This window comes from Ranitomeya imitator, chromosome 7 (assembly GCF_032444005.1).
Source record: "Ranitomeya imitator isolate aRanImi1 chromosome 7, aRanImi1.pri, whole genome shotgun sequence".
Lineage (NCBI taxonomy): Eukaryota > Metazoa > Chordata > Amphibia > Anura > Dendrobatidae > Ranitomeya > Ranitomeya imitator.
The window spans coordinates 202,492,323-202,593,380 of NC_091288.1; the positions used below are offsets into that span (position 1 = coordinate 202,492,323).

The 101,058-nt window shown below is 44.0% G+C and overlaps 1 protein-coding gene across 3 annotated transcripts; it reads right to left on the reverse strand.

The window, feature by feature from the left end:
* Nucleotides 1–38,790: 38,790 nt before the first annotated feature.
* On the reverse strand, nucleotides 38,791–76,496 carry TBC1D24 (TBC1 domain family member 24). 3 transcript variants are annotated; one of them, XM_069734419.1, is made up of 8 exons: nucleotides 76,368–76,496; nucleotides 52,207–53,226; nucleotides 47,343–47,360; nucleotides 44,025–44,183; nucleotides 43,571–43,634; nucleotides 42,524–42,619; nucleotides 41,696–41,921; nucleotides 38,791–40,847 (listed from the first exon to the last, which is right to left on the reverse strand). In XM_069734419.1, the coding sequence occupies exons 2-8, from the start codon at nucleotides 53,169–53,171 to the stop codon at nucleotides 40,669–40,671; spliced, it is 1,707 nt and encodes a 568-aa protein (XP_069590520.1). In that variant the 5' UTR covers nucleotides 53,172–53,226; nucleotides 76,368–76,496; the 3' UTR covers nucleotides 38,791–40,668. The 3 variants fall into 3 exon arrangements, with proteins under 3 accessions (XP_069590520.1, XP_069590521.1, XP_069590522.1); XM_069734420.1 differs by having other exon boundaries at nucleotides 76,359–76,478; XM_069734421.1 differs by lacking the exon at nucleotides 47,343–47,360.
* Nucleotides 76,497–101,058: the final 24,562 nt, after the last annotated feature.

The window sequence follows — 101,058 nt, forward strand, 5'->3', positions numbered from 1 at the left end:
AGTTAGATAAAGTAAGGAGAGTGAGGTTTGTGTCAGAGACAAGATGGCAGACACGACAGAATGGCAAAAGTCAGAAACCTGACAGAAAGGACCATTATACAAATGACCGTATTACACCTCTGTGACCTGCTGGCAGTAGGGTGATCGCATTGTGTCGCAGGTACACGGTGTGCGGAGGTTTTACCGCCATAGGTAGGCGCGATCGCAGAAAAGCCGACGTACCCCTCCATGAATCCCCCCCTTTAGCAGTGGGTGTTATACTCCGGAGCTGCATTCATAATTCTGCATGTTGCCATTGGTAACAGTCCACAAGCTTGTCGGACTGCCCCCGAGGATTGAGCTGAGCTCTCACATCGCAGCGAGTGTAACGTGGCAGATTCACGGCAGAATGGGGAGGTTGTTGGCAGTAATTTTCTTTCAGATGAAGGGTGCAGAAGTTTCTGTAACAAAATCTGCCTCGTGAATCCGCCCTATGAGTCTGGCTACATTATAGGATCTTAGAAGAAAGCTGATTATGGACCATGGTGTCCGGGGGCCGCCAGTATCCTGACTCACCACAGTCTCATATATGAAAGATGAGTACAGCAACATACGCACAACACCGCGTTACATTCATTGTCTACTGGACTGCTGGAGGAGTACCAGTACAGCACATGTGTACAATATCTCCAATCATTGTCTATAGGACTGCTGGAGAGGTACCAGTACAGCACATGTGTACAATATCTCCAATCATTGTCTATACGACTGCTGGAGAGATACCAGTACAACACGTGTACAATATCTCCAATCATTGTCTATACGACTGCTGGAGAGGTACCAGTACAGCACATGTGTACAATATCTCCAATCATTGTCTGTAAGCAGGGCCGGACTGGCCAACTGGCAATTCAGCAAATGCCAGAAGGGCCTGTCTGGTCATGGGCTGCCTTGTCTGCTACGTTGTTAGGGTACCGTCTCACAGTGGTACTTTGGTTGCTACGACGGCACGATCCGTGACGTTCCAGCGATATACTTACGATCTCGCTGTGTCTGACACGCTCCTGCGATCAGGGACCCCGCTGAGAATCGTACGTCGTAGCAGATCGTTTGAAACTTTCTTTCGTCATCAAGTGTCCCGCTGTGGCGGCATGATCACATCGTGTAACAAAGGTGTGCACGCTATTCTCCACCTCCTCTGCTGATTCTACATCGCAAATACGTCATGAAATTATCGCTCCAGCGCCGTGCATTGCGAAGTGTGACCGCAGTCTACGATGCTGGAGTGATAATGGAGCGACGCTGGAACGTCACGGATTGTGCCGTCGTAGCGACCAAAGTGCCACTGTGAGACGGTACCTTTATAGCAGAATTTGTATTCTCAAGACACCTATATACTGTTAAAGGGAACCTGTCACCTGAATTTGGCGGGACAGGTTTTGGGTCATATGGGCGGAGTTTTCGGGTGTTTGATTCACCCTTTCCTTACCCGCTGGCTGCATGCTGGCTGCAATATTGGATTGAAGTTCATTCTCTCTCCTCCATAGTACACGCCTGCACAAGGCAAGATTGCTTTGCGCAGGCATGTACTATGGAGGACAGAGAATGAACTTCAATCCAATATTGCAGCCAGCATGCAGCCAGCGGGTAAGGAAAGGGTGAATCAAACACCCGAAAACTCCGCCCATATGACCCAAAACCAGTCCCGCCAAATTCAGGTGACAGAGTCCCTTTAAGAGTTGTGATGGAGCACAAAGTCGCTGACTCCATCACTTGCCTGCAGGCCACAGATATCATTAGAAATACTGGTTTTGTAGTAAATCTTGCTTTCCTCCATTCAGGGTAATATTAGTAGTAATAGATCACATCTGGTGCTTGGGGACAGCGCAGGCGCCGGGGATGTTAATGAAGAAAGAGGAGGCAGCACCCTGTGCGCAGAGGCCCTGAGTGATGGCTGTGGTGCGTCTGTGTCAGGGGGGAAGGACTTGCCCCCAGGTCTAATTCGAGGTATCAGGGACAAATTATAAAAGCGATTATTGCAGCGTTGGCAGGGACCCGAACTAAAAGAGCCACCTTGTCAGAATGCAGCATTAGTGCTGCACAAGTGGCTCTTTTCGTTAAAAACGCCTAGGGGGATGACATGTTCCCTTTAAATCCACTGCAGATATTACTGCATATACCAGAGGGAACATACCCTTTAGATTCGTTCATTCATAGCAGAGCTGTAGAAATTTATGCTACTGTTCCAGTTCTCTGAAATCCAGGCACATTCTACAGAAAATGACATTCATTCATCATTGAATGCTGGGGGATTTTAGCTGTGAAGCCTGCAGAATTGTGAATGCAGCTCTGGCATGGGCACATTTGTTGCCCACTATTCAACTGTCCTATTCATGTAAATGTTGAGATTTTACTGAAACTTGAAAATGACTTTTAATATTTTCCCGTGGAAAAGAAAGTTGCAAACGATCATGTAGAAACTGCAAAGAATCCAACACAGATGGATCTTGTAAGAGGATTGTGACTCCCTTTTACCACTGGCGGACACAGACAGAAGAGAGCAGTATATGGGCCCTTTACTGTCTTATAGCTCATTGTAATGCACTATTTCACCTGTTTCAAGGTGGAAATAGGTCCCCTTGTCTCTTGGGCCCATGTGCGGCTGCACAGGTTGCACCAATGATATGTCCGCCCTTGCCTTTTACCATCCCGGAGCTGCATGAACTGTCTTCGATGAGCCTCTGGTTGTAAACTATTAATTGGCAGCTAGCAGAGATCTTGAAAACTGTGAAGAGCTGAGTCACAAAGTATATTAGAAAGTCATATAACTCAGGTTTATTTACACAAGACTTTAAAAACTTGCAGAACTAGTGTTGTGTAGCCTGATAACAAAAAAAACACCTGATTGTCCCCGGCTGTCAGTGAATTCCTGTATCGGTGGCTATGTCCGCGCTGTCTATACATGTAATGCACGTAATAGCTGTGGTCACCAGCAGTCATTCACAGGAAACCGTAAGATGGTGCCTGGTTATTATATGGGTTCACAGGACCGTTCACTGATGCCTACCAACAAAAGTGTGCCAAAAGGAGAGCAATTCAGAGCAATGATTTATAAAACAAACTTTAATTGCCATAAATAATACAAAAACATATATCAAAATATTACATTATCTAATGTCTAGAGCACAGGATGAATGTCCCAGGAATGCTGGAAAAGCGCCCATCCCCCCACTCCCCCAGATGTAAATACCCTTGTAATGGTGTGCATAAGAAAAAGCACCTACACTATCCAACCAAGGTCACCCCAAAGCAGTGGAATTCTATAGTAATGCCATTAAGTATGGTGGTGGGAAAAGGGTGCTAGCACTTACCACTACACAGAAGTAGGGGGGGGCGGTCGGGCGATGGTCCCCAACGCACGTTTTGTGGCCACCAGTGCCACTTCCTCAGGGGGACAAAGTGTTGGAAACTTTTAATAAGTGAGTCACGGTTCGTTGCTCTCCTCACCATATCAGACACAGGGGCGATACTGTTGTGAATTCTGTGGTCAAGCTCCCTCCTGTGGTCATGAGTGGTACTTCGGCTGGTTCTGTCCTTGAGCTTCCTTTGGTGGATGTGAGTGGGGCTGCGGCTTCTGAGTTTCCTTCCTCAGGTGACGAGGTTAAGTCGTTAGGTGCTGCTCTATTTAACTCCACCTAGTTCTTTGTTCCTGGCCTCCAGTCAATGTTCCAGTATTGGTTTTGCTCTCTCCTGGATCGTTCTTGTGGCCTGTCTGCCCTGCATAAGCTAAGTTCTGCTTGTGTTACTTTTGTTTGCTATTTTTTCTGTCCAGCTTGCTATATTGGTTTGTCTTGCTTGCTGGAAGCTCTGGGACGCAGAGGAAGCACCTCCGTACCGTTAGTCGGTGCGGAGGGTCTTTTTGCGCCCTCTGCGTGGTTGTTTGTAGGTTTTTGTGCTGATCGCAAAGCTATCTTTCCTATCCTCGGTCTATTCAGTAAGTCGGGCCTCACTTTGCTAAAATCTATTTCATCTCTGTGTTTGTATTTTCATCTTTACTCACAGTCATTGTATGTGGGGGGCTGCCTTTTCCTTTGGGGAATTTCTCTGAGGCAAGGTAGGCTTATTTTTCTATCTTCAAAAACAGGGCTATGAATGCCCCATTAGAAATGAGTGGTGGGCACACATGTGCCTCTGTGCTCTATTTATTCAGAGAATGAATAGAAAGAATCATTCCAAGGGGCATTTTAGAGTCTTCGAGATGGTTGAGGGTTCCAGTAGTCGACCATCATTGACCCTCAGGTTATTATCTACACTGTATGTAGGAATAACATTTTAATTGCCCTTCAGAGTAGCTCATGACTGCACTATCGATATACACTAGCACATACAGATACAGTTGACGGAGTAATTCTGTTGACAAGGCCGACCATTTTTTTGGAGACATTCTAGTACATTTTACCAGTTTACAAACATTCAGTGTGAAAGTTGAAGATATTTGGGCCTAGATACACACAAGTCTATCTCTTGCATTTCTTTTGAAATTTTTTATGGTTAGCAGGGTTGAACTGGCCCATCAGGGAGCCAGGAGATACTGCAGCAGGTCCAGGCTCTAACACAATAGTGGGTCCAGCAGAAGACAACTTTATTTGCTTCCAATCTCATACCTCTAGGGTCTATTTCTTATGGGATGAGTCACAAATATCCTATTAGATCTTATTGATGATGCATCTTGACATTGGCCATGATGCAATTACAAGTGGGTAGAACAAATTCTGTATAGATGGAGGGTGGACCATTGGAATTATTTTCTATGGCAGGTGCAAAGAAACTTTAATCGGAGGCTGGTTGTCATCAAGCTTCGCCTTAGCTAAACAGTTGGCCGCATTGTTTGGTCAACATGCTTCCATTCCCTGGTAGGTGAGGTTGGTAGACTAAAGGATCTGGCATGTGTCATGCTGTGACGGTCTTCAGTAAGGAAGAGGGACCTAAAACTGTACCTGGAACTGGGATACCAACTATCTCTGTCCCGGGTGTACTCTTGAAGGTATAGATGCCCGAGTCTCCGACCTTATTATGCTGCTGTTAAATCCTGATCTGTCCTCTCCCTCACCCCATGAGGCCTGGGACAGAAATATAAGGTAAACAAGACATATAGCCAAAACAGGGATAGCAGAAAGCAACAAACATACAACCACCAAAGATAAACAGGTATATAGGGAAGGATAGGAATGTACCAACCAAATAGGAATAGGACAATGAGGAAAGCATTCACCCAAAAACAGCAGGCAACAGTCTCCTGTAGCGACAATTATCTCCTATTCAGCACAGCGTCTCCAAGGAGCTAGGAAGCAAAGCTTTCACTGGCAAGACAGAGAAGGTATGGCTAGGTTTTATAGGGAGAGGTAATGAGCAGATCAGAAGCAGCTGAAAAATGGAGCTGCAAGTTTCTGATCAGCATAGAAAGAGTCATTAACCTCTTCAGCAGCAAAGGAAGCCAAATCCATTTAATATGGGACACAAACATACCGGCTAAATGGAAGATGTGCGATTCACAATACATGATAATCTAAGACCAGATCTACCAGGAGGACGTGACCCACTCGTTACAGCGTGTTGAGTTGGGAGACCACCTTACATGTTAGATGGTCAGCCGATCCTGCTAACGTCAACAGATTCTGCCAACATTAATTGCAAAGAGAGGATCATATGTACACTGAATTGTTTTGGGCTGATTAAAATAAGTTTCATCGTTGAATCAAGTAAGAATATCTCATCAGGGGTGTAATTACTATCTGTGCTGGGGTTGCAGTCGGGTGCCAAAAAAGTCTGACCTGTATAAAAAGGCAAATACTGTTAGGAGCCCTGCTAAATAGGGGCAGACATATCATTGGAGCAACCTGTGCAGCCGCACAGGTGCCCAAGTGGTAACAGGGACCATTTCCACCTCCAAAATATGTGAAATTGTACATTATGAAGAGCTATGGACTGCACAGGGACCCTCTTTTGTCTGTGTCCGCCAGTGCTTCTGAAGATGTCATTTCAGGGCCCCACAAGCTTCTAGTTTCGCCACCGAATCCCTGATGTTCAAAATATCCAATTGTCACATTTTTGGGGCAGCCGTGGTTTTCCTTCGGGTTTCCCGTTTTCCTCCCACACTCTAAAAACATGCTGATAGGGGATATGTAGATTGTGAACTCCAATGGGGACAGTGATGATGACGTCTGTAAGGCGCTGAGGAATTAATGGTGCTATATAAGCATAATAAATAAAGTAAGACATTTTTGCTGTGACTACATTTCCACGCAAAGACGATTCAGGACATGTCTGCTGTGTGACAAATGATGTCAGGGAATCTGTGCCCACTGTAGGGATGAGGAAAAAGTAGACGTAAAGGTGCTGAGATATATTGGTTTCTTGATTGTATGAGATCATGCTGGCACAACACTATTGTATGATTTCAGCATTAAAGGCTGAGACCCAAGATGGCAGGCAGAAGATACATGATACAGATACAGCAGGAAATGATGCAACAATGCAACACTGTATCCATGATTGGGGAAGCAGAATGTTACAGAAGGCCTGAATGTAGTATTATATCACAGAGCGGGGAGAGAATAATGATAGCGATGGATCTGATGGAAGAGACAGGAGGAGAGGGGGTGGAGAAGGAAAAGCAGTGACTGTAGAGGGGGTTGTCTGGAGCCCTGAGCTGATTGTAGGATACACAGTCACTGTTTTATCAATGGCTTTCCCTGCAGCATTAAGCAGTAAGGGATCCTCTGACAATTGCAGGAAAATGATCCAGGGTGTGAGGCTATCGCATCAGCTAAAAATGGAATAAAGCTTTACATAGCATCCCTTACTACAAAGGCACCTGTGCCCTTCTTCTAAGGATATATTGTTCTGCCACAGAGGGTTAATTAAAGATAATTTTATCATTTCCCCATCTAATGAGGATATAAGTCTCTGTCTAATTGTAAAGTGCTGCAGAATACAGGTTATTATTATTATTATTATATCTCACATCTCCTCGGTCACCGTCACTAGTTGTTGTTTTATTTTCCCCAGTGGGATGGTAGTAGTGGATAACCGTAGATCTCTGACGTCTGCAGTAAATGTAGCAATTTATTATGTAAAGCGTCGTTTAATAATTTATTGACTGATATATATATATATAACGTATAAAAACAGCCCAGAGGCCTGAGGCATCGTCCTGCTTCTCCTTCTCATGCCCTGATTGCAGATGCTCTGCAGAAAAACGGTACATAGCATGTGATGCAGGTATCTCAGGATGATGATCCTTTACGTAGAAAATCGGGTACGTCTGCAAAAAATCTGAAGAGGCAAGATTCAAATAGGGTGGATTTGACTCCAGAAATGCTGAAAATTGACCCTTCGCAATGGAATCTTTGGTGAAAAGCCTCAGCAACCATTGGACAGGCTGTGGATGGCCTTCGTCTTGCAGGGACTGCTGACACACTCCAGACACATGAGGTCTGGCATTGTCCTGCATTAGGAGGAACCCAGGGCCAACTGCACCAGCATATGGTCTCACAAGGGGTCTGAGGATCTCATCTCGGTACCTAATGGCAGTCAGGCTACCTCTGGCGAGCACATGGAGGGCTGTGCGGCCCTCCAAAGAAATGCTTCCCCACACCATTACTGACCCACTGCCAAACCGGTCATGCTGAAGGATGTTGCAGGCAGCAGATCGCTCTCCACGGCGTCTCCAGACTCGGTCACGTCTGTCACATGTGATCAGTGTGAACCTGCTCTCATCTCTGAAGAGCACAGGGCGCCAGTGGCGAATTTGCCAATCCTGGTGTTCTGTGGCAAATGCCAAGCGTCCTGCACGGTGTTGGGCTGTGAGCACAACCCTCATCTGTGGACGTCGGGCACTCAGACCATCCTCATGTAGTCGGTTTCTAACCGTCTGTGCAGACACATGCATATTTGTGGCCTGCTGGAGGTCATTTTGCAGTGCTCTGGCAGTGCTCCTACTTTTCCTCCTTGCACAAAGGCTGAGGTAGCAGTCCTGCTACTTGGTTGTTGCCCTCCTACTGCCCCCTCCACGTCTCCTGGTGTACTGGCCTGTCTCCTGGTAGCGCCTCCAGCCTTTGGACACTACGCTTTGCCACAGCTCACATTGATGTGCCATCCTGGATGAGCTGCACTACCTGAGCCACTTGTGTGGGTTGTAGAGTCTGTCTCATGCTACCACGAGTGTGAAAGCACAACCAACATTCAAAAGTGACCAAAACATCAGCCAGAAAGCATTGGTACTGAGATGTGGTCTGTGGTCCCCACCTGCAGAACCACTCCTTTACTGAGTGTGTCTTGATAATTGCCAATAATTTCCATCTGTTGTCTATTCCATTTGCACAACAGCATGTGAAATTGATTGTCAAACAGTGCTGCTTCCTATGTGGACAGTTTGATTTCACAGAAGTTTGATTTACTTGGAGTTATATACTGTTGTTTAGGTCCCTTTCACACATCAGTTTTTTGCCATCAGTCGCAATCTGTCGAATTTTGAAAAAAAAACGGATCCGGCGACTGATGCCGCCGGATGCGTTTTTTCTCATAGACTTGTATTAGCGACGGATGGCCTCACGTTTCATCTGTCGTTCGCCGGATCTGTTGAAAATTGTTTGTTCGGCGGTTGGAGACAACGGGCAAAATAACGTTTTTGTGTACGTTGAAAAAACAGACACTGACGGATCCGTCGCCATCCGAAGTTTGCTAGAATGGAAGCCTATGGTTCCGGATCCGTCAAGTGACAGAATCCGGCAACGGATTCCGTTTTATTTAACTGAGCATGCTCCGATCCAATTAGCCAGATTCGCTAGTCGGATCCGTCCAAAAATCGGATCCATCGCACCAGTTTTTCACAATCTGCGACGGATCCGTCAAGCCAACGGATTGTGACTGACGACAAAAAACTGATGTGTGAAAGGGGCCTTAAGTGTTCCCTTTATTTTTTTGAGCAGTGTATATAAAAATGCATGGCGCAAACAAAAACAAAAAGTTTGTAGAAAAGGCTAAAAAATCACGGTGTTATTTTATAAGCCATAAAATAAAATTCTGCAAAACAAAAACCTTTATGTGAAGGAAGCTTTACATAATTACCAATACTATCATTAAAGGGAACCTGTCAACCCGTTTTTTCAATATGAGCTAAAAATAGCGTTAAATAGGGCCTGAGCTGTGCGTTACAATAGTGCCTTTATTGTCCCCTGAATCCCCAACTTTGCTGCCAAAATACCTTAGTAAAGTCGCCGTTTTCGCCTTTCAATCACGCTGGTCTGGTCAAATGGGCGCTGCGAAATCACTGTTTCTCCCCCCCACTCCTCGGCGTGTCTGACGTAACTCGATCTGTGAATCGCACAGATCATGCTCTTTTTTTGCTGCTGCGCAGTGCATTCGGCTCTTGTGCCTGCGCAGTATGCTTTGCCCAACTGCGGGCAAAGCCGAAAACCATTAGTGCGCATGCGCCGGCGCACTATGCCCCGGAACACAGCAAAATACTTCCGGGACATAGTGCGCCGGACAGCAGCATGATGTAGGGACAGAGACCCTGATTCCAGCGATGTTACTTAGTTTAGCAGTTGTGATACTATCACAGATCAAATGCTGACCCCTGTATAACCCCACCTACCCTTTACATTTTTCCAGAAAATGAAGTGTTTATCCCAGAAAATTATTGTAATTACACGTTTTGTTATACACATGTTTATTTCTTTTATGAGTTTTGAAACAACACAAAAATAGATTTTAAAAAAAGTCAAATTGGACATCATTTTACACAAAAACCCAAAAAAGGAAAAAAAAAAAGGGCCGGACAAAATTGTTGACATCTTTCCAAAATTTTGGGTAAACAACTTTGTTTCAAGCATGTAATGCTGGTTCAAACTCACTTGTGGCAAGTAGCAGATGTGGGCAGTATTAAAATCATAGCTGACACCAGATGAAAAGGAGAGAAGATGACTCAATCTTTGCATTGTGTGTCTGTGTGTGCCACAGTAAGCATGGAGAACAGAAAGAGGAGAAGAATTTTGCAGGATCCTGCATTTTCCCATAGAATTGTATTGCCGACGGATCACGACGTATGGCCACACGTTGCGTCCGTCGTGCACTGGTTGCGTCAGGTTTTCGTGGACCGTCGTCACAGAAAATCATTCAAGGGTGTACGACTGTGCATGCCCAGCAGGAAATATCGCTCTCACGATGTTTCCTCACTCTGCAGTCTGACGGAAATGTGAAAGCACACACTTCCGTCGGTACGTCGCGCCGATGCTTCGTGATGGCCCCGTACCAACGGAAATGTGAAAGAAGCCTAACTTGCCATAACATTAATTTAAGGCTACATCCTCAAGATGAATATTTGGTGAGTTTTTCATGTTGCAGCATTTCTTCACCTATTAAGTAAATTAAGTTACCGTACTTGCTTTTTGGATTTCTCTGGACTAAGACATAAGATTGCAGATATCAAGGAGTAATTTTATTCAGCTTCCTGTGACCTGTATGCTCATATAGATGGCGTAAGAGGATTCATCTTACTGTCAGATGCCCTCTAAATACAAAAGATATTAGAAAGTTGGAGGACTCTTTATTATTCAGTTATTGAGCTTTATTATATAAAACAGGAAATTCCCTTTAATCAGTAGTATTACAATCCGGCTACTTATATTATGCACAATGTTATTATTATTATTTATTATTATTATTTATTTATATAGCACCATTGATTCCATGGTGCTGTACATGAGAAGGGGTTACATACAAGTTACAAATATCACATACAGTAAACAAACTAACAATGACGGACTGATACAGAGGGGCGAGGACCCTGCCCTTGCGGGCTTACATTCTACAGGATTATGGGGGAGGAGACAGTAGGTTGAGGGTTGCAGGAGCTCCGGTGTTGGTGAGGCGGTAGCTCCGGTGTTGGTGAGGCGGTAGCTTCGTTGGTGATGAGGCAGCAGCGGTGTCAGTGCAGGCTGTAGGCTTTCTAGGATTGTACACTTTTGCCGTTTCTATGTCTCGATTTATCATTAGTGATGATTACATCTAAAAAAACTAAAATGAAGTGGAGTTATCTGGTATAATATGCCCTGCAACAAGGATGTCAAACTCAAATACATAGAGGGCCAAAATTAAAACTTTGGACAAAGTCGTGGGCCAACCTTGATATTTATTAAAAAAAAAGTCTACAATTTAGGAAGTGTTTCCTTATCATCAAATACAATAATGAACCTTTTCATACAGAAGCAAGCTAAAAGGGGTTGTCCCACAAACAAAGTACATTTTAATTAATATATCGTAGTATATTGGAATTATATAAGAGCATTAAAAATAACATGGCCCACATCGTCCATACAGTATAATGGCCCCACATAATGCTCAATACGGTATAGTGGGCCCACATAGTGCTCCCTACAGAAAAATGGCCCCATATAGAACTCCATACAGTATAATGGCACCAAATAGTGCTCCATACAGTAAAATGGCCCCTTATAGAACTCCATACAGTATAATGGCCCCATATAGAACTCCATACAGTATAATGGCCCCATATAGAACTCCATACAGTATAATGGCCCCACATAGTGTTCCATACAGTAAAATGGCCCCATATAGAACTCCGTACAGTATAATGGCACCAAATAGTGCTCCATACAGTAAAATGGCCCCTTATAGAACTCCATACAGTATAATGGCCCCATATAGAACTCCATACAGTATAATAGCCCCATATAGAACACCATACAGTATAATGGCCCCACATAGTGCTCCATACAGTAACATGGCCCCTTATAGAACTCCATACAGTATAATGGCCCCATATAGAACTCCATACAGTATAATGGCCCCACATAGTGCTCCATACAGTAACATGGCCCCATATAGAACTCCATACAGTATAATGGCACCAAATAGTGCTACATACAGTATAATGGCCTCACAGAGTACCCCATATAATATAATGGCCTCACATAGTGCTCCATACAATATAACGGCACCACATAAAAAATAAAAAAAATATTCACCTCTCCTCATTCCCCTGCTGCTCTTGTTTCTGCAGCTCATCTCCTGATCCTCTGCACTGCTTGGTACAGCGAGCATCTTGTAATAATCACGCCCACTGCACTGAGACGTCAGACTCCGCGGGGGAATGATGGAAGAGGGGGCGCCAGCTGACGCTCCCTTCTCCATCATTGCTTTCCACTGTATCGGCATCGAGGATGCAGATATAGTTGAAAATGCGGTAATGGGCAGAGGAGACCTGTCCGGCGTCGCGCGACACATATACTCACCCTGGGGCCAGAGTTTGGCATGTGTGTGGGCCTAACAGAACTTAAGGACCTTTATCTGGTCCTAAGCTATCTCTAAAGTGATGCCAACCCATCAATCCTTGTGCTAGGACTATGAGGGGGGGTCCAACACATTTTAGTGCCGCAATCAAGCTTGATCACAGCACTAAGAATTTTCTAAAATCTCGATAGTTGTGGTTTCCACAGTCTCATTAACTTGCATGGCCACGGGCAATCTCAGTGTTTTGGCTGCAGCCCTTTGCATATGTCAGTGAGGAATTTGATGATATATTTTCTCACCACCGACATACATTGATTACACAGTGTGAATTGACCCTTACCAAAAAAAAAAAAAAAAAACTGGCTGTGTTGACCATAGCAAGTAACGACTGCTGAGCTTTTATTTCTTAGCTGAAAGCTGCTCTCTGATTGGTTGGTTTTTGGTATATGAGGTCTAGTTTATTTTCATGAGGTCTCAGAAATGAGTCCAGATTGTGCCAACAAAATAAAGGGAAGCCATGAATAATGTCATACGGGGGAAGATGAAGCTCTGATCAGCAGGGGCATGATGAATATGTGCATGATGTAGGACTGGTATAGGGTGCAGCCTGACGCCCCCACAAACATATGAAAATAAAGCGTATTTACTGCAGCCTGTTCTGCTGTGCTGAGATAAGGGAAGGTGTGGAGATGAGAGGAAGAGCTGAGATTCATGCAGCTGATGTGTGAATTGTCAGCACTGTCTATGGCGTCCTGCCATAGGGTGAGCCGGGATGTATTTCTGCCAATGCAATCTACATATACAGAGGTGATGGCCTGTAAAATCAGATCTATACAAGGCTGCCATAAAAGTCATCATCATCGAAGAATGAGTCCAAAGTGAAGATATACACAATCCTTACCGTTACCTATAAATATGTAGGGGGAAATAAGGGATACAGAATATTGATTGCACTAACTAACATAATGAGGTCTTTGATCACAAGCATCCCCTTTAATTTGGTTTCCCACAAGAGTATTTGACTGTTCGTATACGGACTGCAATGCCGGGACTGACCGTGGTCATCCCGACCCAAATTTGCAGCACTTATATGTGTCAGTCCAGGCATTGCAGTCCGTATACGGATTGTGAAATACACTCATGTGAACCCGGTCTGAACGTTGGCAAGTGTGTACAGGGTGTAACTTATGAGCCACCCTGTTTCCATTCTGTCTCTGTGCATTGTTCATGGGGCCAGTTTGAGGAGTGGAGAAGCTGTGAATTGCACAACCCCTTTAAGTGGTTATTCCCATCTTCATAGATGAATATTTTCATATAGTGCTTGAAAAAAAATTAATTTTTTGCAATTTAATGTTTATTTTTTAAAAAATTAATCCGTACTCGAGTTAGTAGCACTTTTGTTTTGTATACAGCTTGTTTGAGAAACCAGGCAGTATAGCAATTGTTGTCAATCATGCGCAGTGCTTACCAACTCTTTTCTGTTGAGCTTGTAAGCGCTGCTCTGAAGCTGGTTGGAATGTCTGGAGCACAATGTTAGCTTTCAATCCAAGCCAGCTTTAGTGCAGTGCTTAGGATACACAGCAGCCATTATGTTATATTATACTACTAATGTGACCTGAGGCATTGCTGATTAAAGTTACCCTGCATATGACATCCACGTGACAGCGATCCCAGCGTGTGAATATAAACAGCCATCTGTTTATGGTGAAAACCGCTATATGTATAGAACAAGGCAGAATTGTCTGGACGTAAAGACTAGTGCAGCGTCCTCTATTTAGATAACGAATAGATTGTGATACTCTGTATCTGCAATCTTGCCTTGCGCAGGCGTGCACTACGGAGGACAGAGAATGAACTTCAATCCAATATTGCGGCCAGCATGCAGCCGGCGGGCAAGGAAAGGGTGAATCAAACACCCGAAAACTCTGTTCATATGACCGAGAACCGGTCCCGCCAAATTCAGGTGACAGGTTCCCTTTAAGGGCACGTTCAGATGAGCAAATTATACGGACGTGTGTTGTCCGGGTAAAAATCAGACTGTCCAGATGACAGCTTTCACAAACGCACCATATGTCCATGTGAAAAAATCACAGTGTGCACCCTTCCATATATCAGATGAAGCTTGCACATTCAAGTCTATGGGTCTGCAAAAAAAACTAAACATATCCCATACGGAACATCCGTATTACATCTGATTTTTACTGATACATTTCAATTATTAATATAGGAAACTGTATCTGACCATGTGCATTCTACACTGTTGATGTATAAATACGGATGCCACAATGATGTCACATGGGCGTAAAATACGGACACGTGGATTGTTATTATTTATTATTATTATTATTATTTATTTATATAGCACCATTAATTCCATGGTGCTGTACATGAGAAAGGAGTTACATACAGGGTTATAGATATCGTTTACAGTAAGCAGGTTTACATTGACAGACTGGTACAGAGGGGAGAGGACCCTGTCCTTGCGGACTTACATTCTATGGGGATCACAATACCCATGAAAATTGTCCCAAGTTTTCCGGAGAATTTTTCATGTGTTTTCCTGCTTTTTTTATGGGAACATTTGTAGGGCAAGGTGGCTATCATAATGTATTTGAGGGAGGGCACAGTACTGCATTGGGTGCATCATACTGCACTGAGGTCATCTTTATTTAAGGGGCACCATACTGTATTGAATTTGTGAGCGCATAATACTGTCTGTAGGTACAATATTGGGGGAATCATATTACATCAGGAAGTATCACACTGTGTTTCATGAAAACACATTCTTCATTTTCATTCTTCACTGTGCGTGCAACGAACACTGTTAGGATTCTCCAATGTCAGCAGCATCGGGAGCCGAGTGATCTGCAAAAATGTTACACATCCATCAGCGCTCCGACTCAGTTCTTATGGCTCTCTCTGCTCCCCACTCCCTTCTCTCAAAAGTCTTCAGTCACATAGAGTGACTGCAGACTTTAACCTCAACCCTGGACAGCTTCTTTAACACTGAAAGGAGAGGGGAGCCGAGAGAGCTGTAAGAACTGAGACGGGGCTCTGATGGATTTGTAACATTTTTGCAGGTCACACAGCTAGACTTACAGACGCAGTAGAAAAATGGTTTAAAATTTTGAAGGACTACTATTTAGAATTTTTTATTTTTGACATGAAAATGTGGAGGTTTTCAGAATAAAAAAAATGTGTATAAATATATGAGCGTGTCTATGTGAGACATAATGCATGATTTGTTCCTGATGGATTTGCCAACACTACAGCCTATGCATTGCAAAGAGCTAAAGTCCTGGAGAAAACATAAAGCATAAATTAGCAGGTTGTGGATTTAAAATCTTCACTTTTTCTTTTTTTTACGCAGCGTGTGAATAAGATTTAGCAAAATCTCATGCACTTTGTCTCTAATATAATACACTTTGGATTTGCTGCCCGTAAAATCTGCAGCATATCTGCCCCATACCCTAAAAGTATATTGTTCCTTCACCTTCTACTAGATCAGAACCCGTCTCCTTCCTAAGAGATATGATGGCTGGACATTCCCATCTTGTTTATACATGTGTATAATTGTTTGTACAGATGAACGAGGCACCTTCAGGTATCTTGTAATTGTACCCCAGGATAAGCAAGACTTGTGCAAGTCCACAATTCTCTTCCTGATATCTTGGCTGATTTTTTTAGACTTTCCCATGATGCTACGCAAAGAAGCAGTGTGTTTCAGATGTGCATGAAAATACATCCACAGGTGTGTCTCTATTTAACTCAGATGTTGCCAAAAAAAACAGAAGCTTTCAAACACCTGACATCATCATATGGGCAATCCAGAATTGTTTATAGGCATAGTAATCTTAGTGTATGTAAACTTTTGACTTTGCAGTGAGTAATAAAAATGCCTTAAATCATTCTCTCTTTTATTATTCTGGCATTTGGCAAATATTACTCATACTCAAAAATATTGCCAGGATCCGTCCCTTCCTCAGCCCACAATCTGCTAAAACTCTTGTGCATGCCCTCATCATCTCCCGCCTCGATTACTGCAACACCCTCTTCTGTGGTCTCCCCGCTAACTCTTTTGCTCCACTCTGCTGCCCGGCTAATCCACCTCTCTCCTCCCGTTTCTCCCCTCTGCAAATCCCTCCACTGGCTCCCAATTCCCCAACAAATCCAGTTCAAACTGCTAACACTGATCTACAAAGCCATCCACAACCTGTCCCCTCCCTATATCTCTGAACTAATCTCCCACTATCTTCCCTCACGTAATCGTCGATCCTGCCAAGACCTCCTACTCTCCTCCACACTTATTCATTCCTCACACAATCGCCTCCAAGATTTCTCCTGAATATCCCCCATCCTCTGGAATTCCACGCCTCAACACATCCGATTATCCACCACCCTCGGATCCTTCAGACGGAACCTGAAAACCCATCTCTTCAGGAAATCCTACAGCCTGCAATAACCATTCTGCCGCCTCACCACCACCCGAGCTGCCGCCTCACCACCACCAGAGCTGCCACCTCACCACCACCCGGGCTGCTGCCTCACCACCACCCGAGCTGCCGCCTCACCACCACTAGAGCGCCAGCGTCACCACCACCAGAGCTGCCACGTCACCACCACCAGTGCTGCCGTCTCACCACCATCAGAGCTGCCGCGTCACCACTACCAGAGCTGCCGCCTCACCACCACCAGAGCTGCCGCCTCACCACCACCAGAGCTGCCGCCGCACCCCCGACCTTCTGTCTCTTCCCCATTATCCCATAGAATGTACGTCTGCAAGGACAGGGTCCTCTCCCCTTTGTACCAGTCTGTCATTGTAAATTTGTTTACTGTTAACAATATCTATAACTCTGTACGTAACGTAACCCCTTTCTCATGTACAGCACCATGGAATTAATGGTGCTATATAAATAAATAATAATAATATTAATAATTATGGTAATCCTAATTGACCTAAAACGGGAAAGGTTTGTTCCCATTTCATGTCAGGTATTGAGAAAAACATGCAGATGTGTCTTTTTATATAGTGTAAGGAAACTTCTGGTTTCAACTGTATATAGTAAACCAACATGTACAGCTGCAGGACTTCTATGTAGATATGAGGTTGATGCGACAGTGTAGAAACTGTGTGCAGGTGTATAGTAGATGCACACAGAACATCTCCTAAGGAAGAGATCAACTGAAGGACATACATGCTGTTTTCTGCCAAGTTTTTTTTATTCTGTTCATTCTTTCCTCCTGTTTCATTACAATGAATAGGGAACCACGGTGAGTAAGTGGTGGTTAGAGGAAAACAGAAGTTATTATTCAGACAGATGGTCACGAGTTGGGAAATTCTTTAGGACAAGCAAAGTATAAACCACAAGAGCCCTAGCAAAGAAGAATACTTATCTTTGTCTCTAGTTCCAAAGATGAACATAAGAGTATGGGGTTTAGTAGTTTTTTTTCCATACTTTTCGGCAAAATTCTTTCATGCTTTTAAAATATCAAATAGTTACTGGCTTTGAGCAAGATTGCTTGTACTATGTGGATATGCGTTCCTGAGCTGCATATGTTGGATGTGAGAGTGATTGTTTCCCATCTAGCACATTTGGGACGTCATTAGCCAGCAATTGTAAAGATTGCTGCCAGCAGTGGATCTTGATGATTTGCCCAAGTGCATTCAGCGGCAGAACCTTCATCAGACGACCATTAATAACCTCAGCGATAGGAACCGAGGCTGTGAGTGTCGGGATTTCTGCACTCAATAAATTGAGATGTTTTGAAAATTTAATTTCCATTATCTCATCATTTTCAGATCAGTAACGTAACTGTCCATTCTGTAATTACCATCAATCCACGGCATTTCCTTCTTGGAGTTGCAATTTTAATGCATAGGAGTGAATATATATATATATATATAAATATATATATATATATATATATATATATATATATATACTATGTCTGCCATTTCAGCCTTCTTTTCTGCTCGCTTTCTACAACTGAACATGGACAAAACAGAATTCATCATCTTTCCCCCATCTCACTCTACCCCTCCACCAGACCTATCCATCAATGTCAATGGCTGCTCACTATCCCCAGTCCCACACGCCCGGTGCCTCGGGGTGATCCTCGACTCTGCCCTCTCTTTCAAGCCACATATCCAAGCCCTTGCCTCCTCCTGTCGTCTCAAACTCAAAAATATTTCCCGGATCCGTGCTTTCCTTGACCGCAACACTGCAAAAACGCTAGTGCATGCCCTTATCATCTCCCGCCTCGACTACTGCAACCTCCTACTCTCTGGACTCCCCTCTAGCACTCTGGCACCACTCCAATCCATCCTACACTCTGCTGCCCGACTAATCCACCTGTCCCCCCGCTATTCCCCAGCCTCTCCCCTGTGTCAAGCCCTTCACTGGCTTCCTATCGCCCAGAGACTCCAGTTCAAAACCCTCACACTGACATACAAAGCCATCCACAACCTGTCTCCTCCATACATCTGTGACATGGTCTCCCGGTACCTACCTACACGCGACCTCCGATCCTCCCAAGACCTCCTTCTCTACTCCCCTCTCATCTCTTCTTCCCATAACCGCATCCAAGACTTCTCCCGTGCTTCCCCCATACTCTGGAACTCTCTACCCCAACACATCAGACTTGCGCCTACCATAGAAACCTTCAAAAAGAACCTGAAGACTCATCTCTTCCGACAAGCCTACAGCCTGCAGTGATCCTCAACCTACTGAACAGCCGTACAGCCAGCTCTTCCCTCTCCTAGTGTATCCTCACCCACCCCCTGCAGACTGTGAGCCCTCGCGGGCAGGGTCCTCCCTCCTTATGTACTCGTGTGCCTTGTTATCTGCTCATGTTTAATGTATTTGTCTATATTTGCCCCGTATTCACATGTAAAGCACCATGGAATAAATGGCGCTATAAAAATGTATAATAATAATAATAATATACTTTATGGTTTAACATATCAGGACATAATGAAAAACAAATCTGGCCTTTAGAAGGTCTTAAAGTTAGGTAAATCCAAACTCAGATGAGGAACAAATGACAGAATACACAGTGTCGTTATTTAGTTACTAAAAATAAAGCAGAAGGAGTTTGTGAAAAATTAAGTACAAATTTACTGCTTCCATAGAAATGAAGAGGGTAAGTAGCATCTGGGTGCTGCTTATCAAATGCCCTTTGTCAGCAAGTGTGACCACCACTATAAAAGCAGAAATTTTGACAGTTTGCTGGTCTGGAGCATTCAGACAAGAGTTAACACAATGCCAAGGATGAAAGCCATCAGCAATTATCTTAGAGAAGTAATTGTTGCTGGCCATCAATCTGGAGAGCATTGTAACGCCATTTCCAAACAATTTGGAGTTCACCATTCTACAATGTGAAAGATTATTCACAAATAGGAAAACATTCAGAACAGCTGACAATGTACCCCAAGGTCAGACCCTGCAATGCTCAGAGACACTGCGAATAAACCTTGGATTTACCTAATTTTTAGACCTAAGAACCAGATTTTTTAACTTTATTATTATGCCCTGATATGCAAAACCACGGAATTCAAAAAAGGTGTACTTAGTTTTTCTCTTAGATAGATATTATATCTGTAGTAGAAAAAAATCATCTTACCAATGTTTTGTTCTAAAATGTTTTACCCCCCCCCCCCATTTTTCTTCTCGATATCGGGCGCAATCATTTTAATTTGTCGCTATTAATAATAAGCGGGTAACCCTCCATTATCCTCAGGTCTGTGCCACTCTGTATAACCACATAATAATAACTCATTAATTATTCTAAGACGATCGAGTGAAGGGTTACAGAGTTTCCAAGTTGAGAACACTTTCTGAAGATGGTGTTGCCGGTGTACACATTGGGTCGTACCTCTGTGTACTGTAAGCACAGCACAGGATGACACCGGCTACGTGGAACCCTGAGTGCACGACTTGTTCCAGGAGAAACCTTTCTCAGTAGGACGCTAAATAGTCCTCGTGTGTCACGTGTGTCTATCGCAAATACTAGCCTTGGAAGCTACTGGAAGCCGTGGAGCCGGTCGTTGGTCGGACTCTGCTGTGGAAATACTGAAGGGAAACAGTAAAAGGTGTGACATTGCATTCATTCCACAAGTAACATCTCCACAAGGGCAGAAGACAAGCGGGATGGAAAATTTTCAAACTGCTATGCTTGTCATATTGGCTTTGATTTTTTAATGGGTTTTCCCACTTTGGATGGTCCCTTTTTTTATGATAGAAGGGTACCCCAAAATAAGTTAAGTTTACCAGCGCCCGTAGACTGGCATTGAAGATCCTCAACACAGAAAGTAAATGCCTCTGCTTAACTCGAGATGCAGAGAAAGGTAAACCAAGGTATCCGGCTGTTTAGATGTAAAACTTCATCATATTGTAGAACTTAAAAATATTGCATCACGGCATAAACCGACGCGTTTCAGACATAAAACCGTCTTGAGTCATTGGATGTCTTGCTGTAAGAACCAGCAAATTACACGTGAGTGCAAAAGCGTTACCACCGGAACAAATGAACCACTACATGGCGCCCATAAAAGTCCATGAGCTGCCACCTAATTCACGAATGCGCCAGGTCCTCCTGAGATACACGCACTTCATGTAGGTGCTCTGTTTCCGTTTAACTCAGAATCCCCTAAAAGGGTAACATTTGGCAGTGTTTTTAAAAAAACAAACAAAAAACAAAGAACCCCTTTAACCCCTTAATGACCGCCGATACGTCTTTTAACTGACCTGAGATATAAGAGAATAGCCTCCCCATACAGATGACAATCCAGCATCTGTCGGTTGTACACTATAGCTGACAACTTGCTGTACCAGCCACGATCAGTATTTGCACCATCTAATTCTGTTTAACCCCTTTGATGCTGCTGTCAATAGTGACTACATCATTATAAATGGTTAACAGAGTGTGGGGGCTTCTTCTTTGTCACAATTGGTGCCCTCAGATCATGATTTTGTTGTCCTGATGTTTGCCATGGCAATTCATGACCAAGTCGCGGCCTTAGAGTCTGACGGCTGTAGTAATCTGTTTAGAAGTTAGCAACATTTAGGTGGTAAAAATACACATTTTCATTTCTGTCATACCACTTTGCATTAATTCCTGTAAAGCACCTGAAGGGTTAATAAACTACCTGACAGCAGTTTTCAATATGTTTAGGGTTGCTGTTTTTAAAATGGTATCACGTTTGGGGGTTTCCCAATATATGGGACCCCTAAAGTCACTTCAAACATGGATAAGTCCCTAAAAAAATAAATTTTGTAAATTTCTTTGAAAAAATGAAAAATTGCTGCTACATTTTTAAACCTCCTAAAATGCTAACAAAATAAAATAACATTTTACAAATGGTGCTGATGTAAAGCAGACATGTGGGAAATGTTATTTATTAATGGTTTGCTGTTGTATGACTATCTGGATTAAAGGGATAATCATTCAAATTTAGAAAATTGCTAATTTTTTAACATTTTTCTCAAATTTTTGATATTTTTTATAAATAAACACAAAAAATGTTGAACAAAATTTACCATTATCATAAAGTATAATGTGTCACGAAAAAACAATCTCAAAATCACTGGGATTTGTTGAAGCGTTGCAGAGTTATTACCACATAAAGTGACACTGGTCAGATTTCAAAAATTTGGCTCGGTCACTAAGGGGTTAAAGGGATTGTCCCATCTCTGACAATAATGCATATCCACAGGATATGGCATGAATGTTCTCAAGAACTTGGCCTCATCTTGCACCGCAGGGAATGGAAAGAGACCTCTCTTTGATCACTTCCATAGGATTTCTACAAATTGCAGAGCAAATATATGGATATGCCATAAATGTCCGAGATAGGAATACCCTTTTAACAACGCACATGTGATTTAAGGATAACTTTCTCTATTATTATATTTATTTATATAGCACCATTAATTCCATGGTGCTGTCCATTAGACGGGGTTATATCAAAATACACATATAACTTACAGTAAACAAAACTAACAATGGCAGACTGGTACAGAGCGGAGAGGACCCTGCCCTTGCAGGCTTACATTCTACAGGATGGTGGGGAAGGAGACAGTGGTCGGGGGTTGCAGTAGCTCTGATGGTGTTGAGGTGGCCGTGTGGTCATTACAGGTTGTAGGCTTTCCTGAAGAAGTGGGTTTTCAGGTTCCGTTTGAAGGATCCAAATGTGATGGATAACCGGACGTGTTGAGGCAAAGAATTCCAGAGGATGCGGGATATTCGGAAGAAGTCTTGGAGGCGATTGGGTGAGGAGTGAGGAGCGAATAAGTGTGGAGGAGAGAAGGTCTGGGGAGGACCAGAGGTGGCGAGAGCTTGGATGTGCGGTTTGAAGGACAGGGCAGAGTCAAGGGTTACTCCGAGGCAGCGGATTACTGGGACAGGGGAAAGTGTAAATTCATTTATTGTGATAGATAGATCAGGTAGGGAAGATATGCAAGATGGAGGAAAGTTAATTAGTTCACATTTGTCCACATTGAGTTTGAGGAAGCGAGAGGAGAAGGAGGATATGGCTGATAGACACTCCAGGATTCTGGAGAGCAGAGAGGTGACATCTGGCCCTGAGAAGTAGATCTGAGTGTCATCAGCTTATACATAGTACTGGAAGCCATAGGACTTTATGAGTTGTCCCAGGCCAAGTGTATAGATTAAGAAGAGAAGGGGTCGTAGGACAGAGCCTTGAGGGACACCAACAGAGAGGGGGCGAGATGAAGAGGTAGTGTGGGAGTGGGAGACGCTGAATGTGCGGTTGGTAAAGTATGAGGAGATCCAGGATAGGGCGAGGTCTTTGACCCCAAAGGAAGAGAGAATCTGTAGTAGGAGGCAGTGGTCAACTGTCGAAGGCAGAGGACAGGTCTAGAAGGAGGAGTATAGAGAATTATCTGTTAGCTTTGGCTCTAAGACGCTCGTAAGTTTGGTCAGGGTTATCTCAGGGGAATGGTGGGGATGGAAGCCAGATTCTAGGTTGTCGACGAGCAAGTTAGATGCAAAGTGAGACAAAAGTACAGCATAGACGTGCTGCTAAAGGAGTTTGGAAGCAAATGGGAGCAAAGATATGGGGCGATAGCTAGACATAGCCCTTGGGTCAAGGGATGGCTGTTTGAGGATAGGTGTGATTGTGGCATTTTTGAAAGCAGAGGGGAAGGTACCATAAGTTAGTGATAGATTGAAGAGATGGATTAGGGATGGGATTATTGTAATCGTGAGGTTGGGATATAATGGGCTTTGCCCAAAATCGCAAGTTCCTCCGCCCCATTTAATTGTCTACAGGATTGCCGGAGACACCCAAGCCCACGTTCCACTTTCTTTAGCCGTCCCAACACAATGAATGGAGCAGAGACATAGCTTTCACAAATCCGCTCCATTCAAGACAGTGTGCTACAGATCACCATTCTCAGGATCGTACCGAGGGTGGACCCAGCAACCAGTAAGTTACCCCCCAATCCTATAGATATGACATGACTTGCAATTTTTTTTAAAAAACTTTAATACAGGACCAATCCTTAGAGGTAATTTTCTGTCTTAGAGATTAGATGCTGATAGGATATGTGGCCACCAACTAATGATTTATAGGTAGATAACTTCAAAAGTTCTTCTAAAAGAAAAAATGGTTTCTAGCTTACTACAACTCCTAGAATACCTTAAAATGCAGACAGAATTATCCCCAACCACAATAAGGATCATCAGCAAAGATGCAATAATTAGAAAAAACATGGCTGTCTTCTTCCACAAACAGCGCCACCCTTATCTACGGGTTATATTCGATACTGCAGCTCAGTTCTATGAAAGTGCATAGTATAGAGAGTGGTTCTGATTTTTTTTCTAACTTTTTAAAAAAAGAAAAGATACCTGTTCTGAAGACTGGCGTTATTATATATCTCAGGACATGCAGTCCGACTCTGATCATTAGTCATGTGTGGGAGCTTTTCGTATGTGACTTATACATGAGTCACAGCCACTTAGAGGTCATCCATTTCTTTAGTAGCACTCATGGCTGGTTGTATCCAGATATAGTTGTCCTTCTAAACATGTTTTATTACGGGAGCTGCTGTGATGGCCGTTGTCAGACTGCAGCTTACTGGCTGGGCTCCGGCAGGACAAGCAATGAATGACACAGACTCCGACAAAACCGGCCAGATCTTCCTTGAGTCTGCCCGGAGCAGGGGTGAGTGTCATGGGTCCCAGATGATATGTTTGTTGGTAAAGAGACAAAGCAAACGAGGATGGGACAATGAGGGTCTGTTATACTATACGCAGTGACCCCTGCAGACAACTCGGATTATCGTAGATGGCGTTGCGTTGTCAGTGCTGCAGTTAGTACTGAGTGCAATGATGTCTTTGAGGGTCCGTGCTGCATCCTGCCTGCAAGTATTCAACTAAACATTAGAGATGATGCAACCTATAATAATAATAATCTTTATTTATATAGCGGCAACATATTCCGCAGCGCTTTACAGTTTAACAGTATCAAACACAACAGACATAAGTAACAACGTTAACAATTCAATAATTAAAGCGAAATAAAACGACCCTGCTTGTGAGAGCTTACAATCTACAGTGAGGTGGGGGAGATACAACGTACAGGTGTGTATTTACAATGATGTATTTACAATGATGGTCCAGCCATCTTCAGGGGGTGGGGGATAGATGGGGATAGTGAATGGGCTACACACAAACATAAAATGAGTGATTAGTGAACGTGGTAGGCCGCTCTGAACAAATATGTTTTGAGCGAGCGCCTAAAACTATGCAAATTGTGGATGGTCCTAATGTCTTATACCTATAAAATAACCCTTTAAGGATTGTGGGACTTGGACTAAAAGCTGCAATTTATACAAAGCAAATACTCTTAAGGTACCGTCACATAAAGTGACGCTGCAGCGATCTAGACAACGATCCCGATCGCTGCAGCGTCGCTGTGTGGTCGCTGTAGAGCTGTCACACAGACAGCTCTCCATCGACCAACGATGCCGAAGTCCCCAGGTAACCAGTGTAAACATCGGGTTACTAAGCGCAGGGTCGCGCTTAGTAACCCGATGTTTACCCTGGTTACCACCGTAAACGTAAAAAAACCAAACACTACATACTTACATTCCGGTGTCTGTCCCCCGGTGCTGTGCTTCTCACCGCTGTGCTTTACGGCCGGCCGGCGCTTCCACAGTGCAGAGAAGCACAGCGCCGGGGGACAGACACCGGAATGTAAGTATGTAGTTTTTTGTTTTTTTACATTTACGATGGTAACCAGGGTAAACATCGGGTTACTAAGCGCGGCCCTGCGCTTAGTAACCCGATGTTTACCCTGGTTACCAGTGAAGACATCGCTGAATCGGCGTCACACACGCCGATTCAGCGATGTCTGCGGGAGTCCAGCGACGAAATAAAGTTCTGGACTTTCTGCTCCGACCAACGATGGCACAGCAGGATCCTGATCGCTGCTGCCTGTCAAACTCAACGATATGGCTATCCAGGACGCTGCAATGTCACGTATCGCTAGCGATATCGTTCAGTGTGATGGTACCTTTAGAAGTCATAAACCAGCTACTAGAGCACTGGGAAGGTTACTTAGTGGGTGCATGGGGCTACATCAGGTGCTAGCTTTGGTAGTGGTTTGAGCCTGACAGCTCCTACATCCTAACCAGTTGGACCTGTTCACACCTCACTATTGCGAAGATCACAATTGGACCTATGAGTCAGCCATAAGACTACCCGGGCCATCCAGGAGACCTGTCACCCCAGCTTATGACCTTAAGAGGTCCTGTCTGACAACCATGGCTCACGCATTCAGTACAGTGGAGAGGGTTAGGGGGCTAATGTGCCCTAGTAAAATGACTAAGTAACAACCCCACATTTAAAGCTTTTTCTGGCAGACTGCACCCACATCTTTAATGCCTCAATTTATAATAACTAACACCAGTTATTTGTCCAGTGCACAAGAATGCAACCTTTGTCAGGTATTGACCCACTGCAGCAAAACAGGAGATCGACTCGCCCATAAACGTGAATGCTCAACCAATGGTCTCTGTGTTTTCAGTGGGTAATGGGGTTGAAGCCTCATGCCAAGTATCACCCTCCCAAGAAACCCAAAAAAATCTTCTGTTTTGTGTATCAGCTTTTCAAACCTTATCTTCCCCCCCAAATTATCTGTCGGTAGAAAGTTGTATGCCCAACTTTTACCCAATGGGGGCCTTAAAGGGCTTGTCTGGAACTAAACTGTTAGGATAGGTCATCAATATGAGAATTGTGGAGGTCCGACAGTGGGTACCCTCACCGATTAGGAGAAGTCTGTTCTGGATGTAAGTAGTATTTGGGGCAGATCACAGTTTAGATTCTCCTCTATATCTCACATTCACAGACCCTTATCCCACGGGGAAGGCATCAATTGTCTCGTTCTGTACAATCCTTTAATGCAGACATTACCATTTTTTTTAAATGTCCCATTTTCACACAGTACAGAAGTGACCACATTTAGGCTACAGACTGCAAGGTTTTTTTTTTCTGCTTTTGACGAAAAACAAAAATTACATTTATTTGCACACAACTGTTCCAAAAAGAAAAAAAATACATATTTGCAGCATTTTAATATCTTATCACAGATTAACCTACTTATTGAAGGAAGAATGTATAAGTCGCGTTGATTAACAAACAAGTGTAGAACGACCCCCCAGTGACTCCCTACAAGTCCACTAGTGATTGTTGTCATCCATAATGACCGATTTCCACTACTTATTTCTGCCATTCAATATTTTTAATTGACACAAAACATCGTGTTTGACACCGACCACAAGACCGATTTGCAAAAAATCTGATCTTATGTGTTGGACTTTAAAAAAACAACAACTTGTAAAGTTGTTAGTGTACACTATTCATAAAATCCCAGATCAAGGCAGAAACTCAAGACGTCAATTTGTCGTAATTCATGACTTTGTCATCCGGAACGACAACCTTCAGAGACCAACAAGTCCTTCAGAAAACGTAAATATCTCGTGTAAAGCCGTGATCTACTCAGAATTTGTCGGAGATTTACCAGTGAATAACTATTGGCTGCCTACCTTGGCTATAAAGCATCGATAATAAACAGCCGAGAAACCCCACAACCGGAAACAAAATTACCCCTAGACATACACGAGAGGTAAAAAGCACAAATTATTACCTATGGAAAAATGTTAATCTTGTCCAGAACTCAATCTCCAAATTTATAAATCAAAAAGAGCTTTATTTTCCATTAAAACACAAATTTACGAAAAACACACAAGTTTAAAAACACGACAACCTGCAAAAATAAAGCTACGCGTTTCGAACCTGAACATGGCATGACTGACAACCATTTATATTTTCAGGTTTGAAACGCGCAGGGAATTTTTGTAGGTTGTCGTGTTTTTAAACTCGTGTATCTTTGATACATTGTCTTTTTTTAATGGATTAATAAAGCTCTTTTTAGCTGTAAATTTGGAGATTGAGTACTGGATAAGTTTGTATAGTTTTTTTCATATGTGTTGTAACCGGGATCTGGTGTCCGTGCACATCTTGAGAGTTTTTCCATCAGATGAGCTGAATATTCCCTCTTTTTTTTATTTTTGGGACATATTACTGCAGACACATGGAAAGGGGAGGACAGAAACTGTTTAGTATTGAAGAGGTATTTGTCCTTCTGCTACAACATACAGTATGTCATGTATTAGTATTTAGTCTAATGAGTTGACGCATTCACATATGGGCAAAGCAATATGACAGCGCCCCGGGGATGATCACAAGCCTCTGAAGGGTTTTGGGTATTGTAGTATTGGGTGTAAACACAATTCTGCATACTTTCTAATGTCCAATAAACACTGCCTTATTTCATGTATAATAAGAACAATCCTGGAAGAACAGATGCACCATTTCATGCCTGTTTCAGGGCCCATGGGGCAGAGCAAATCCCAAGGGAGACGCTCTTGTGCTGAGTGTTGCATCCTTGTCCCATTCACTTTTTGGAAAATGGAGGAATGTAAATGTTGAAAATGCTGCACTGCTTGTACAAGCGTCTTTGCCCTTTTAAAGGGTTTATCCAAGGCTATTAAAGTTTTTCACCATTGGTCGAATAACTAACAGACCGGTACCAATCTCTGCTGGCACAGAGCAGTCACAGACCACTCCTGCTGGCGATTCAGCAGTTTCTCACCCGCTATGCTCTGTTAATGGGGCATTACTGCCCACATCATGCTGATTGACAGGCAGCTCCTCGTTGCCTGAGGCTGGTTTCACACGTCAGTGGCTCCGGTACGTGAGGTGACAGTTTCCTCACGTACCGGAGACACGGACTCACGTAGACACATTAAAATCAATGTGTCTCTGCATATGTCAGCGTGTTTTCACGGACCGTGTGTCCGTTTGGAAAACACGGAGACATGTCAGTGTTCGTGGGAGCGCACGTATTACACGGACCCATTAAAGTCAATGGGTCCGTGTAAAACACGTACCGCACACGGATGTTGTCCGTGTGCCGTGCAGGAGACAGCGCTACTGTAAGCGCTGTCCGCCCCGCGTGTGGTGCTGAAGCCCCATTCATTTCTTCTCTCCAGCAGCGTTCGCTGGAAAGAAGGAATAATCTTTTTTATTTTTGTTTTTAAAATAAAGTTGCCGGTAAACTGCCCCCTCCCACCCCCTGTGCGCCCGCCCGCTGGCATTAAAATACTTACCCAGCTCCCTTGGCGCTTCCATCCTCTCAGCGTCACTGCTTGTCCTGTATGAGCGGTCACGTGGTGCCGCACATTACAGTGATGAATATGTGGCTCCACCTCCCATAGGGTGCCCAGTCGGCACACGGACGCCGCACGTGAGCACACGGACAATTCCGGTGCCGATTTTTCTGGTACCGGAATTATCTGGACGTGTGAGACTGGCCTAAATGCGGAGAGCCTGCTGTCAATCAGAATGATGCAGGCAGTCACGCGCCATTGACAAAGAAGCCCATAAGAAGTAGAGCTGCTCTATTGATGTGGAGCAGCTGAATCACCAGCAGGAGCGATCGGTGACCACTCTGAGCCGACAATGGGTTGACCAGGCAGGTAGGTGCATCTGTTAGTAACTACCTGTAAGGTTTTAGACACATAGTAGAATAAAATAAAATGTCCTGGACATCTCCTTTAGCAACTGATCAGTCGGGTCCCACCAATCTGACTTTGATGGCATTAAAAGTAGTCTATCAGCACAAAATGATTGTTCAACCCAAGCACTGGTGCTTAGTGCATCTTCCCGCCTACTCGTTATTCATGCAGCTCTGTATTTATTTTGCTCAGGTAAGCGATATCTGTCAATCGAGGAAAAGAACAGTGGAAATAGATGCAAAACAAGTACCGTAGGTGTGACGGCGCACTGAATTATCCAAGGGTGCACCGAGCACGTGTGCTTGGTTTTAACAGTCATTTTGCACGGACAGACTCCGCTTAAGGGCTCATACTCATCTGCGAAAAAAAAAATATGAGTGTAATCGGACAAAAAAAAAAATCGGATTGCACTCTGACTAATGTTAATCTATGAGTCCCTGCTCATCTGCAATTTTTTTCTCAGCTCAGATCGGACTTAGAAAAAAATCGCAGCATGCTGTGATTGTACTCCTATATTGGACGAGACTTGCAATGCAAGTCAATGGGTGTAATTAAAAAAGTCATATAGCACTCAGACCATGCTAGTGATGTCCGATTTTTTACAGATCTATCTCTTAAAAACCTCAACATTTCATCTGCTGCGCACAATTAAATCACAGCTTGACAACTTAGAATAAACGCTAAAATCCCACATCCTAGATATCACTGAATGAAATATTCCAGTTGTAAATCTTTATTCATTACATAGTGGAATGTGCTGAGAACAATAAAACCTAAAAATGATCAACATAAATCACAACTAATATCCCACGGAGGTCTGGATTTAGAATGATGCTCAAAATAAAAATGGAAAATGAAGTTACAGGCTGATCCAACTTCAGTGGAAATGCCTCAAGACAAGGAAATGATGCCCAGTAGTGTGTGTGGCTTCCACGTGCCTGTATGATCTCCCTACAATGCCTGGGCATGCTCCTGATGAGGCAGAAGATGGTCTCCTGAGGGATCACCTCCCAGACCTCGACTAAAGCATCCGCCAACTTCTGGACAGTCTGTGGTGCAACATAACGTTGATAGATGGTGTGAGAGATGATGTCCCAGATGTGTTCAATCGGATTCAGGTCTGGGGAACGGGCGAGCCAGTCCATAGCTTCAATGCCTTCATCTTGCAGGAACTGCTGACACACTCCAGCCACATGAGGTCTGGCATTGTCCTGCATTAGGAGGAACCCAGGGCCAACTGCACCAGCATATGGTCTTACAAGGGGTCTGAGGATCTCATCTCGGTACCTAATGGCAGTCAGGCTACCTCTGGCGAGCACATGGAAGGCTGTGCGGTCCTCCAAAGAAATGCCACCTCACACATTACTGGCCCACTGCCAAATCGGTCATGCTGAAGGATGTTGCAGGCAGCAGATCGCTCTCCACGGCATCTCCAGACTCTGTCACATCTGTCACATGTGCTCAGTGTGAGCCTGCTTTCATCTGTGAAGAGCATAGGGCGCCAGTGGCAAATTTGCCAATCCTGGTGTTCTGTGGCAAAGGCCAAGCGTCCTGCACGGTGTTGAGCTGTGAGCACAACCCCCATCTGTGGACGTCGGGCACTCAGACCATCCTCATGGAGTCAGTTTCTAACTGTTTGTGCACATTTTGCAGGGCTCTGGCAGTGTTCCTCCTGTTCCTCCTTGCACAAAGGCTGAAGTATCGGTCCTGCTGCTGGGTTGTTGCCCTCCTACAGCCCCCTCCACGTCTCCTGGTGTACTGGCCTGTCTCCTGGTAGCACCTACAGCCTCTGGACACTACGCTGACAGACACAGCAAACCTTCTTGCCACAGCTCGCATTGATGTGCCATCCTGGATGAGCTGCACTACCTGAACCACTTGTGTGGGTTGTAGAGTCCATCTCATGCTACCACGAGTGTGAAAGAAAACCAACATTCAAAAGTGACCAAAACATCAGCCAGAAAGCATTGGTACTGAGATGTGGTCTGTGGTCCCCACCTGCAGAACCACTCCTTTATTGAGTGTGTCTTGATAATTGGAAATAATTTCCATCTGCATGTGAAATTGAATGTCAAACAGTGTTGCTTCCTAAGGCTACTTTCACACTTTCGTCGGTACGGGGCCATTGCCATGCGTCGGCCTGACAGACGTTGTGAAATAAATAAAAGTTTTTCAACGCATCCGCTGCCCCATTGTAATGTCCGGGGAGGAGGGGGCGGAGTTTCAGCCGCACATGCGCGGTCGAAAATGGTGGATGCGATGCACAAAAAAAGTTACATGGAACTTTTTTTGTGCCGACGGTCCGCCAAAACACAATGCATCCATCGCACGACGTCACGGCCATACGTTGCAATGCGTCGCTAATGCAAGTCTATGGAGAAAAAAACGCATCCTGCGGGCAACTTTGCAGGATGCGTTTTTTCTCCAAAACGACGCACTGTGACGTAGCCCAAACGACGGAAGTGTGAAAGTAGCCTAAGTGGACAGTTTGATTTCACAGAAGTTTAATTTACTTGGAGTTATATTCTGTTGTTAAAGTGTTCCCTTTATTTTTTTGAGCAGTGTACATAGAATATCAGAAATAATTATTAGAGTGTGTGTCTAGCTTACTGTACATGTATTTAATTAATACATAAATATCTGAAAAAAGGAGTGGGATTCCTCAAAGTTTTATTAACCAGCAGAGGGAAAGTGGACAGCTGTGGCAGAGGTTTATAGCCTGGGAAGGGGGTAATACCCATGGAGCTTACCAGGCTATTAATATCAACTCACAGCTGTATACTAAGCCTTTACTGGTTATTAAAATGGGGCACCACCAAAAAATGACGTAGGGTCCCCTATCATTAATAAGCAGCAAAATCTAGGCAGACAGCTGGGGGCTGAAATTAATAGGCTAGGAAGGGACCATGGATACTGCCCCAACCCCCCAAGCTAAAAACATCAGCTCTCAGCTGCTTCAGAAAAGGCGCATTTCAGGCACTTAGCCTCACTTGCCCTGATGAATTGGCAAATGGGGTGATAGTATTGGGGTTGATGTCAGCCTTGTACTGGCAGCTGACATCAAGTTGGGGGTTAGTAATGGAGAGGCATCTATAAGACGCCCCCATTACTAACCCCATAGTCATATTGTAAATAAAAAACTACTTGAAATAAAGACACTGACAATTGTTTTATTTAAAAATAAAAAAGCAAACTTATTCTCACCTTTACGCCCAATCCACGGAAGCCAATGTCCCCTGTAAAATAAAATAATAAACAATCATATCCCTCACCTGCCCCCGACTTAAAGATCATCTTCGGATGCCCATGTCTCCTTGTAAAAGTAAAAAAAAAAAAAAAAATGACAACAACCGTATTCCTCACCTCTCTGGCGAGAAGATAATAATCTATTTGTGGATAGCACTGCTACATCTACTTGGCATGCTGAACACTGGAATGATGTGAGTGTTCAGCATGTCAGGAAGGAGAGACACTGAGCTGCGTCTGCTTTATGGAAATAAAACCGTGCCAAAAACAGGAAAGGGACTATGAACAAATTGAATTTTTTTTTTTTTTTATAAATGGGAAGTTACTATTTTTTTATCTTTTGGAGGATTTCCCCTTTGTCAAATCACTACAATTCTTGCACAATCAGCATCTAGTTCTTTAGTGTGTGTCCTTTAATAATCTTTAAAGTGAATCATCTCTTTTTGGATTGGAGATCAAGTGCCGTCGTGAGTTGCAAAATAACAGTCTCATCTCCTTGTATTTGCATTATTGAAGTGCCTGAGACGGTTCTATACATTAACACTCGCATCTCTCCAAGGAGACAAAGAGGCCCCTAGGAATACAGATTATCTGATCATCCTGTCGCAGATGTAACATATGCATTATTAACACCCAGCGCTCTACAAAGCCAGGACCACACAGCCTGTCCCATAAAGGTTAGGCTGGAAATACAGCAGCCCATTGTGCATGAGATGTAACCCAGACGTCCAGTCCATTGCAGGTAAATTAGGATAGACACAAAACACTACTCTACCCCATTCCCTTAATTACTCATCTTGAGGAGTACACTTGGTAATGAGCTCCAGGAATAAATTCATTTTCTGTTTTACTTTTGCATTTAGATGCAATTTGTGCAACTGCATATAGACATACTGCATGCTTCAAATTGCTTTTGTTTAAAGGGGTATTCCTGCATTAAAATGTTCCACTCTGTCCACTAGATAATTTAGGTTGGTTATATCAATGTGGGTTCCACTGATCGCCAAATCAACGAACCCTTCCACTTCATTCCGTAGCTTCTGGATGCAATCTTCTGGCCAGAGGAGAACAAGAGGCAAAAAGGTCCCAGGGATGGAACAGGAGAACAGGGACACAAGGTACCAGGGATGGAGCAGTCTTCTGGCCATAGGAGAACAGGGGGCACAAGGTCCCAGGGATGGAGCAATCTTCTGGCCAGTGGAGAACAAGAGGCACAAGGTCCCAGGGATGGAACCGTCTTCTGGCCAGAGGAGAACAGGAGGCACAAGGTACCAGGGATGGAGCAGTCTTCTGGCCAGTGGAGAACAAGAGGCACAAGGTCCCAGGGATGGAACCGTCTTCTGGCCAGAGGAGAACAGGAGGCACAAGGTCCCAGGGATGGAACAGTCCTCTGGCCAGAGGAGAACAAGAGACACAAGGTCCCAGGGAAGGAACAGTCTTCTGGCCAGAGAACAGGAGGCACAAGGTCCCAGGGTTGGAACCATCTTCTGGCCAGAGGAAAACAGAGGGCACAAGGTCCCAGGGATGGAGCAGTCTTCTGGCCAGAGGAGAACAGGGGGCACAAGGTCCCAGGGATGAAGCAGTCTTCTGGCCAGAGGAGAACAAGGGGCACAAGGTCCCAGGGACGTAACCGTCTTCTGGCCAGCGAAGAACAGGAGGCACAAGGTCCCAGGGATGGAACAGTCTTCTGGCCAGAGGAGAGCAGGGGGCACAAGGTCCCAGGGATGAAGCCGTCTTCTGGCCAGAGGAGAACAAGGGGCACAAGGTCCCAGGGACGTAACAGTCTTCTGGCCAGCGGAGAACAGGAGGCACAAGGTCCCAGGGATGGAACAGTCCTCTGGCCAGAGGAGAGCAGGGGGCACAAGGTCCCAGGGATGGAAGTCTTCTGGCTAGAGGAGAACAGGGGGCACAAGGTCCCAGGGATGAAGCCGTCTTCTGGCCAGCGGAGAACAGGAGGCACAAGGTCCCAGGGATGGAACAGTCTTCTGGCCAGAGGAGAGCAGGGGGCACAAGGTCCCAGGGATGAAGCCGTCTTCTGGCCAGCGGAGAACAGGAGGCACAAGGTCCCAGGGATGGAACAGTCTTCTGGCCAGAGGAGAGCAGGGGGCACTAGGTCCCAGGGATGGAAAAGTCTTCTGGCTAGAGAACAGGGGGCACAAGGTCCCAGGGATGAAGCCGTCTTCTGGCCAGCGGAGAACAGGAGGCACAAGGTCCCAGGGATGGAACAGTCTTCTGGCCAGAGGAGAGCAGGGGGCACAAGGTCCCAGGGATGAAGCCGTCTTCTAGCCAGAGGAGAACAGGGGGCACAAGGTCCCAGGGATGGAACAGTCTTCTGGCCAGAGGAGAACAGGGGGCACAAGGTCCCAGGGATGAAGCTGTCTTCTGGCCAGAGGAGAACAGGGGGCACAAGGTCCCGGGGATGAAGCTGTCTTCTGGCCAGAGGAGAACAGGGGGCACAAGGTCCCGGGGATGAAGCTGTCTTCTGGCCAGAGGAGAACAGGGGGCACAAGGTCCCAGGGACGTAACCGTCTTCTGGCCAGCGGAGAACAGGAGGCACAAGGTCCCGGGGATGGAACCGTCTTCTGGCCAGCGGAGAACAGGAGGCACAAGGTCCCGGGGATGGAACCGTCTTCTGGCCAGAGGAGAACAGGAGGCACCAGTTTTTCTCGTAGGAGAAAAAAAAAAAAAAAAGTTTCTCCATCTTCTCCGTTATGTCAGTCCATAAAAATTGGACCAAGGTAGTATGGCATCCGAGTGTTGTCTGGAGAAAGGTGAAATGTGCATCAGGGTGGTAAAAAAGTGGGTCACAGTATCAGGGAAAAATGATGGGTAAGAGCCCTGTATTTAGGACTTGAAATGTAGGGATATGGCCATATGGGTGAGAAGTACGAGAAGATTTGTAATAAGCATCAAAAACTCAGAGTGGTTCCATTAATACAGAAGTCCGCACAGCGGCCACTTGTGCAATACACTATTTTTTACGGGTTACACAACTGTTTCTTCCTGTTTTAAAACTTCTCTGTCACAATTCTGCCCGATACTACCAGTGCCATTCCTTCTCCTAGATCTTGTAGACTATGCAGAAAGGAGGTCAGTGCTCATATGTGATGATAGGTCTTGTTTCCTCCATGAGAGAGGTCATACTTTTCACACCAGGCTTGTTTTCCATCCACCTGCTCCCACAAAGCGTGGACTTGGACTTTATACTTTTCTTTAAATTTGGTGGCCTATTGGTAGGCTCAACTCTCAGGAATCTCATGATCATGTGATTGAAGTGGCAGCAGGGAGCCTTGACTTTGCTCCATTTCTGCACAGCGCCATACTTCCAGTAGTGGCTGTGCTTGGTATTACAACCAAGCGCAGCTCAATCCTATTCAAATGGAGCAAAACAGCTGAGCAGCAGGAAGCGGAGAATCGCCCCCCACCATCAATCTAATATTGATAACGTAGCATTTAAAAAAAAAAAAAAACACACACAGGAAAACAGCCTTAAAAAAAGAATTTTCCGGCACCGCGCATACTTCCATATCAAAAGTGAGCAGTGCCAGAACAACTATGAACCACACACCTACCTAAATGTGCACAACCAGCAGGTTTCATGTACGTGTTTTTTTTTCTGCAGCTCAAATAAATACTAAAGAAACCTTGCAAAAAGTAAAAAAAAATTGTAAAAAAAAAATAAATACATTGTAAAAAAAAATTTATATTGTAAAAAATAAAATTACATTTTGAGAATAATGCCTGACTCCTAGGCCCCTATGACAACACTTCCTGTGTTCTTTGCTTCTCTCGTTCAGATCTACACAATTTATAGTAGTTATTCTAGTGACCATTGCTAGGCGCTCGGTCTTGATAAAAGTTGATTTCCTGCAGGCATACGCAACATGCTAAGCAATTCTCCCCATGGGTGTGGTGAGATAGTGGTTTGCCGGCAGGAGAAGGGGAAATTTTGCAACGTCTCAAGTGACGAGATTTAAAAGAGTTATAAGTTTCCAGGAACAAAGATGAAAAGTGTTGTGTGTGATGTATACACACCTGTTTCAACAATGGTTTATTGCATTGTGAGAAAACAGTTTTATTCTTTCTTTGCGAGCTACGACTGGCATTACAGTTAGTAATAATATCCCCCTTAAAAAAAATGGACAAGTGAGAATATTCATTTTAATAAATCGTACAGTTACCTTATCATGAATTTGGTTATTTCATTATTGCAACTTCCTAGCAAAAACCTTCACAGGCTGCAATTAGCAAAGCCACCACTAGGTGGCCATAAAGCGACACCTATAAGCATACACGTCTCCTAAAAAATAAACATGATTTTGTGACATTTTGTTTGAACACTGCTCATCTCCCATCACTTAACTCTGGCTATGTCAAACCAAGGGAAAGGAAAAATCTGTATATTGCAGTATATATTATAAGCCAAAAAAAAATTGAAGAGTAATAAAGTTTTTTTTTTTTTTTTACATACAAAATGCACGCATACACCTTGTCCCGGTCTTCTCACCAGAGGTGTATCATAATGTCTTACCATCTCCTTACACAACGCTGCCCCCTTTTGGAGAAATAGGTGCAAAACTTTTATTAGAGGTTTGGTGTATTCTCTTTCCGTTAGGTTAGGCCTCTAGTTCCCCCATTTGTATTTTTTTGTTTCGTAAAGTCTCCTTCTTTTGTCTTTAATTGCTGTTTACGGCACCAAATTCATCAAAATGACACACCCTAATTTATGAAAGTAAAAATATAAAAATAAAAAATGGGCGTTTTTTCTTTTTTGTCTTAAACAGCTTTTATTACCTTTGCCAAAATAACCTGGGAGGGTAGACTGGAGTGAAGTTGCACCAAATTTGCAGCTTTTTAAAGAGATGCAAATGAAGAATTAAAAAAAAAAAAAAAAAAAAAAAAAAAAAAAATCGCTAAACTATAGCTACAAAGCAGAAAAAGAAAAAAAAATGGTCAGGCACATATAAAGATTGACTAAAAAAAAAAAAAAAAAAAAAAAGCAAAACGCACAAAAAAGGAGCAGTGATGAATCAGGACCTTACTTGTCAAAGGGGTGTACTTATTTCTGCTGAGCACGGTCATTTACATTTAATCAGAGTTTTTTTTTTTAAAAAAAATTTAGTTTTATTTTCAGCAAGATTCTTTCTGTTAAGATCTCGGATTGCTGTCAGTGGACATCACTTTTGTACATACAAAGGGCAAAACCTGCAAAGTTTAGTTTACAGTAGGATGGATTGTATGCAGTCTGCACGAACCTCTAATGAACATTTATAAAGAAGGATCCCCCTCTTTGTACCAGATGGAAGGACTGCTTACAATCACCATGCTTTGCAATGCTCCATTTTCTCGATGTCTGGCAGGCTGCGAGTTGCACGCCAAGGTCAATGGCTTGCAAAATGTCTGGGGAGCTGATCTCACATGGAACAAGAAAAAAACCCAACATTTAATCCTGCGCCATTGATTAAGATAATGGTCCCTAAAAAAGAATTGTAGCATTTTTTAGGTTAAGTCTGAATTCAGACCCTGTAATAGCCAATGATGGGAACAGACCCGCACTAGGAGAGGATCTCACCACTTGGCAGCAAGGAGGCCATGGTGTGCTCATGTTAAAGGTCTGTTACTGCTGCCATCTAGTGGACACATGGTGACATACAGCTGGCCTAATCCTGACTTCCAAAGCAATGCAAAGTAGGGGGGACGACATCCATCAACTAAAGATCAAAAGAAAAAAAAACAAACCAAACAAAAAAATGGAATCTCCCAATAATCAATATTTAGTAAATTTTTACATAGAAATAAAAAAAAAAATGTTTTATTCTGAAGCGCTGCAGAACACGTAGGGCCAGATTCATCATCTGCAGGATTTGTTTTTTTTTCCCCCCTCAAGTCGCTTTACACTTTTTATCCCCCCCCATCAAATTCATCAAAATGTCACATAATTCATGAAGTTTGTGCAAAGCCCAAAGTTGTCTTAGCGTTTTTTTTGCCACCTTACGTAAAAAGTTGAATTTTTTTTTTCTTTGATATTTTGTAAAAACAGACTATTTAACCGGTGTTCCCGTGTGGGAGAATAGGAGGAGCAGTTCACCAAATTTTGCAACTTAAAAAAAAAAAAAAAAAAAAGAAAAAAAAAAATATTATCCAATTTTATGAGTTCGCCTAAAGCATCTGGAAAAGTAAAAAACCTGAAAACTAACCAAACTACAAAAGACAACTTGAAAAAAAAAAAAATTTAAGAGAAAAATAGTTTGCGATTTGCAACAAATTTATAAAAGTCACTAAGTGAGGTATTCACGCCAAACAACTGGTGGAAATGCAATGATGAATCAGGCCCATAGTTTGAAAAGCTCGATGTGGTCCCCCAAACAAACAAAAAATACACCAAGAATGACTTCTTCATGAAATTTACCACCCGAGTTGGGTTTATTACACGTGTCCCACTAAGGATACAAAACACCTATGAAGAAAAAAAAAAAAAAAAAAAGGGCACAAACATAAGTTTACATACCCGTTATAGTCACAGATAACAAAATGACAGATCTTCCGTCCGCATCCATCATTATTAGTTTTAAAATCCACTCTTCGAATCTGGATGACATTTGTCCAACCTCTATATAGTGATCTGATGTCGCCTCATTACGGTGGGGGTTGTTCTGCGTTTTATGATTAACACTTATGATATGTGGCTATAATAAAGATTCACACCTAGATTAATTTAAAGGGATAAATTTATGAATTTCTGCACTGACTGCAAAATAACGAATGTTGACAGCACGCAATATGCACACTGCCAGGATTCCCTTCGATTTCCAGCTCATAAATTTGCATAGTTGGGGTCAAGTAGCAACAAAGGTGTTCTCAATAGAATATTTGGAGAAGCAATAAAAGTTGTTAATCATCTGACGACCGCTCGAGCGGGAAATAGAGGGAAATCCTGACAGTGTGAATGGTGCATTTGATAAGCTACAGTCAGAGTGCAGAGATTTATGCACAGCCTGCAAATCCTTTGAAGATTAGTTTTATATATAAAAACTTTTGCAATGTTCTCCATTGACAGAGTGACAGATCAGGACTAGTCATGTGTGTTTGTAAGGCAATACTCACATGTTTTGTGGCTGTCTAACAGCTTCGAAACGTGCGGCCACAGGACTTGAACATATCACTCGGGTACTCGGTGAGCACCATAGGCAAACTCGAGTGACGAGAACTTGTGCTCGTCACTAATCAGGACTATTCCTATATTCTCACATCAATCCAGACTTGAGGCGCTTTAAAAAGGTTACCCCACCATAACTTATCGACTACCCATCTATCTGCTGGACCCACCCCGATCATGAGAATTAGGATCCAACGTCCCCCATTATGAATGGAGCAATGGCCGCTTATAAGCGCAACTGCGCAATTCATTGTCTATATGCAAGGTAGTGCTAACCCATGTCCATCGGATCCATAGACAACGCATAGACGCGTTGATCATTGTCACTATCAAATTGGGGACTCAAGACCCTCCTTACTAGGGTCAAGAAGATCCAACTGGTAAGACCCCAACGATTAGCAGTCTATCCATCCTAGGAACAGTAGAAAAATTGTTTAAATCCTTTAAATCAGAAATAACATGGAAGATTGCTGTGTTTTTTTTGTTTTTTTTTTAAGACAAGTCAAAGGGAATGCAAAACATGGAAATTGGGGAGACAAGTAGAAGTGTACAAAAAAAGAAAAATATAGATCTCAGGGTAGATCTGCACAGCAAACACACGAGGGAGATGGACAGTCTACAGGGGGCTTCCATCAGGATAATTAGCGGGAATGTATTCTAGCAGAAACCAGTCCAGGACTTGGTAAGTGCTTGGTCCAGTGAGACATTTGCACGTAGACGTCCTCGAGACCATTAACAAGTCGTCGGATCGGCATCTAAAGTCCGACACTAGCTCTTCACATTGATAGACGGCGAGCAGGAGGTCCAGAAGGTGCCGCCAACATCTGCTCCGATGCCTCAGAGACACGTCCACAATCACAGACCGCCTCACGGTAACGCAGAGGAGCGCTCGTCATTGTTTAGATTGTCCTTGAAGCCCCACACTTCGATGATGGCAATCTGGAAGGTTTCAGAGCACAGAGGCTGGTTGTTGAAAGTATTGCAGTGACTGGTTCGTCCATAGTTCAAGTCAGAATCCAGATATAAGGCTTGTCCATCGCCCCCTCCTGAGGGAACACAACAGTCAGGTTACAGTGCACGCGCCATATCCAAGGATTTGTAGTAAATAGAGACATTTAGAAATGAAAGATTAAGACTGCCAGATGCCACCACCAGAGGGAGCTTACTGCATACTTCTATCCACCAACTCCCCCTAGTGGTGACGGAAGGGAAGAACAACACTTTATATGGGCTTTACATGACCTGTATGCTGTATTTTTTCACCAGTTTTTCCGGGTGCAGGTTCACTCAATTTTTATCTTACTCTGGTCTACTGGGTGTAGACTAGCGGCTATGATGTCTCCTGCATGCACATACGTACACACACACACACACACACACACACACACACACAATTCCTGTCCCCCTGTATATAGCACATGTTCAAAAGTAACAGCAGCACAGATGAAATATAGCATTACTGAGCTGTGCAACTGTCAATCCAGCACTGGAGAGGGGTAACACTTATTAGAAAGTGCAGCATGATCAATCTCTCGTCTGCTTTCTTTTACCTTTAAAAATCATACAATGTGATATTCGTTATTTTTAGATTCTGTCTCTCACAATTGAAGATAAAAATTACAGACCTCTATTCTGTGTAGATGGGAAAACTTGCAAAAATCGGCAGTGTATCAAATACTTATGGTATTTAACCCACTGTATATATTTGCAATTTTTTTTTCATTATTGCAAATATATATTTTTCCAAATATATTTGTAATAGTTTTTTTTTTATGTATTGCAGTAATAAATATTTCAGTAAAAGAAAATGTAAATTTTTTCTTGATTTATATATAATGTTTTTAAAATATATATTTATGGGTTTTTTTTCTCTATGTGTTTGCAGGAGACTTACCAATGATGATGCAGTCTGTGCTTCCTGCCATAAACATGGAGGCTGTTTTAGATGGAAGATTGAAGTGCCGAGTGGCCAGAAAAGGCGAGAGTCGGTTGGAAGGGTCCGAGCTTTCAGCAGCGTCCTGATAAGAGTTGGACTCATTGTCGGCAGCCGGCGGTGCAACTGTACCGAGCTCCGGATGTTTTATTATCACCCACTCGTAGCGCTCCACCTCTGGCTGCAGCTGTGAGAACAAGAGGAAGAACCTACAGAATCAGACATTATGTCCAGGAGAAGATGGGAGCGTTAAGTCACGTCAATATTTGTATTAATCACTTTGCCGAGGACGCAAAGAACATTAATATTCGGAGAGGACACCAAGCTCTGCAAGGTAATTTGACCTAAAGAGAAGTTGGCCGAGGAACGGTAATTGGAGGGTAATGTAGATAAATGTAAGGTCAAGCACTTGCGTTCTGGAAACAAAATGTACGACACCGATAAAATTGCCACTAAAAAAAAAAAACAAAAACAAAAAAAAACAAACAGATTTCAGCAGTTTTTGACTGAGGAGTTCAGGAGGAGGCAGAAATTGCTCAAAAGTGGAGTAAGAAGCAGATTTCTCTGATAAGATCTATTACGAAGTGTTTTTTTTTTTTTTAAATAGCCGTTTATACTATTAATGTAAGGAGATGACAGTGACTTTTTAGAGAAATTATTAAATAATACATTATCTAGAACTTGTGCTCAGAATAAAATCTGTCCGAGGACTAAATCCATAAGATCAGAGGACCAAGACGAACGAGCGGTTTAGTGATTGCATTATACTCCGGCTGTATGAGTCCTTACCCGAAATACAAAGCATTCTCCGGTCCCGAAGAAGCTCAGCTTGTTCCCGCTCTTCTTCCGTGCGTCCCAGTCAGTGGATAAGTATGCACCGCACACCTGGGAAGTGATGGGCAAGCAGCCATATGTGAGCCACTACTTCAAAAGACTTTTGCTTTCCCCCTTTCCAAAATATTCTACTGTTAACCCAGCATCCTCCATACACCATAGGTGATGTCACAGCACACCTCCTCCCCCTTCCTTTCAGTGTCCTTTACCTAGGTTAGCACATGCTCAGTTTCTACTTCTACAAAGAAATAAATATATATATATGTGAGGCAATGGGGAAACAAAACAATATATGGTACACTAGGATAATAGAGATATATATATATATATATATATATATATATATATATATATATATATATATATATATATATATATATATATATATATATATATATATATATATATATATATATATATATATATATATATATATTTTTTTTTTTTTTTTTTTTTTTTTTTAAATAAAAAAAAAAAACGCTGAAAAATACAAAATATTTTTCTATGCATGATATAATTTTGTTTACATATCCTAAACTAAATAAAAAAAACATTAAGAACAAGTGTTAATATTTTTAGATTTTAGGATAAATATATTTGAAAAAATATATACACAATTATAATAAATTAAATGAAAAGAATGTTATATAGGATTAAAAAATTTTTTTCCCAGAAAATATATATTTTTCCCAAATAAGATTATATTATATTATTTTCGGCATGTGAGATATACTTTATCCTAATGTATATACTTATGGATAGTAAAATATATATTAAAATAAGTAATTACAATGTAAATATATATTTTATTTAAAATCAGATTTAACATAGAATTCAGATTTAATAAATGGATAATTTTCGAAGAACATATTCCCTTTATGGAAGTGCACCACCAGAAGGAGCATGCACAATGAACGGAAGGTGGCGCGGCCGCACAGATTACTGACACATATATAGTATATATACAGAGGCCTAAGGTCCACGTTGCAGCTGCTTACCCACCTCTTGATTGCTGGTTTTGATGAGGAGTAGGGTGGGCTCATGTCCTTCACAGTGCAAGTAAAACCTGACCATGGAGAGACAAAAAAAGAACAGCAGACTGACTCCAAATATTTCTGTATCAGAAGTATTAAGACTATCAGGTTCTCATCACCATTGTGTAGATATAGGCAGTGTTCACACTACAGTTATGGCTGCAGTTTATAAAAGATATTACTGGTGCCCAATGGATAAAAGCCAAACTGAGCACGAAGCTCAGCGATATGGAGGCATCAATAGTGCAACCGAGAAGACCACGGTGCAGGCTGAAGACCCTGGCGAGTCCTAAACTGCGTGATTGACAGATCTCTCCTTATAAACAGGAGACCTGTCAATCACACCGCGCCGGGCAGGAAGATGGAGGCTGCCTTGTATGTTCTCCATCCATTCACCACCGCATTACACGCAGACGACGCACCTGCTCAGGGTGTTGCCATGCTCTTGATTGGTATATAGCAGTAGCGGTTGGCAGAGGGCAAATCTCTCTGGGATCCAGGACCATATATCTCTCATTTCTTTCACGCTCACAATCTCAGATTTGAAGTTTTCGGCATGGACGGCTAGGTGGACATTCTGTCTGTCAAAAATGAGGACAGGAAAGAAAGAAAAAAGGTCAGTAGGCAAAAGACTCAATTAGGAGGCCACCGTGTTCGCAGAGCAAAAGCCTGGCACTCTAAGGAGCAGACTGGCGCTCCAAGTGCCAACTAAGTGACTTAGTGGAAAACCACTTTTTCAGGAAAGTTGTGCCAACCTGGTGCAGTTTGTAGTAAAAAAAAAAAAAAAAATCCTTTGCTCCCCCTCCCCAGGTTCAGCTGAGTGCTCAGTCTCTGCTGCTGCTCAGAGTATCTGTTGTCTGCAGCCAATTATCTGCGTTCAGCGGCTCGTGCCATCAATTTGGGCAGAGTTATTGGCTGCAACGATGTCATGTCAACGTCACATCAGTGCTGCAGGCAACAGACACTCAATGCTGGACCTGGGGAGGGTACGTAAGGCTCTTTTTTTTTTTTTTTTTTTTTAAAGTACAAACTGCATAACTTTCCTGAAACCAAAAAACTCCGTATGACTAAACACAAATGCAATCAACTTTGTAAAAAGGCGATATATACTCCATATACTCACATTATCGCCAAGCTGCAATACCAGACAGCCGTACAGAAGCTCTGCTACCGCAGATATTAGCTGGCATGCCTGACGTTAGTATAAGCCGGTCATGCATGGAGGGGGATCATGGCGGTGCAGAGTCCCCTCGTTGCAGAGGTGTATGAGCTCAGCTGTGCGGCACAATGGACGGTATTGGGTGTCATGCACTGGTCTAGATTTCTCACCGATTGGTGAATAACAAAGGTTTTTTTTCCCCTTCTGAATGGACGTGTTCATAAAACCGGCATTAAAAATGAACGACGGTGCGGTTATCTGGTACACGCGCACTGCTGTATAACACCGTGACCTGTAAGGCTATGTGCACACGTTCAGGAAAGTTTGCAGAATTTTCCTGAGCAAATCTGGACTAGTTTTCCAGGAAATCCGCACGCGTATGTTTAGCGTTTTTTTTCTTCGCGTTTTTAGGGTATGTTCACACGTTCCTGATTTCCATCCTTTTTTTCAGGACTAAAAACCGCAGCTCTTTGCAGAAAACGCAGGTCCTTTTTTTGGTGCGTTTTTTGATGCTTTTTTTATGCAGTTTTCTATGCAGTTTTCTATGCAGAGTGTGTGTTTTCTAGGAAGTTTTTTAGGGTTAAAATGGCTGAAAATACCCTAACCCTACCCCTACCCCTATTCTAACCTTAGTGGGAAAAAAAAAAAAAATTCTTAATTTTTTTATTGTCACTACCTATGGGGGTGACAAAGGGGGTGGGGGGGGTTGGGTGTCATTTACTATTTTTTTTATTTTGATCACTGAGATATAACCTATCTCATTGATCAAAATGCACTTTGGAACGAATCTGCCGGCCGATTCGGCGGGCGCACTGCGCATGCGCCCGCCATTTTGCAAGATGGCGGCGCCCAGGGAGAAGACGGCCGGACTGACACCGGGAGTCCCAGTAAGTATAAGGGGGGGAGGGATCGGGGCAGCCACACTCCGCCCACGCACTTCCGCCCGCTTCCCCGCACTTCCTGCTGCAGCGGTTCGGCACCACAAACCGCAATAAAACCCGCAGATATATTTTTGATCTGCGGGTTTTACTGCGGGTTTGACCTCACAATGGAGGTCTATGGGTGCAGAACCGCTGCGGCTCCGAAAAAAGAAGTGACATGGTACTTCTTTTTTCCCGCAGCTATTCAGCGCGGCTTTTTTTTCTGAATTTCAGGATCGTGTGCACAGTGGTTCCTGTTTTCCATAGGGTACATTGTACTGTACCCTGCATGGAAAACAGCTGCGGAACCGCAGCGGCAAAAACGCTGCGGTTCCGCAGAAAAAAACGCACTGTGTGAACATGGCCTTAAGGTGTTTTTTTTGCAGATTTTTCCGCGTTTTTGTCCGGAGGTTCCCAATACAATAATTTTGCGGTAAAAACACAGATTTTCCGCAAAATTAATGAACATGCTGCATTTTTTCCACGGAAAGAAACGCAGCATGGGCACGAAAAAAGCGGAATGCATTAAATTGATGGGATGCCTAATGTAAGAGTTTTTGCAGCGGAAAACCGCTGGAAAAAAAACGCGAAAAATCCAAATCGTGTGCACATAGCCTTAGAATGGTTTGTCCTATTCACCACTAGTGTGACACTTACAGCCATATAATTCCATGGTCGTGAAGCTGCCGGATGTACACAGTTCATGGAGCTGGACGGCGCGGCTCGGCACACTGCCCCATTAAATAGGAGCAGAGCTGCAGTGCCAGAGGACGGCCACTGCACAGTGTGTGGAGCTGGGCTGCTCCGGTTCTGTGCACTGCACCATCAGTGGTCGCGAGACCAGGAAACAGCTGATCATTGGATCTCCAGGTGTCAGACCCCCAACAATCTAATATCAATTACCTATTTTAAGAAATAGGTCATCAATATTTTAATCCAGAATAACCCCTTTAAAGGGTCAATAAAAAAGGGAAGCGCAACAAGGGGCTCAGGCTACACAGTTTGTAGTCTGTAACCATGGAAACATAGTTCTGTGCCGAAACTGTACACACGAAAGGCAGAACATTTTTAGTCCTGGGTTCAAACCCCACCAAAGGACAACATCTGCAAAGAGTTTGTATGTTCTCTCCGTGTTTGTGTGGGTTTCCTCCGGGCACTCCGGTTTCCTCCCACATTCCAAAGACATACTGATAGGGAATTTAGATTGTGAGCCCCATTAGGGACAGCGATAATAATGTGTGCAAACTGTAAAGCGCTGCGGAATATGTTAGCGCTATATAAAAATAAAGATTATTATTATTAATATCGAAGCATCAGGAAAGAGAACCTAAGAGAATACTAAGTCAATGACAGCGACACGGAGCGAAGGCTAATGTGATCCCCTACAGGCCAATGGCTGACCAACCGATACCATGGCTCACGTATTCGTGCACCCCTGAGCCTTCGCCCCCTGTATGTATACCTGACAAATCCCTGTTTGCAATGAAGAGAAGGTTGGGAAAATGAGCAAATTTAGTGTTGGAGGATATTATTTGCAATCCGAGGCTGGGAACAGTTAGACAGGCAGGACGGCAGAATGTTACGGAGAATAAGCAGAAAAAAAATAAAAATAAAGTCAGCAACAGGGTAGGGAGAGAAAAGGAGACAGCAAGGTCACTTACCGGACAGGAGACTTTACTCTGGAAATAGGACAGCAGAAGTAGAGAGAAGAGAAAGAAAACAGGGAAAGGAAAAAAATAAGATAAATGAAACATATCACATTAAACCACCGACCGAGTCCACCAGAAGGTCACCTAGGAAAGAAAATAGTCTGAAAGTGCAGCGCAGAATCCTGGAGGTCTACTACGTGGCTACACCAGAATAACCTGTGCAAATGGGGCATCATCCAGAAATCACAGCTAGATACCACACTTGCATCATTAGAGCAAGCAGTCTTAAGAGAAAAGACCACCGCTGATAAGACTGCGAAGGTGGCAGTGAGAAGTAAACAATAAAATATCATTAAATTATTAAAAAAGTCTTCTATGTTCTTAAGAAAAGGTGAAGAGCAAAATTGCTCGTTTTTAGAAGCATTTTGTGCGATTTGCTAACATTTTGGGGGTGAAAAATGCAAAGTCTTGATTTAAAAAAAATAAAGTAAGTCAAAGGGAACAAGAGCAAGAAGGAAGGGAAAGAGCAAGAAGGAAGGGAAAGAGAGCAAGAAGGAAGGGAAAGAGAGCAAGAAGGAAGGGAAAGAGAGCAAGAAGGAAGGGAAAGAGCAAGAAGGAAGGGAAAGAGCAAGAAGGAAGGGAAAGAGCAAGAAGGAAGGGAAAGAGCAAGAAGGAAGGAAGGGAAAGAGCAAGAGCAAGAAGGAAGGGAAAGAGAGCAAGAAGGAAGGGAAAGAGAGCAAGAAGGAAGGGAAAGAGAGCAAGAAGGAAGGGAAAGAGAGCAAGAAGGAAGGGAAAGAGAGCAAGAAGGAAGGGAAAGAGAGCAAGAAGGAAGGGAAAGAGAGCAAGAAGGAAGGGAAAGAGAGCAAGAAGGAAGGGAAAGAGAGCAAGAAGGAAGGGAAAGAGCAAGAAGGAAGGGAAAGAGCAAGAAGGAAGGAAGGGAAAGAGCAAGAGCAAGAAGGAAGGGAAAAAGAGCAAGAAGGAAGGGAAAGAGAGCAAGAAGGAAGGGAAAGAGAGCAAGAAGGAAGGGAAAGAGAGCAAGAAGGAAGGGAAAAAGAGCAAGAAGGAAGGGAAAAAGAGCAAGAAGGAAGGGAAAGAGCAAGAAGGAAGGAAGGGAAAGAGCAAGAGCAAGAAGGAAGGGAAAGAGAGCAAGAAGGAAGGGAAAGAGCAAGAAGGAAGGGAGGGAAAGAGAGCAAGAGCAAGAAGGAAGGGAAAAAGAGCAAGAAGGAAGGGAAAGAGCAAGAAGGAAGGGAAAGAGCAAGAAGGAAGGAAGGGAAAGAGCAAGAGCAAGAAGGAAGGGAAAAAGAGCAAGAAGGAAGGGAAAGAGAGCAAGAAGGAAGGGAAAGAGAGCAAGAAGGAAGGGAAAGAGAGCAAGAAGGAAGGGAAAGAGAGCAAGAAGGAAGGGAAAGAGCAAGAAGGAAGGGAAAGAGCAAGAAGGAAGGGAAAGAGCAAGAAGGAAGGGAGGGAAAGAGAGCAAGAGCAAGAAGGAAGGGAAAGAGCAAGAGCAAGAAGGAAGGGAAAGAGCAAGAGCAAGAAGGAAGGGAAAGAGCAAGAGCAAGAAGGAAGGGAAAGAGCAAGAGCAAGAAGGAAGGGAAAGAGAGCAAGAAGGAAGGGAAAGAGAGCAAGAAGGAAGGGAAAGAGAGCAAGAAGGAAGGGAAAGAGAGCAAGAAGGAAGGGAAAGAGAGCAAGAAGGGAGGGAAAGAGAGCAAGAAGGGAGGGAAAGAGCAAGAAGGGAGGGAAAGAGCAAGAAGGGAGGGAAAGAGCAAGAAGGGAGGGAAAGAGCAAGAAGGGAGGGAAAGAGCAAGAGCAAGAAGAAAGGGAACGAGAGCAAGAGCAAGAAGGAAGGGAACGAGAGCAAGAAGGAAGGGAACGAGAGCAAGAGCAAGAAGGATGGGAAAGGGAACAAGAAGGATGGGAAAGGGAACAAGAAGGAAGGGAAAGAGCAAGAAGGAAGGGAGGGAAAGAGAGCAAGAGCAAGAAGGAAGGGAAAGAGAGCAAGAAGGGAGGGAAAGAGCAAGAAGGGAGGGAAAGAGCAAGAAGGGAGGGAAAGAGCAAGAAGGAAGGGAGGGAAAGAGCAAGAAGGAAGGGAGGGAAAGAGCAAGAGCGAAGGGAGGGAAAGAGCAAGAGCAAGAAGGAAGGGAAAGAGCAAGAGCAAGAAGGAAGGGAAAGAGCAAGAGCAAGAAGGAAGGGAAAGAGAGCAAGAGCAAGAAGGAAGGGAAAGAGAGCAAGAGCAAGAAGGAAGGGAAAGAGAGCAAGAGCAAGAAGGAAGGGAAAGAGAGCAAGAGCAAGAAGGAAGGGAAAGAGAGCAAGAGCAAGAAGGAAGGGAAAAAGAGCAAGAAGGAAGGGAAAGAGAGCAAGAAGGAAGGGAAAGAGCAAGAGCAAGAAGGAAGGGAAAAAGAGCAAGAAGGAAGGGAAAGAGCAAGAAGGAAGGGAAAGAGCAAGAAGGAAGGGAAAGAGAGCAAGAGCAAGAAGGAAGGGAGGGAAAGAGCAAGAAGGAAGGGAGGGAAAGAGCAAGAGCGAAGGGAGGGAAAGAGCAAGAGCAAGAAGGAAGGGAAAGAGCAAGAGCAAGAAGGAAGGGAAAGAGAGCAAGAAGGAAGGGAAAGAGCAAGAGCAAGAAGGAAGGGAAAAAGAGCAAGAAGGAAGGGAAAGAGAGCAAGAAGGAAGGGAAAGAGAGCAAGAAGGAAGGGAAAGAGAGCAAGAAGGAAGGGAAAGAGAGCAAGAAGGAAGGGAAAGAGAGCAAGAAGGAAGGGAAAGAGAGCAAGAAGGAAGGGAAAGAGAGCAAGAAGGAAGGGAAAGAGAGCAAGAAGGAAGGGAAAGAGAGCAAGAAGGGAGGGAAAGAGAGCAAGAAGGGAGGGAAAGAGCAAGAAGGGAGGGAAAGAGCAAGAAGGGAGGGAAAGAGCAAGAAGGGAGGGAAAGAGCAAGAAGGGAGGGAAAGAGCAAGAAGGGAGGGAAAGAGCAAGAAGGAAGGGAAAGAGCAAGAGCAAGAAGAAAGGGAATGAGAGCAAGAGCAAGAAGGAAGGGAACGAGAGCAAGAAGGAAGGGAACGAGAGCAAGAGCAAGAAGGAAGGGAAAGAGAGCAAGAAGGAAGGGAAAGAGAGCAAGAAGGGAGGGAAAGAGCAAGAAGGAAGGGAAAGAGCAAGAAGGAAGGGAAAGAGCAAGAAGGAAGGGAACGAGCAAGAAGGAAGGGAACGAGCAAGAAGGAAGGGAACGAGCAAGAAGGAAGGGAACGAGCAAGAAGGAAGGGAACGAGAGCAAGAGCAAGAAGGAAGGGAACGAGAGCAAGAGCAAGAAGGAAGGGAACGAGAGCAAGAGCAAGAAGGAAGGGAACGAGAGCAAGAGCAAGAAGGAAGGGAACGAGAGCAAGAAGGAAGGGAACGAGAGCAAGAAGGAAGGGAACGAGAGCAAGAGCAAGAAGGAAGGGAACGAGAGCAAGAGCAAGAAGGAAGGGAACGAGAGCAAGAGCAAGAAGGAAGGGAACGAGAGCAAGAGCAAGAAGGAAGGGAACGAGAGCAAGAGCAAGAAGGAAGGGAACGAGAGCAAGAGCAAGAAGGAAGGGAACGAGAGCAAGAAGGAAGGGAACGAGAGCAAGAGCAAGAAGGAAGGGAACGAGAGCAAGAAGGAAGGGAACGAGAGCAAGAAGGAAGGGAACGAGAGCAAGAGCAAGAAGAAAGGGAACGAGAGCAAGAGCAAGAAGGAAGGGAAAGAACAAGAGCAAGAAGGAAGGGAACGAGAGCAAGAGCAAGAAGGAAGGGAACGAGAGCAAGAGCAAGAAGGATGGGAAAGGGAACAAGAAGGAAGGGAAAGAGCAAGAAGGAAGGGAAAGAACAAGAGCAAGAAGGAAGGGAACGAGAGCAAGAGCAAGAAGGATGGGAAAGGGAACAAGAAGGAAGGGAAAGAGCAAGAAGGAAGGGAAAGAGCAAGAAGGAAGGGAAAGAGCAAGAAGGAAGGGAAAGAGCAAGAAGGAAGGGAACGAGAGCAAGAGCAAGAAGGATGGGAAAGGGAACAAGAAGGAAGGGAAAGAACAAGAGCAAGAAGGAAGGGAAAGAACAAGAGCAAGAAGGAAGGGAAAGAGAACAAGAGCAAGAAGGAAGGGAAAGAGAACAAGAGCAAGAAGGAAGGGAAAGAGAACAAGAGCAAGAAGGAAGGGAAAGAGAACAAGAGCAAGAAGGAAGGGAAAGAGAACAAGAGCAAGAAGGAAGGGAAAGAGAACAAGAGCAAGAAGGAAGGGAAAGAGAACAAGAGCAAGAAGGAAGAGAAAGAGAACAAGAGCAAGAAGGAAGGGAAAGAGAACAAGAGCAAGAAGGAAGGGAAAGAGAACAAGAGCAAGAAGGAAGGGAAAGAGAACAAGAGCAAGAAGGAAGGGAAAGAGAACAAGAGCAAGAAGGAAGGGAAAGAGAACAAGAGCAAGAAGGAAGGGAAAGAACAAGAGCAAGAAGGAAGGGAGATCATTGCATATGCACAGCTCTAATCAGTCACCTTTTATTGAAGTTTCCAAAATAAACAAGAATACTTTACGGTCAACTTTTGGAAATTCCCAGAAGTAGGATTCACATCTTTCATGAGATAGCAGCCCTGTCTTGCACCACTGAGAATGGAAATAAGGTTGTACCCTATATACAGTAGCAAGCATGCTCTGCTAATTTCAGAACACCCACAGAAGTCAATGGAGAAAGTAGCGCATGCATGGTGACCTCTCCAATACAGGTGCCGCGTGATGGGCCCTGTTGAATAGATAGGTGTTGGTCCCAGATGTGGGACAGTAAAAATTGCACTTAGCAACAGCAAGTAGTTACAGTCACAAATTCCACAACAATCACTACAAGGAAAAAGTTTTGGGAAGCTGAGATTATCTATATTTTAGCATACTCTGGCCACTTACCTTTTCTGTTTCACGGTGATGCCTTTCTGCTGCAGAGCTTTTTCATTTGCCATTTGGAGCAGATGAATCTCTTTACGGGAGAAGAGGCGGATAGCAAAGGCCTTTTCTAATAACTTTTCTGGAGATACAGACTTGCTGATGTCCCTCACAAATGCTTGGATGTCTCCTTTTACGTCGCTCGACTCCATCGGTTGGCCACCTCTTACCTTATGGAAGAACTTGAGAAGAGCCAGCGCTACTCTGAATAGTACTTTATAGCCTTCTACCAGAAAGACATCAAATATACGTGCAACATAGGTCAAGGGCAGGTCTCCAAAAAGCCACTTCTGCCAGTCAGAATAAACCTCAAGGACATCTTCAGACACAGCCACCATGAGCTTGTGAGGTCCCTGGCAGTATTTGCCTGCAAGATCCCCAAACGTCATGCAAGAAGACTCGAAGGCCAAGAAAGTCTGATCGACGAGTCGTCTGTTTGGGTCATTACAGGCCAATATTCTGGAAACATTTTCGAAGCATTCTGCTTCATCCTTGCTGTAGTGGAGGAGAAGGGCCACGATAGGTGGCAGAACAGGGCAGAAGGAGATGTCTGGAAACTGATTTGAGATGCACAAGAGGATTTTCCTAACCGCTCCGATACCTTCAGAGTTTAGACAGTAGCTGGGAACCTGTCGATCATCAACAAACTCCGGAAGAGATAGGGTATTTGCATTACGCTTGCCCACTATTTTGCCCACAATGTCTCGATACACGCTGGCATCGGGCGTTACCGTGCGGCATGGGATCTCCTTGATCAGTTTTTGATATACCTTGGCCCGTAATGAATGGCTTTTTGCCCAATACCCCTGACGGGATAGTTGTTTTAGCTCTTGGAAATCTGTGCAGTTTAATACTTTTGGGTTTTGTTCTTGGCCGCCTGTCTCCATCTTATCCCAGTCCACAAATCGGCCATATTCAGTGTCGTCCATGGCTAATCCTTGGAAGATGGTGTCCTTCAGGAATACGATTCAGTGTTCGTGATGTCTGCAAATGGAGAAAAAACAGTAATTCGTTGGGTGATCGGATTATTTATACCGCCATAAAAATACCAGTTAGTGATGGTACATCATCCGTTATAAAAGTGGATGCGCTCCTGAATGCATGATGTTGTATGTGGACAGATTGAAAGTGTTAATAATCCCGAAACAATATATATATATTTTTTTGGCATGTGGGAATAGGCCAGTAAACAAGCACAGATTGGCTTAGATGTAGCTGGTCATCGCTCAGCAATGGAGCAAAATCAGCCAGTCTGAATTAGCCTTTACTCATTTAAATTATTATAGATCTGAATTGTTAGGGGTACGTCTGATAACCAGCTTTTGTATGGTTTCCAATGTCAATCAGCAGAATTGCGAGTTCAGCTCTGGACTAGATCACATATTGTAAAACGCAAGCTTAATTGCTCTATTGGGGCTCAATGGTAGACACACTATTTCCATGACAATCGCAGATTTTAAAGATTAAACACTTAAGAGGAAACCAGTCACCTCGGAAAATGCTACATAGTGTTAATCTGCAGGAAATCACAGTTCTAAGACTGCCTGGCCACCCTACTGAAAGTGCGGCTGCCAGAAGAAAAATCTTTTTTCTCCCAGGAGCCGCCAGCTTTCAGTCATGGGGGCGTGTGTGGACAAGTTAAAGTCACTGCTCACTATGCTGTGAAGGGCGGCTGTAATTATGCCCATGCAATATGATCTCTTGCTCTGCATCATGAGCTGTTAAAGTGCAGGAGCGTTCTTACAGCTGCAGCTCACAGTATAATGAATGGTCAGTGCTGTGAGGGGTGGCTGTACCTGTCCCATGACTGAAAGCCAGAGGCTCCTGCAAGAAAATAAGTTTAATTTTTCACGGAAGCTGGACTTTAAGTAAAGCAGAATTTTAAACATTATTTATTTGCAAACTGAACCCATATCTACAGATAAAAAGCGTCCCCCTCCGAGGTGACAGGTTCCCTTTAATTAACGGCAATTCACACACCAAAAGTTACCGATCTGTTATTTTGCAAGGCCTGATGGGGACGCTACGATAGAGCAGGAATCAATCTTAGACTCTACAGTCATGGACAAAAATTTTGAGAATGAGACAAATATTAATTTTTCCAGAGTCTACTGCTTCATTTTTTCTAATGGCAATTTGCATATACTCCTGAATGTCAGAGTGATCAGCTTAACAGCAATTACTGTACTTGCAAAGTCAATATTTGCCCAGAAAATGAACTTTAACCCCCAAAACACATTTCAACATCATTGCAGTCCTGCCTTAAAAAGGAGCAGCTAACATCGTTTTAGTGATTGATCCATTAACACAGGTGTGGGTGTTGAGGACAGGGCTGGCGATCAATCAGTCATGATTAAGTAAGAATGACATCACTGGACACTGTAAAAGGAGGCTGGTGCTTGGTATCATTGTTTCTCTTCAGTTAACCATGGTTATCTCTAAAGAAACACGTGCAGCCATCATTGCACTGCACAAAAATGGCCTAACAGGGAAGAGTATCGCAGCTACAAAGATTGCACCTCAGTAAACAATCTATCGCATCATCAAGAACTTCAAGGAGAGAGCTTCCATTGTTGTCAAAAAGGCTCCAGGGCGCCCAAGAAAGACCAGCAAGCGCCAGGACCGTATCTTACAACTGTTTCAGCTGCGGGATCGGACTACCAGCAGTGCTGAGCTTGCTCAGGAATGGCAGCAGGCTGGTTTGAGTGCTTCTGCACGCACTGTGAGGCGGAGACTCTTTGAGCAAGGCCTGGCTTCAAGGAGGTAAGCAAAGAAGCCACTTCTCTCCAGAAAAAAACATCAGGGACCGACTGAAATTCTGCAAAAGGTACAGGGAGTGGACTGCTGAGGACTGGGGCAAAGTCATTTTCTCTGATGAATCCCCTTTTCGATTGTTTGGGACATCTGGAAAACAGCTTATTCGGAGAAGAAGAGGTGAGCGCTCCCACCAGTCTTGTCTCATGCCAACTGTAAAGCATCCTGAAACCATTCATGTGTGGGGTTGCTTCTCAGCCAAGGGAATCGACTCACTCACAGTCTTGCCTAAAAACACAGCCATGAATAAAAAATGGTACCAGAATGTCCTCCAAGAGCAACTTCTCCCAACCGTCTAAGAGCAGTTTGGCGCCCAACAATGCCTTTTCCAGCATGATGGAGCACCTTGCCATAAAGCAAAGGTGATAACTAAATGGCTCATGGAACAAAACAGAGATTTTGGGTCCATGGCCTGGAAACTCCCCAGATCTTAATCCCATTGAGAACTTGTGGTCAATCATCAAGAGACGGGTGGACAAACAAAAACCAACAAATTCTGGCAAAATGCAAGCATTGATTATGCAAGAATGGACTGCTATCAGTCAGGATTTGGTCCAGAAGTTGATTGAGAGCATGCCAGGGAGAATTGCAGAGGTCTTGAAGAAGAAGGGTCAATACTGCAAATATTGACTTGCTGCATTAACTCATTCTAACTGTCAATATAACCTATTGGTACTCATAATATGATTGCAATTATATTTCTGTATGTGATATAAACATCAGACAAACACTAATAAAAACCAGAGGGCAGCAGATCATGTGAAAATATAATTTGTGTCATTCTCAAAATTTTTGGCCATGACTGTACACTAGATATAACTATGAATCAGTTTAACCTGACATTTCGCCCTTAAAAATTAATCAGCAAAATTTAAAGCGGTATTCCAGTTACAAGATGCTATCACCCATCCACAACTTCTTGAGATTGACAGTCAGGTCACCAAGACACACATGATCGCCAGAACAGGACACTTTTGTCCCCCAACTAAAGTATAAAAGTAAAGTGACAGTATGCATGCATGCTCGACCGGTCTAATAGTTTTGCATGGGACTACTAGAAAAATCCTAGCGCTGAACTCCCCGAGATGAGCTCGTCTATTATCCAAATTTCCCTGATCTAAGCTTCTATGTTTATGATCTAGTAGATATGTCTAAAAGACCATACACTAGTTTATAGTGGTATCTGCAGTACAAGCGGCAGAACCCAGTAAACCTGCACGAGTGGAGATACCGTCAGAGGTGACCTAGATAATCCGATACCGGGTGGCTGCACACGGCCTTTTACTGAAGCTTTAGAAGCAGCGACACTATATGCACAAGCAAAAAGGTGTTTAAATGGGAACCAGCCACGTCCACTAATAATATTTACCTGCAGGTTAACACAAAATTTGCACATAAAGCCTATTTATCCGGCTTACTGGAGCAGCGGGTGCAGGAGGGAAAAAAATGAAGTTTTATTCTCCCTGCATCCACTTAAATCCAGCCATCACAGTAGCGCAGTGACAACTTGCTAGACTTCTTCCTTGCAAGCACCTTACAAAAGGATCAGGGGGTCTTCATTATGTGTGGAGGAAAGGAGATTCTGGAAGCTAAATAGGAAAGGGTTCTTTACAGTTCATGCAGCCAGCTAAGGTCATTCCAGCTCCTCATCGGCCTCTGCATGGGGCAGTTCAGACAATGATTTTTCTGATGAAGTGGCAACTTTTGGGCATCTATAGAACTGGTGCACCAATCTATGGCCAGGTCTGCTTCCAACTATTACCGGAAGGGTGTAAGGGGAGAAAAGAAAAATAATCAGTAAGTGCGGGCTACTGGCTGCTGGGTATTATTTTAAGCCATTAGTCACAGCCATTAACATCCTTCCCATAAATTTCTGGAGGATGACATATTCCACAAAACCTTGTATTTTTTGGCTTCAGGAAGATTCTGAGGTTTACAGCAAAACAGTCAGAGGCAGAGAAAACTGAACTGTATGAAAAAGGACGGTTGAATTATACAAAGAATCTGGAATAACACAACGGTGCAACCTCAAGGCCACGAAGTATATCATCCTGAATCGTACGCACCCAAAAACACAATTGTAAAAAAAAAAAGGTGTCAAAAAAACTTTAATATGGCAGAATCGTCAAAATATTCAGAACAAGATTTGACTACTAAAATGCAGCAAATGGCACATTTTCTGCTCTGTGTGCACATGGCCTTAGAAGGGATCTCTGGCGTCACCAAGTTTCGCATTGGGTGGCAGTGAACGGCACCGACGATGATGTATCCACAGATGCCTGGAAGAACATATGCAAAATACGGGCAAGCCGTGCACAAACCAGGCACTGATCTGCTGACGGCACTTGCCCCCCCAATACAAAATTCAGGCGAGAACCCCCCTTTCTTCCCAGTAGGTAAATATAGAGAGATGCATTGCAGCAGCAGCATCCATAGTGCGGCGTGCCTACCCAGCCATGACAGGAGGAGGAGGCTCACAGCCACGACAAAGCTCCATTACAGAATCACTGCACCATTCAATAACGTCCTGTAATGAGATTAACCGCTATTCGATCCTCCCCAGAATAGCTGCCGGCGGCTCAGAGCACGGCACACATCTGTGCACCCGGCAGTGCACAGGCATCAGCGGTCTGACCACATCGTCACACGCAGCGCTCTACACCTTCATGCAAAAAGACAATGATAGGCAAAATGGATTGTGCAGGAATTAACATTCAGGCCGACTCATCAAAAGGGACGGTAATAAACCAACTGTCTGCATCACCATTGCCAACTGAATGCAGCTATGGTTTTCAGCTCTGTAGTCCTGAAAAATCCCACTAAAATCATGAAAAATCCAAATATTCTATAGATGTTTTTTTTTATGAAAAAAAGCGAACAGTTTTTCAGTGTGCTGGATGCTATGTTCATTAATGTTTGGGCCGTATATATTTTCCCCATCAGTGTGGCATCTGAATTTTTTGCACAAAAGAAAAAAAAATTCAAGGCTTCTCCTAGCCATTAACTGAAAAACAGTACTTGCATGACATATGGCGTCCATGTGGACTTCCACCGCCTTCCTTTTTTCTTCTGTACATGGACCCACAGACTTATCAAGGGAAAGTTTGAACCATGATTTGGATCAAATGTCGACATGTTTAGTTTTTTTTTTTTTTTTTCGCTGTACAATTTAGGGCCCCCGATTGATCTAGGTTACTACATACAAAAATGTAAAAATGTTGAGAAGTTGAAACTTGAGGCTGCGCTAAAGTTTTGCGACTCGTGGCGATCTCACGCCATTTTATCCCAGCTCCGACAGTGGGCATAGCGTCCGCCGCTCGTCAAATTCATAATGATCACAAGTCTTACTCCAGCAGAGACTGAAGTAGGCCACTAGTCCGACAGCCCCGATTCATGGAGAGGCATACACCTCTGACGCCAGCACGTTTGAAATGTAGAAGATTCGCCCCATTCAAGGACAATGGGGCTAATCCTGTACAGACCTGCGGCAACATAGTAACATAGTAACATAGTTAGTAAGGCCGAAAAAAGACATTTGTCCATCCAGTTCAGCCTATATTCCATCATAATAAATCCCCAGATCTACGTCCTTCTACAGAACCTAATTGTACGATACAATATTGTTCTGCTCCAGGAAGACATCCAGGCCTCTCTTGAACCCCCCGACTGAGTTCGCCATCACCACCTCCTCAGGCAAGCAATTCCAGATTCTCACTGCCCTAACAGTAAAGAATCCTCTTCTATGTTGGTGGAAAAACCTTCTCTCCTCCAGACGCAAAGAATGCCCCCTTGTGCCAGTCACCTTCCTTGGTATAAACAGATCCTCAGCGAGATATTTGTATTGTCCCCTTATATACTTATACATGGTTATTAGATCGCCCCTCAGTCGTCTTTTTTCTAGACTAAATAATCCTAATTTCGCTAATCTATCTGGGTATTGTAGTTCTCCCATCCCCTTTATTAATTTTGTTGCCCTCCTTTGTACTCTCTCTAGTTCCATTATATCCTTCCTGAGCACCGGTGCCCAAAACTGGACACAGTACTCCATGTGCGGTCTAACTAGGGATTTGTACAGAGGCAGTATAATGCTCTCATCATGTGTATCCAGACCTCTTTTAATGCACCCCATGATCCTGTTTGCCTTGGCAGCTGCTGCCTGGCACTGGCTGCTCCAGGTAAGTTTATCATTAACTAGGATCCCCAAGTCCTTCTCACTGTCAGATTTACCCAGTGGTTTCCCATTCAGTGTGTAATGGTGACATTGATTCCTTCTTCCCATGTGTATAACCTTACATTTATCATTGTTAAACCTCATCTGCCACCTTTCAGCCCAAGTTTCCAACTTATCCAGATCCATCTGTAGCAGAATACTATCTTCTCTTGTATTAACTGCTTTACATAGTTTTGTATCATCTGCAAATATCGATATTTTACTGTGTAAACCTTCTACCAGATCATTAATGAATATGTTGAAGAGAACAGGTCCCAATACCGACCCCTGCGGTACCCCACTGGTCACAGCGACCCAGTTAGAGACTATACCATTTATAACCACCCTCTGCTTTCTATCACTAAGCCAGTTACTAACCCATTTACACACATTTTCCCCCAGACCAAGCATTCTCATTTTGTGTACCAACCTCTTGTGCGGCACGGTATCAAACGCTTTGGAAAAATCGAGATATACCACGTCCAATGACTCACCGTGGTCCAGCCTATAGCTTACCTCTTCATAAAAACTGATTAGATTGGTTTGACAGGAGCGATTTCTCATAAACCCATGCTGATATGGAGTTAAACAGTTATTCTCATTGAGATAATCCAGAATAACATCCCTCAGAAACCCTTCAAATATTTTACCAACAATAGAGGTTAGACTTACTGGCCTATAATTTCCAGGTTCACTTTTAGAGCCCTTTTTGAATATTGGCACCACATTTGCTATGCACCAGTCCTGCGGAACAGACCCCGTTGCTATAGAGTCACTAAAAATAAGAAATAATGGTTTATCTATTACATTACTTAGTTCTCTTAGTACTCGTGGGTGTATGCCATCCGGACCCGGAGATTTATCTATTTTAATCTTATTTAGCCGGTTTCGCACCTCTTCTTGGGTTAGATTGGTGACCCTTAATATAGGGTTTTCATTGTTTCTTGGGATTTCACCTAGCATTTCATTTTCCACCGTGAATACCGTGGAGAAGAAGGTGTTTAATATGTTAGCTTTTTCCTCGTCATCTACAACCATTCTTTCCTCACTATTTTTTAAGGGGCCTACATTTTCAGTTTTTATTCTTTTACTATTGATATAGTTGAAGAACAGTTTGGGATTAGTTTTACTCTCCTTAGCAATGTGCTTCTCCGTTTCCTTTTTGGCAGCTTTAATTAGTTTTTTAGATAAAGTATTTTTCTCCCTATAGTTTTTTAGAGCTTCAATGGTGCCATCCTGCTTTAGTAGTGCAAATGCTTTCTTTTTACTGTTAATTGCCTGTCTTACTTCTTTGTTTAGCCACATTGGGTTTTTCCTATTTCTAGTCCTTTTATTCCCACAAGGTATAAACCGCTTACACTGCCTATTTAGGATGTTCTTAACATGACACTATCAAGTGATTTACATGGGACTGCGCACCAACGGCCTCTATGGATTTCCACTGCTCCGGTGTTCTGATGTTGATGCAGTGACAGTTTTCCTTACTGCTGTCAAATCGCCATTGAAGTCACAACAAAAAAGGAGAATAGCAGCCATGTTTTTTGGTCATTTCCCGAGTAGAACTTTAAGTGTTTTTTTTTTCACCTTTTTAAATTTAAATACTATAATTATAGTGCGTTTTATTGGAGGAAAAAAAAAAATCTGAGGCACATGTATTTTTTCATTCCTCCCATTGACTTTTGTTGTACAAGATTAAGCGCCTTCCTAGTAGAAGATTCCAGAAGATGGTACTGGTCCTTTCTTTTAACCACTTGGCATCTCTTAAGGCCGGAATTGTTTAAAAAGTTAAAAAGTCTGAATAGCAAGTAGTTTTCCCATCCAAAAATTAAACATTAAAAAAAAAAAAAAAAAAAAAAAAGGCGTTGCAGTGTGAACATACCCTTAAAAGTTACTATAGGTGGTGATTTATTAGCAGGACATTAAAGCACAGCTAGGTTTTTGATAAAGGAGGCATTTCTTGGTTGTTATGGGCAACCAATGAGAGCGCTCCGCTTATATTTTTTTTTTAAAACAGCTTTGAGAAAATGGAAGCTGCTCTGCGATTGGTTGCTATGGGCGACAGCAATTATTCTGTAATACAGTTTTGACAAATCTGCCCTAATTCTATGTATAAAATTGTGATTTAAAAAAAAAAAAAGAAAAAAAAAAAAGAAAACAGCTTATCCCCTTTATGCTCCAGGACTGACACACGTCATGGGTTGAGTCTTGGTGAGTGGAGCCGAATCAGGATAAGCGTCCAGTCCACACAGGGCAGGAACGAGATGTGTTACAAAAATGTAAGGAAAAAAACAAAAGCGAAAATCAAACAAACTCAGAGCTAGTTGAAATCACTGACATCAGGACGGAAAAATATATATATATATATATATATATATATATATATATATATATATATATATATATACACACACACACATATACATATATATATATATATATGTGTATATATATGTATATGTATATATATATATGTATATGTGTGTGTGTGTGTGTGTGTGTGTGTGTGTGTGTGTGTGTGTGTGTGTGTGTGTGTGTGTGTGTATGTGTATATATATATATATATATATATACATACATACAAACAGTGGGGCAAAAAAGTATTTAGTCAGTCAGCAATAGTGCAAGTTCCACCACTTAAAAAGATGAGAGGCGTCTGTAATTTACATCATAGGTAGACCTCAACTATGGGAGACAAACTGAGAAAAAAAAATCCAGAAAATCACATTGTCTGTTTTTTTAACATTTTATTTGCATATTATGGTGGAAAATAAGTATTTGGTCAGAAACAAAATTTCATCTCAATACTTTGTAATATATCCTTTGTTGGCAATGACAGAGGTCAAACGTTTTCTGTAAGTCTTCACAAGGTTGCCACACACTGTTGTTGGTATGTTGGCCCATTCCTCCATGCAGATCTCCTCTAGAGCAGTGATGTTTTTGGCTTTTCGCTTGGCAACACGGACTTTCAACTCCCTCCAAGGGTTTTCTATGGGGTTGAGCTCTAGAGACTGGCTAGGCCACTCCAGGACCTTGAAATGCTTCTTACAAAGCCACTCCTTCGTTGCCCTGGCGGTGTGCTTTGGATCATTGTCATGTTGAAAGACCCAGCCACGTTTCATCTTCAATGCCCTTGCTGATGGAAGGAGGTTTGCACTCAAAATCTCACGATACATGGCCCCATTCATTCTTTCATGTACCCGGATAAGTCGTCCTGGCCCCTTTGCAGAGAAACAGCCCCAAAGCATGATGTTTCCACCACCATGCTTTACAGTAGGTATGGTGTTTGATGGATGCAACTCAGTATTCTTTTTCCTCCAAACACGACAAGTTGTGTTTCTACCAAACAGTTCCAGTTTGGTTTCATCAGACCATAGGACATTCTCCCAAAACTCCTCTGGATCATCCAAATGCTCTCTAGCAAACTTCAGACGGGCCCGGACATGTACTGGCTTAAGCAGTGGGACACGTCTGGCACTGCAGGATCTGAGTCCATGGTGGCGTAGTGTGTTACTTATGGTAGGCCTTGTTACATTGGTCCCAGCTCTCTGCAGTTCATTCACTAGGTCCCCCCGCGTGGTTCTGGGATTTTTGCTCACCGTTCTTGTGAGCATTCTGACCCCACGGGGTGGGATTTTGCGTGGAGCCCCAGATCGAGGGAGATTATCAGTGGTCTTGTATGTCTTCCATTTTCTAATTATTGCTCCCACTGTTGATTTCTTCACTCCAAGCTGGTTGGCTATTGCAGATTCAGTCTTCCCAGCCTGGTGCAGGGCTACAATTTTGTTTCTGGTGTCCTTTGACAGCTCTTTGGTCTTCACCATAGTGGAGTTTGGAGTCAGACTGTTTGAGGGTGTGCACAGGTGTCTTTTTATACTGATAACAAGTTTAAACAGGTGCCATTACTACAGGTAATGATTGGAGGAAAGAGGAGACTCTTAAAGAAGAAGTTACAGGTCTGTGAGAGCCAGAAATCTTGATTGTTTGTTTCTGACCAAATACGGTACTTATTTTCCACCATAATATGCAAATAAAATGTTAAAAAAAAAACAGACAATGTGATTTTCTGCATTTTTTTTTCTCAGTTTGTCTCCCATAGTTGAGGTCTACCTATGATGTAAATTACAGACGCCTCTCATCTTTTTAAGTGGTGGAACTTGCACTATTGCTGACTGACTAAATACTTTTTTGCCCCAGTGTGTGTGTGTGTGTGTGTGTGAGATATATATATATATATATATATATATATATATATATATATATATATATATATATATATATATATATATATATTTTTTTTTTTTCCTTTGATCCAATTCTTGTGGCTAAAGAAAAAAAAAATTTCACAGATGTCCCAATTCATCCTTAATATGTAGTGTTAAAGGTTTACGTATAGTAGTTGATATTATAGATTATATTTCACTACGCCCTAACACTGTGTTCCCTATGCCATTTCTGACAAAACCGTTTACTAATAATAAAGAATATTTATTATGCAGACAACAGTCTATTATTTCACTACAACGCTAATATAAAATGCAGTAGCACACAAAACTCACAATTACCTAATAACTTTCCCACCCAGGTTATCTAAAAACACACAGCCAGTCCCTTCTTCTACCATGCAGGACTATGCCTATTTTTGGAGGGGAATATAAGGATACAGGGATTATCAGAAGATGGACATGGGAGAGGTGTAGGATGAGATAATAGACTGGGAGGAAGGGATGAATGGAGGGAGAAAGGGTGAATACAGAGGGAATAAACCTTAGAAGATGAATCGGGGTAAGTGGGTACTCAGCCAGGTGGAGGAGGATCTTCAGGAAAGGTCTGCAGGGCTGATGGTAGGCTCTTTTTGTGATGGTGGTAGTGGTCAAAAGGGAGCGCGTGTCCAGTTTTTTTTGGCTTTTAAGCCCATCAAAAAAAGGGGCAATGTCCAGTTTCAGGTGTGGGAGATAGCTTGTATAGTTCCCCTCCTTCTGGGTAAGGTACCCCCCACCATCACTGGCTATGTACCTTTGTTATCCCAACTGATAGAACAGAATGAAGAAACTGGTTTGTTACCATTCTCCCATTACTGTTTACTTAAGTTACAGATAACAGCTGGGGATGGGAAGGTCGCACAAATCCTACCACTGTTACCTCCAATTGTCAGGGCAATTGTGCAAATGTCCAACGACTGAAGGACGAGGCTGCGACTGCTTCTACTACTAGGCCGGGTATTGGGAAACTCAGGGTGAGTGTATGGTATATACACCTCAGATTCCCGCTAAGGGAGAAAAAAAAAATATATATATTTTATACACACAGGTCAGTTTGGTCTCTGCAAGCTCCACAATAACAAAAGAACCACTAGCTGCCACCACCATTTATACAGGATGAATGGACACCAGTTACAGGTAGCATATGGCTTCAAGCATGAAGTTTACAAAGCAAGAGGAACAGAGCAATTCAATTTTATAATAATGATTGATAGCATCAACTATCGGACTGTTATTAAGTTGGAGGGGTTCCAGTGATGCGAGTTGATGGATTCTTTGTCCCTTTACTACAATGCCAAAAATCTATCACCCATGAATTTTGGATAGAAGAAAACCCCCAATATTCATATCTGGACAGTGGGGAATTTCTCAAACACTCTCAGAAAAATCCTTTGAACCGAGGGTGCTCCTACCTTGAAAAAAAAAGAAGCCTCTGCACTCCTCCGCATGTGCGTAAACAGATCTCAAGCTTACTGTCTTATTCCCCCAGCAGATATCTTGTTTTAATCACCTGTCTATGGCAGGAGATCTCAGCTTCAAAGGGGATGGCGTGTTTGACTCATTAAAACCAAGGAAATGAGAGATCACTCTCTGTTCCGAGGTCTAATTAATCCCAGATGGGAGTCTGTATGGGTTTTTACTTTCTCTATGACATACAGAATCACAACAAAGGTTGGTGTCCTGGTGTATCTGGGGGATGAACACTTTGCTGGATCAGAGCCTTGATGCCTTCTTACTTACAGATGATAACAGAATGAAACAGTTTTTACTAAATTCATTCGGTACGGAAGGGTGAGGAAGGAGACATATAGGAGGACATGGCAGTGTATTGATAAATATAGGCACATCCACATACATATATGCATGCTAAAAACACCACTCCCTTTACATGTAGGCTGTGTTTTTTCCCCCCACTTGCCCTCCCCCCATTAAATTTTATAGATTCAATACAACCAAATATTTATTTAAAAAAACACGGTATAAATATATACATTTTTATTATCGGCTCTGATATATTTATTACTCTTAACGTATGAAGCTGTCAGCCAAACAAAAAAAGTAATGTACTATTACACATATAAAAAAAAAAAATCAGTGCGGGCGATCTTAATTCAGCAGATGATCTCAGAAGAGATGGGGCAAGGTTACGTAATGCCAAGTGCCGGTACCTATGCCTCCATGAATGATGCTTTTGTTCGCAGGCAGTCGATATGGGCTGTTAACTGCGGCCATACTCCACACTTGCTGGAACATTTAATTTAAAAAAAGGAGAGGCAGACACTACACAGCGGAGCGTAATTATTCATCGTGACAGCACATCAGCACCGAGGGGAGAAAAATGAGCCATATGGCAGAAAAAAAAAAAAATCTCTGCTATATGGAAAAGGGAAGGGGAAAAAAAAAAAAAAGAAAAAAAATCCAATTACCTGCAGATACAACTCATTGTACGCACATGGTGACATGTATGCGATCTTTTCTCCATGCCGCTTGATGCACACCTGATTTTATTAGTATAATTGACATGTTAGCCAGGGTGACAATACCGACTTCAGGGGGGGGGGGGGGGGAAGCACACAGGAACAGAGGGGTAGATCAGCAGAGCCAGCCAGGTAACCAAAAAAAACCAAAAAACAAAACGGTGATCAGGTCAAAGCAAAGGGCTGATGAGTTGGAGATGATCCTCATAGTATGGAGCATGAAACACTGATTGTAGAAGGCACAGACCAAGCGTGAAATCACATCCAGATTGCAGAACAAATAGATATACTTGGGTTCTAAACCAAAGTACACATTATGGCAATCAGTTGTATTTACAGCTCTCATGTAAACAGATGTGTATCTAGGCTTGCAAACACCAAGATCCAGGATACACTAACACACAGGGTGGTTGTAGTCTGTAACCTTCAGCAGAGAAGCTTAAGGTACCTTCACACATAACGATATCGTTAACGATATCGTTGCTATTTGTGACGTAGCAACGATATCGTTAATGAAATCGTTATGTGTGACAGCGACCAACGATCAGGCCCCTGCTGGGAGATCGTTGGTCGCTGAGGAAAGTCCAGAACTTTATTTCGTCGCTGGATCTCCTGCTGACATCGCTGGATCGGCGTGTGTGACACCGATCCAGCGATGTCTTCACTGGTAACCAGGGTAAACATCGGGTAACTAAGCGCAGGGCCGCGCTTAGTAACCCGATATTTACCCTGGTTACCATGCTAAAAGTAAAAAAAAACCAAACACTACATACTTACCTACAGCCGTCTGTCCTCCAGCGCTGTGCTCTGCTCTCCTCCTGTACTGTCTGTGAGCCGGAAAGCAGAGCGGTGACGTCACCGCTCTGCTTTCCGGCTCCCAGACAGTACAGGAGGAGAGCAGAGAAGCAGAGCACAGCGCTGGAGGACAGACGGCTGTAGGTAAGTATGTAGTGTTTGTTTTTTTTTACTTTTAGCATGGTAACCAGGGTAAACATCGGGTTACTAAGCGCGGCCCTGCGCTTAGTTACCCGATGTTTACCCTGGTTACCGGGGACCTCGGGATCGTTGGTCGCTGGAGAGCGGTCTGTGTGACAGCTCTCCAGCGACCAAACAGCGACGCTGCAGCGATCCGGATCGTTGTCGGTATCGCTGCAGCGTCGCTTAATGTGAAGGGGCCTTTAGAGTATGTGCACACGTCAGGATTTCTTGCAGAAATTTTCCTGACAAAAAACGGACATTTCTGCCAGAAATCCGCATGCGTTTATGACGCTTTTTTTGTGCGTTTTTTCCCAAATGCATAGAATTGCAGAAAATCCGCAAAAATAATGAACATGCTCATTTTTTTACTGCAATGCATTTTTTTTGCAGAAAAAAAATGCATCCATGTGCACAAAACATGCAGAATGCATTCTAAATGATAGAATGCATAATGTATGCGTTTTTAATGAGTTTTTATAGCGTTTTTAGCGTGAAAAAAACGTGAAAAAAACCTGAACGTGTGCACATAGGTTTATTTAAAGAGGACCTATCACCAGGTAAAAAGTGCACAGCTTTTGTTCTTACTTCAATCACGCTGCTCGCCTGCGTGTATGTATATGTACAGTGGGGGAAATAAGAATTCCTTCCATTTTCTTACTATTGCACCAACAGTTGTCTCCTTCTCACCCACCGTCTTACTTATGGTTTTGTAGCCCATCCCAGCTTTGTGCAGGTCTATGATCTTGTCCCTTACATCTGTATAAAGCTCTTTGGCCTTGCCCATGTTGTAGAGGTTAGAGTCTGACTGATTAATTGAGTCTGTGGATAGGAGTCTTGGGGTATGTGCACAAGTTGCGGATCGGCCGCTGAGGATTTGCAACTGTTTTCCATGCGGTTTACAGTAACATGTAAACCTATGGAAAACCAAATCTGCAGTGCCAATGCTGTGGAAAATAAGCTGTGGAAAATAACACATGGAAACGCTGTGTTGTATTTTCCGCAGCATGTCAATTCTTTTTGCGGATTCCGCAGCGTTTTACACCTGCTACTCAATAGGAATTGGTAGTTGTAAAACCGCAGGGGAAATCCGTACAAAAACTGCATTTTACCTGCGGATTTTGCAAAAACGGTGTGAAAAAATCCACACACAAATCCGCAACGTGGGCACATTATAGCCTCATAAAAGGTGACTATGTAAGACAGCTCTCTTTAATGCAGGCAACGAGTTGATTAGGAGCATCTAACTGGTCTGTAGGAGCCAGGACTCTTAATGGTTGGTAGGGGGTCAAATACCGGTACTTATTTCTCACTGCAAAATGCAAATACATTTATATAATTCATACAATGTGATTTTCTGTACCTTATTTTTGATATTTTATCTCTCAATGTTCACATTAACCTACCCTTAAAACTATAGGCTGTTCATGTCTGTCAGTGGGCAAACTTACAAAATCAGCAAGGGATCTAATTAGAGTATCAACATTGCCCAGCCACATACTACATTGCCCAGCCACGTAATACATTGCCCAGCCACGTAATACATTGCCCAGCCACGTACTACATTGCACAGCCACGTACTACATTGCACAGCCACGTACTACATTGCACAGCCACGTACTACATTGCACAGCCACGTACTACATTGCCCAGCCACGTAGTATATTGCCCAGACACGTAGGTATATAACACAGCCCACGCAGTATTTAGCAGTGTGTGCACCATATCCCTGTTAAAAAAAAATTAAAATAAAAAATAGTTATATACTCACCCCTGGGATCCAGCGAAGCTGTGCGATGTGGCCGCCATCTTCCGTTCCCAGGATGCATTGCGAAATTACCCAGATGACTTAGCGGTTTCGCAAGACCGCTAAGTCTTCAAGGTAAGTTCGCAATGCATCTCTGGGAACGGAAGATGGCGGCCGGCGCGAGCGCATCGTCCGACGACGGAATGCGAGTATAGCATGTTTTTTGTTTTTTATTATTTTTAACATTACATCTTTTTACTATTGATGCTGCATAGGCAGCATCAATAGTAAAAACTTGGTCACACAGGGTTAATAGCAGCGGTTACGGAGTGCGTTACCTGCGGCATAACACGGTTCGTTACCGCTGGCATTAACCCTGTGTGAGCGGTGACCGGAGGGGAGTATGGAGCGGGCGCTGACTGCAGGGAGTATGGAGCAGGGAGTATGGAGTGGGCGCTGGGGACACTGACTGCGCCGCGGGGAGTATGGAGCGGGCGCCGGGGACACTGACTGCGGGGAGTAAGGAGCAGCCATTTTCTTCCGGTATGTGCCTATCGCTGATTGGTCGCGGCAAAACGGCCATGACCAATCAGCGACTTGGATTTCCAGGACAGACAGAGGCCGCGACCAATGAATATCCGTGACAGACAGACAGACAGAAGGACAGAAAGACGGAAGTCACCCTTAGACAATTATATAGTAGATATTCATATACAATCATGGCCAAAAGTATTGACACCCCTGCAATTCTGTCAGATAATACTCAGTTTCTTCCTGAAAATGATTGCAAACACAAATTATTTGGTATTAATATCTTCATTTAATTTGTCTTAAATGAAAAAAAAACACAAAAGAGAATGAAGCAAAAAATTGATCATTTTACACAAAACTCCAAAAATGGGCCAGACAAAAGTATTGGCACCCTCAGCCTAATACTTGGTTGCACAACCTTTAAGGTACCGTCACACTTAGCGACGCTGCAGCGATACCGACAACGATCCGGATCGCTGCAGCGTCGCTGTTTGGTCGCTGGAGAGCTGTCACACAGACAGCTCTCCAGCGACCAACGATCCCGAGGTCCCCGGTAACCAGGGTAAACATCGGGTAACTAAGCGCAGGGCCGCGCTTAGTAACCCGATGTTTACCCTGGTTACCATCCTTAAAGTAAAAAAAACAACCGCTACATACTTACCTACCGCTGTCTGTCCTCGGCGCTCTGCTTCTCTGGTCTGGCTGTGAGCACAGCGGCCGGAAAGCAGAGCGGTGACGTCACCGCTCTGCTTTCCGGCCGCTGTGCTCACAGCCAGACCAGAGAAGCAGAGCGCCGAGGACAGACAGCGGTAGGTAAGTATGTAGCGGTTGTTTTTTTTACTTTAAGGATGGTAACCAGGGTAAACATCGGGTTACTAAACGCGGCCCTGCGCTTAGTTACCCGATGTTTACCCTGGTTACCAGCGAAGACATCGCTGAATCGGTGTCACACACGCCGATTCAGCGATGTCTGCGGGGAGTCCAGCGACGAAACAAAGTTCTGGACTTTCTTCCCCGACCAGCGACAGCACAGCAGGGGCCTGATCGCTGCTGCCTGTCACACTGGACGATATCGCTAGCGAGGACGCTGCAACGTCACGGATCGCTAGCGATATCGTCTAGTGTGACGGTACCTTTAGCCAAAATAACTGCGACCAACCTCTTCCGGTAACCATCAATGAGTTTCTTACAATGCTCTGCTGGAATTTTAGACCATTCTTCTTTGGCAAACTGCTCCAGGTCCCTGATATTTGAAGGGTGCCTTCTCCAAACTGCCATTTTTAGATCTCTCCACAGGTGTTCTATGGGATTCAGGTCTGGACTCATTGCTGGCCACCTTAGAAGTCTCCAGTGCTTTCTCTCAAACCATTTTCTAGTGCTTTTTGAAGTGTGTTTTGAGTCATTGTCCTGCTGGTAGACCCATGACCTCTGAGGGAGACCCAGCTTTCTCACACTGGGCCCTACATTATGCTGCAAAATTTGTCTTCAGACTTCATAATGCCATGCACACGGTCAAGCAGTCCAGTGCCAGAGGCAGCAAAGCAACCCCAAAACATCAGGGAACCTCCGCCATGTTTGACTGTAGGGACCGTGTTCTTTTCTGTGAATGCCTCTTTTTTTTCTCCTGTAAACTATGTTGATGCCTTCGCCCAAAAAGCTCTACTTTTGTCTCATCTGACCAGAGAACATTCTTCCAAAACGTTTTAGGCTTTTTCAGGTAAGTTTTGGCAAACTCCAGCCTGGCTTTTTTGTGTCTCGGGGTACGAAGTGGGGTCTTCCTGGGTCTCCTACCATACAGTCCCTTTTCATTCAGACGCCGACGGATAGTACGGGTTGACACTGTTGTACCCTCGGACTGCAGGGCAGCTTGAACTTGTTTGGATGTTAGTCGAGGTTCATTATCCAACATCCGCACAATCTTGCGTTGAAATCTCTTGTCAGTTTTTCTTTTCCGTCCACATCTAGGGAGGTTAGCCACAGTGCCATGGGCTTTACACTTCTTGATGACACTGCACACGGTAGACACAGGAACATTCAGGTCTTTGGAGATGGACTTGTAGCCTTGAGATTGCTCATGCTTCCTCACAATTTGGTTTCTCAAGTCCTAGACAGTTATTTGGTCTTCTTTCTTTTCTCCATGCTCAATGTGGTACACACAAGGACACAGGACAGAGGTTGAGTCAACTTTAATCCATGTCAACTGGCTGCAAGTGTGATTTAGTTATTGCCAACACCTGTTAGGTGCCACAGGTAAGTTACAGGTGCTGATAATTACACAAATTAGAGAAAAGTGCCAATACTTTTGTCCACCCCCTTTTTTATGTTTGGTGTGGAATTATATCCAATTTGGCTTTAGGACAATTCTTTGTGTTTTTTCATTTAACACAAATTAAATGAAGATAATACCAAATAATTTGTGTTTGCAATCATTTTCAGGAAGAAAATGAGTATTATCTGACAGAATTGCAGGGGTGTTAATACTTTTGGCCATGACTGTACACTATATAATTGTCTAAGGGTCACTTCATCCTTTCTGTCTGTCCTGTCTGTCTGTCACGGATATTCATTGGTCGCGGCCTATGTCTGTCATGGAAATCTAAGTCGCTGATTGGTAGTGGCAAAACGCCCACGACCAATCAGCGATGGGCACAGTCCACTGGCAAAATGGCCGCTCCTTCCTCCCCGCAGTCAGTGCCCGCTCCATACTCCCCTCCAGTCATCCAGTCAGCCATCACACAGGGTTAATGCCAGCTGTAACACACTCCATTAACACAGCTATTAACCCTGTGTGACCAACTTTTTACTATTGATGCTGCGTATGCAGCATCAATAGTAAAAATATCTAATGTTACAAATAATAAAAAAAAACAAAAAACGTTATTCTCACCCTCCGACGTCGTGCCCTGTGCTCAGCAGTGCAAGCGGCAGGTTCCGGTGCCAAGGATGCTATGCGAGAAGGACCTGCCATGATGTGATGGTCATGTGACGTCATTACAGGTCCTGCGCTCATACCAACCCTGGGACCGGAAGCTGCCGCGTGCACCGCACACAGGTGACAGGACTACAAGGGGCCCTCGGAAGGTGAGTATGTTTTATTTTTTTATTTTAAGTCTTTTTTAACCTGTTACACATGTGGCTGGCCAATATACTACAAGGGCTGTGCAATATACTACGTGGACATGCATATTCTAGAATACCCGAATCCTATGGATTTGATAAATCAAAATTTGATATTGTGGTACATAACTATGGTAAATTAGCCATTCTACAGGAAGACCAAATACTGTCTTGTTTCCTTGCAAGCAAAGAGGTACTAATTTATGTAGGGCAGGACAATGGCCCTAAAATAGACTGGAAGTCTCCAGTTAATACCAGGGATATCACATGGCACAATGGAAATGCAATATTATAATAATCTGATATCATCACCATCCATTGATACATCTGATCCTACACCAATTTTTCCTTGCATTTTGCTGCCCCCAACTCTTATCTAGCCAGGAAAACGGATGAGCAATGTGAATGGGACCCAGTAAAACCTCATCCTGGCAATGACGAGTATCAGATCTGTCCAAATTTCTGAGGGGGTCTCCCCTACCCGAAGGTCTCACAGATCCATTCCGTAAGATTTTTCTCTATTTATTCCTTTAGCTTTTTACTTTTATACATGTCTTTATGGTTTCCTCTTTTTCTAACTTTGTAAGCACTATGCACCTTTTGGAGATCACATCTAAAATTTAATATGCTTGTTCATTGTTGCTCTAAACGTACCCACAACCTCAAAGAGGGAAATGCCAATGTACACTAATGTGTCACCCAGGGCAAAGGGCTACCTGGCCTAACACCCCCCCCCCCTTCCCCCCAAAAAAAAACAAAACAACAAAAAAAAGTACATGTGCCAGCATGCTCTGACAGTCACAGATGGTAACCATGGCATAAATATCATATTATGGGATTTTCTCCCGGACAGGACAATGTACAGTACACACCTGGTGGCTCTAAAATTCAATTTAACTCCAGCGAGTCACGGTGTAATCAAAGTCATGTGGACGACCAGGAAAACAAGACTACGAGACACGACGGCAATTTACGAAGGTTACAGAAACTAGACTTTGCTCATTAAAGGGAACCTGTCACCCCCAAAATTGAAGGTGAGCTAAGCCCACCGGCATCAGGGGCTTATCTATAGCATTCTCTAATGCTGTAGATAAGCCCCCGATGTAACCTGAAAGATGAGAAAAAGAGGTTAGATTATACTCACCCAGGGGCGGTCCGATCCGATGGGCGTCGCGGTCCGGTGCGGGGCCTCCCATCTTCATAGGATGACGTCCTCGTCATGTCTTCAGGCTGTGGCTCCGGCGCAATCGTAATTCTCTACCCTGTTGAGGGCAGAGCAAAGTACTGCAGTGCGCAGGCACCGGGCCTCTCTGACCTTTCCCGGCAGGACAGACAAAGTACGCCGGAGCCGCAGTGTGAAGACAAGAAGAGGACGTCATGGTAAGAAGATGGGAGGCCCCGGACCGCGACACCCATCAGACCAGAACCGTACCGGGACCTCCCCCGGGTGAGTATAATCTAACCTCTTTTTCTCATCTTTCAGGATACATCGGGGGCTTATCTACAGCATTACAGAATGCTGTAGATAAGCCCCTGATGCTGGTGGGCTTAGCTCAACTTCCATTTTGGGGGTGACAGGTTCCCTTTAAATAGAAGATAGACCTAAACATACATAATTTCTAGTGAGATCAGCATTCATTTTTCTGGTGCTCAAGTGACAGGTCCTGTTGTCCTCGGTTAATATGGGCAAGGTCCCACAAAAAAAAAAAAAAGGCATTAGGAAAAGTTTGTCCTAACAGACTGGCTCCGTCCCCATCTACTACACTCATTGGTATGGGTGACATAATACTACAAGTCTTCTGTAGATCAAAGGTATGGTCATTTTAGCAGTATCCTGGCTGTAGAGACTTCTCCATCAGTGGGTGCCCAATTCAGGCAAGTGGCACAAAAAGAAATAAAATAAATGGGCCTCTGGAGCAAGCAATAGTGCCTGAGGAGCTCCAGTATATACAATGATGGGGATATCCTACTATTACACATGTTAAACCCTGGGCCCGCAGGGTGGGTATATTTGGCCCTCGATGTCAAGTACCCCCGAGTAGATTTGGCCCTTCCCCTGCCTGGCATCACACTTTGAACTATATTGGCATCCTAGATGCGGATAAGAGTTGAAAGCAATGATGGAGGAAGGAGCATCAGCTGACGCTCCCTCTCCCATCATTTCCCCTCTGTGTCCAAGGTATCAGTACAGCTGGTGCGACCACGTAATTACAACACACCCCCTGTACAGAGGATCTGAAGACACTGGGGCAGAGGGAGAATGTTTTTTTTTTTTTTTTTTACGTAGGGCACATTATACTGCAGGGAGTACCATGTGGTGCCTATTATATATTAAGGAGCACCGTGTGGTGCCATTACCCTGCAGGGAGCAGTTATCATGGTAATTATACTGAGTGGAAGGCAATGCAGGGCCCACTATACTGCATGGAGCCCTTTTGTGGACATTATACTCTACGGAGGACAATGTGGACATTATACTGTATGGAGGACAATGTGGACATTACACTGTATGGAGGGCCGAGTGGCAATTAGAGTTGGAGAATCATACTGTGATGGGGTCACCATTAGTGATGAACAAGCGTACTTGGATAAGGCGTTATCTGAGCATGCTCGTGTGCGAAGAAGGTCTTTGTTGTGCTCGAATACTATGTTTGAGTTGCTGTCCCTGCATGTCTCACGGCTGTTCAGCAGCTGCAACACATGTACGGATGGACGGATTGCCTAACAAACAGGCAATCCCTGCATGTGTTGCGGCTGTTGAACAGCTGGGAGACATTCAGCTGCATCGACAAGCAGAGCATCATCGGCGTGCCTGAATACTATTAGCACAGGATTATATAATAATAATAAAAAAAGTTAATGGAAACCTCTTGGACTTTGGAGCAACTGGCAATTACCCCGGGTGCCGCACAAATCTCCAGCAAGGTACCGATTTCCTTAACATTTCTCTTGCCATGATAGGGCTTCATCAGACTCACATCCAGGGAAGAGAACAGGGCAACTTTCACAAAGCGTTCAAGAACCCCCCACTCCCCCCACCCCCCCAAAAAAAAAGGGGAGAAACCTTTTTGATTAGAAACGTTGGCCATTGCTTCAGATGCAGCACAGATCTCCAGCAAGGTAACGTTCTCCAACATATCTTTTGTATCTTTTGCACTGACGCAGCTTCATCAGACTTCCATTTAGTGGAGGGAATGACGCTACATTTGCCCCAATGTGGCAAATTTTGTAAGCCGCAAATTATTCTAAAGGCCCGGATACACATTGGATGAAAGATGGCCAACCCCCCCCCCCCCACCCTCCCAATTAAAAGGGGATGTCCAGTCTGTTTATAGCGATGGCCGATCCCCAGTATAGGCCATCAATCTCAGATCTGCGCTGTTCTGCTGTACGACTGATCAGATCCGGCCACCGCGGGGAACAGTAGGGGGGATGCCAAGTGTCGCACCCCCACTGATCTGATATTGATGGACAAGCTATCACTATATGGAGCACTGGACAACCCCTGTAAATAAGAAGCCAGAGACCTTACAAATTTGGTATCGCTGCGATCGAAGTGTCCCGGAGAATCACATTTTTCACATAATTTACACTAAATGCTGCAAAACCCCAAACATGGTGAAGTGAGGCTTTTCTTTTATGGATTTCCCCCCACCAGCCCCATTTTCAGCACATTATACGGTACAATGAATGGCCCCATACCAGCCCTCAGACCGCTGCGTCAACACCAAAAATAAAAAGTTATGGTCCTGAGACGGGAGAAAAAAAACAAACAAAAGCACAAGTACTAAAAAAAATAAAAATGCACCTATCAGGAAGGGGTTAAATGCCCATTTCGCAGCCCAAGATCTGCCCCCTGCACAGACACATGTAGGCAGGGAGGCTGCCATTTTTAAAGCCCCCCAGTCACATTCCAGGGGGCAGGATTGGTTCCTAGGCCCCGTGCAGGATACACCCCGTGGCCCCAGGCTGGGGGCTGCACTCACCGGTCTTACCTGTTCTGCTCAGGGTCGTGTTTGCAGGGGAGGCCGCGGCCGCTCTCATTCCCTCCCTCTTTATCTCTAGCTGCAAGTAACGAATTACCGCTCCGTCTCCTCCCTAAGATTCTGTAGAAGACAGCTACTGGCCACGCCCCCCGCGTCTCCACCGGAGCTGTCACTCACACAAGGTAGCTCCGCCCACCCCTGAACCCCTTCAGATAACCTGTCAATCAAAGCCCCGCCCTCCTCCTCACCGCAGCTGTCACTCAGTTAGACGACGCACTCGTGCTGCTGTCAGTCACAGGCTAAGCTCCGCCCACTCCCAGCTCAAGTCCGCTAGTCGGCGCATGCGCAGTTGCCACATTTCAGAAAACACCTCAGTGACGCGACGTCGACGTCTGCGAGCCGCTGAGGTATCAGTCATGGCGGAGACGGCTGACCTGCATGTTGTATAGCAGTGTGTGACAGGAGTAAGGACAAGTAATGACAGACTGAGGGAGAATGCGAGCCACAATGTGAAACTATGGGACTACCAGACCCAGGGGTGTAGCGAGTGTCCTAGACGCCCCCTCACCACCACCAGCTTCTATGTGGGGGTCCCTGTGGCCTTGTTTATGAAGGTAAAGCTTTCCCTCCTCTCTCAAAAATTACACAGACAACAGGCAAATACGACCATACACAGAACTATACGCCAGGGCCGGCTCCAGGTATCCATGGACCCCGGGAGAAAGAGGCTGAGTGGCCCCGTTATCATATACCACGATTCATGGTGCACAGACACAGCAGAGAAATATAGGTAAAGCACAATGCAAAGATTTCACTTCTATTCTACAATAGCTCAGAAACCGGACAGTACAGTCCTCCATACAGTATTATGGGCACCACATAGTCCTCCATACAGTATTATGGGCACCACATAGTCCTCCATACACTATTATGGGCACCACACAGTCCTCCATACAGTATTATGGGCACCACACAGTCCTCCATACAGTATTATGGGCACCACATAGTCCTCCATACAGTATTATGGGCACCACATAGTCCTCCATACAGTATTATGGGCACCACATAGCCCTCCATACAGTATTATGGGCACCACATAGTCCTCCATACAGTACTATGGGCACCACATAGTCCTCCATACAGTATTATGGGCACCACATAGTCCTCCATACAGTATTATGGGCACCACATAGTCCTCCATACAGTATTATGGGCACCACATAGTCCTCCATACAGTACTATGGGCACCACATAGTCCTCCATACAGTATTATGGGCACCACATAGTCCTCCATACAGTATTATGGGCACCACATAGCCCTCCATACAGTATTATGGGCACCACATAGTCCTCCATACAGTATTATGGGCACCACATAGTCTTCCATACAGTATTATGGGCACCACATAGTCCTCCATACAGTATTATGGGCACCACATAGTCCTCCATACAGTATTATGGGCACCACATAGTCTTCCATACAGTATTATGGGCACCACATAGTCCTCCATACAGTATTATGGGCACCACATAGTCCTCCATACAGTATTATGGGCACCACATAGTCTTCCATACAGTATTATGGGCACCGCATAGTCCTCCATACAGTATTATGGGCCCCACATAGTCTTCCATACAGTATTATGGGCACCACATAGTCCTCCATACAGTATTATGGGCCCCACATAGTCCTCCATACAGTATTATGGGCACCACATAGTCCTCCATACAGTATTATGGGCACCACATAGTCCTCCATACAGTATTATGGGCCCCACATAGTCCTCCATACAGTACTATGGGCACCACATAGTCCTCCATACAGTATTATGGGCACCACATAGTCCTCCATACAGTATTATGGGCCCCACATAGTCCTCCATACAGTACTATGGGCACCACATAGTCTTCCATACAGTATTATGGGCACCACATAGTCTTCCATACAGTATTATGGGCACCACATAGTCTTCCATACAGTATTATGGGCACCACATAGTCCTCCATACAGTATTATGGGCCCCACATAGTCCTCCATACAGTACTATGGGCACCACATAGTCCTCCATACAGTATTATGGGCACCACATAGTCCTCCATACAGTATTATGGGCACCACATAGTCCTCCATACAGTATTATGGGCACCACATACTCCCCCATACAGTATTATGGGCACATAATCCTCCATACAGTATTATGGGAACCACATAGTGCTCCATACAGTTTTATGGGCACATAGTCCTCCATACAGTACTATGGGCACCACATAGTCCTCCATACAGTATTATGGGCACCACATAGTCCTCCATGCAGTATTATGGGCACCACATAGTCCTCCATACAGTATTATGGGCACCACATAGTCCTCCATACAGTATTATGGGCACCACATAATGCTCCATACAGTATTATGGGCACTACATAGTCCTCCATACAGTATTATGGGCACCACATAGTCCTCCATACAGTATTATGGGCACCACATACTCCCCCATACAGTATTATGGGCACATAATCCTCCATACAGTATTATGGGAACCACATAGTGCTCCATACAGTATTATGGGCACCACATAGTGCTCCATACAGTATTATGGACACCACATACTCCTCCATACAGTATTATGGGCACCACATAGTGCTCCATACAGTATTATGGGCACATAGTCCTCCATACAGTATTATGGGCACCACATACTCCCCCATACAGTATTATGGCCATACAGTATTATGGGCACATAGTCCTCCATACAGTATTATGGCACCACATAGTCCTCCATACAATATTATGGGCACCACATAGTCCTCCATACAATATTATGGGCACAGCATAGTTCTCCATGCAGTATTACTAGCACCAAATAGTCCTCTATGCAGTATTATTGGCACCACATAGTCACCCATGCCGTATTATGGGCACAACATAGTGCCCCATACATAGTGCCCCCCCCCCCCGACTCACGGGTCCCATAGCGTGATGGTGTCCTAGATGGGAAGCGAGACCCCCGCTTGCTCAGGACCCCCGGACTTGCCCGGGTGGTGACGCCGGCACTGTATAGCACCATACTGTTACCAGTACCACCACACTATCATCGCATTTTACCACTGCATAGTGACCAAATAAGGCCACCACACCATGACCACACACAATCACCGCATGGTGACCAAATAATACCCCCATACTGTCACCAATACACACCATGACCGCATAATACCACTGCATAATGACCAAGTAATACTGCCATACTGTTGCCAATACTGCCAGACCATGACCACATATTACCACCACATAGTTACCAAATAATTCTGCCACACTGTGTCCACATACTACCACCGCATATTTACCAAATAATACCCCCATAGTGTCACCAATACCCACCATGACCATATATTACCAACACATAGTGACCAAATAATACCACCATACAAGTAACTATACTGCCATACTGCTACATAATCTAGTGTAACACCATTGTAACCACATAGTGACCAAATAATACCACCATACTGTCACAATCACCAATACTATTAACAATACCACTATAAAAGGAACAAGTAAGACTACCACACTATGACCATGCACTACATTACATAAATAATACCTTCATACTGCTACTGACACCAATTCTGCCAACAATACTGCTATGTATGGTAGCATAATACCGCCACAGCATGACTGCATATTTCCACCACATAGTGACCAAATAATGTCACCGTTTCCAATGCTACTACCAATATCGCTATACAAGGTAGGATATTACTGCCACTTTGCAACTGAATAATTACACCATACTGTTATTGCCACAACATTATTGCTATATAAGGAACAAATAATATTGCCACACCATAACAATGTAATACCACCACATAGTGACAAATTAATACTACGATAATGTTGCTGACAACGGTACTACCAATCATAAAGCTTTATAAGGTAGTATAATACCACCACATAATAACCAAATAATACCACCTTATTTTTACTGACATCAGTGCTACCAGCAATACTGCTATATAAGGTAGTTTAATACTGCCAGACCATTTCTACATAACACCACGTAGTGAATAATGCCACCATAGTAATCATTATCAAAAACAACTGTAACAACATATTACCACCATACAGTGACTGTATAATGAAATATATGAGTTGTACACAGGTGTTATGTGCATCATATGGGTGTATCCTATACAGATAAGTCCAGTCATCCTGTTCTCTCTGATCGTTGTCCTTCATGTCCATGTTTTTCTTCATCCGTCCCAGACTGTCATCACCACGCCTTCCATCCTTGTCTTGTGTCCCCAGGATGTAACCTAAACCATATTTCTTTTGCTCATCGCTTTTAACCACTTCAAAACAGATTGCACAGTGCCTTGCACAGAAATAATTCTACCCCCCCTATTGCTGTACACTGTTCGTACCCCCATGACTAACAGCTCACTCCTTCTACCATTATTTATTTATACTGCTCCCTTAGGCTACTTTCACACTAGCGTTAACTGCAATCCGTCACAATGCGTCGTTTTGCAGAAAAAACGCATCCTGCAAAAGTGTTTGCAGGATGCGTTTTTTCTCCATTGACTAACATTACGTGACGCAATGCGACGGATTGCCACACGTCGCAACCGTCGCTCGACGGTTGCGCCGTGTTTCGGCCGACCGTCGGCCGCAAAAAACGTTCCATGTAACATTTTTTGCAGCCGACGGACCGTCTTTTCCGACCGCGCATGCGCGGCCGGAACTCCTCCCCCACCTCCCCGCACCTCACAATGGGGCAGCGGATGCGCTGAAAAGCAGCATCCGCTGCACCCGTTGTGCGGCGGAGGCAACGCTAGCGTCGGTAACCTCGGCCCGACGCACTGCGACGGGCCGAGCCCGACGCTAGTGTGAAAGAAGCCTTACAGAAGTCTTGTCCCATTTGAAATGTCTTTTTTTACGCATCCAAACAATAATGTTTTCCTTTTTTGGGCAGTCATACAATAAGAATGCACCTTTTGCAACCCTTATACAATAATAATACCCTTTTTGTGCCCCCATATAATAATGATGCCTCTTTTTGTGCCCCCTCACACAATAATAACATAGTGACATAGTTAGCAAAGCCGAAATTAGACATTTGTCCATCCAGTTCAGCCTATATTCCGTCATGATAAATCCCCAGATCTATGTTCTACTAAATAACCTAATAACTGTAAGATACAATATTGTTACGCTCCAGGTACACATCTAGGCCTCTCTTGAACCCCTCGACCGAGTTCGCCATCACCAGCTCCTCAGGCAAGGAATTCCAGATTCTCACTGCACTAACCGTAAAGAATCCTCTTCTATGTTGGTGGAAAAACCTTCTCTCTTTCAGACGCAGAGAAAAGCCCCTTGGGACCGTCACCTTCCTTGGTATAAACAGATCCTCGGAGAGATATTTGTATTGTCCCCTTATATACTTACACATGGTTATAAGATTGTCCCTCAGTCTTATTTCTAGACGAAATAATCCTAATTTTGCTAATCTCTCTGGTATTGTAGTTCCCCCATCCCCTTTATTAATTTTGTTGCCTTCCTTTGTACTCGCTCTAGTTCCATTATATCTGTTATGGCTGGCAATCAGGCAACACAGCGTGCAGTAATCAGCGCACATACAGAGATCTGGCAATAACCAAAAACAATAGGACGAGCTCTGAGACGTGGAATCTCTGTAGACTGCAGTACCTGATCTATCCTCACACAACTATAAGCAGCAGTGGATTGCGCCTATCAACTACCTATGCAACTCGGCACTGCCTGAGGAGCTGACTAGCCTGAAGATAGAAATACAAGCCTGACTTACCTCAGAGAAATACCCCAAAGGAATAGGCAGCCCCCCACATATAATGACTGTTAGCAAGATGAAAAGACAAACGTAGGAATGAAATAGATTCAGCAAAGTGAGGCCCGATATTCTAGACAGAGCGAGGATAGCAAAGAGAACTATGCAGTCTACAAAAAACCCTAAAACGAAAACCACGCAAAGGGGCAAAAAGACCCACCGTGCCGAACTAACAGCACGGCGGTGCACCCCTTTGCTTCTCAGAGCTTCCAGCAAAAGTTAATAGCAAGCTGGACAGAAAAAACAGAAAACAAACTAGAAGCACTTATCTAGCAGAGCAGCAGGCCCAAGGAAAGATGCAGTAGCTCAGATCCAACACTGGAACATTGACAAGGAGCAAGGAAGACAGACTCAGGTGGAGCTAAATAGCAAGGCAGCCAACGAGCTCACCAAAACACCTGAGGGAGGAAGCCCAGAGACTGCAATACCACTTGTGACCACAGAAGTGAACTCAGCCACAGAATTCACAACAGTACCCCCCCCTTGAGGAGGGGTCACCGAACCCTCACCAGAACCCCCAGGCCGACCAGGATGAGCCACATGAAAGGCACGAACAAGATCTGGGGCATGGACATCAGAGGCAAAAACCCAGGAATTATCTTCCTGAGCATAACCCTTCCATTTGACCAGATACTGGAGTTTCCGTCTAGAGACACGAGAATCCAAAATCTTCTCCACAATATACTCCAATTCCCCCTCCACCAAAACAGGGGCAGGAGGCTCCACAGATGGAACCATAGGTGCCACGTATCTCCTCAACAACGACCTATGGAATACATTATGTATGGAAAAGGAGTCTGGGAGGGTCAGACGAAAAGACACCGGATTGAGAATCTCAGAAATCCTATACGGACCAATAAAACGAGGTTTAAATTTAGGAGAGGAAACCTTCATAGGTATATGACGAGAAGATAACCAAACCAGATCCCCAACACGAAGTCGGGGTCCCACACGGCGTCTGCGATTAGCGAAAAGCTGAGCCTTCTCCTGGGACAAGGTCAAATTGTCCACTACCTGAGTCCAGATCTGCTGCAACCTGTCCACCACATAATCCACACCAGGACAGTCCGAAGACTCAACCTGTCCTGAAGAGAAACGAGGATGGAACCCAGAATTGCAGAAAAATGGAGAGACCAAGGTAGCCGAGCTGGCCCGATTATTAAGGGCGAACTCAGCCAACGGCAAAAATGACACCCAATCATCCTGGTCAGCGGAAACAAAACATCTCAGATATGTTTCCAAGGTCTGATTGGTTCGTTCGGTCTGGCCATTAGTCTGAGGATGGAAGGCCGAGGAAAAAGATAGGTCAATGCCCATCCTACCACAAAAGGCTCGCCAGAACCTCGAGACAAACTGGGAACCTCTGTCAGAAACAATATTCTCAGGAATGCCATGTAAACGAACCACATGCTGGAAGAACAAAGGCACCAAATCAGAGGAGGAAGGCAATTTAACCAAGGGCACCAGATGGACCATTTTAGAAAAGCGATCACAGACCACCCAAATGACCGACATTTTTTGAGAAACGGGAAGGTCAGAAATGAAATCCATCGAAATATGTGTCCAAGGCCTCTACGGGACCGGCAAGGGCAAAAGCAACCCACTGGCACGTGAACAGCAGGGCTTAGCCCTAGCACAAATTCCACAGGACTGCACAAAAGCACGCACATCCCGTGACAGAGATGGCCACCAGAAGGATCTAGCAACCAACTCCCTGGTACCAAAGATTCCTGGATGACCGGCCAGCACCGAACAATGAAGTTCAGAGATAACTTTACTAGTCCACCTATCAGGGACGAACAGTTTCTCGGCCGGACAACGATCAGGTTTATTAGCCTGAAATTTCTGCAACACTCTCCGCAAATCAGGGGAGATGGCAGACACAATGACTCCTTCCTTGAGGATACTCGCCGGCTCAGATAACCCCGGAGAGTCGGGCACAAAACTCCTAGACAGAGCATCCGCCTTCACATTTTTAGAGCCCGGAAGGTATGAAATCACAAAATCAAAACGAGCAAAAAATAACGACCAACGGGCCTGTCTAGGATTCAAGCGCTTGGCAGACTCAAGATAAGTAAGGTTCTTATGATCAGTCAAAACCACCACGCGATGCTTAGCACCCTCAAGCCAATGACGCCACTCCTCGAATGCCCACTTCATGGCCAGCAACTCTCGGTTGCCCACATCATAATTACGCTCAGCAGCAGAAAATTTCCTGGAAAAGAAAGCACATGGTTTGAACACTGAGCAACCAGAACCTCTCTGTGACAAAACCGCCCCTGCACCAATCTCAGAAGCATCAACCTCGACCTGGAACGGAAGAGAAACATCAGGTTGACACAACACAGGGGCACAGCAAAAACGACGCTTCAACTCCTGAAAAGCTTCCACGGCAGCAGAAGACCAATTAACCAAATCAGCACCCTTCTTGGTCAAATCGGTCAATGGTCTGGCAATGCTAGAAAAATTACAGATGAAGCGACGATAAAAATTAGCAAAGCCCAGGAATTTCTGCAGACTTTTTAGAGATGTCGGCTGAGTCCAATCCTGGATGGCCTGAACCTTAACCGGATCCATCTCGATAGTAGAAGGGGAAAAGATGAACCCCAAAAATGAAACTTTCTGCACACCGAAGAGACACTTTGATCCCTTCACGAACAAGGAATTAGCACGCAGTACCTGGAAAACCATTCTGACTTGCTTCACATGAGACTCCCAATCATCTGAGAAGATCAAAATGTCATCCAAGTAAACAATCAAGAATTTATCCAGATACTCACGGAAAATGTCATGCATAAAAGACTGAAAAACAGATGGAGCATTGGCAAGTCCGAACGGCATCACCAGATACTCAAAATGACCCTCGGGCGTATTAAATGCCGTTTTCCATTCATCTCCCTGCCTGATTCTCACCAGATTATACGCACCACGAAGATCAATCTTAGTAAACCAACTAGCCCCCTTAATCCGAGCAAACAAGTCAGAAATCAATGGCAAGGGATACTGAAACTTAACAGTGATCTTATTAAGAAGGCGGTAATCAATACACGGTCTTAGCGAACCATCCTTCTTGGCTACAAAAAAGAACCCTGCTCCCAATGGTGACGACGATGGGCGAATATGTCCCTTCTCCAGGGACTCCTTCACATAACTGCGCATAGCGGTGTGTTCAGGTACGGACAAATTAAATAAACGACCCTTAGGGAATTTACTACCAGGAATCAAATCGATAGCACAATCACAATTCCTATGCGGAGGTAGGGCATCAGACTTGGACTCTTCAAATACATCCTGAAAGTCCGACAAGAACTCTGGGATGTCAGAAGGAATGGATGACGAAATAGACAAAAATGGAACATCACCATGTACTCCCTGACAACCCCAGCTGGTTACCGACATAGAGTTCCAATCCAATACTGGATTATGGGTTTGTAGCCATGGCAACCCCAACACGACCACATCATGCAAATTATGCAGTACCAAAAAGCGAATAACTTCCTGATGTGCAGGAGCCATGCACATGGTCAGCTGGGCCCAGTACTGAGGCTTATTCTTGGCCAAAGGTGTAGCATCAATTCCTCTCAACGGAATAGGACACCGCAAAGGCTCCAAGAAAAATCCACAACGTTTAGCATAATCCAAATCCATCAGATTCAGGGCAGCGCCTGAATCCACAAACGCCATGACAGAATATGATGACAAAGAGCACATTAAGGTAATGGACAAAAGGAATTTGGACTGTACAGTACCAATAACGGCAGAGCTATCGAACCGCCTAGTGCGTTTAGGACAATTAGAAATAGCATGAGTAGAATCACCACAATAGAAACACAGTCTGTTCAGACGTCTGTGTTCGTGCCGTTCTACTTTAGTCATAGTCCTGTCGCACTGCATAGGCTCAGGCTTACTCTCAGACAATACCGCCAGATGGTGCACAGATTTACGCTCGCGCAAGCGACGACCGATCTGAATGGCCAAGGACATAGACTCATTCAAACCAGCAGGCATAGGAAATCCCACCATTACATCCTTAAGAGCTTCAGAGAGACCCTTTCTGAACAAAGCCGCTAGTGCAGATTCATTCCACAGAGTGAGTACTGACCATTTCCTAAATTTCTGACAATATACTTCTACATCATCCTGACCCTGGCATAAAGCCAGCAGATTTTTCTCAGCTTGATCCACTGAATTAGGCTCATCGTAAAGCAATCCCAGCGCCTGGAAAAATGCATCAACATTACTCAATGCAGAATCTCCTGGTGCAAGAGAAAACGCCCAGTCCTGTGGGTCGCCGCGCAAAAAAGAAATAATAATCAAAACCTGTTGAATAGGATTACCAGAAGAATGAGGTTTCAAGGCCAAAAATAGCTTACAATTATTTCTGAAGCTCAGGAACTTAGTTCTGTCACCAAAAAACAAATCAGGAATCGGAATTCTTGGTTCTAGCATCGATTTCTGATCAATAGTATCTTGAATCTTTTGTACATTTACAACGAGATTATCCATTGAGGAGCACAGAGCCTGAATATCCATGTCCACAGCTGTGTCCTGAAGCACTCTAATGTCTAGGGGAAAAAAAAGACTGAAGACAGAGCTAAGAAAAAAAAATGATGTCAGGATTTCTTTTTTCCCTCTATTGGAAATCATTGAAGGGCTCCTTGTACTGTTATGGCTGGCAATCAGGCAACACAGCGTGCAGTAATCAGCGCACATACAGAGATCTGGCAATAACCAAAAACAATAGGACGAGCTCTGAGACGTGGAATCTCTGTAGACTGCAGTACCTGATCTATCCTCACACAACTATAAGCAGCAGTGGATTGCGCCTATCAACTACCTATGCAACTCGGCACTGCCTGAGGAGCTGACTAGCCTGAAGATAGAAATACAAGCCTGACTTACCTCAGAGAAATACCCCAAAGGAATAGGCAGCCCCCCACATATAATGACTGTTAGCAAGATGAAAAGACAAACGTAGGAATGAAATAGATTCAGCAAAGTGAGGCCCGATATTCTAGACAGAGCGAGGATAGCAAAGAGAACTATGCAGTCTACAAAAAACCCTAAAACGAAAACCACGCAAAGGGGCAAAAAGACCCACCGTGCCGAACTAACAGCACGGCGGTGCACCCCTTTGCTTCTCAGAGCTTCCAGCAAAAGTTAATAGCAAGCTGGACAGAAAAAACAGAAAACAAACTAGAAGCACTTATCTAGCAGAGCAGCAGGCCCAAGGAAAGATGCAGTAGCTCAGATCCAACACTGGAACATTGACAAGGAGCAAGGAAGACAGACTCAGGTGGAGCTAAATAGCAAGGCAGCCAACGAGCTCACCAAAACACCTGAGGGAGGAAGCCCAGAGACTGCAATACCACTTGTGACCACAGAAGTGAACTCAGCCACAGAATTCACAACAGTACCCCCCCCTTGAGGAGGGGTCACCGAACCCTCACCAGAACCCCCAGGCCGACCAGGATGAGCCACATGAAAGGCACGAACAAGATCTGGGGCATGGACATCAGAGGCAAAAACCCAGGAATTATCTTCCTGAGCATAACCCTTCCATTTGACCAGATACTGGAGTTTCCGTCTAGAGACACGAGAATCCAAAATCTTCTCCACAATATACTCCAATTCCCCCTCCACCAAAACAGGGGCAGGAGGCTCCACAGATGGAACCATAGGTGCCACGTATCTCCTCAACAACGACCTATGGAATACATTATGTATGGAAAAGGAGTCTGGGAGGGTCAGACGAAAAGACACCGGATTGAGAATCTCAGAAATCCTATACGGACCAATAAAACGAGGTTTAAATTTAGGAGAGGAAACCTTCATAGGTATATGACGAGAAGATAACCAAACCAGATCCCCAACACGAAGTCGGGGTCCCACACGGCGTCTGCGATTAGCGAAAAGCTGAGCCTTCTCCTGGGACAAGGTCAAATTGTCCACTACCTGAGTCCAGATCTGCTGCAACCTGTCCACCACATAATCCACACCAGGACAGTCCGAAGACTCAACCTGTCCTGAAGAGAAACGAGGATGGAACCCAGAATTGCAGAAAAATGGAGAGACCAAGGTAGCCGAGCTGGCCCGATTATTAAGGGCGAACTCAGCCAACGGCAAAAATGACACCCAATCATCCTGGTCAGCGGAAACAAAACATCTCAGATATGTTTCCAAGGTCTGATTGGTTCGTTCGGTCTGGCCATTAGTCTGAGGATGGAAGGCCGAGGAAAAAGATAGGTCAATGCCCATCCTACCACAAAAGGCTCGCCAGAACCTCGAGACAAACTGGGAACCTCTGTCAGAAACAATATTCTCAGGAATGCCATGTAAACGAACCACATGCTGGAAGAACAAAGGCACCAAATCAGAGGAGGAAGGCAATTTAACCAAGGGCACCAGATGGACCATTTTAGAAAAGCGATCACAGACCACCCAAATGACCGACATTTTTTGAGAAACGGGAAGGTCAGAAATGAAATCCATCGAAATATGTGTCCAAGGCCTCTACGGGACCGGCAAGGGCAAAAGCAACCCACTGGCACGTGAACAGCAGGGCTTAGCCCTAGCACAAATTCCACAGGACTGCACAAAAGCACGCACATCCCGTGACAGAGATGGCCACCAGAAGGATCTAGCAACCAACTCCCTGGTACCAAAGATTCCTGGATGACCGGCCAGCACCGAACAATGAAGTTCAGAGATAACTTTACTAGTCCACCTATCAGGGACGAACAGTTTCTCGGCCGGACAACGATCAGGTTTATTAGCCTGAAATTTCTGCAACACTCTCCGCAAATCAGGGGAGATGGCAGACACAATGACTCCTTCCTTGAGGATACTCGCCGGCTCAGATAACCCCGGAGAGTCGGGCACAAAACTCCTAGACAGAGCATCCGCCTTCACATTTTTAGAGCCCGGAAGGTATGAAATCACAAAATCAAAACGAGCAAAAAATAACGACCAACGGGCCTGTCTAGGATTCAAGCGCTTGGCAGACTCAAGATAAGTAAGGTTCTTATGATCAGTCAAAACCACCACGCGATGCTTAGCACCCTCAAGCCAATGACGCCACTCCTCGAATGCCCACTTCATGGCCAGCAACTCTCGGTTGCCCACATCATAATTACGCTCAGCAGCAGAAAATTTCCTGGAAAAGAAAGCACATGGTTTGAACACTGAGCAACCAGAACCTCTCTGTGACAAAACCGCCCCTGCACCAATCTCAGAAGCATCAACCTCGACCTGGAACGGAAGAGAAACATCAGGTTGACACAACACAGGGGCACAGCAAAAACGACGCTTCAACTCCTGAAAAGCTTCCACGGCAGCAGAAGACCAATTAACCAAATCAGCACCCTTCTTGGTCAAATCGGTCAATGGTCTGGCAATGCTAGAAAAATTACAGATGAAGCGACGATAAAAATTAGCAAAGCCCAGGAATTTCTGCAGACTTTTTAGAGATGTCGGCTGAGTCCAATCCTGGATGGCCTGAACCTTAACCGGATCCATCTCGATAGTAGAAGGGGAAAAGATGAACCCCAAAAATGAAACTTTCTGCACACCGAAGAGACACTTTGATCCCTTCACGAACAAGGAATTAGCACGCAGTACCTGGAAAACCATTCTGACTTGCTTCACATGAGACTCCCAATCATCTGAGAAGATCAAAATGTCATCCAAGTAAACAATCAAGAATTTATCCAGATACTCACGGAAAATGTCATGCATAAAAGACTGAAAAACAGATGGAGCATTGGCAAGTCCGAACGGCATCACCAGATACTCAAAATGACCCTCGGGCGTATTAAATGCCGTTTTCCATTCATCTCCCTGCCTGATTCTCACCAGATTATACGCACCACGAAGATCAATCTTAGTAAACCAACTAGCCCCCTTAATCCGAGCAAACAAGTCAGAAATCAATGGCAAGGGATACTGAAACTTAACAGTGATCTTATTAAGAAGGCGGTAATCAATACACGGTCTTAGCGAACCATCCTTCTTGGCTACAAAAAAGAACCCTGCTCCCAATGGTGACGACGATGGGCGAATATGTCCCTTCTCCAGGGACTCCTTCACATAACTGCGCATAGCGGTGTGTTCAGGTACGGACAAATTAAATAAACGACCCTTAGGGAATTTACTACCAGGAATCAAATCGATAGCACAATCACAATTCCTATGCGGAGGTAGGGCATCAGACTTGGACTCTTCAAATACATCCTGAAAGTCCGACAAGAACTCTGGGATGTCAGAAGGAATGGATGACGAAATAGACAAAAATGGAACATCACCATGTACTCCCTGACAACCCCAGCTGGTTACCGACATAGAGTTCCAATCCAATACTGGATTATGGGTTTGTAGCCATGGCAACCCCAACACGACCACATCATGCAAATTATGCAGTACCAAAAAGCGAATAACTTCCTGATGTGCAGGAGCCATGCACATGGTCAGCTGGGCCCAGTACTGAGGCTTATTCTTGGCCAAAGGTGTAGCATCAATTCCTCTCAACGGAATAGGACACCGCAAAGGCTCCAAGAAAAATCCACAACGTTTAGCATAATCCAAATCCATCAGATTCAGGGCAGCGCCTGAATCCACAAACGCCATGACAGAATATGATGACAAAGAGCACATTAAGGTAATGGACAAAAGGAATTTGGACTGTACAGTACCAATAACGGCAGAGCTATCGAACCGCCTAGTGCGTTTAGGACAATTAGAAATAGCATGAGTAGAATCACCACAATAGAAACACAGTCTGTTCAGACGTCTGTGTTCGTGCCGTTCTACTTTAGTCATAGTCCTGTCGCACTGCATAGGCTCAGGCTTACTCTCAGACAATACCGCCAGATGGTGCACAGATTTACGCTCGCGCAAGCGACGACCGATCTGAATGGCCAAGGACATAGACTCATTCAAACCAGCAGGCATAGGAAATCCCACCATTACATCCTTAAGAGCTTCAGAGAGACCCTTTCTGAACAAAGCCGCTAGTGCAGATTCATTCCACAGAGTGAGTACTGACCATTTCCTAAATTTCTGACAATATACTTCTACATCATCCTGACCCTGGCATAAAGCCAGCAGATTTTTCTCAGCTTGATCCACTGAATTAGGCTCATCGTAAAGCAATCCCAGCGCCTGGAAAAATGCATCAACATTACTCAATGCAGAATCTCCTGGTGCAAGAGAAAACGCCCAGTCCTGTGGGTCGCCGCGCAAAAAAGAAATAATAATCAAAACCTGTTGAATAGGATTACCAGAAGAATGAGGTTTCAAGGCCAAAAATAGCTTACAATTATTTCTGAAGCTCAGGAACTTAGTTCTGTCACCAAAAAACAAATCAGGAATCGGAATTCTTGGTTCTAGCATCGATTTCTGATCAATAGTATCTTGAATCTTTTGTACATTTACAACGAGATTATCCATTGAGGAGCACAGAGCCTGAATATCCATGTCCACAGCTGTGTCCTGAAGCACTCTAATGTCTAGGGGAAAAAAAAGACTGAAGACAGAGCTAAGAAAAAAAAATGATGTCAGGATTTCTTTTTTCCCTCTATTGGAAATCATTGAAGGGCTCCTTGTACTGTTATGGCTGGCAATCAGGCAACACAGCGTGCAGTAATCAGCGCACATACAGAGATCTGGCAATAACCAAAAACAATAGGACGAGCTCTGAGACGTGGAATCTCTGTAGACTGCAGTACCTGATCTATCCTCACACAACTATAAGCAGCAGTGGATTGCGCCTATCAACTACCTATGCAACTCGGCACTGCCTGAGGAGCTGACTAGCCTGAAGATAGAAATACAAGCCTGACTTACCTCAGAGAAATACCCCAAAGGAATAGGCAGCCCCCCACATATAATGACTGTTAGCAAGATGAAAAGACAAACGTAGGAATGAAATAGATTCAGCAAAGTGAGGCCCGATATTCTAGACAGAGCGAGGATAGCAAAGAGAACTATGCAGTCTACAAAAAACCCTAAAACGAAAACCACGCAAAGGGGCAAAAAGACCCACCGTGCCGAACTAACAGCACGGCGGTGCACCCCTTTGCTTCTCAGAGCTTCCAGCAAAAGTTAATAGCAAGCTGGACAGAAAAAACAGAAAACAAACTAGAAGCACTTATCTAGCAGAGCAGCAGGCCCAAGGAAAGATGCAGTAGCTCAGATCCAACACTGGAACATTGACAAGGAGCAAGGAAGACAGACTCAGGTGGAGCTAAATAGCAAGGCAGCCAACGAGCTCACCAAAACACCTGAGGGAGGAAGCCCAGAGACTGCAATACCACTTGTGACCACAGAAGTGAACTCAGCCACAGAATTCACAACATATATCCTTCCTGAGCACCGGTGCCCAAAACTGTGCACGGTACTCCATGTGCGGTCTAACCAGGGATTTGTACAGAGGCAGTGTAATGTTCTCATCATTTGTATCAAGACCTCTTTTACTGCACCCCATGATACTGTCTGCCTTGGCAGCCGCTGCCTGGCACTGGCTGCTCCAGGTAAGTTTATCATTAACTAGGATCCCCAAGTCCTTCTCCCTGTCAAATTTACCCAGTGGTTCCCCGTTTAGTGTGCAATTGTGATATTGATTCCTTCTTCCCATGTGTATAACCTTACATTTATCATTATTAAACCTCATCTGCCACCTCTCGGCCCAAGTTTCCAACTTATCCAGATCCATCTGTAGCAGAATACTATCTTCTCTTGTATTGACTGCTTTACGTAATAGGGCTCCTTTTGCACCCCAATACAATAATGATGCTTCTTGTTTGCCCCATACAATAATCACGCCTGCCTTACACCCTCATACAATAATAATGCCTCTTTTGTGCTCCCTTTATACAATAATAATGCTCCTCTTTCACTCCACACAATAATGATGCCCATTTTGAGCCCCAGTATAATAATACCCCTTTTGTTCCTCTATATATAACTTTGTGGGATACGCCAATAAGACAATGTTAAGATCTTGAGAATAAGGTTCTGAGTCCCGTGCTGAATGGAGGGGAGGTGACCATGCTCGACCTGTGCTCTATTAATTGTGCATGGGACTGCTGGAAATAGTGCAATTCTGGACTCAGATTTTTTCAGTTAGTCCAAATGACAATTAAATAAATAAATAAATCTTTATTTTTATATAGCGCTAACATATTCCGCAGCGCTTTACAGTTTTGCACACATTATCAATTAAAGGAGCGGAGGTTGAGCATGTGCTCCATTCAAGATCCCGATTTTGGGTTTGAAAGCCCTAACCTTGGGATCACTGAGGGTTCCATCAGTCGGGCCCGCAGCAATCGGCAAGTTATCCCCTATTGTACAGATATGACTTGACTTACTATTTTGGGGAAAACCCTTTAATAAAGCTTTTTGGTGCCATTTTTCAAGTTTGTGCAAGTTCATAGCATGCATTTTTTCCGGCTTTTTCAGGTCTCATAAATAATCTAATGCTATATCCAGAGCATGCAAGTATAGTATGTACTATTGACCCCAAAATATATTAAAAAAAAAAGCCATTAACCGCAACCATGCAAGCTGGAAGAGAGAGCAAGGCGACTGTCTATTCTGATTCAGATGACACATGACCACTGCAGCCAATGAGTGACTGCAGCATTTGCTGACCACTGGTGAGCTGCAGTAGTCACGTGACTGTAAGAAGTAGTGAGGAGAGTGGTGGGGGTTAAGGACAGCAGAATTGAGGAAGGGCAGGGGTCCGCAAAGTAAGTATTATTTTTTTCTTTTTTTTCAGACATAGATCCTATTTTTAAAAAGAAGTGGACAGTCTCTTTAAAGTGTCTTTATCTGGTAATGTAGAGGTTAAATGCTATTTAATTAGTCAGCACATGAACCTGCACATCTCATAGGAACATCTGAGGAATGGGGAGACGTTACAAAGTTAGTTTTGCCTTTTACTCTTTTTTTTTTTTCCCCAACATATTTGCGTATATAACCTTGTTACATTGTTTAGAAAAACAATATTTTCCACCGTCCGGCTAATAAATGGCCGAAGTCCAGGTGCCCACACAGTCCCAGATGTACATTACATGCACACATCTGGTGTTCACTGGGAAACCATTAGTTCCTGGACCTTCGCCTGACCAGGTTACTGGAAGGCGAGGGACACACGGGGCCAAAAATAATGTTTTATTACCCTGTGTCTTAGAGACGAAAGGGGATAGAAGCAGGAACGCGAGAGAAAGAAGACGATGATTTTCAAAAATGGTATATAGGAATACCAGGGTATTTTGTCTCATCCGAGAGAATCGGGCCAATTATGCTTTCTTACACTTTGATCAAACCGATTTTATCGGGTGCGAAGAAGTGGCTGTAGATCTAATAGGGGAGTAAAAGTTATTTTGATGCTCTTTGGGAGCTTTCAGAAAATCTCAGACAGTAGGTTTTAGGCTGGAGCTACACGGCTTAGGCTACTTTCACACTAGCGTTTTCTGCAGTCCGTCACAATGTGTCGTTTTGCAGAAAAACACATCCTGCAAAAGTGTTTGCAGGATGCGTTTTTTCCCCATAGACTTGTATTGACGACGCATTTGCGACGGATTGCCACACGTCGCATCCGTCGAGCGACGGATGCGTCGTGCTTCTGCGGACCGTCGGGAGCAAAAAACGCTACATGTAACGTTTTTTGCTCCTGACAGACCGCTTTTTCCGACCGCGCATGCGCGGCCGGAACTCCGCCCCCACCTCCCCGCACCTTACAATGGGGCAGCGGATGCGCCGGAGAAATGCATCCGCTGCCTCCATTGTGCAATGCGCTAAACGCTAGCGTCGGAATCTCTCCCCGACGCATTGCGACGGGGAGATTCCGACGCTAGTGTGAAAGTAGCCTAACACACAGGTCACGTAGCCAACGATCGCTATATGCCACTGCTACATTGCAGCATAGTGCAAGTGATTGGGGGTGCATTGTGACCCCCAAACTATTGCCACCGCGACAAGCAAGTCACAGAAATATCCAACCACATAATGTTGCAATGTAGCAAAATGTAGCCCTTGACTAAGGATTGAGTTTTTTCTAAGTTGCCGTGATCTGATGTGTGTAATTCAATCATTTTTCATTAGGGGGCAGCATTGATCTTTACAGGTGAAAGACAAATAACTACATATGGCTTCTCCATGTGAAAGTCTCGGAGAAGCCAAAGTGTAGAAGTACATATGCCGAGTTTACTTATATTAGTGACTCGCACATGTCAGATATTATTTGCAAAGGGCAGTTTAAAAACAAACAAAAAACAAAACATGAAGCTTCTTATTACAATATTTCCTAATTTTCCCTTCAGTCTCCCTGATAAATAACCTGCGCAGATGCAGAGCTGACAGGTGTTGGTTTGGCTTATGTTGGGTAGGGAGCGCACCAGATGTAGGTTTACACTTGCGCTCGGACTTCTGTTTTACCGGAACACTGAAAGGCTGCAGCCGATAAGCAGCTGCTGATTGTCTGCAGTGGTCACATAATGCAAAAATGGAGGAACAGCACCAATTCGGGAGGTAAGTATATGTTTGTTTTTTTTAATTTTAAGATGGGCAATTTAGCTGTTAAGAAGGAATTGTCCACTTTAACCCCTTTCTGCCATTAGACGTACTATTGCGTCCATGTGGGGTGGGCTTTACTTCCCAAGGACGCAATAGTACGTCATATGCGATCGGCAGCGCTCACGGGGGGAGCGCCGCCGATCGCGGCCGGGTGTCAGCTGTTTATCGCAGCTGACATCCGGCACTATGTGCCAGGAGCGGTCACGGACCGCCCCCGGCACATTAACCCCCGGCACACCGCGATCAAAGATGATCGCGATGTGCCGGCGGTGCAGGGAAGCACCGCGCAGGGAGGGGGCTCCCTGCGGGCTTCCCTGAGCCCCCCGCAGCAACGCGATGTGATCGCGTTGCTGCGAGGGTCTCACCTCCCTCCCTGCTCCCTCCAGCCCCGGATCCAAGATGGCCACGGATCCGGGTCCTGCAGGGAGGGAGGTGGCTTCACAGAGCCTGCTCAGAGCAGGCACTGTGAAGCAGCCTGCACTCCTATCAGATCAGTGATCTGACAGAGTGCTGTGCAAACTGTCAGATCACTGATCTGTGATGTCCCCCCCTGGGACAAAGTAAAAAAGTAAAAAAAAAAAATTTCAAATGTGTAAAAAAAAATTAAAAAAAATATTCCAAAATAATGAAAAAAAAAATAAAAATATTATTCCCATAAATACATTTCTTTATCTAAATAAAAAAAAAAAACAATAAAAGTACACATATTTAGTATCGCTGCGTCCGTAACGGCCCGACCTATAAAACTGGCCCACTAGTTAACCCCTTCAGTAAACACCGTAAGAAAAAAAAAAAAAAAACGAGGCAAAAAACAACGCTTGATAATCATACCGCCGAACAAAAAGTGGAATAACACGCGATCAAAAAGACAGATATAACTAACCATGGTACCGCTGAAAACGTCATCTTGTCCCGCAAAAAACGAGCCGCCATACAGCATCATCAGCAAAAAAATAAAAAAGTTATAGTCCTGAGAATAAAGCGATGCAAAAATAATTATTTTTTCTATAAAATAGTTTTTATCGTATAAAAGCGCCAAAACATAAAAAAATGATATAAATGAGGTGTCGCTGTAATCGTACTGACCCGAAGAATAAAACTGCTTCATCAATTTTACCAAACGCGGAACGGTATAAACGCCTCCCCCAAAAGAAATTCATGAATAGCTGGTTTTTGGTCATTCTGCCTCACAAAAATCGGAATAAAAAGCGATCAAAAAATGTCACGTGCCCGAAAATGTTACCAATAAAAACATCAACTCGTCCCGCAAAAACCAAGACCTCACATGACTCTGTGGACCAGAATATAGAAAAATTATAGCTCTCAAAATGTGGTAACGCAAAAAATATTTTTTGCAATAAAAAGCGTCTTTCAGTGTGTGACGGCTGCCAATCATAAAAATCCGCTAAAAAACCCGCTATAAAAGTAAATCAAACCCCCCTTCATCATCCCCTTAGTTAGGGAAAAATTAAAAAAATGTATTTATTTCCATTTTCCCATTAGGGCTAGGGTTAGAGTTAGGGCTAGGGTTAGGGCTAGGGTTAGGGCTAGGGTTAGGGCTAGGGCTAGGGCTAGGGTTAGGGCTAGGGCTAGGGTTAGGGTTAGGGTTAGGGCTAGGGTTAGGGCTAGGGTTAGGGTTAGGGTTAGGGCTAGGGTTAGGGCTAGGGTTAGGGCTAGGGTTAGGGCTAGGGTTAGGGCTAGGGTTAGGGCTAGGGTTAGGGCTAGGGCTACAGTTTGGGTTGGGGCTAAAGTTACAGTTAGGGTTTAGATTACATTTACGGTTGGGAATAGGGTTGGGATTAGGGTTAGGGGTGTGTCAGGGTTAGAGGTGTGGTTAGGGTTACTGTTGGGATTAGGGTTAGGGATGTGTTTGGATTAGGGTTTCAGTTATAATTGGGGGGTTTCCACTGTTTAGGCACATCAGGGGCTCTCCAAACGCGACATGGCGTCCGATCTCAATTCCAGCCAATTCTGCGTTGAAAAAGTAAAACAGTGCTTCTTCCCTTCCGAGCTCTCCCGTGTGCCCAAACAGGGGTTTACCCCAACATATGGGGTATCAGCGTACTCAGGACAAATAGGACAACAACTTTTGGGGTCCAATTTCTCCTGCTACCCTTGGGAAAATACAAAACTCGGGGCTAAAACATATTTTTTGTGGGAAAAAAAAAGATTTTTTATTTTCACGGCTCTGCGTTATAAACTGTAGTGAAACACTTGGGGGTTCAAAGTTCTCACAACACATCTAGATTAGTTCCCTGGGGGGTCTAGTTTCCAATATGGGGTCACTTGTGGGGGGTTTCTACTGTTTAGGTACATTAGGGGTTCTGCAAACGCAATGTGACGTCTGCAGACCATTCCATCTAAGTCTGCATTCCAAATGGCGCTCCTTCCCTTCCGAGCTCTGCCATGCGCTCAAACGTTGGTTTCCCCCAACATACGGGGTATCAGCGTACTCAGGACAAATTGGACAACAACTTTTGGGGTCGAATTTCTCCTCTTACCCTCGGGAAAATACAAAACTGGGGGCTAAAAAATAATTTTGGGGGGAAAGATTTTTTTTTTTAATTTTCACGGCTCTGCGTTACAAACTGTAGTGAGACACTTGGGGGTTCAAAGCTATCACAACACATCTAGATGAGTTCCTTAGGGGGTCTAGTTTCCAAAATGGTGTCACTTGTGGGAGATTTCTACTGTTTAGGTACATTAGGGGCTCTGCAAATGCAATGTGACACCTGCAGACCATTCCATCTAAGTCCTCATTCCAAATGGAGCTCCTTCCCTTCCGAGCCCTCCCATGCGCCCAAACAGTGGTTCCCCCCCACATATGGGGTATCAGCGCACTCAGGACAAATTGGACAACAAATTGTGGGGTCGAATTTCTCCTTTTACCCTCGGAAAAATACAAAACTGGGGGCTAAAAAATAATTTTTGTGGGAAAAAATTTTTGTTTTATTTTTACGGCTCTCCATTATAAACTTCTGTGAAGCCCTTGGTGGGTCAAAGCGCTCAGCACACATCTAGATAAGTTCCTAAGGGGGTCTACTTTCCAAAATGGTGTCACTTGTGGGGGGTTTCTACTGTTTAGGTACATTAGGGGCTCTGCAAACGCAATGTGACACCTGCAGACCATTCCATCTAAGTCTGCATTCAAATGGCACTCCTTCCCTTCTGAGCCCTCCCATGTGCCCAAACAGTGGTTCCCCCCACATATGGTGTATCATCGCACTCAGGACAAATTGGGCAACAAATTTTGGGGTCCAATTTCTCCTGTTACCCTCAGGAAAATACAAAACTGGGGGCTAAAAAAATAATTTTTGTGGGAAAAAAATGTTGTTTTATTTTTACGGCTCTGCATTATAAACTTCTGTGAAGCACTTGGTGGGTCAAAGTGCTCACCACACCTCTAGATAAGTTCCTTAGGGGGTCTACTTTCCAAAATGGTGTCATTTGTGGGGGGTTTCAATGTTTAGGCACATCAGTGGCTCTTCAAACGCAACATGGCGTCCCATCTCAATTCCTGTCAATTTTGCTTTGAAAAGTCAAACGGCGCTCCTTCCCTTCCGAGCTCTCCCATCCACCCAAACAGTGGTTTACCCCCACATATGGGGTATCCGCGTACTCAGGACAAATTGTACAACAACTTTTGGGGTCCAATTTCTTCTCTTACCCTTGGGAAAATAAAAAATTGGGGGCAAAAAGATAATTTTTGTGAAAAAATATGATTTTTTATTTTTACGGTTCTACATTATAAACTTCTGTGAAGCACTTGGTGGGTCAAAGTGCTCACCACACCTCTAGATAAGTTCCTTAGGGGGTCTACTTTCCAAAATGGTGTCACTTGTGGGGGGTTTCAATGTTTAGGCACATCAGTGGCTCTTCAAACGCAACATGACGTCCCATCTCAATTCCTGTCAATTTTGCATTGAAAAGTCAAACGGCGCTCCTTCCCTTCCGAGCTCTCCCATCCGCCCAAACAGTGGTTTACCCCCACATATGGGCTATCAGCGTACTCAGGACAAATTGTACAACAACTTTTGGGGTCCAATTTCTTCTCTTACCCTTGGGAAAATAAAAAATTGGGGGCAAAAAGATAATTTTTGTGAAAAAATATGATTTTTTATTTTTGCGGTTCTACATTATAAACTTCTGTGAAGCACTTGTTGGGTCAAAGTGCTCACCACACCTCTAGATAAGTTCCTTAGGGGGTCTACTTTCCAAAATGGTGTCACTTGTGGGGGGTTTCAATGTTTAGCCACATCAGGGGCTCTCCAAACGAAACATGGCGTCCCATCTCAATTCCAGTCAATTTTGCATTGAAAAGTCAAATGGCACTCCTTCGCTTCCGAGCTCTGCCATGCGCCCAAACAGTGGTTTACCCCCACATGTGGGGTATTGGCATACTCAGGACAAATTGTACAACAATGTTTGGGGTCCATTTTCTCCTGTTACCCTTGGTAAAATAAAACAAATTGGAGCTGAATTACATTTTTTGTGAAAAAAAGTTAAATGTTCATTTTTATTTAAACATTCAAAAAATTCCTGTGAAGCACCAGAAGGGTTAATAAACTTCTTGAATATGGTTTTGAGCACCTTGAGGGGTGTAGTTTTTAGAATGGTGTCACACTTGGGTATTTTCTATCATATAGACCCCTCAAAATGACTTCAAATGAGATGTGGTCCCTAAAATAAAATGGTGTTGTAGAAATGAGAAATTGCTGGTCAACTTTTAACCCTTATAACTCCCTAACAAAAAAAAATTTTGGTTCCAAAATTGTGCTGATGTAAAGTAGACATGTGGGAAATGTTACTTATTAAGTATTTTGTGTGACATATCTCTGTGATTTAATTGCATAAAAATTCAAAGTTGGAAAATTGCGAAATTTTCATAATTTTCGCCAAATTTCCGTTTTTTTCACAAATAAACGCAGGTACTATCAAAGAATTTTTACCATTGTCATGAAGTACAATATGTCACGAGAAAACAATGTCAGAATCACCAGGATCCATTGAAGCGTTCCAGAGTTATAACCTCATAAAGGGACAGTGGTCAGAATTGTAAAAATTGGCCCGGTCATTAACGTGCAAACCACCCTTGGGGGTAAAGGGGTTAAGATTACTGAATTGACGAAGAATACCTTGGGCTCTATTAACATTTTATTGTGTCCCATGTTTGTAATATACATCATTCGTATCAGCAGGCCTCCATTTTCCTGACGGAGACCAGAATGTGTCCTTTTGTCCTCTGATGTGCATTGAATA

Coding starts and splice junctions, on each gene's coding strand:
- TBC1D24 (XM_069734419.1), bottom strand. CDS start 53,171: ATGGACGACACTGAATATGGCCGATTTGTGGACTGGGATAAGATGGAG. Junction 43,635..44,024: donor CATGGCAACACCCTGAGCAG/GTGCGTCGTCTG, acceptor CTCCATGGTCAG/GTTTTACTTGCACTGTGAAG. Junction 41,922..42,523: donor GAGAATGCTTTGTATTTCGG/GTAAGGACTCAT, acceptor TTGTTCTCACAG/CTGCAGCCAGAGGTGGAGCG.